The sequence below is a fragment of the Siphateles boraxobius genome, unplaced genomic scaffold (genome assembly GCF_051911475.1).
Source record: "Siphateles boraxobius isolate OS27281-9 unplaced genomic scaffold, OSU_SipBor_1 33, whole genome shotgun sequence".
Lineage (NCBI taxonomy): Eukaryota > Metazoa > Chordata > Actinopteri > Cypriniformes > Leuciscidae > Siphateles > Siphateles boraxobius.
In genome coordinates this window covers 3,972,633-4,085,694 of record NW_027508953.1, presented here as the reverse complement: position 1 = coordinate 4,085,694, position 113,062 = coordinate 3,972,633, and the positions used below count along the sequence as shown (strand labels likewise).

At 37.4% G+C, this 113,062-nt stretch overlaps 6 protein-coding genes across 10 annotated transcripts; 3 read left to right on the top strand and 3 right to left on the bottom strand.

Annotated features, from left to right (window-relative positions):
* Positions 1 to 3,955: 3,955 nt before the first annotated feature.
* Positions 3,956 to 6,930, top strand: krt1-19d (keratin, type 1, gene 19d). Its single transcript, XM_077195028.1, has 8 exons — positions 3,956 to 4,414; positions 4,489 to 4,571; positions 5,321 to 5,477; positions 5,706 to 5,867; positions 5,984 to 6,109; positions 6,208 to 6,282; positions 6,445 to 6,587; positions 6,745 to 6,930. The coding sequence occupies exons 1-8, from the start codon at positions 4,013 to 4,015 to the stop codon at positions 6,869 to 6,871; spliced, it is 1,275 nt and encodes a 424-aa protein (XP_077051143.1). The 5' UTR covers positions 3,956 to 4,012; the 3' UTR covers positions 6,872 to 6,930.
* A 4,264-nt stretch (positions 6,931 to 11,194) lies between these two features.
* LOC143701594 (uncharacterized) lies at positions 11,195 to 15,251 on the bottom strand. Its single transcript, XM_077195012.1, has 2 exons — positions 15,097 to 15,251; positions 11,195 to 12,961 (listed from the first exon to the last, which is right to left on the bottom strand). Exon 2 carries the CDS (start codon positions 12,802 to 12,804, stop codon positions 11,314 to 11,316), a length of 1,491 nt encoding a protein of 496 aa, XP_077051127.1. The 5' UTR covers positions 12,805 to 12,961; positions 15,097 to 15,251; the 3' UTR covers positions 11,195 to 11,313.
* A 1,331-nt stretch (positions 15,252 to 16,582) lies between these two features.
* LOC143701595 (uncharacterized) lies at positions 16,583 to 29,792 on the bottom strand. Its single transcript, XM_077195013.1, has 4 exons — positions 29,288 to 29,792; positions 25,363 to 25,674; positions 21,971 to 22,288; positions 16,583 to 21,892 (listed from the first exon to the last, which is right to left on the bottom strand). The coding sequence occupies exons 1-4, from the start codon at positions 29,619 to 29,621 to the stop codon at positions 21,453 to 21,455; spliced, it is 1,404 nt and encodes a 467-aa protein (XP_077051128.1). The 5' UTR covers positions 29,622 to 29,792; the 3' UTR covers positions 16,583 to 21,452.
* Positions 29,793 to 39,951: 10,159 nt separating this feature from the next.
* On the top strand, positions 39,952 to 43,626 carry prf1.3 (perforin 1.3). The gene is made up of 4 exons (XM_077195006.1): positions 39,952 to 40,012; positions 40,780 to 41,294; positions 41,939 to 42,808; positions 42,987 to 43,626. Exons 2-4 carry the CDS (start codon positions 40,792 to 40,794, stop codon positions 43,285 to 43,287), a joined length of 1,674 nt encoding a protein of 557 aa, XP_077051121.1. The 5' UTR covers positions 39,952 to 40,012; positions 40,780 to 40,791; the 3' UTR covers positions 43,288 to 43,626.
* A 2,978-nt stretch (positions 43,627 to 46,604) lies between these two features.
* On the top strand, positions 46,605 to 89,286 carry stx1b (syntaxin 1B). The gene is made up of 10 exons (XM_077195052.1): positions 46,605 to 46,913; positions 64,251 to 64,325; positions 67,843 to 67,942; positions 76,623 to 76,697; positions 78,537 to 78,610; positions 79,355 to 79,463; positions 79,731 to 79,804; positions 80,943 to 81,080; positions 82,093 to 82,203; positions 83,741 to 89,286. Exons 1-10 carry the CDS (start codon positions 46,884 to 46,886, stop codon positions 83,819 to 83,821), a joined length of 867 nt encoding a protein of 288 aa, XP_077051167.1. The 5' UTR covers positions 46,605 to 46,883; the 3' UTR covers positions 83,822 to 89,286.
* Positions 89,287 to 94,082: 4,796 nt separating this feature from the next.
* LOC143701580 (zinc finger protein 646) lies at positions 94,083 to 111,942 on the bottom strand. Of its 5 annotated transcripts, none has more exons than XM_077194974.1 (5): positions 111,709 to 111,942; positions 102,117 to 104,834; positions 100,587 to 101,738; positions 100,415 to 100,511; positions 94,083 to 96,453 (listed from the first exon to the last, which is right to left on the bottom strand). In XM_077194974.1, exons 2-4 carry the CDS (start codon positions 104,618 to 104,620, stop codon positions 100,433 to 100,435), a joined length of 3,735 nt encoding a protein of 1,244 aa, XP_077051089.1. In that variant the 5' UTR covers positions 104,621 to 104,834; positions 111,709 to 111,942; the 3' UTR covers positions 94,083 to 96,453; positions 100,415 to 100,432. The 5 variants fall into 5 exon arrangements, with proteins under 5 accessions (XP_077051089.1, XP_077051088.1, XP_077051090.1 ...); XM_077194973.1 differs by having other exon boundaries at positions 94,083 to 96,455; positions 100,419 to 100,511; positions 111,709 to 111,929; XM_077194975.1 differs by lacking the exon at positions 111,709 to 111,942 and adding an exon at positions 111,046 to 111,178.
* Positions 111,943 to 113,062: the final 1,120 nt, after the last annotated feature.

The following is a 113,062-nucleotide window of genomic DNA, read 5'->3' as shown; positions in this document are numbered from 1 at the left end:
CTGTCCTATTACGTGCAGAGGGAATTTGAAAGACAACCGTTTATCCCGCCCCTCGGATTGAGGTATGCCAATTTTGAGTTCCCAGACCTAACATCTTGATGTAGGTATCAGTTTTTGTCTTTAGCCCAGGCGAGACGCTTCTGACGCTGTGTCTTGTTCAAGAGTGGCTTGACACAAGGAATGCGACAGCTGAAACCCATGTCTTGCATGCATCTGTGCGTGGTGGTTCTTGAAGCACTGACTCCAGCTGCAGTCCACTCTTTGTGAATCTCCCCCACATTTTTGAATGGGTTTTGTTTCACAATCCTCTCCAGGGTGCGGTTATCCCTACTGCTTGTAGAGGTTGAACGACTTCAGATTTTTTTGAAGTCGACTGTTATGACATCAAAGTCGAGTCGACGTCGACTAGTCGATGACGTCATTCAAAAAAACACAAGAGATTTAACACAATTTGCAATTAATTAACAGAAAATTATACAGATGCAGATAAGCTCATAATGGGGCCATTTACACCTGGTCACTTCATGCGTTTTTACTTATCTGATTTATCAAAACGATTCCATTTACACCTGCTCACATAAAGATGTTTTCGCAAAACGGATATAAATCCGATCTTCAAACAACGCGCTATATGCAGATTTAACGGAGTTCACGTCACCGAAAGCAACAGTAATGAGCTGCATTTTATTGATTATCAGCTCATTTCAAAATCAAAGACCGCAATACGAGAGACAGCACTGGTAAGATCATTTTGTTTCTTTACTTTTAATGAAGATGATTGTGTGTTAAGCGTCTGCGACTTACTTTCACTTTGATTGCGATAGTTTGCACGTTGACGAATAGATGCTCGAGCTGCTCATCTCTGCGGTGATGCGTGTTGCCTAGCTTCGTCATATAATGAATATAACATGAAATATAGCCTAGGCTAAGACACTCGCACACGTTTATTTTTAGCATTGTTGGGAGAAGTCCAATTTACATATGTGGTTTCTTTCAACAACCAGATGCAGTTTCGTCTGTTAGGCGGCCCAGACCTCCTCCTGAAGTGGTTTGAGCGATCGTATTTAAATCCATCTCGAATGCGTTTCGGAGGGCATTTACACCTGGTCTTTTCACGACCGGACAACTATCAGATCAGAGAAACACATGAAGTGGCTAGGTGTAAATAGCCCGCTGTTTACATCATCATTCAGGATGAAAAGAAGAAAGTAAAGGAAAAAAAGCTATAAATTCACATCTGCGCGTTAGTGATGCCCAGATCCAAGTAGCCTAATACAAAATAATATTCCAATGAATTGCGGGTGAATTAGAGTTAGCCTACATCATTACTATGTTTAAATAAATATAAGAAAAAAATAATATTTTAATAAGGAGACTGAACTCTCATTTCCCGGTAAAACAATGAGCGTGCGTCATGCTTTTACTTTCGTTTTCAACAATATCTAGTGTTAGGTTAGTAAAGTATTTACACACACTTGATGTACCAATGCTGCTTTCTTGCTGCAATGACCCCCTGGGCTCTTCATCTGTTGTCGTCTGCAACATGTTAGTATCAAAATTAGCGCAATCATAGTGTCACATGATCAACGCGACTAGTCGACGTCAAGTTTAAAGCGTCACGGCATTGCATTAAGGTCGACTAGTCGACTAATCGACTAGTAGGTTCAATCCCTAATTGCTTGTACACTTTTTTCTACCACATCTTTTCCTTCCCTTCGCCTCTCTATCTATTCTAGCTCTGTGAACAGCCAGCCTCTTCAACAATGACCTTTTGTCAGTTTTGTCAGTGCCACAGACTGATCGATTCCATGCCACGCCGCATTGCTGAAGTAATTCAGGCAAAAGGAGCCCCAACTAAGTATTGAGTGCTGTACATGCTCATACTTTTCATGTTCATACTTTTCAGTTGGCCAACATTTATAAAAATCCTTTTTTTGTATTGGTCTTAAGTAATATTCTAATTTTCTGAGATACTGAATTTGGGATTTTCATAGTTGTCAGTTTTAATCATCACAATTAAATGAAATAAATATTTGAAATATATCAGTCTGTGTGTACTGAATGAATATAATATCCAAATTTCACTTTTTGAATGGAATTACTGAAATAAATCAAATTTGTTGATGATATTTTAATTCAGTGGTTCTCAACTCCAGTCCTCGGGACCCACTGCTCTGCATATAGTGTATGTCTCCCTTATTTAACACACCTGATTCAGATGATTCATAAGCTCGTTAGGATAGACTCCATGAACTGAACTGAGTCTGTCAGATAAGACAGACATACAAAATGTGCAGAGCAGTGGGTCCCGAGGACTGGAGTTGAGAACCACTGTTTTAATTATATGACCAGCACCTGTATATATATATATATATATATATATATATATATATATATATATATATATATATATATATATATATATATACATATACATAATACACAGTGCTGTCCAAAAGTCTTAGGCACATTATTATATTCACCCTACAAAAAAAAAAGTTTAAAGCCAATTATTTATATCTCTTGTTGTAGTGTGTCAGTAGAAAATATCAGTTTACATTTCCAAACATTCCTTTTAAATTAATTATTGTAATCCAGTGAGATTTTTGTATGTTCAACAGCTGGTGCTCCACACGTAGATCTGATCTCACCATCATTGAGTCTGTCTGTGATTACATCAAGTAACAGAAAAAAACGGAGACAAGAACTGCGACAACGAATCCAAGACACTTGAAGAAACCGACCTGCGAAATCTATACTGTGAAAAGTTTTAGGCACTTGTGTAAAAATGCTGTAAAGTGAGGATGCTTTCAAAAATAATGTCATAAATGATTTGATTTATCAATTAACTTCTATTAACTAAATCAAGTCAATATTTGGTGTGACCACCCTTTGCTTTTGTCAAGGTACACTAAACAAATTTGTAAAAAAAAGTTTGGTGTGAAAATACTAACGTGCCTAAGACTTTTGCACAGTAGTGTATATTACAGTGTTTTTGTATTGGTTCAAGTAAATATATCGGACACTTTACAACAAGGTTCATTAGTTAACATTAGTTAATGTATTAACTAACAAAAAATAACCATGAGTAATAATACATTGTAATACAGAGTAATAACTGTATTTATTAATCTTTGTTAACTTTAGTTAATAAAAATACAGCTGTTAATGGTTTGTTCGTGTTAATTCACAGTGCATAAACTAATGTTAACAACATTTTAATAAAGTATTAGTAAATGTTGAAATTAACATTAACAAAGATTAACAAATGCTGTACAGTGCAGTTCATTATTAGTTCATGCTAACTAATGTAGTTACGTAATGTTAACTAATGAACCTTATTGTAAAGTGTTACCAATAGCTGATACCAAAGCTGAATTTTCAGCATCATCACTCCAGTCTTCAGTGTCACATGATCCTTCAGAAATCATTCTAATATAATTATTTGCTGCTCAAGAAACATTTCTTATTATCATCAATGTTGAAAACAGTTGTGCTGCTTCTTCATATTTTTGTGCAAACCATGATAACTTTTTTCAGGAGTCTTTAATGAATAGAAAGTTCAAAAGAACAGCATTTCATTGAAATAGAAATCTTTTGTATCCTAATAAACGTCTTTACTCTCACTTTTGATCAACTGAATGGAACCTTGCTGAATAAAAAGGTTAACTTTTATTATTGATCTCAAGCTTTTTAAAGCATAAAACTCACCGAATTTTGAGAGGTTTTTATGCATGTTTACAGAAAGAAAACATAAAAAAAACATAAGAAATATAAACATATAAAGGATAAAGTCTAAAAATACATTTATCAATGTCATTAATCCTACAGTTCTCGTTTGGTGTGACCTTTAAAGTTGTTGGAACTGTTCCAGAAAATGTGCTGAGATGACATGCATGGAATTCCAGGTATTGTGTCTGGTATTCATAATCACTCTATAAAAGAAGCCGGAGTTCTCCTTCCTTCATCTACTGACCTGTCAGACAGACGCAGACAGAAGCTCTCAGTCAACATGGCCTCCACCTACTCTTCCCGCAGCAGCTACAGGTCCTCCAGTGGCTCATCCATGCGCGTATCCTCGTCGAGTGGAAGAAGCAGCCGGATGAGCACAGTGAGGTCTGGCAGCGTGTACGGTGGTGCAGGAGGATCAGGGGTCCGGATCTCCAAATCCTCTCTTTCTGTAGGAGGTTTCAGCGCGTCAGCATTTGCAGACAGCAGCTTCATTGGCAATGAGAAACACACCATGCAGAGCCTCAATGACCGTCTGGCCGCTTACCTAGTCAAGGTTCGCTCGCTGGAGAAGGCCAACGCTGACCTGGAGCTGAAGATCCGTCAGTTCCTTGATGGTAAAGCCTCTCCTATTGCTCGTGATTACACCGCCTACTTTGTCACCATAAAGGATCTTCAGACTAAGGTATGTTAGGGTTTTCAGGGTGACATGCTAAATATGGGGCAAAAAGTAAATCATGTATTAATTTATATGTCCAGATCATGGCAGCCATTCATTTGAAGGGTGGAGTCCATCTCAGCATTGACAACACCAGCCTGGCCATTAATGATTTCAGAATGAAGTGAGTCTTTTAAGCAGATTCAACTCAACTCATATCATAGCAGAAAATCTTATTATTTCTACCGATGGCAACATAATGCAGTATAGGAATGGAAATCTGGGATGTTATATCTCTCTATCTATCCGCCTAATCATTTGGCTTGAAATAAACGTAAAAGTTTGAATTAAAACAAAAATAAATATTTCATATTGTTCAAAAAATTCCTGATCATTAATGAAACAAGCAAATAATATAATTTGTAATAGAACAATGCAAAATAGCACAATTTTTACTTGTATTTCACTCATATTTTGGAACCCAAATGTTTTATATTATATTATGAAATTGTCACAAATAATGTCATCTCTGTGACCATATCAATTACAAAATATTGTTTAAATTGTTAAATGTTTTTTTCACAGAAATAATTTATAGTAATTAAAGGTTTTAAAACGGTAAAACAAATAATTATTGCAATAAATTTTTAAGTGCAATCAACTTCAATGTTTAAGTCATTTCAACTTAAATGACATTAAACTGACTTAAAAAAATGAGTTGAGATCTTGTGTAACTTGTAAAAAAAAGGTTTCATTATTTTCAAAATTATTTTTCATAACTTATTCATCATATATTTTTTTACAGTGAGAATGTATAAAATACATGAGTGTTGCATTAAATGAGTTTTACCTCAGTTTGGACGTGGACTTCTTGGAGTATATTGTCTAATGTCCAGTGTGAGTGTTTCTAAAGAAAATGTTGCTGCATGACAGATATGAAACGGAGCATGTGATTCGTCAGTCTGTGGAAGCAGACATTGCCGGCCTGAAGAGGGTGCTTGATGACTTCATCATCAGCAGAAAAGACCTCACCATGCAGATCGAAGCGCTGAAGGAGGAGCTGATCTATTTGAAGAAGAATCACCAGGAGGTATATAATGCTTCTGTGTGGTACTTTAGAGAAAGTAGTTTTAGAATAAGTTATACTAGCAAAAATAAAGTAATTTGTCAATTACAGTTCAACTCTGAATCTATATCCTAATGCTATATGCCAAGTATATGTGAGAACAGATTTTTGATAAATAAACTGTTAAATAAGTCAGTATTTATCAGTGAGGTTACTTGAACTGACATGAATATGGATTCTACATATTCTTAGGATCTCTTGGCCTCACGCACACAAATGAGCGGACAGGTTCACGTCGAGGTTGATGCGGCTCCACAGGAAGATCTCACCAAGATCCTGGCAGAAATCCGTGAGCACTACGAATCAGTCACAGAGAAGAACCGAAGAGATCTTGAGCACTGGTTCAAGACAAAGGTGAGATTTATCAAAACATACCGTGAGGGACACAGGTCTTTTAATGTGCTTTTCATGACAGAATGGTCATGACAGCTCAATTCAATACATATAACGTCCCTCTATTTTTATTTTAGACAGAAACTCTGAAACAAGAAGTTGTCACCAGCACCACAGACTTGAAAACAACTCGCTCTGAAATCAGTGAGGTCAAATCCAGAATGCAGTCATTGGAAATCGAACTCCAGTCCATATCAGCCATGGTTAGTGATATACAATTGGCAGTTTTTGTGGCACTGACTCTTTATATTAGTATTTTAGTTTTACTTTATTCTGAATGTGCATGTTATAATCATTTTAGAAAGCATCTCTGGAGGCCACATTGTCTGAAACAAAGAATCGCTATTCCATGAAGTTGTCAAGCTACCAATATCGGGTGAGTAGATTCACAATGAAAAGAGATAGTTCATACAAAAATCATTATTTACTCACCCTCATGTCACTGCAAACCTGACTTGCTGAACACTAAAAAACACATTATTCAGCACATATTAAGAATGTAAGATCTGAAAAGGAACAAAACCACATGTTGTTCTAGGTCACCAATCTGCAAGAGAATATCATGCAGCTTCATGCCGATCTGGAGCGCCAGCGTCAGGAGTATCAGACGCTTCTGGACATCAAGACCAGACTGGAGATGGAGATCGCAGAGTACAGGAGACTGCTGGACGGAGAAGCCTCGTGAGTTTATCTGTTGATTTCTTTCACATAATTCACTGTCGTTCAGCTCCAAAACATTAAAAATGAAGTATCTACAAAATTCCCAGGAACAGACTATTATTAATAGGCTATACTGAGTTTAAAATGAAGGTCCTGTAACAGTTGTTTTTTTCTACAGTGTCCAAACAAAATCCAGCTCCACTTCGAGGACTAAAGTCATCACAATTGTGGAAGAGGTTGTAGATGGAAAAGTGGTTTCCAGCTCCACGTCTTCAGCCATGTCTGACAGTCGCATAGTTTTGTAATGCACGTTTGTTTGCTGTATGCACAAAACTGGAAACCAAATAAAAAAGTGTTTTGGGCATTTTTGTGGTAATGATGCATGGTCAGCAGATCTACATAATCTTAAAAGTGGGATTATATTTTTTAATAATAATAATAAAATACAATATTTTCAAATAAAACTAAAAAAAAAAAATATTAAATACCTTTTTGAAATTGTATCCTGCTGGAAATTATTACGTTCAATTACTTTTTATTTAATTATGAAATTACATTTTTGCAGAAAATATGCATTCCTATCTATATCTATATCTAAAGATGTGTATTCCGCTGTAGAATACACCTCTTTAAAGTGGGATTACATTTATTTATGAATAATATTAGATGGGGGGGGGGGGGGTACAATAAATAAATAAATGCATTTAAATAAGCGCTCTTTTAAAAAATAAAGTTTTTTTAATGGCATAAATGGTTCTGTGAAGAACCTTTAACCTACAACTGTCCAGTGTTGTTTATAGTGGAAAAGAGTTCTTTAGATTATTAAAATGTTCTTCACTGTGTAAGCCAGTATTGAACCAATATGGTATATGAAAAATAAAACCTTCAGGAGCCCTTATCTTTAAGAAAGAAAGGTCTCATTAATTATAAAATATTTTTAGCATGTTATTGTAATCTATCTTCAAACAGCAACAGCATTTCCTAGTTCTACATCATTTTTGCACTTTGTCATACCTTCGTTTCATTTTGAGGGTTTTTCTGTGGCATCAGGCTTCTAACAATCCACTAGACTAGCTCATTTCCAGTTTAACTATTTTTTCATGCAAAAAAATAAAAAAATAAATAAAAGACCTACAGTGCACAAACAGCAGGTGGCGCTCCTGAATGTCCAATAAGATTGGGCTCTTTCAGTTTTCAAGCTACTCTTTTACTTGTTTTATCCTTGATCTTCACCAGCAAACCTGTCAAGGAAACATTAACAGTCATTAACATTTCTGCAGTCTCAAAGTGCAATGTGACTATAATCAATGTCCAGAGTTAAATCTGTAAAGCCAAAAAAGACCAGTAGTTCAACCAAGTAACAATTTTTTGTTTTAGGACCCACTTTTTACAGTTGACATCAAGTGGCACCCCAACACAGCAATAAAATTGTTTATAATTTAAAAAAATGAAGCAGACGCAGCAATCAAAACAGGCCTGTTTTTAGAGTCATAACTCCATGAGTGGAGAACCAAATTGAAATAAGTTAAATATACAGGTGTGTATTAAGAAAGTGTGGAAATGAGAACCATGTATAAAACCAAATAAAACCATGTAAGAGATCTTAAACAACTACAAAAATGCAGGTTTGGTTACAAGGCGGTTCGGAGCAGATGTGTTGACGCTGAGGTGACAGAGACCTCTGGTGGCTGACCTAAGAATCCTGGGTAGAAAAATGATGTCAAGATTTCGGTATACTACAAAAGAAATTTAGAAAAGAAAAATATTTTTACCTATTTTAGAAATCAAACATCATTTTAATTCTGTAATAAACATTGGATTAAAAACCTCACACTATGTAAGCCATCTTCAGTGCTGGGTGGTTTATTTACAAAGTCAGTCGGTTAGTAACGTAATCAGTTACATTACACATTTAAGGTAATATAATCTTTTAAAAAAGACTACGTTTTGATTTCTTTTGACCTAAATCGTTTATCACATTAATTTCAATTGGATAATCTTGTACCATAATAATATAAAAATACAAATAGAAAGAAAATATTTTCCATTCTTTATCAACAATATGAAGTGCATTAAATATTACATTGTCAGGGTTTTCGAGACTAGGGTTCGTGAAGGGACTGCAGGAGTTTAATGAAAAGCTATTAAGTAATTAAATCATAAATATGAAGAATACAAATAATTGTAAAATTAAAAAAAAAAATCTAAATAAAACACTTACTAAAAAAGATTTTATTTTTTTTTAAATTTGTTTACCTACATGTAAACATTACTGACATCAGAACACCGTGAACTAAATGTTATTATTATTATTAGTGACCTAATTTTATTATTGACCAGCTTATTAACTTAAAATCTCAGGTGGTGCTTAAAGTTAATATATTAGTTCAAAGAGGTTCAGGTGACAAAGAAAAAAAAAATTCTGGAATTACTGCATATGAAATTACATGAATTTGTACATTTTAATGTGTTTGCAAAACAAAAGCCTTCCAGAGACAGTAATATGTGGTTAAACGACTAACTGATTAGAAATGCAATGTTGAGAAAACACTTCTTAATAGTGAAATGATTCGTGTAAATCCAGTGATCAAATGCTGCGAGTCTCAGTTTTCAGTGATTTCAGGCTCATGACTAGAGTCCGGTCTTTGTGTGCAATTCCACAAACCTGGAAGACCTTCTGAACGTAACCAAGCAGTTTAACAAAGGAACATTTAAGAGTAGTAGTAGGGAGAATCAACAAATTATGAATAATAATTCATTGTGATAATAACATCAAGTAATCAATATAAAAGTTACTGTCTGATAAGAGTATTTTAAAACGTAATGTAATCTAATACTAGTACCTATTTTTTGGAATCTGATTACATAATATAGATTACATGTAATCAGTTAATACCCAGCACTTGCCATCTTTGTATCCTTTGTGGTATCCAATGTTGCAAAATATATCAATAGAAAAAATCAGCCAGCAGCAAGAATACAGATCTGACTCAGAAGACCATGCTAGGCAAAACACAGCTTCAAGTCATTGTGGTTAGTACAACAACTCCTTAAATATACATTTAGTTCACTAACTGAATGGATAATTGCCCAGGAACAGCAGGGAATTAAGCCTTTATGTTTTTGTGTGTTATCAGTCCACATCCTTAAAAATAAACCTACTGGCAACTACTTTTACTTTTAAATCATTTAACATTATAATGCAGCTCCAGCCATGCACAGACAATAAAACTGCCTGTAAAATAAAAAATAACCATATGTTGATTTTTATCCTTGTTGCCATAATGTGTCATTTTAACCCACACACAGCTGGAAGAAAAACATCCAAATCTTTTCAGTTCATGCTAAGTTTACTTTAGCCTACTTTAGACGGGCTCCCTTGTGAATGATGAGACTATTGGGACACCAATTAGGTGATAAACACCCATAACTATTTGGAGTCAAACAAACCAAGTTCAGTGATTCTCACAGGACTTGCGAATATCATTAGCGCTAGAGATGAAGCATGTGGAGAGAGAGAGAGAGAGAGAGAGAGAGAGAGAGAGAGAGAGAGAGAGAGAGAGAGAGAGAGAGAGAGAGATTACATTTTTTAACTTCCGGGATGAATGCTCAATTGCATAATGTCTGCTTTTATTTACCCCAAAATCCAGATCACCGATTTCTCGGTCTGAAATACATCTGATGTAAATAAGTCCACAGTTCAGAACTGGACTTTTTCAGGGCTAAACTTTACTTTGCTGATGAACTATTTTTAAAACCAAATTTGATTGAAAACATATGTGCACTCCCTGTTTCTCTCTAACAAACCCCTCTGTTTAAGAAATCCCAGAGTTTGAGCTCCGTCAACACTTTATGACTCATAAGAACGCCATGTAATTATAAAAATCACAAAATATTTAAACAGCAACTGGGCACTAATAAGAAACAAAAAATAAGAGTTTAAGAAAGTCTAGTTTCTAAGAATTTGTTCTTCAACCATTTACATTCATCTTTTACATTAAATCCAGCTTTTACTGGACTGGAAGTAGACCAAAACCTACAGGTGCAGAATTTGTTTGTCATGGTTTCATTGATGCAATTTTAACAGTTGGGTGCAAGAGTTACAGATGATATTTTCAATAAATCCCAAAATAGCCACACTCAAACAATCAAGTAGGCGAGCCTTAAATTTCCATCTTCCTTCTATTTTGTCATTAGATGCACAAGTACATAAAAATTGTACCAACCATTTTGCATTTGCATTTATCAACCATTGCTGTAAATAAAGGGAGGTGAGAAACCTATTCAAACTCAGTTTCAAAAATAACAGCAGATGTTTTCGTTTTTTTAACATTAGTTTCTTTAATAATTCATTCCAGTACATGGTTTAGGAATTACATATTATCAATTAAACGTGTACACGGAGTATTTTACTGGAGGAAAGGAACTAGAATGGCACTCACTACGACACAGATCAGACAAGATACAAAGACTCTCTGTAAGCTCACCGATCCCAAACATAGACACTTTCATAAGAGAAAATCAGTCACGACTGTAACCAAAAGAAGATATTAAGAAAAGAAGAGATGTAAGGTATGAAAACATAATGAAACATATATATTTTATAATATATTTATATATATTGTAGCTTTTATTTTTTTTAAAAAGAAACTAAAATAAGAAGTGAAAAGCAATAATAATAAAAAAAAGAAAAAAAAAGAAAAGAATAAAAAGAGTAATACTTTTTGAGATGTAATGAGGTTTTATTTCAGCTACTATCGTTACTGAGACTGCTGCCACTGCTAAGATCTGGCCGTTCTCTTTTGTGAATCTGCTCGTGTGCTTTGAGATGACCTGATTGGCTGAAATTCTTCCCGCAGTGTTGACAGGTGTACGGCCGTTCGCCCGAGTGAATTTGCTGGTGTGCTTTAAGATGTCCCAAGCGACCAAAACTTTTGCCGCACTGGGTGCAGCCGAACGGTTTTTCCCCGGAGTGAATCTTCTCGTGTGTTTTGAGGACCCCTGAATTGCTGAAAGATTTGCCACACTGGGCGCAACTGTACGGCTTCTGGCCCGTGTGGATTTGCTGGTGATTCCGGTAACTCGTCTCTTTAGTGAAGCTCTTGCCGCACAGCGAACAGCAGAAGGGCCGCTCTCCCGTGTGGCTCAACTGGTGGGCTTTGAGTTCCTTCGTTTGACTGAAGCACTTTCCGCACTCGGCGCAAGTGAACGGCTTCTCGCCCGTGTGCAGCCGCTGGTGCGAGCGGAGGTCGTCCGCTTTGGTGAAACCCTTCGGGCAGTGTGCGCAGGTGTAAGGTTTTTGCCCCGTGTGGATGAGCTGGTGCCTTTTCAAGTTACCGGCCTGCCCGAAGCTCTTCCCACATTGGGAGCAAGTGTAAGGCCTCTCGCCCGTGTGGATGCGTTGGTGAGTCTTCAGGTTACCCAGGGTGCTGAAGCTCTTCCCGCACTGAGTGCAAGAGAACGGCTTCTCACCAGTGAGGTTGCGAGGTTTGCGTGGCCCGTGGCCTTTTGTGCTGGTTTGGTTGTGCGCAGCAGGCGCTTTGTTGGCCTGGACGGACGTCAGTTCGTAAAGGTTTCCAGAGGGGAAATCAGAGTCCATTTTCCCCATGCCGTCGATGACGGTCTCGGGCCTGAGCTTGTTGAGCTCGGTGCGCAGCTCCGCCATGTGGATGGACTCCAGGCCGTTCATCTCGGTTTTGATGTGGCTGGACATGAGGTTGGGTTCGTACTCGGTCTTGATGGCACCGAGCTCGCTGGCGTAGTAGCTATGCAGGTCCGAATGCTGCTCCGACTTGATGTATTCCAGGCTGTCCGAGACGTGGGTGATGTAGTCGAACACCAGGCTGGGTTCATAGTGTGACTTGTAGGAGTCCAGCTCCGTGCTGTGGAAGGAATGGAGGTCGCTGTGGTGCTCCGATTTGATGTAGTCGAGGCCGCTGATCTCCATCTTGATCTGCTCTGAGCCCAGCTCTGCCGTGCACAGGGGCTGAATCACCGAGAGGTCCACCGTGCTGATGGGGTCGAGGTCGGGCTCGCTTTTGATGCACGGCAGCATAGCCATAGGCTCCACGATCTCGGACGCCAGCGAGCTGAGCGTAGGCGTGCTACATTCTGACGAGAGCATGGTTAAGGTCGGCGTGACGCACTCCGCTCGCAAAGAGTCAAGTGGCGGAGAGTCGCATTCCGACACCAAATTATTTAGTCTTAAACTGATGCATTCTGTCTCCAACTCAGCCATCCTGGTGGAAGCTAGTCCACCGTCTGATCGAAGCTTCCGTTATGAGTAATATACCTTACTTTCACAGAGATAAAAGCGGGATTCCTGAGCGGGGATTGTCACTGCTGCAAAGGCAACCTCTGAACTGGGTTAGGAACAACCGTGAGTCCCCTGGCTCCTGGATGGAGAGGAAACAAACAAAGAAAAACATTAAATGTACAGCATTTAAACCGCATTTGAATGTCCCTTTATTAGTATAAAAATCATAATAACTTCACAAAATATTTTGCACAATGGTACCAAAATTCCATATCCTGTTGTTAAAGTACTTTTGAGCCCATGTCAACATCAAATAATTTTTTGGTGGTGTGTTCCACAGGAAAATTATGTACCAGTGCAAAACGCATTACCAATGACGGAGGAGAACCAACACATGCCTAGCAACAGTTGGTGTTCTTTCTGTGGAATAGTTTTCCATTTAAGATTTAAATCAGACTTCGGACTTATTTGTCATTTTGGGCATTATGATTTAGAAAAGTTGTTTTAAGTATGGTCTTTCTATGAAATGTTTTATGTGTTTTTCTTTTCTTTTCTGTAAACCACTTTGGCCTACCTTGGTAGTTTTGAATATGCTTTATAAATAAAGATTGAGTTAAGTTGTGACTTGGTGGACAATTTCATATTGTGATCTTTTTTATTTCCCAACAAACATAAATGAAGCTTTTATAGCACTAATAAAAAATAATGAAGAGAAAATTATGCACATTAGGTGTGTACTTGATGCTTTATCTATCTACCTATCTATCTATTTATTTGCAATGGAGAATGATGGGAAATATAGTTTATTCACACAAGTTTCATCACAGACCTGGTAACTGACTAGCTTTATTGCAATTCATAAACAATGAAGAACATTTATAACTATATTGTACAAAGAACAATGTACAATTCACAATTACATCTTATGACTTCAAGCCATTTGCTTCTTCCATTATTGATTTGATTCAGTTATGATGTTCAGTTTTCCACTGGTAATTTCTATATGCTGGCATTTATTTGAACTGAACACACAAATGCAATTATTCTGACACGACTTGAAAGGACCATGTGCAAGACTTTGGCTGTCAAAATTGTATCTACACTAAGGTCAAAAGTTTAAAAAGTAATGCTAGATCAAACACCAATTCACTTGATTTGATATTATGTACATACTTCAAATGTCATTTCAAAATGGCTGTTTCTTGAATGCATGTGACAAACCTGCTTATGCGAAACTCAAAATTAGTTGACACCTTTGGTATATTTTGGTTCTGCAGTAGGCTACACTAATAAATGCTTATAGCATCAGCTATGAATGAAAACATGAACCTGTTAAATGACACATCACATCAAGATGTCAAAGTCAATCTGACACATTGGAGAATCATTACAACCAGATGTTTACATTAGAATTTTTTATGAAATAGTTACACAAAATATAAATACCAAGCAAATTTACGAGGGAACAAAACAAAAGAGGGAGACTCAAGCTTATAAGTGTATAATTACAACGTCGTCGCGTCATTTGTGTAATTGTGTGTGCCGATTGTCTAGGAGTACACGTTTTGGGCCGGCGAAAATAGGAAGACAGAAAAAAAAAAGATAAGAAAACTTTATGTCGATGTAGGCCTACTTTGTAAAAATGCGCAAAAAAGGCTCGTTGATTTTTACCGAGAATCACTGAGCAACTAGTCAAGGTAACATAGCTTCGCTAGTTCGCCACGCATCATGCACTTTTCTGCTGCCTTTCTTGAATCTGGCGGCGTTTTTGCACACAATAAATCTTGTGCAATTTTTTTTCAGCAAGAGAACAGTTTAATCCACGACGCCTGGTAACGGCGAACGTGTTATACAAGCACAGAACGGGTAGCAAATAGCGGGTATATCGGCATGCAGGGCGCGTTTCGGTGATTCCAGCGGTGGTGATGAAGAACGTACAAAGACAGGAGGGTGAAAATGCCACAGCTTCAGCATGCGCGAGCCAGTGGCCATCTTGTTTGTAGCTGAACGTCGCTGCATCAGCCAACTGAACGATCCGCTGAGGGAAAGTTGAGCCAGCTGCAACTTTCGAAAGCAAACGTCGATTCGTTCACCTTTGCATAACAATGCAAAACGCTCGCTGCGATAGAAGAGCGTATGTGGTGAGTTGCATGACTTGCGCGGTACATGCACACTCTCATCACTACCTATCAGGAGACAGGAGGAGGGAAAAAAAGATGAAGACAGGAGAACGCGAATAAAAACGCTCGTGAGGACGCCTCGGCGATGTTTTACCTGTTCATTGCTTTTTTTTCGGCCGTCAACGCGCCGAAGCGGAACCCACACCAAACCCCTGCCGGACCCGCCACGTCCACCTCGGCCCCAGCGTCCAGCAGCCTCCCTGTCGCACACACTCCTTCTTTCCCCCTCTCTCCTCCCTCTCATTGACTAATTCCGCTTCGTTTTCACTCTAGTTGTCGCTTTCCTCCGTTTCAGCCGTTGTACTTCCGTCGTAAAAATGTAAATGCGCGCGCAGCAGTACCGTTTTCTAAGCAGCTACTTTGTTTACTTCCGACAAATGCTCGTTTTCGTGCGTATTATCAAAGGACGCACGGTCGAGGGAATTAAATGAACATCTGCACGTACTAAGCAAATAGTGTTTTGTGCAACCAGATGTGGTTTTTCATACTCTTGCTCATTAAGTGCTATCATCATGCATCATCTGAAGGAACACACATCAGCAGTTACTCATGACAAAAGCTGAGTGCTAGAGAGGAGCATCACATGCCCTGACACTCCAGAGTTGTTATGAAGTGGATAGATATTGCATGGTTATTAATCAAGCAATGATGTGTAAATTGAGACCTGCATTACATTGCACATGACAAGTGGGCCATTAGTAATAAATAAAATATAATTTGATCCTATTATTTTTGTCTTTTATGCATAACATGCCTATAATATAAACGCTTTCATGCACAAAATACAAATTGCTGTATACAAAATATTAAAAGTAAATGGTAAAAATGCAGCAAATAAAATGTATGAGAGGTGTTGTGGATGTTTTACAAAGCCAAAACAAATGAAAAATGCAATAAATTAAATATTGCATTTGCCAAACAAGGTTCTTAACCTGCAAAATGGTGGGTAACAAATGGGAATATTCTCACATTTGTTACCCACCTTTTTTGCAGGTTAAGAACCTTGTTCAAATTTATGTAGGCTATAATATGATAATCAATGTCTCACTTTACCACTGAATGACTTCTGTACAAAGAAATTGTCAATCTCATTCAATTCAAGCGTTATCATTCACAAATGTGTGAAGAAAACTTTATATATTCATCCTGTAAGTTCTTTCTTGAAAAGAACAATTGGATATCTGTGTCACTTGCTCTAAGAAACAATGCTGTGAAGGTTTACTTTGCATTATGCAGCAATTTCCACAACTGATATGAATCAAATTGCAAGCATCACACATCTGTTACTACTTCGTACATCACAATAGCATCAAACAGGAAGGCTTTTTCAAATTGCATCTAGCTGGAGGACTTTAGAATTTATTATAAAGCTAAAAACACCCTTAGGGATATTTATTTGGTTGTCTTTTGCCCATCTGTGGATCCAGGCTTCGGAAAAACATTCATCTCTCATGATCTCAGCTGTAGTCCATAGAGTTTAGAAACTCACCCAACTCAAAAATGCACTGTATGAAGGAAGCAGATTTTATGGATGATACAAGATACAATTCAAGACTCAGAATGAAAAATGACAAAGGATGTAATGGATGCAATTTTCCACCTTTTAATGTATTGCCATAATTCAAATGTACAACTACTTCAAGTCACAGTAAAAGATATTTCAGTGATAGAAAAGAAATCTTCTTTTTTTTCTAGGTAAAATCTGGTTACAACAGGCATTCTTAAGATGTAAAACAAAATCATTCAACCAAAAACTAATATACCCAACTTCCATATTGTAACAATTTCTGATCATTGACCAAATTTTGTGCAACATTGAAAAGAATTAGATTTAGTATTGATTTTCTGTGTATGTGGTTCATAATTACCTGGATCATAACAATGATTTCCTGCAAATTACACTGTAAAGAAACTGTAATTGCGTTAAATTTTTAACGTACAATCAACTTGGATGTTTAAGTAATTTCAACTTAAATTACATTAAACTGACTTAAAAAATGAGTTGTCAAAAAACATACATTCTCATAACTTATTGATCATATTTTTTACAGTGTAACAAATATGAATTCAGTAGAGTTTTCATTAATCACCCTAACACTCCCCCCCCCCAATTTAGAGATGTTTATTTCAACAAAATTATTACTAATTGTAAACGCTAAGGCGTGAATTAAAATTTAACGGAGCACTAGTAATTGTCTATTTTCACCATGCAACTATATGAGCATTTAGAGAAAAGATCCTGAAGTAATGAACTGAGCAAACAAACAATCTGATTCCAATGAAAAAGCTTTCAGACTACCAACAAAACTGAGGTATGGATGTGTGGAATAACAGTGCAAAATATATACCGGAGTAAAAAAATTAAGGAAAAGTTAATGGTACAAACGTAATACTTGGCATTTATTGGTCAAATGCGGATCCTCTATAATCCATTCAGAGCTACTCTAACACAACAGAAAACTACTAAACATGATCCATGGAAAAGAGTTGATCCAATTGGTCTGAAGAAGAGTTCTTTTCAATACAATGCAATACAGGTTCTTAATAAAAACAGATAAAAGGAGTCATCATGCAAAACATAAAACAAAACATCAAAATGCTCAAGTAGTTTGTAAGAATAATGCAGTTCTCTGGGAGAATGAATGAATGCAAAGCTCTTAAAACTAATTTTTCTGACTGTTTGGCATTCGGTTACTGTTGATTTTGCTTCATAAAAAAGGGTACAAAAATGAACAGGTAAAAGCATTCTTACAGGATATCAATGCTGGTCAATCGAGTTATTATCATCATGATCAACTTCATGGAAAGTCAGTGACTGCAAACTGCATACACGCACACACAAACAATTTTAGGCACTACATACCACACAGTTGCAATGTCTTTTCTTTTCTTTTTTTTACATGAGACTGCATTACACATTCACCATTACTATCAGAATAAACAGCTGCACCCCAAAGAGATTTTACATGCGCAGTTTCTTTAATTCATGGTGATAAATAGATGGGCGTACATTGGGCCATTTCACTGCATTCAATTAAATGCAAAATTCTAGTCCTTCAATATTAATTTAAATGTTTGATTGTAACCCAGAACAAATGGAAATATAACAATATCACCAGACCCTGTTCAGTCATTTGGATCAATCAACTATAATTGACCCAAAAACGTAAAATCTGTAATAATTTACTCACCCTCATGTTGTTCCAACCCTGTATGACTTACTTTCTTGTGTGGAACATTAAAGAAGATATTTTGAGAAAGCTCAGAGTAATTTAATTTTTGGGTGAACTATCCCTTTCCAGTATTGTTCTCTGCATCGATGGAACAAACAGTTTTTTTTTTTTAACAATCTTAATTACACAGAAGTCAGATCTGACTAGCATTAACGTGGATAAAGAGAACTACTTCAATATCTATAGTTGACTGTTCAGATGAAAGCACTAAGCACGAGACAGGAGGAGTTCTGGTAAGTTCTTATCAAAGACATGGTGCTAAACAATGAATTAATCAGCTTATTGAACGGTTAAATCTAGGCACTAGCAACAGATGATGTACTTCATTATAGTCTACTAATGAAGTTAAGGGTGTGTTGACACTTGTAGCTTGGTTCGGACCAAAAAACACATTTACTCCTAGTCCACTAAGCGTTCCCCTGGTCTCTTTGGTCCATGTTGCGTTCATATTTCATTTGAACAGCACCAGAGTTCCTTTAGAAGTGGAGCGAGACCCATGTTTTCAGCGGTCTCGCTCCGCTTCGTTGAGGCACACCAGAGTTCAGATGGCAGCGTTCACACTTATTCAAATGAACCGCAGTAACAGAGCAATCGCACCAGGGTTCGTTTTTACCGAACCAAACATGCCAAGTGTAACACACCTTAAGATACTTTATAAACCTGAAAATAAGCTTAGACCCTGTCCCAAATGGAACCCTAAGCCCTTGCAATCTTCCTCCAAGTCCGCACTTTTGTGCCGTAATGTGGACTAAACTGACATGTGCATGCAGCAGCCATTGCAAGTTCACAAGGCTACAAGTGCACAATGCGCCATTTGGGACAGGGCCTTATAGGTTCATAATGGAAAAAAACAAAACACAAAAATTACAATCTTTTAAGAGCATGCATGTTCAAATAAGGTTCCCTTCATTGTAATCTTTGGGTGCAAGTTCTTGGTACCTTCCTACAGAGAGATATTAGGTAGCATTAAACAAAATAAGCCACATTTTTAAATCCACAATCAAATAATAAGTATGCCATCAGCAAGTCCCGTTCCATTTGTAAACGTTTCTTTTGAACAGGACCTTAACTCCTGATATTGCAGAAATCCCAAAGTATATGGTCCCATCGATGAGGTATTGATCCAAGAAGTAACAGTAACACCTTGTACTTTTTTTCCCATCATGCTTATTACCGACAAAGATGATATTGTAAATCTTCAGGGAATGTTCGTAACAAGTAGGACTTCGCTGTAAGCGTTCCCTTCGATTTAGGGCATAAATTGTAAGTGCAGGGTTCGTCTGCCTCTCTGAAAACTGTAGATAACAGCTTCTATAAGGAAGACTCCATATTTAGATATATGCCACCGATGCTGGGAAAACCAAATATCACAACCAGCAACTGAGCCTTTCTCAAAGATCAAGATGTAGAGCCATGCAAACACTACAGCACAATCAGAACAGGAAGACGCTACTCTAGTTGAGGATACTGGGAAAGTCAAATCCGCTTATAGTCACTGAAACAAGAATATGAAGGGCTAGGAACTTCTTTCCAATAACCATTTCAAAGTACTTTTCTTGTCCTAACACCAACTTCATCCTTAGACTCATTGCCTCTTGAAGACCGCTTCTTGGTTGTGTAAGTCATGCAATGATGACAATTGTGCAACTTCAAGTCGGAAATTGTAAGCTCTCCTCTATCCATGGTGAAAGGTTAAATAAAAAATTTAGAATCGGACATACAAGTCAAAACCTTAATTATATAAAAAATCCAGTATTACATCTGAACATAAGAGGTATTTCATGTTGAGTAATAAGTCAGTAAGGAAAAGATGGTCGATTTAATCGCAGGAGACGCATTACACTATCTCTTGTTCATTTTTACACATTTAAAAAGTTTGTTAAAAAAAAGACCATGCTGCAAGGTATCCATCAACTGCTCTCCTTTCCTTTTCCATGATAGTTTTATGTAACACATGAAATATTTACAAAGTTTTAAGATCTTTTGAGATCTATTATGACAAGATTACACCAAATGGAAAAAGGAAATTCTTCAATCCTTATGGTGATGTCAATATAGCCCTACTCTGATATTTACACCGTGTACACAGCTTGTTACTGGTATTTGTTCCTTACAATTTCCCCCCAAATTAGGGAACCAAAATGAAGGGGAAAAAAACATTTTAAATCATGTCAGATGACAAATCCTTTTATGTCCGAGTACCTTTCAACTAGCAAAAAAGTCTACGCGTTTTTTGTACTTCCTTCAGTTCTTGAAACTAGGGATGCTCCGATAGATCGGCCGCAGATCCGATCTCACAAACCGATCCCAATTTGATGACGTAAAGAACAAGATGACGTCAAACTTTAGAGCGCCAGTCACCTGCTGTCCTGTTCTAAAGAAATATCACGTGTAGGAACAGATGATGCTGCTGTGAATAAGGTCTATAACGAACCTGATTTCGCTGCCTCTGTCGTCTGCTCTCGGTGTCTGAGGCAGGGCTCAGGCAGCTCCTCCAAACACGTGTACACACACACACACACACTGAAGATTTGTCCTTCTTCAGGTCAAATCATATATTCGATTAAAGCGATATCTTTGTTCGTAGTATCCTTTCAACCTTTTAAAGGGATTTCCCATGACTGGCGTCAACTCTGTTCAATGCACTGAAGAGAAACATCAGCTTCAGAGTAACCCAGGTGACCTTTTGGTAATCGATTAAGCTTTGTAAAGTGGCGCTCAAAGTTAAAATAATTTCAACATCTTGTGAAGCAATAATGTAACTGCACTGACTGACAGCCTCCAATTATGTTCAGTTATAAAGTCTTGTAGGCTCTTTAATAAGCCAAAGTATCTTAATATGGATGGTGTTTTGAGTAAGCTGTTTCTAAAATGGCCTATCAAATTGTTCAAATCAATATTTGTTGTGCTTAATTGATTCTCAATTAAAACAAATACAAACTACTGTAAATAATATAACCAAGGCAACATCTGTGGTATTACTTTATCTGAAAAAAATGTTAACAATGACAGTCAACAGAGAGCGTACATATCACTTCTATAAAGCTTAAATGATAAGAAATCGGTAGTCGGTATCGGCTGCAAAAAAATCCTGATCGGAGCATCCCTACTTGACATGAATTTGAAAGTCTGACTCTTCTCTGAAAAGCAACAAACATTTGAAAACCTCCCTTTCCATTTGGTAAATTTCCCCTGAATTTGCTCCATCTACACGCTCTTATATTGCTTTGTCCGTGTGCGTCCGTAAGTGAGCCTGAAGCCTTGAATACTGGGAGAAACTCTTTCCACATTGTGGGCACTGGTTGAGCGTCTCCTCGTGCGTTTGCCGGTGAGCTCTGAGAAGATGCGGTCGGCTGAACTTTCTGCCGCACTCTTTGCAAGCATGGGATTTCCTCCTACCTTTGGGCTTCGAGGACTCACACCTGCCCATTGCCTCGTCGTCATTTTCGTTGTCCACCTCGTCTTCATCCTTCACTTCCTTTTTCTTATTCAGCAGGTTACTCTTTGAACCTTTGCCGACTTGCGAATCAGCTGGGTCCACGGACACTTCTTGACTGGGAACACCATCCATGGACTCGTCGTCATCCTCGAGCAGCTGGGATGGAAGCGTCAGGAGTCTTTGCAACATAGACGGGGATCTGATTTGAGAGTCGTCGCCTGTATATAAAAAGAGTGCGACTTGAAACATGCTTTTAAATTATAACTGCACGAGATCATCAGCACAGTGCCACCTACCTGTGGAGCTGACGACAGGAACGCCTTGTGTGTTTGAGGATAGAGAAACGACCTCCATATCATCTACCTGCAACCAGGGCGGCTGACCCACCTCAAGCTCCAGTTTCCTTTGAGTGGCCAAGCTAGACGGCATGAGCGTCTCTCTAATTAGGCTGTCCATGTTAGTTACCGAGCCCGAGCTCAGCTCGGTGCGCTCCTCCATACTGGTGGTGACCTCTTTGATTTGCCAGAAGTCACTGCACCACTTCTGCCCAAAGACTTTGTCCAGGATGGGCATCCAGTCTTGAGCCACTGTAATGACAGTCTGCTTGTCTGGTTCTGTTGACGGAAAAATTATAATTAAGGAGGAAATGAAGAACAATTACTTATTTTTAAGCTTAATTTACTAAAAACAAGCTCATTATTAGGGTTATACACTGGACTAAACTGGAAATCCAAATGAATTTTGCTTGCTGATTTAGCAATCAAGGATCTAGAGGAGTTCAGTTGTATTTCATTTGTAAATAATGTAGAAATCTCTTTTCAATCCATGGGACATTTCGCAAAGTGACTTTTCCTTTGAAAGCAACAACTTAGAATTACAAGTTAGAATTAAATTGTTAGAGTAACTGAAAAACAAAATCATGTTTCAGCACAAGCACTTAGGTCTGCGGCTGTTTACATCTGGCCACTTCATGCGTTTTCTGTGATCGGATAGCTATCCGATCATGAAAAGACCAGGGGCCTCATTTATAACCATTGCGTACGCAGAGGCCCTAAAAGAGGCGTACGCCACTTACGACGCACAAGTTGTGACTTATAAAAACAAACTTGACGGGAAAATTTGCGCACCTGCATGCAAACTCTGACCCATGCGTACGAACATTTTGGAGATGGAGCAGTTTGGCGACACCGATGGTGAGCTGGAGTTAAATGTTTTTTTGGTCACTTTTAGACAGAAAATCTAAAGAAAATTATACATATACAGAAAGATAATATAAATATAATTTCACAAACCAAGCCTATCACATGAAGCAAACGTCCATCCCTTCTTAAATGTCCACGCCAGCGAGCGCGTTTGGCTGTTTAGTGAAACTGACCGCACAGCATAACGCATCTGAAACCGTAAATCTTCATTATAAGTCCTAATCATAAATACAGTTCATGTTCACAATAACAGTTTAAATAAATAAAACAATGATTTAAACTTTGTTTTACTTATGTTGTAAAGATTTAGATTAAATATGCCATTCTGATTAATGTAGTTAAACGCTTAAATTACATAAAATCATTACTGAGAAGTTACAAAAAAAATTATATTCAATAAATAGAAATATTTGTTGTAGATGCAATGCTTTCAAACACTTTTCCTCTTGCATGCTGTGTTTTAATATTTTAACTAAAGAGATAATTGCTTATCATGATAATAACAAATTTTCTGAGAAAATGGTTTTGTGCAAATAATGCACAACAAGGTCTATCTGTTTCCATTAAAAACATAAATCAATTAAAAATACTCTTTGGCCAGTGGAAAAGATTAAGAAAAACTTTCTCCGAAATGTATTTTACACTATTTGATTTATTTATTCAAAAACAAGGCAAGGATAGGCTACTGGTTTTTATTAATGTAACTAATGTGACAGCACAGTCGCATTTCATATTTTCCTAATGTCTTGTACCGTTAAACATGTTATGACGTGGATGAATAATCATATGCAAATGATTTGCAGATGAGGATATGCATAGTAAAACTAGGCGTTGTAAGCTTCATATATGGTTGTTTCGGGGAGGAGACGCATGTGCGCACAATCCTCCGCTAACTTGGATTTATAAAGTGAATTCTGCGCAGGTTCTGGCATACGTACGGTTTTATAAGTCTGAATATTTTTTTGCGTACACCATTTTTAGCTTTCTGGCGCACGTACACTTTTAGTAAGGATCCTACGCACAGTTTTATAAATGAGGCCCCTGGTGTAAATGCCCTCCGAAACTCATTCGAGACAGATTTTTAATCCGATCGCTCAAACCACTTCAGGAGGTCTGGGCCGCATTCCATTCGAAACTGGACAAGTGTAAATGCATCTGTCTACCACATATGTATATTTTACTCCTCCCAACAATGCTTAAAAAATAAACGTGAGAACGTGTTATGGATTATATGACATGTCATAGCCAGACATGACAGCGCTAGATGATGATCACAGCAGATGAGCAGCTGAGCATCTATTCATCAAGCCAATGTGCAAACTATCGCAAATCAAAGTGAAAAAAGTCGCTTAACGCACAATCATCTTCATTCAAAGTAAAGAAACAAAATGATCTTACCAGTGCTGTTGCCACTCTCTCCTATTGCGGTCTTTGAATTTGAAATTAGCTGATGATCAATAAATAGCAGCTCGTATAAGTTGCTTTCGGTGACGTAAACTCCATTAAATCTGCATGTAGCGCGGGAATTGAAGATCTGATTTAGATCCGTTTTGCGAAAACACATTTGTACTGTGGTACTGTGTACTGTTACACCAGGTGTAAATGGAATCGTTTTGATAAACCAGTTAGCTATCTGATCAGTAAAAACACATGAAGTGACCAGGTGTAAACAGGCACTTATTCACTTACTAATTACCTGCAATACAGGCGATATCTGTCTGAAGATGTTTAAAGTAAGCAATCTCTGGAGACGAATTGTTGGCCAGGTCTGCTTTGTTTTTACATAAGAGCTTAAAAATAGAATTCTGAATGAAACTCAAAGAACAGATGGCAAAACAAAGTATTTTTGTTTCTGGTCTGTCCACTGTTGAACAATAAACTGAGGCATGCCAAAATAATGTGTTAATAACGGGAAATTCAGTTTTGGTGTGTTGCTGTTTTTGAACGATGGGCATATTTTACCTAAAAGATACGTGGATTTTTCTATTGATCGTGGGAGCTATTATTATTACTCAAATCACAAGAAAATTATGCCAAACAGCTGCATATCCAGCCTGATATCCAATCACAATGTAGGAACACTGTTACATTGACATTCAGTTACAGTAAAGTATTACTGTCAGGGTAGTCTGCTGAATCCTCCGCAACTTAGCTCTCAGAACTGATCTGAAAGACAGTTCAACTGGACCAAACAAATTGCATTTGTACAGTTATCTGGTTTTCATAATTCTTTTAGTGAACCGTGAGCTAAACAACTCAGACCTTGCATGCAAATAAACAATGTTATCAGCAGGCACAATTCATTTGGATTAAATTCTTCCCACATTGTTCCAAACAAAAATGAAGCAATTCTATCCAACTTTACACTTCTGTATGTTAAAAAAAACACTTTTAATTAGCAAGAATGCTTTAAATTGATTAAAAGGGACACTAAAGACATTTATAATATCTATTTCATATAAATTATGTATTTTTGAACTTTTTACCATTGGTGGGCTCAGTTTGATCCTTTCCCCGCCCTTTTTTGGGTGATTGGTCCTGCAGGCCTTTCGACTCTTGTTTTTCTACTTTGGAACTGCTTGGAGAGGCGGAGTAATTTTCAAAGTCTTCCGGTACCAAAGCAACCACGTCACTGGTTGCCACTATGTTCTTTTCCTGTAGCTGCTCTTTCAGTATGTGGTTTTCCCGCTCCTTATTGGTGAACTCCAAGAGCAGGTCATCAAAGCTGTCTTCCACAATTTTGGTCAGCTCACAAATGGCGAATTCCAGCACTCGTTCCATAACAGATTTTAACTGACCTTAAAAATGGAGACAAAATGGGGGACATCATGATATATTTACTTAGAAAAAATCTATACGGTGAGGTTCTTATGACACAATCAGTTAGTTACTGCAAATAAACCCTCCAATCTCTCTCTGCACCATCCACACACCGAAGAGAACTGCACCAAATAAGACCGCTGGCTGACATTTATGAGAATCACACCAATTTGCTTCCCTCCTTACTCTCAGCAAGCAAAAGTTCAGATTTAAAGCCTCAATTACACTGTCAAGATTTTAAAGTAATCTAAGAAGAATGTCACTACCAAAGGGTTTCTCTCAATGGAGATGGAGCAGGGATCTCTGTTATACTGTATAAGATTGAGTGGTATATAATAACATTTGGCATAACAACAGCAGTTTGGGGGCCTGCAAATGCACCTTTTAAAAAAAAAATACTGCACTAATGATGAAAATCTGCAACATTCTAGACAACATGAAATATCATTCACAAACCAGTTTACTTCTGTTATATGATGAATTGCAAAATGAAACCAGATATTCAAGAAAAAGAAATGTACTAGTACATGACTTGACTTGATCCTCTGGCAATTGGATGGATCATGCAAAGTGGTCTATAGGCCCTGTTTATATAGGCTACTTAATATTAAGATGCGTTTTGGTCAATCGGATCACAAGTAGACGGGGGATACACACACCCATTTACACTTGGTGTTTTAATCTGTCTCTTTTGTCTACTTTCAATCACTTTACATTTGGAAGTGGGCGAAAGTGGACAAGCTCAAAACGTTTTAGACCCCATTTACACCTGTATTTAGCGTTGTCCACTTGTGATTGGACTGACGAAAACGCATCGTAATACCAGTTGCAAACAGGGCTTGCAGTATCAGGAATGGTACATCGTGCTTGGTAAGCTATGCTTTTCATCTTCAAACCAAAATTAGGTCTTCAGCCGACAAAGTTTAAATCCCATCTAGCTAGCGCACTTCCGATACGGTTTACGCATCAGGTCAATAGGTGGAGAGAGTAGGTGCTCTTTTGTGGTTCGAACACATGTACACTACGAAACCAATCCGGTCAAATGCGTTTTTGACTACCTCTGGAAGTGGTCTAAAGTGGACAAGCTCAAACTGTTTTAGACCCCGTTTACACCTGTATTTATCATGGTCAACTTGTGATCAGAGTGACGAAAACGCTTCTTAATGCCAGGAATAAACAGGGCTTATATGACAGGAGAGAAACTGAGGGTGTGTTCACACTTGTAGTTCAATTCGCTTGGTTCGTTTGGTCCGGACCAAAAAAAAACATTTAGTCCTGGTCTTCACATTGGCATTTTAAGATAGAATCTAAAGATGCTGAAAATAAAGGCATAGGGATACGTTTACAACCTGATTGGTCTGCTTTTATTATGTAAATTTCACAACAGAACTTATCAAACATCCAAAACAATGCTGTGTTCTGGGCTAAGTGCACTTGTGTGTGCGTAGCCTACATATGATGGTATGTGGACCAGCTGAGAACTCGTGAAGAGCCTTTAAAATGTGTAAAGGAACAGTGGCAGGAATCCCTCCATTACACACACAAATGAAGATCTGCTGCAAGGAGACGCAGTTCTGATGCCTGTACCGAACAGTGATGGGCAACATTGTGACTATGACGAGAAAGAAAGGAATTATTGAGCATTCCTGCTTAGGGTTAGGGGTGAGTATTGTTTCTTGTCCTGTTTTTGGTTCGTTAACATGTCTTTGGTGCATGTTGCATTTATATTTCATTTGAACCAGACCAGAGTTCGTTTGGAAGTGTAGCGAGACCCATCTTTTCAGCGAGCTCAGTCTACTTGTTTGATGATGCGCACCAGAGTTCAGATGGCAGCGTTCACACTTATTCAAATGAACCGCACTAACAGAGCAATCGCACCAGGGTTCGAATCAAACATACCAAGAGTGAACACAGCCTGAAAAGAAAGAGCGCTCTGTGACATCAATAAAAAAAATTTAAAAAGTAGTTTCATAGGCTTTTATTTATTTGGAATAATGAGAACTAATGAATTATTCACAAGCATTAAAAAATGCATTAATATCAATTTCGATTTAATTTTCAGGGCTCAACAAATAAAGATTTTTTTCGGGCCCAACCATTAAATATGACCAAACAAAAAGGTATTAAAGGTATTATTTTAAAACACTCCTTTTCTGATGCTACCAAAACTGTCGCCAGTCATTCTTGCATTGTCTGCAGATTTTGAATTTTTACAAACAACACAAAATACATCAGATTATGTCTGCATAAAACGTTTCAACAAAGCAGTGGTTTCAAATGTCCTGGAACGATCTCACACTGACACCGGGTTAGTGGGTCATGCTTACTGTTGAGCCCTGATGTTGACTTTAAAAAAGCCACAATTGAAAATAAAGATTTACCTATTCAAATGCAATTTTGAACTGTATGCAAGGTAAATGGAAATATCTAATATTTGACTCTACTCTAGTGGTGTATCTATATCAAAGAAATTAAATGGGCACTGTTGAAAAAACGTATGCATTACCAAAGACTCTCATGATACACCACCCCAAACCCCAACCATGGATACCCTCCGCAGGGTCTGGAAGGTGTGGCTTCTTCTAACCACATCCATTGGCTAAAATGCAAGGTAAGGACACCCTCCCCATGGCTACCGTCACCGCAGTATGAAAAGCAGCGCTAACGAGCAGCTCAACGACAGAAGCGTCATCACCCAGACCAGCCATTGGCAGCAGTCATAAAAAGTCAGCCACACTCCAAACATCAAACTGTCTGTGTGTACATGCCCACACAGGCCTGAGGACTGCTAAGAAAGATTCATTTCAAAGACCAGACATCAAAAACTTCCTTAAATGATACGATTCCACTCAACAAAGACAAAACATTCTGTCTAAAACAATGGCTTGTTGTTCCCTACAGTCTACTAAGAACAATTCTGCAGACTTGGACACTTCCTTCCACAGAGGATTTGATTTTAAAAACAGCCCCTTAACTTAAACGGCTTCTATGGATGAGTTTATCTTAATGGCTATCTGAACTATAGCAAGAAAATAAATAAGTTAGACTTACAAATAAGACTGAAATCCAGCTTTTACTATTAGTGATGTTTTTAGATCAGGGTTGCTGGTTTATAGCTGGTCTAAGATGGTCATAATTTGGTGCAAGCTGCTAGACCATCTTGGACCAGCAAGAAAACGGTTTAAGCTGGTTTTTGAAACATGATGTCTGGTAAACCAGCTAACGACCCGCAAGAAACCAACTAACGTTACACAAAAGCTAAATCTAAAGCTGGATTTTCCATCAGGGCATGGTTTGGATTTAACAGCTGGGTTATTCGTGCCACGTTTCTGAAATGTACGGGCGTTTAACCACAATTAGGGAATTGAAATGCATGGGTGGAATAAAAGGGACCAAGTTTATTATGACTTCCTCCTTCCGTTCAAAATGGTGTTTACCCTTGTTTTATAAACCTCGTCACTGCGTACCAAGCCATCTAGTCAGATTTGCATTGTAGCTAAACATAAGCGCTTCAATAGCAAATTTTATTGTACAATATATAAAAGGCATTTAGTTATTTTCTACTCAATAAAAAGACAGTTTTAACCTTACCAACTGCTCGCCCTTTCTGTTCACGCCTGAGCGTTTCAGACTGATCGCCACATTCAGAGCTCTGACTGGGGGTGTGTTGCTTTGTTCCATCGTTCGAGTCTGTTTTTCTTTTAGACGCATTGTTTTTGCCGTTCCCTCCGTATTCTAGCTCCCGAGACTGGAGGGTTGCCCTTAAACGCTGATTTTCCTGCTCTTTGGTTGCTGTTTCCAATAGCATTGAATTCAAAGTGGCCCCAACAGTCTTGGTGATTTCCTGAACGGCGAGCTGCACAACCTGCTCCAGTGCGGACTCCAGCTGACCTTGGAAAAACGAAATGTAGAGGGACCCGTTCATGTTTACAACCGCTCCGTTGAAAGACCTCTGTCATTCTTCCTCTTCCCACCCCCCGAAATATACTTAAATATACAGCAGTCTCCCAGAACAACTGCCTAAAAAAACAACAGTTACCCCTTTCTCGAGAAACACATCGTGGACATGTATACACCCCTTAGTGGGCTGTACCGTAATCTACACCGTGAAGTCGCACAGGGAGTCAAAGTAGTCCAGAAGCCCATTAGAGGATCTTCCCTCAGACGACCACTTCGCCATTTTGCCCCACATTTGAAAACGTCCTGCGCACATAACCCAGAAACAAACCGTGGCAAAACACTGTTTCAACGTTCAATAAAAGTAGTTTGATAAAGCCGTTTAGTAGGTTTGTGCATCCGACGTTTTGTAGTTTTGGACTGAGGTCGAGGGGTGAGCATAAATGATCCGATCAATTTAAAAAATATTTAACGTTTAGTAGATTATAGCTACTCAGTTATTGCCAATTATATCCAGTTATGCACTACTTTTTTCGTGCATCATATTTCGATTTTCCAGCATACTTATTACAAAACGTTTTATGGTGCACTCCTCTACTTTGATTACGGTAAAACAGCCGCTGCATGATCTAAGAGGAAAGCTGGGCGAGTATCATGGTAGATTTCAGATTCAAACGCATGTTGTGGTGCATGGTGCGTTGAAATTGAGCTGCCTGCCAGCGTATACTTTTCCAAGATAATTATAGTGGGGTTTAAAAAAATATATATTATTGCATGAGAAACATGATTTTGAGAAAATAAATCCATGGATATTATTAATGATGTCATTATTTATTATATTGACCACGCCCACAAACATTTGAGATAATAGAAAAGTTCATGATGTCTTCTTTAAGGTACAATATGATGCTAGACTTACACTGGACAAAAGCATATGACTGAATCTGTTAAATTTTCAGTTAGGCTTACTGGAGCCATTGTAAAAGTCACTCATTCATTACTTCCACAAGCTAAATATTGTCTACCTTCTTGAGGCGACCCGCTTCATGTTAAACAAAAACAAACTAACGTTTATTAGGCTACTAATATGACTGCATCTCATCTCATGTAAATGTTCATCATTTTCAAGAAGTGTTGTTCGTTTCCTTTTGTGTAAAACCTTTTATATTAGTTTTTGAAGTTGTAAACGGCAGGAAAAGAGCTCCCTTGTCGCATATAAGATCTGTGGGCACAAATATACCACAGCCCCGGTTCCTGTTCCTACCAACTGCAGAGTGCAGAGGAAGAAGACAGGACTCACACCAACAGTGTTACCTAAACTGCTGGTCTTATAATGGGGCAAAGCGATAAAGCTAATTTGAGGTATTCTTTCTGTAGATATAATGTAGCCTACAGCTGTACACAGGATAATAGTTGATTGTTCAAGATCATAATCATTATTTAATTATTAATTAATTTTGTAACCTACATATTGTTAGGTTTTCCAGATGATTTCATCTAGAGTGAGCTTTTGAGAAAACTGATCCTACACGCAATTTTCTAAACTCACTGTTTAAATTTTAAACAGTTTGCTTTTTCCACTTCTCTCTTTTTTTTTTTTTTTGGTTAGCAGGTTAAGTGCATTCATGCAGTGTCCAGCCATTAAACTTTAATTTAAGGATTAAAGTCCGATGTTTATCACAACTGTACTGTTCTTGACAAGTCTTTAAAGTGACAGCACAAAACTAGTTATTTATGAGTACAAACATATTCATAGCCTATTTTAACACGACTTGGTAGCTGTAAGCTATTACATTAGAAAAATACCGTTTGAAAGCTACGACTACGTTTGAAAATACATTTCAACCAATATTTATTTGTCATTTTCTATTATGAAAGATTCTGTGTAATTTGAAGCATGAAAGCCTCAAAGGCATGAATGATTCAATCATAATAATAAATAGAATATTTATGTAAATCATTTAAAATTGACAAATGAAGGAAGGACCTATTTAGTAATTATGAAATAATATTATTGTTGTGCAAGTTTTGTGATGTCATTGCCTATAGTGCATGTAGCTCATGCAATACTGAAGATAAACCATGTAAAGGAACAGGGCTTGTTACTACTGATGTGAATAAGTAAATAAGCATGACAGATCAGCAGAAATGTAATCATACCATGTGGGGGCCACAATATATATATATATATATTATTTCACTCTATTTAAACAAAACTCTGTTTCAAAGTCTGCAGCATATGTTTCTTGCTCTAAAAAAATCTCAGTTTTCAAACAGCAGGGGGTGCAGTATGATAACTGTATCAAATAAAACACTGTTTTATAGCTTAAAATCATCCATTTTAGCATGCATGATGGCTAAAGTACCGGTAATTGCATTAAACCTTTTCAGTGGAGAACAACAGAACAAAACAATGCCTGGAGTAATTAAAAGTAATCTTGTTAGGGATTATATAAACAATTATGTTTACATTTAAGTAATTAAGATGTAAAAACAGCTGCTAGAGTTTAAGGTAAAGACCTCCATTAAGCACAAGGTGACAATCGCTATGTCATAGGTCCTCATGGTCTCATAGACCTTCAAATCGTTTAAAACAAATTAAAATCATTTATTTCATTATTACAGTGCAATGTGCAGTGGATGGTTTGGTCTGCTATTCTCCACACCAGCAGAGACCAGTTGGAGGATGAATCAAGTTGATCCATTTTACCTTGATGCTCCTAATAGGACACTATTCAGTTCTTACAGCCGTGCACTGAAATGACAAGGACATCCCAGAAAAACAAATTCAGAGCACTTCTCATGAATTAAACATGCAGAATGTCAAATCAGCTATTATAAGTAGAGCTGATACCTTGCTTTTTAAGTTTTAATCTAGCTATGTTACTTAATATGTAGATGTTTGCCTGAACAACCACTGGCTCTGCACCCCTATATCTAAACTCACTACATCAGACTTATGTGCCCTGGAGAAGCTTGTGTTCTGCAAGTGAACAGCACCTTGTGTGCCATCTAAAAGAGGCACACAATCACATTCACGGACCTTTACCTTGACTGTTCCATGCTGGTGGAACGACCTGTTTTACTGAACCCGAGCAGCCATTTTCAAGAAACGGCTGAAAATGCATCTTTTTCATCAACACTTGACCCATTAATATTAATATTATTGTATACCTATATATATATATATATATATATATATATATATATATATATAAACAATTGCTAGACTAACTGGGACTAGTCACATGCAGCACATTTTGTTGCCCTAAATGTTATGTAAATGATTTTGAAACCTCCCGCCAATATGAGCAGTGGAAAATTATAAGTGATCTAGGAGCTTTATACAGCTTTTTACTGAAGATGCCATTGAAAACACGGTAAGTCTATCCCTCACATGCAGTCTCACTTTTATACCTGACATGGCGGTGCTATGAATAAGGTTTATTGCAGTGGTGAATGAGGTGGAATAGCTGCAGGTATGACTTCAGAACACGGAAGTCTAATTTGCCGCTGGTTCCTTCGAGATTTTCCTGGTTTTATAAAGGTTTTTTTCAGATTATGAGTAAAATTAAACCTGTGGTAAACAACTTTTGTTCTACAATGTACACTGCACACACTCACACCCCAAGCTGTCTTATCTAGTTACTTATTAGAAACATGCATAGGCAAAAATGAACAGCTTCAAAATTATTATTTTCACTATGGGTGTGTGTAATTTACGTTGTAGAACAAAACAAAGTATGTTTACACAGGCTTTATTTTACACCTAAATCATGGAAAATCTAGAAGAAACCAGCTGAAAATGAGTCTTCTGAGTAGTAATTACTCCACAACCGCTAAAAACGTACATTCTATATAGTGTTAATCTGAATAATCTGGACGTAGGCCTGGTACATTCGCCATGTTGCCCTTATCACATGCCCTACAGTGTCACCACCATTCACAAATCCTCTTCCGTGGCCTCATGGGATAGTCAAGTGTTCATGCACACTTCAGAATCTCGCCAGAAGTAGTCTTTTTTGAGTAAGCCTACTGTGAATTCGGACATTTACCGTAATGACATACTAGGTAAGTATTTTCTACCAATGCTTTATCTAATTTATTTTATAAGTCTAAAAATATCCAGTAATTTAAAATAGAATTTCTATTGTTTCGTGTGAGGGCGAAACTTCTCCCATTGCATCCGCTTGTCGGAGAAAGTGTTATTGGCAGTACGAACTGACGACACTGAAAAAATGTTATGTTGACTTTACTTAATTTTATTATGTCAAGGGATAAAATTATCTCAATCCAGATATATGTTTTAAGTTGAGTGTACTTATATTTTATAAGTAATTTCAGATTAATTATATTCATAAGTTTAGCTAAATTACTATGAGTTGAATTTACTCAATTGTTTCACGAATCAGCCTGTGAATCTCATCAATGGTGACAATTATAAAATATGCTGCAGTTCAAATTAAATTCAGTGATTCAGGTCAAATGATTGTGAAATAATGATTGTTAAATAACAACCAACACCATCAAATCATTTTTTCAATTTGTCCAACTAGCTGTTATAACTCAGATATACCAGTCAAACAAAATCTAAAATAAATGAGTAAAGGGTCAAGACACCATCTAAAACAAACACTAATCTCCATAATGGCGACACAAAATTACGGTTTTCTCCTTCCGTGATTCAGCTTGTTAACATCAGGAATCTTCAATGTTGGCAATAAAAATAAAGACTTATTACTTCTTCTTTGACGTCTGTCTGTTATTTTTGTTTAAAATGCATAGGGATTTTGTATTGACCATAGCTCTGGATCACAGTGTCAAGGGGGCGGGCTCATTTTACTCAGACGACCAATCAGTCTCTCTCAGTTTACTCATTTGAAAATGGTTAACTTTTAATGAATTATTTTGATTAATTATTACTCAATTCTAATGTGTTACATTTAATTAATAATATTGCCTGTAATCTGTTGCCACAATTTTAAATTAAACATTTTTTCCCAATTTCTTTTAATTGAATACAATTAAATTGTTTTAAATAAGGGCAGTGAATTTGAAAATTAATAATAAAAAATAAGTAGGATTAAATAACACATTAAAATCAGTGAAATTAACCAGATAAAAACATATAACATTTACAAAAGGTCAGAATACATTTTTTTTCAGACTTTTAAGTTAAAGGCTAACCTAGCAAGATCTTTTTACTGTTGCTGTTTTATTCGATTTAAATATCTAAATGTTAGTTAGAAGAAGTAAAATAAAAAATAAAAACTTTTAGGCTATCAATCTATACGATGGACATCGGTTATGCTCATCTTTGCTCATTCATTTGAATCTATCTTGAGTAAAACGGCTCATAACAAAGCACATATAAATGACCCGAACCGGAAGTGATGCGACCTGTTACAGAATAAGGAAGTTTGTTGCGCATAACCCCAGTTTGGCGGGTTGGCCATCAGAAAGCTGCTTGGTTTAAAAGTGACTTGACTTCTGTGGCTGTGCAAACTATGCTTCAGGCATTGCAACACTACTGACAATGGACTTTTTCACCAAAATGTCGCTAATGTGACCACGCCTTTAACATTTTACTTTAGGGATTTGACATCTTAAGAACAAGAATAATGCATTGTAGACTATGTGTATACTATTATGGGATCCTTATTTAAAGCTTGAAAGCATCAGTCCACATTCATTGTAATTGCATGGTAAAGTAATCAGGACAATTCCTAAAAATAGCCTACTTATTTTGTGTTCCACAAAAAAGAAAGTAAGTCATGGGTTTGGTATGATTGGTATAAGGAGAGTAAATGATGACAGGTTTCATTTTGGGTGAACAACTCATTTATTTGAAATAATTTTTTTTTACAAACAATACAAATATAAAATTATAGAATTTTAATGGGAGAAAAAAAATCTTGAGTGTGTTCTTCGATTGTAAACCCCTGGGGTCACTTGCCAGCCACTTGCCGGAGTTGTGCCAAATCCCAGCCAGATTATTACCCCAGTATGGGTAGGTTTAGGATTAAGCGTAGGGGTGGGGTTAGGATTAGGCAACCAGGTAGCAGGGGGGTAATCATTTGGCAGGGAGTTCAAATTTGGCACAGGGACTGCTGTAGCATTGAGATGCAGCTTGGCAAGCATTTAAGATAGACTGCAAGTTTCTCCCTTCACTGCCGCTGCACTCAGTGACCTGTACGCGGGTCATAAATTGCAGTACAGAATGCAAAACATCAAGGCCTACTGCAGCAGTGCGCTCAGCACAGCCTAACAATCAATTCAATAGTGTGTTAAAGAAAAAGTTCAGCCAAAAATGAAACATCTGTCATCATTTAGGAATGCAAACCAACATACCAACGTTCCATTAGTCTATGTGACTTGGCATTTTCTTCTTTTGTGTGATGTGCACGTGATACAAGTTTGAAATGATAAAATTACAGACTTTTTATTTTTGTGTGCGCTATCACCACATCTTGCATTAATCGATCTTACTAGACTCAATGAGAAGGGATAGTTAGTCTGTCACGTGATCCACACAATGCAACACGTTAGAGTTTGTTTGTTTATACACATCAGGTAAGGAGCAGATGCCACCTCATGTATTTATGTTTGTTATTTAGTGTAGCTTAGATGGCGTTTCTTTGCCGGAGAATTGTTCATTTTCATGTATTATTTCTTTGTTAGTGTAGGAATATCAAAGGGGTTAAAGTTAGTGTGTTTTGTTATGTTTATTTCTTTGCTTTAGCACCGCTCATTGTCCCTTTCTCCTGTGCTCTGCGTTTTGTTTTATTACTTGTGTATATTCGGTAAATAATTATTTATTCACTTTGCCTCTGTAAAAAAAACATTGGGTGTATTATTATGGCCTACTAAAAATAATTCAACTATATCTGTCTCTGTCTTTTTCATCTCAAAACAAGTTATCAGTAACTGAACCTGTTTTCTTTTCTTTTTATTCATTTTTCTAAATTTAATAGATATGTTACTTTCCCTTTTAACTCTAGACCTATTTAAAGGGGGAGACGTAACACTCAGTAAAGCTTGTATTCAGATCACAGGCCTGTCACACTGAAGAACTCTACAACTGATGTAACATCTGGGTCGAACTCGGCTACGCTGCTGGTGTAAATGGGTTAACACACATTCCACAGCAAGCCTTCATGGCCTAGATCACAATCAGGACTAAAACCAAGATCTGATGCTGCGAGGCCCTGGTAACCGAGGTTATAAGTTATATATATTTTAAATGCACATTGGTCCCAAAACGCAAATTGCTATTTGTGCCTTTAACAAAGTTTGTTCATTATAAATTGGTCAAATATGACTGAGTACTAATTTAAAGTGGATTTCAGGTGTGCCAGAGGTACCGTGGCTGTTTTGATAGCTGCTTGAATGAGCAAAAAACAGAAAGCGAGCTTCAGAATGAATCTAATCACATAAAGAGTTTTCACTGATCAGTGGCAGAATGAAACCAGTAGCGAAACCTTATTGTTTTTGTGGATCGGATGAAAAAATATCTCGTCTCTAAAACAATTTTATTTTAAGATTGTCAGAGCTTACTTACTATTCAAATGAATTTGCATTTAACAACCTCATTGTTTTTTTATTTTTTTATTATTTAAAATCTTATTTAATCCTAATTACTTTCATTTTGAATAAATCAAGCTATTGTCTTCCTTAAAAAATATTGGACATAGTTAGCTTGCATGAAACTCTGTTGTGTAGGAGAAAAGGGCTGAATACATCAAAATGTCCTGATATCTAAAAGTATAAACATGAAACATGAAATTCCCCTCAGAGTGGTTTGGTCTCTTCTGACGTACATTGATCTTCAGGTAGATGTTCTGAAAGAATAAAGTAATAAGCCACCAGAGCAGAAAGATACGTCTCTCTGGAGGAGTCAGCATGTTCCTCATCTCACAAAAAATATCAGCTGCATAATCAATCTGCAAAGAGTCAAGGTATTATTTCTGTCACTTCAAGTGACCTTTTTAAATATACTGGGTGAAATATCTCTGTTATACTGGAATCGAACTCAAAGGTGGGTCATTTTGACTTTGGCAGGCGATGTCTTGAAATTTGTCTTGAATTGCACTTTGACATAAAAAGCGGTGCTGCATTAAGATACAAAATCTTCCAGGGAGTCAACAACAATTTCACTCATTAAAACATATATAATGCATAAAAACGTATGACCTGGTTGCGAGGTGGAGGCACCGTGGATCGAACTTGTTGGTCGAGCACATTCCACAGATGCTCAATTGGATTGAGATCTGGGAAATTTAGAGGCCAGGGCAACACCTTGTTCTTCATCATGTTCCTCAAACCATTCCTGAACAATGTGTGCAGTGTGGCAGAGTACATATCCCCCTGAAAGAGGCCACTTCCACCAGGGAACACCATTGTCATGAAGGGGTGTACCTGGTCTGCAATCATGTGGCTCGTGTCATATTGATGTCCGCAAAAATGGCCGGAGCCAGGGTTTCTTAGCAGAACACTGGCCAGAGCATCACACTCCCTCCACCGGCTTGTCTTCACCCCCCAGTGCATCCTGGTGCTATCACTTCCTGATGTAAACGATATACACGTAAATGTCGTTCACATAAATGGGACTCATCAAGCAACCTTCATCCACTGCTCAAAGGTCCAATTCCGATGCTCATCGTGCCGTTTTCGGCAGGGGACAGCATAGGCACTCCTCATGCGCAGCAGAGTGTGTTTGTGACACATTTCTCCCATAACCATCATTCAAATTTTGTGTGACTTGTGCCACAGTAGTTATGTTGGCTCAGAAAAGACATCTAATCTACCCAACATCTAATCTACCCAAACCTTAATATTTGGCCTTGTTATGAGATGGTCAATGATTCTCGCTTCACCTGTGACTGGTCATAATGTTTTGGCTCATCTGTGTATAGAATGAATAAAAACATAACAAAATTATGCAAATCGATGTAAAACAGCAACATGTTTTTGTAAAAGACCTTTAAAAGGTATTCATAGAGGTGAGTGTTTTTTTAATTTAATTTTATTAATGGTGTTTTGCAGCTCCTTCCATGCCCAAGAAGCATAAAAAGAGAAAGCAGTTTTACCAAACTCTGACTGCACCCTGGGGACTTAATAAATGTGTAGATTTAGAACTATAATGGCTGCTATAATATGATATACTGTATAAACAGTGTAATTGAATAAATGTCAAATGGTTGAAACTAAAAAGTCAAAGCCTAATGGTTTTTGAATGCGTTGATGTATTGTTACAGAGAAACAGTGGTTTACACCATTTCTGCAGACATTGCAGATGATAGGTGTGAAGAACTTCTGTTTCACTCTAAAAACGTTTAGTCAGATATTCACCCCACATTTATGAATGCTGATACATCGAATACTTGCACCAAATGAAGTTGGTCTAGAACACTCTAAGATCTTGATATGATAAAAGTCATTTCACGTGAGAATTAGCAAAGCCCAAGTGTCCACAAGAAATTTCGCATTGATCCTATTCACATAGATTGGATGTTGTATACTAGTAAACCTGCACAATTTACAGTGAGGTCCAAAAATGTGTGAAATCGTATACATGGTTGGGTCATTCCTCTAAAATCCCCGAGAGTACAGAGTACAGAGACTGACTCTTTCCAAATGTCTTCGTAGGAATTTTCATTCAAGTTAGATAACCAATCGAGCACAGATCCAGAGATGCCAATCGCAGCCAGTGCGAAGGTCAACGGTCTACAATTTAATGCATTAAAAGGAGCAGACAGAGGAGACTGAATCAAGACTGATATCAAATCTCGATTAGTATGACCCTGCAGTGTGAGCTTCACTAGTAGAAGAGTATATGTCATGATTCATTTGCAGTAAATGCACCTCACTGCCATAGAGAAATGCAGAATACAATACAAAACCTAGTTTTAAAAGTGTTCTCCTGCTTACCGTTACAGCTAGGATTCTGTTGTTTTATTGTTTCATATCTTTATCTCATATTGAAAAATCTTTAACAATCTTTTATTTTTTTTAGCATTCATGAAGAAAAAGCGCAATGAAATTTCTGAAATTAAGTTACAGAAGTGTTATTGATTTTATTGACTGCATAGTAATAGATGGCCTGAGAAGAGTGTAAATAAGTCTATTCCTCACAGGCTATGCTGCTTACAAAAAGAGTGTTACAATTTGTTCAGAATCAGATGTTTTCTGATTTCTTTTAAATGTAAGAGAGCGAAGATTTTTTTTTGATACCCATAAAGACCCATTTTGTATTTCTGTGTTGGTGTTGCTGAAAACAGTGTGAGGGTAACACATAACTGGTGTTTCTGAGTCTGCTCTTTTTGTTCCCCTCCCTCCCTCCCTTTTTTTCTAACATTAGGGTTATTTAACCTAATCTTCTGCCCTGCTCTACCAAAGCTGTTAAGAAAACATCTCAAGGTAAATGTCAATTGTTTGCTTGGTATTTTCGTATTTTGTAATTATAAATTGTAAACTATTCATCTTTCTGTAAATGCTTAAATGTATGTCTTTGGTACAATGTAGGATAAATAAGTGTTAAATTAGAAGAATTCTGATAAAGAAATTTTAATTTTCCAAAAGTAGTCTCACTTCAACATGGGAATGTGCGTTTTCTGCATGGGCAAATTAGTGGATTTATTTAGTATTTATTAAGGAGTTAAACAGGTCATGTTTTACTTGCATCAAAAGTTTGGACACTCTTTGAATGCTAAATGTTTCTTTTGGAATGTTCCTTGGAACCTTTTAATCTACAGCCTTCCACTTATAAGCTTGAAATATAATATTTACAGCCTGTATCCTTCTGGAGATGATTTCATATGATTTTACTCCTTCAAAAGTCATGTAAAAACAGATAACTTTAAAACTTAGTAACAGTCTATGTAAGCAGAACACCAGAATTAGTGTTTGACATATGTATTGTTTAATTAGCTGTTAACCCTCTGAACTGAACAGACAGTTCTTCAGCATTGGTTAGTGATGGAAACTGAAAGATGCATGAGTAATCACTCAAAATATTTATGCAATGATCGACCAACTGACAAATTAAAACATTAGCAGACTATGTATAATGTATTGATATTTTGTTATAAATGTAAAGACACAGACATTTTTACGTTAAGTGTCCAAATACTTCTTGATCTGTTTTTAAATTCGAATAATGTGAAAGAGTATCTCCTCTCTTTCAGCCTGCAGTACAAATGGCTCCTCTTCTGTTGCTCCTCTTTCTTCCTTTTGCCCTCTGTTGTGAAACGATCCCCAACGAAGATTGCAAGAAGCTTAATTTCGTGCCTGGGCATAATTTGGTGGGAGAAGGCTTTGACATTTTGCGGATGAAGACCACCGGAGCTTTTGTGGTGGATGTGCTTTCCTACATGAATGGAGGAGGGCCTGGAAACTGCACTGTGTGTGAGAACTCACTACTCAATGAGAAACAGAAGGTGCCAGCTTCTGTGACCGACTGGCGTGTCAAGGTGCAATGCCGTCAAACCCTCAGTAGGCAAGTGTATGAATCGGCCAGCTCAGTTCTTAAGGAAACCAGCAATTCCCTCACTGTCGGCTGGAGGATTGGGCTGAGTGTGCCGCGGGTGGCAAGTGTGGCTATCGCTGGCACTCATTCCAAGAAAACCAAGTTTGCAATGACCCATTCAGCTGAAGACAAGTACTCCTTCACAGGCCACACCTTCTCCTGTCGCTATTACTCGTAAGTGTGTGCACTCTCAAAAATATAGGATCTTTATTATCATCATAGTATTGGGAATAAAGTAGGGAGGAAAAAGCAATTATTATGAGTTTATGTAATGCCTGCATCTGCACTCGTCCAATCAATGTGAGTGACCTCATAAATATGCAAAACATGACATTAGCCTAGGGTTTATAAATGTACAGTGTGAAATTTCAAAACTTGACTACCCAGGATTAACTATAAAAGATCAGTTACAAACTCTGTGGAAATGTGCTTTTTTATTGCACTGGAAAAACATAAAAATGGTCATTGTGAGAAAGTTTCTAATGAGAAATAATCACACTGTGAGATAAAAAATGAAAACAAGGCAGTGACTGATAGAAATACAGCATGTTCAATGGATTGTACTTTTGGTTAACAACATGCCAATTGTTCAGCTGACGAAACCCTACAAAATTTCAGTAGATAAAATCAGTTTTTCATCCGCCTAAAATTCAACATGGCGTCTAACCTAAGGTCAATAAAGTCACAATTACCTTTTTAAATTTTTGTTTAACTCTATGGCAGAAACAGGCTTTCATATTGAACAGTGTTATACGTGATATGTTACATTAGATTACTAACATGAAGCATGAAAATCTTGTTTTCTTTCCTTTCATCAGATTTCGTCTTCAGGACAGTCCTCCAATGACCGAAGAATTTGCCGGTTCCCTCAGGTTACTTCCTGCCAAATATGACAGCAAGTCAGAAGATGCATACAACCATTTTATTTCTATCTATGGAACACACTTCTTGCGGAGAGTCGACCTGGGCGGCCACGTACAGTCAACCACTGCTTTGAAGACCTGCAAGGTTTCCATGTCAGGTCTGTCAGTACAAGAAGTGAGCTTCTGCTTATCGTTAGAAGCGTCAGCCATCATTAAGCCCGTGAATGTGAGCGCGAAAACACATTTCTGCAAAGAAAGGCAAAGTAAACTGGAGACTAAAAGCAGCTTCAGTGGCTCCTTTACCGACCGCGTCACTGATATATTGGGCGGCAACGGTGAGCAGCAAGACATCCTCTTCAATCCAAGTGCCAATAATGGTTATGACGTGTGGCTCAAGTCACTGAAGAAAATTCCTGGAGTGGTGTCCTACACCTTGAGCTCATTGCATATTCTTGTGAAAAATGACTCTGTTAGAAAAGCCAGTCTGCAAGCTGCCATCAGCAAATACATCACAAATAACGCAATATCAACCGCTTGCCCCTCCAAATGCAAAGTGGGCCAACGTGACAATAATTGCGCATGCAAATGCAGTGGTCACGAAAGAGTTAATAGCAACTGCTGTCCGAGTCAGTCAGGAGTGGCCACATTGAAAGTGACCGTGAATAGAGCTGAGGGATTATGGGGCGACATTGTCGGTAAAACAGATGGTTATGTTAAAGTTTTCTACGGAAGGGAAAAGTATACAACCCCTGTGATTTGGAACAACAACTTTCCTCAGTGGAACTACATGTTCAATGTTGGAACTGTGGATCTGAATACAAAAACGTGAGTAATTACTGTATATTCTCCGTTTTCAAAATCAAAGTTTCAGTTTCTGTCAGCAATACTGTAGATGAATTCAAAACGTGATAATGCTCTAAAAAATCTGTAAACTTTCATGTTGTAAAAATGTGAAACTTTAAAATATTGCACATCATGTCATGAACATCCTCTTTTCTTACAGGGAGTTGAAATTTGAGGTGTGGGACCGTGACAACCGGTTTAATGATGATCTTTTGGGAAGCCAATCTATTATCCCAGAGCAAGGCAACAATTTGCAGAAGACGTTTGGACTCAAGCACGGCACTCTTTTTATCAGCTACACTGCAAAGTGTGCGCCAAGTCTTACAGGGGTTTATTGTGATAAATACGCTCCTACGCCGGGTGGTGATGGTATTCTAAATCGTTACCAGCCATTTGGCAGAGAGCAGCCCACTGTGTTTAAAAAATCCAATGGCTTTACAAGAAATGTGTCTTTCCTGTAATACAACAACTGTAGAATGTAAGGATACTGTAAAATGTGAATGAAGGGCCTTCTGAGATACCGCATGTATAAAAATTGTCATAAGCTTTTTTAAATATTTGGCAGAGAAATACCATTGACTTGATTTGTACGCAAATTTGCAAAAGCTATTTTTTAATAGTCACTTTAAGAACTTGTATCTGAATTTTTTCTTCGATAAATTGATTTTATCTGATTCTTAAAAAAGATTCTCGATACATGATTTAATTTTATCATTTTATGTGAATCTTATACAACCCGCAGTATTAAATTAAAAACATTTTTCAGACTGATGCAATAAAAAAACTTTCTTGAAAAAAAAGTGTATTTTGTCTCTAGTTTTCACTTTAGGCTGCTTATTTCAATCATTATAGTGGGTGAAATGAGGTACTAGATTTGGGAACTATTATAACTATTAAATTTAATTACAGAAAATAAAAGATATAACAGAGAAAAGGTAAAACAATGGTTCTGATAAATAAAGTAAACATTTGTTGTAAATATTAAAAAACACATGATTAGATGAAGTACAATTATGCATTGATGGCTCTAATTAAAACGAGTCACATTCAACATGTCGGAAGATGATTATGGCCTGAAGAAAGTGTCACCTTTCTAAATAAGAAGATACAGATGGACCCTTTTTGCAGACTGTGATGACGCGTTTAAACAGTCATCAGCATCTTAAATCCAGCAAAGTTTTTCATATTTTCATTTTTTTAAAATTGATGACGGGCCGTTGAATTGTTAGAAAAATAATGCACACCGAGGTGGTAATGTTACTTTAATTTTGTGGCAAAAAAACATGGAAATAATTTGTTGTTTTTACTAAATTTTTTTGCTCGGCCGGTATCATTGTGGGTTTTAGTTCTGTGGTCTGTAAAGACCATTGAAATATCTGAAATCATTTGGCGAAGTGATATGGAACTGTAATCCGGTCAAGACCTGCCGGATCTTCTTTAGCCGTGTGTTTCCCTTAAAATAATTGCACAGGAACGTTGGTAAACCAATTAGATTCAAGCATTCAACACCCCTGTATAGTACATTTGTAACACTTTCTATTTTATTACCTTCGCATCAAATTACAAAAAAATTGATAAAAAATTTACGCTGGCTGCTGTGATCGTGATTCTAATACAACGACTGTGGGAGTGACGGTAAAATTGACGTCTTTCTCTCTTCTGACTGCCGTTATCATTATTTGTTCCTCTTTTTTAAAGTTATAAAAACACTATTGTGGAGTTTTTTCTTTTGCTATTTGAGCAAATAGGAACAAAATATATATGTAATATGTAATATATATAATGTAGTCTCTCATTCAAGTTTACCCAACTATGAGGACTTCCGCTTCTGAGAAACCCGGAAAGTGAAAGGGGTCAATTAAAAATGACAAATCTTTTTCCTGTGACTGCAGTCTTTCTGAACCAAACAATGACCCCTGTAAAAAAAGATCATGCTTTACACAAGAAGTATCTCCTAAAGGCCTTCTGCTGTGTTCAGTTCAATAATTCAGGCCCAAACCTCCCTAAAGCTGGTTCGTCAATCACTATTGTTAAAGGCCTTATAAACATTCATCTGAATTTAACAAACTTCACACACATGCATATTGGTGTTTGATGAGGTTTATACATTAAAAGCCTTGTGGTCAAATGCAAGTAATGTGCTATATGAACCACCAAATGAATTGCAAGCGCTGGTGGTGCAGAGATGACTCACGAACATCTTCAATGTCATTAAAACGGCAATGACATTAAAATAGTATTTTGTGTATAGCCTACTGCATACATTTCTTCTTACAGAAACATATGTGCAAGAAAATATGCAAAAAGTAATTTCATTTTACTTGGACAAAACTTATTTGTATATGACTTCCCCTTAGATGGGGATGTCTTTGTCTAATATGGAGCCACTTGACACTCTTATGGCACTGGGATTAGCAAAAAGGTGTTATATTCTTGGCCATATACTTTAAAAACCAGTTCACGTAGTTCACATATCTGAGTTCTGCCGGTCCAGGACAGTGAACTGGGGCACAAAGATGCACTGAAGATCCCTCCCGAACCTGATCATTTGTTCCAGAAGCTTCCCTTTGGCAGATGTTTCAAGCAATCCAAACCAAGACCAACAGACAACAGCAAGGCCAACGCTGTATCCCTTCTCAACTCAACAGTTTATGCAGGGTCTCTGTAAAATTTGAACATTCACATATAGGCCTACATATATTCAAAGGACTTTAAAGTCAGCATGAAATCCAAAATGAACGTACTTACTTTTATAATGCATGTTCCTTCCCCTGCTCTTATGGTCTTTGTAATCTTTCATCAAAATGTACTTTGTTCTTTCTATGAAACGACTTTCACAGATGCCATTATTGGGTAATGGTTACCAATAATGTCCATAAGTCTTAAAAAAATGTTTTAATTAAATATTATTTAAATTATAATAATAAATAATAATACATTTAAATATTATTTAAATCATGAATAATATACGGATGCTCTATTAAGAGAATTCATCCTCACATTAGAAACTTTCATAATAAATCCCAAGACATTTCTAAAAATATATATATTTTTAAGTTTATTTATTTTGCATGAAGATGCGCATATCACACTCTTCAAAGAAAACTAAAAAGTAACTTTGAACTTGAATTTGTTAAAGAAAAAAGGGTATTGCTCATCACTCATTTTTGATAGATAAAATTAAGTCTCATTTTACATTTTTTTTTACCCACTGAACATTGTAGTTCTTTTGAAAATATGTCATTTTTTTAAAACAGGCTGCAATTCAGGTTCACTTTAAAAAACACCTGGATCACTTTATCTGTCTTATTGCAGATTAATGTGTTGACTGTATTAGCATGTATGTCTCTGTACACATCATAACAGTGACATTTGAGATCTGAGGTAAATTGTTACCTCACACCTATAGCTAATGGGGAAATTGGGGAATAAAAGAAATTCAGATTTTAAAGGTTTAAAATGCATTGAGATGCATTTTAAGTATCTTGAAGTATCTTTTTCAATGCGTCCTACCCACTTTTCTCTCCATTAAAATAAAACAGAACCGTATCGATTATTTCGTCAAGCCAACAAGAGGTGTTGTATTCCGCCTAAAACAAACTACAGTTCCCTACTTATAATGGGGAACGTAGGTCAGTTACGCGCTGCGGAGACACGCAGTACAGCAAGCGAGCGGGATGGGGGAGGGGCAGGAGGTAAAGTGAGACGGCGGCGCATGCGCAGAAGCGCTCCAGCCCTCTGCATCGCTCCCCTCCCCCATCTCTCTTCTTTTTTTTTTGCAGCATCAGTACCGCGTTCGGAATTGCTTTCGTGTGCTGGAGTCAGAGCGCGCTGCGGGGCATCACTGCACCGCCACGGAGGACACACCATCACAGAACCGGGAAAAGGGAAAAGGGAAAAGGCGTGAAATAGTGCAGAGGGGAAGAACTGGGCTCTCTTTTTTTGAAATCACCTAAATCTGTGGGAAATTAAACAGGAGCGAGACATTTGCTAATAATAAATACACGAACGCAGCGGACATCTCAAGCGATATTTTTGGCCAGCACGGCGGGGAAAAATGAAGGATCGCACGCAGGAACTACGAAGTGTAAGTCTTTATTGCTGATGCTTTATCGTTCATCTCCTCCCATATTCGTCCGTCTCCTCACCGCAACCGGGCGTCAGCAGCTGACATCTCACTGCTGCTCGCTCACGGCTGAACATTTATGGGCATGGTACGGATTTCATACATTTCCGATATTTTTTCTCCCTTTTATCTTTTTTCTTTATGCAATTACAAATGTAGCCGTCTACCACATTACACATTATGCTTTTAACAGCGGCTCTCACGCGAGCACTAGCTGTTCCATGTGCGATGGATCGATTTATCGATTAAATCCGGTTATATGGCGTAATTCGCGAAATGAGCCCCCCACATTAGCATGCACACAGACTACCTTTGATACATGTCGCCCAGGAGTGTGAGTATAGACTGCTGCGGATAGTAAGGCAGTTTATCCTTCCACTGATACGCACCATCCCAATATCTAATTCTATGATCACCAGCATGATTAATTATTAATACCTATTTTTTTGTTAAACGAAAATGACATTCATCCGAGCAGGTTCCCCCTTGTTCCGTACCTTTGGATCATTGGATGAGATGTGCGATTATTACAGCGCACATTGTTCCGTTCTAAGCCCCTATATTAAATATAAAAGGGTGTAATATTGTTGCACGTATCGCCCAATTGAGCTAAAAGAATAGCCTACAACATGGCCGCCAAAGTATTTCTATTTGTAGTCGCGACGGTATAGCGACTTAATCATTTATTTATTTCATTTTTCAGTAATATCGAAGGTGGGCCTTGAAGCTTTAATGCGTCGCCCAACCTCCACGAATTGTCCGTCGCCAGAGATCAATGGAATATCGTAAAAGGAAACGCCTGAACCCAGTGCACTGCACTCATCAGTGTGTAGTGCGCTTTTGCAAGGAGCGAAAGGGGTGGGGGTGAAAGAGAGATATGTACATTAACATGTTAGTAAAACAAAACATATCGGCAACTTCACAACCAAGCCCAAAGACCTGCATCTTTCTCGGTGAGCCACTTGCTTCATCATAAAAAAGTCATTTGTACAAAACCGCGACCGGAGTCAGTCCAAGACTTATCTTATTCCCCTGGAGACCCGGAGCATCTGATATCAGCATTTGCTTATCAGACGAAACGTAGAAATGTAATCTACAGATAATTGGATTTACAGAATTCGCAATTATACGTGATGCGCGTGCAGACTCCCTAAAGCTGAGTGCTGTATGCTGGCGCTGCCACTGTGCTTTAAACATAGGCTATATATCATTAGTCTAGCTTCAAAAGATGCTAATAGTTCAGCGCGAATCTGATGCGACATGATTGGGCAATAATCGAATTTTATGTAATCGTCAACATCACTGTGACGTATTGGTCGCGCGGTGAGGGAAGTGTAGGCTATGGTTTACTTGGACTGTGGGCGTGCGCAGGGCGAGCGTGTCTATGCATAGTGGAGGCAAGCAAGGATAATCTGACAGAATTCATTGACCTTGCCCCTTTCAATATTAGGTTTCATTTGAATAGGGGAGAGATCTGACATTAAATGAATGAGTAAGATTGAATGGGGTAATTACACCCTGCAGTATTTTATAATGAAATTGGGCTTGGAAAGCATTATGCTCCACAGTGGCCAAAGCAAACCGTTGGCTCCAAAAAAAGCTAAATAAATAAATAAAAAGGTCAAATAAAATGACACATAAGGACTGTAGATTTATGACCTTTATAAGACGTCACCATAACAGCCTCGTTCGGATAATTAGCACACCTATTTTATTATGATTGCACTGACAACAGCCAGAAGGAATCTACAGAGAATTGAACAGAATATCAATGGCAGATCGTTTGATCCAGACAATAGACCTATGGATCTGCGGCTAGTTGTCGCACAGGAGAAGTTGTCACTCAGGCAATATCGCTGTAACTGTAAGGTTTTGAGTCAAAAGTTAAATTAGACAAATGTGTACATTGGTTTCAAACACCTAGTTCAAAAAAATGTTAAAACAATTTAAAAAATAAAATAAAAAGTAGACATCAAAACATCCAAAGTGAAAGGTTAATGTACACACACACACACACACACACACACACACACACACACACACACACACACACACACACACACACACACACACACACACACACTAACCTTTCACTTTTGATGTTTCATATTGTTTTGTTTTTCATAACTGTCTTACTGTTTAAATATAGCCACAAAAATGAATAGGCTGTTTACTGGCAGGTTCCACTGTGATAACTTAACATATAGTGTGACAGCATGTTATCACATATCACAAAAGGTCAATGTGTCTTGATTGAACCTTTTTCCTTGGCAGTGTAAATGTTCAAAAGCTTTTTTGGAACCAAGACTTTATAAGGCATCAGCCCGTGCTGAAACAGACTTTCAAAAATAAATCTAAGAAATATTCACCAGAGTAAAATGTGTGACTCTCCTAATATATAAGCATCTAAGCATCATGCACGGTCTCCACAGGGAATGACATGTGTTGGCTGTGTCTTTTGAAAAGCGGATAGAGTTTATGTCAGCATTGGAGCGTTAATGTGACAGAGCAAGCAGCCAATAAATATGATAAAAAAGCAGAACATTTGAAGAAAAATTGTTTCAAATCCTGATACTAAACATGCACAATGTATTGTTGTGCTTCACTGTGCCCTGTAATGTCCTTGAGAGAGGCAAGGTTGAATGTCTGTGTCTCTCAGCCTTTCTCTTTTTTTTTCAAGCTAACAGGCTTGAGTGGTAAAGTCATTTTTAAGACTCCTAATTTAAATTATATAGGCCCTGAATTATATGTGCATTATTGAATGCGAAACAAGTTTTTGTTGTGCCTTCAGAATATGGTATATTAAACGGATAGTTCAATCCCAAATTAAAATTGTATCTTTTGTCCGCTGAACACAACAGAAGATATTTTGAAGAATGTTGGTAACCAAATAGTTTTGGTGACCAATGGCTTTCATTGCGTGGACAAAATATTGAGACATTCCACAGAATAGCTTCTTTTATTTTCCACAGACAAAAAGTTACAAAGGTGAATAAATGATGGCAATTTTCATTTTTGAGTGAACTATTACTGTAAGAAGTCATGTAGACATGTTTTGCGGGACCCAAGCTAAAAGCCCAATAAGTTACAAGATATGTCTGGATGTTATAGCTTGTTAGTATAGGCTTAGTGTTTAAATATTGAAATGTTCTGAAAACACAGAATATCGGATTGAATATTAAAATTCATATTTAGTTATATGACTGTACTGAAGAGCTTTCTCAGATCAGTTTTAATGTAGGACATGGTTTCCCACTTGATATGTATATTTCAGGTAGTTGGCTAATGAATGGGTGAGAATATGCAAACTGTGGGGAAAATGTAGTTTATTGTGCATCAAAATAAACGAACAAGCAAGCAAAACAACATGAAAAATGTATGAAAATGAATGAGTACCAATAAATTAAGACCCCAATTAGTATTTGTGTTGGAAGCCACTGACTCTTGTTGAGTGATGAATACAGTATTTGTAGAGAGAATGGTATAAATCATTTCTTTATCGTAATGTGATATGTTTTGCAATGAACATGATATCCAGATTATTGTTCGGTGAAAAACCGCAGGTGTGGACTGACTGGAAAGTTGGCAACCTAATATTAATTTACTCAGAAGCGCCAGGAAGGCAAAGACTATGTGACATCACATACAGTATCTTGCCCAGTTTTGTCCAGAAAAGGAGAGGTGAGACACATTTTGCTAATTGATACTAAATGAGTGCTAATAGAACCCACAGATACAGGTTGTAAATTATAAACTCAATAACATATGTGTAACTTAATTTTACAATTCTGGGTGCTGATGTAATATAGGCCTAATTGCTCAAAAAAGGAATAAAATAAATGATCTAAAATGAACACACACCCAGATAACTGTACAAATATCACTTGTTTTTGATGTTAGAATTGTGTATGACCAAGAAAAAATTGCTTCTGCAAATCAGTAGGTTTAAATAAAAATGGGGCATAATTGGTTGCATTTCATTTAGAGATTTTCTTAGGACAAACACAGGTTTGAATATGGAAACATAATGCTTAATGTAATGAATTTAAAAAGGTTTTTTTGAGTGGGCACACTTGTTCGGACACAGAAACGGATTGGATTGCCAATCATTTTTTTTATTTCGGAATCAACAAAAATAATGTTCTGGATCACTGCTACCTTATTTAACCCCAAAACATGCGCTCATTTGTGACTTTGGTTGCTTAACTGTTAGATACTCAAAAAGGGTTTTTTTTTTTATTCGTTTTTTAAAGTATGTGGTATTAATTCTCTGGACAGATGGAACAGAAGCAGGGAACCCCGGTAGCCGACGCGACACACAGAGAAAGTATCAGAATGATAAGTAGCGAGCAGCGCTACAGCTGACGGCAGCAAGAGCTGAGCTCATGGGGAAACTGAACTCAGCATGTGTCTTGTCAGCCGACGGGGCCGGAACAGGTAGATAATAATTGGCAGAGAGAGGGAGACGGGAATATACGGCTACATATGTGAGGCTGGCCGCTGCCCAACAACAGATGCAACAGATAGGTCGAGATAGGTCACGGATGAGGCTGTGTGAGTGGGAAAAGGGAAGAATGAAGCACTGCAGATATCAAACTGCAGTAAGGTTAGAGAGGGAAGTGGAATTTCCACAAATCTCAGAAAAGGCGGAATGGGAAGAGGTAGAGAGTAGAGAAAAGAAAAAGGGATAAGCAGTGGAGGCCACAGGTACTGTAACAGATGGAGAATACATGAGATGCATCATAAAGACATGTGGTTAGGAGATAAATAAGGGTTTAATGATTCAGTTGTGGGGTTATTGCACTAACTGTGCACTGGGTAGATTTGCTGATGCGCAGGAATTGGGTAAAACTGCTTTGTAATATTGTAAAATGAGTTTTGAACCTAAACTGATTTGGTTTGCTCTTTTTGCATATAAAAAGCTCAGCGGTAGGTAGTGTAGTGAGGATGCTTTGAGATTAAACTGAAATGTTTCCACTTAAAATAGTACAGATCTGATTAAATTGTTAGTGATTTGTAACAGTGGAAACTGGGGCTGAATGATAAAGTTAAAATGGTTAAAATGGTTAAAAGTAGTTGAAGGACTGTCATGGGATTCTTTATAGTCTAAAACCAGATTTAGGCCCCATCCACACGACTACGTTTTAGTTTAGAAACCGGAGACCTTTTGCTACGTTTGCACCTCCCGCCCAGACTAAAACGGCAAAAACGAAGACCTAAAACGGAGAAGTTTAGAAACGCTGCCGACCCCGTTTTGCGTTTTGAATCTCCGCAGGGCGTTTTAGTGTAGACGGGTCAAACGGAGGACTTTAGAAACGATGACGCAGAGACTCACTCTCGACTCTCTGATTGGGTGTCATACAACGGAAGGAAACATACAACAACAGCCTGGACTGGCAGTTACGTTAGTGCAAGTAAATTCTGCATTTTACAATGCTATAACTGCCTACATGCGCCGGAGGCAAGTTATTATTCCAGCGATCTGTGACAGTTCCCGTGTGCAGCAGCGGAATTGACCGTACATGTAGCGTCGTATTGGGTTAAGCCGGGAAGAATCAGCGCATGGTGGGATAATTTTATTAATGAAGTTATGGTTTCTGAGGAATGGTGCGAAAACTTTCGAATGTCCAGTTCGGCACTTATCAACCTCTGCGAAATCTGAGGAATAGTCGATCTGTTTCCTGTTTACACCGGTACACGCATGCTCAGTGTAGGTGAATGGTCACGTGATCCGCATTTTCAGTCGTTTTAATGTGGACAGAGATCAATTCTAATACGCAGCTAAAACGCTGGTGTGGACGGAGATCGTATTCGTTTTAATTCTCCGTTTCTAAACTAAAAGGCAGTAGGGTGGATGGGGCCTTAGAAGAACTGTGGCAATGGATGCACCCTATACATGCTAATGACTTTGTCAAGAATCTATAGTGTAGGACTGTAAAACCTTTTTACATTGAAATAAATCAAAGTTTTTGATCTGCTATAAATACATTTTAGAAAAGTGCACTAGTATACACTTAAGTGTCACTTTAATCCTGAATGAAAGATCTGAAGATATGAAGATATCTGCTAGCATGTTAGCTTACAGTATCATAGAGTACTACGTATGGCTGATACCTCACAGTAACTTAAAAAAAAAAAAGATATATATATATATATATAATGGCATCAAGGCATATCCAACTTGGGTCTACACAGTTGATTTGATCTCTTGATTTCTGAAATATAGAGTTTTGGATACCACCATTACTAAGGCTACATAGTAAATTATTAACCAAACACCTAAATAATAATGCACCTGTCACAGTTGTGACATTTTAATGTTAAATGGTTGGTCTAAGCAGATTTAGATTTGTATGTCATGGACTATTGATTTTGTACATTATATTTTTATGTCCAATTGTTATGAAACATGCTTAGTGGATTTATGAGCTACACAGCGACCCCTGCAGGTCATCATATCCACTGACCACTGAAAATAGCTAGTAGGCTTGCTACTCTACTGGTTAGTTGGATGCTAGCTTTGTTGGGATGGGAATTGTAAGATCCATTCCGAATCGTATTTCTTATTGTGTTTCGTATTCGTTAATGAATTTATGAATAGTTTTATTAGTACTTGAATAGCAATTTTACCTATGAGCTTAAACATATTGAAAACAATAATATTTGAATATACTTTTCTTTTAATTTGAAGCAATCTCTTTTGGATGGGTATTTTTAACTACAAGTTTAATTCTTATGATTCAGTTTGTCATTCGGCTGATTCAGACTGAGAACACGTGAGTTTCAGATTTTTTATTTTTGTTGACCAATTCAGAACCAGCCTAATGACTCAAAAGATTCATTTCTTTGGAAATCAGGCAACACTGGTATGTTTGTGAGGACAACGCAATAGAAAGCTGGTTGTCTATCTTTGCATTCACATCTCTCTCTCTCCCTAATCACAATTGATTCAGACCGCAAACACACAATTCATTCTAAAACTTTATTTTTGCCGTGGTGCAGCGGATTCAGAATAGCAGCGCAGGAAACATAGTCATGGTACTTTAGTGCTAAAGTTTGATATGTATAGATGTATAGACTAGTTTCTCAAATTAAAATCTGGACAGTGGACACATAATAGCATCCAAGGAATAGTTTAATCTGTCATATACTCACCCTTATATCATTACAAACCAATATGACTTTGTTTTTGAATATATATATATTTGTGTCCTAATCACTCTGATTGCTGGGGTTTTATTGTACTGATGTGTTGGTTGCTCTTTTTCATGCTGTTACAATTAATGTGGACTGATGCTTTCAAACTTAAAAAAAGGACCATAAAGGTGTCATACCAGTCTTAAATTTCAGTCTGTTCCTCAAACAAAGTTACTGTATGGATTCAGAGAACAGCACATTCTTCAAAATGTCTTTTGTGTTCCACAGAAGAAAGTCAGTCATAGAGGTTTGAAACAACATAAGGGTGAGTAAATGATTTTGAATTTTAATTTCTGAATGGCCAGTTCCTTTAATCTGTCTAAACATATGGGTGGGCGCCCACTGAAGTAATTGGATTTTTTTTTTCCGTATGGTTGCACCACCATTAGCAGTCTTGGCAATTACTGAAGAATTTAAAGAGGGAGGTCCTGTCAACAACAGCATTAGTATTGATCCATTCTTTTATTGATCCATTTTCCTTCATTTTTTTTGGCTTTTGAAGTACTACAGACAAATGCGAAAAATGATTGAATTGCAATGCAATGTTTTGAAATATTGACTCCAATGTGATTAAGGTCAACAAAGACCTGACTATGGGAAAAGTGGATGATGAATATAAATTGAAGTTGCAGATGAACGAATGTTCATATGTGACCCTGGACAACAAAACAAGTCACGTGAACATTTTTTGAAATTGAGATTTATACATCGACTGAAAGCTGAGTTAATAAACCTTCGTTTGATGTATGGTTTGTTAGGATAGGACAATATTTGACTGAGATACAACTATTTGAAAATCTGGAATCTGAGGGTGCAAAAAAATCTAAACATTGAGAAAATCGCCTTTAAATTTGTCCATTTATGTTCTCGATTGTGCTGCATTCACTCACAAAAATAAATGTTTAATATATTTATGGTAGGTTAATTTACAAAACATCTTCATGGAACATGATCTTTACTTAATATCCTAATGATTTTGGGCATAAAAGAAAAATCGATAATTTTGACCCATACAATGTATTGTTGGCTACGGCCACAAATATACCCGTGCTACTTGTGACTGGTTTTGTGATCCAGGGTCACATATGACCTTCTACTAAACTATATTTCACTCACATTTTGCTTAGTCATGATCAAAGTAAAGCACTGACTGCCTCATAAAACAATGTGAATGAACATCTGTAGAGCATCATCCATGATATTGTGTCTGTGGCACATTTTTCACACCATGTAATGGAAAATTCATAATAGACCAGGATAATCTTTTGTATGCGACGTCAAGCATCAACATCAAGCAAGTTAGACTGAGGTCAGGCTGCATGGGCTTTCAATTTCATTAAGACTGAATCACAGTTTTCCCTTTCTGACCAGCTCTGATTTAATTCCTTCCACAAAATACCACCCTGATGGGTAATTTCAATAGATCGGCAAGATTTGCCATGATTTAAAAGTTACAGGATGGATTTATGTTTTAAATTGACTGCGGACAGAGAATGAGTCAGCAAGTTTCGTGTTCATTCTCCAGAGGCTTGCTGTCATTTGAACCAGATAGTTATTTTTCATACCCGAGTCATTATTGACTTAAGTGAAAAGGCAGTGGCTATTCCAATGGGAAACTGAAAACGTTTTTTATCAGTACTGGTATGTCCCAATCGCACCTTTTAGTTTTTCTAAGAAGCGTCTGTTTATTTGGAGCTGCTGCCACATATCATGATCTTATTAACATTTCTGATTTTACTGACATTATTGTAAATATCATCAAAATATTTTTTCATGATTTGTTTCCTTATTAAAACACTAAATGTTCAAGGACATGATTAATAGTTTACCCGAGCTGACATTTGTTATAGACTTTCCTGGACACAGCTTCTGTGACATGCAAGCTGTTGTTATTCATACATTTCATAACATTTGATAAAACTATTAATTTATTGTAATCAATCATAAAACAAGCCATGTTTTGCCATAACTATCATTTTTTTAAGAATAATATTGGTTGTGTGGCACATGCAATATGATTCAGTAGCAAGAATCATGCTAATCAAAACCTTATCTCTGTTTTTCTTTTGTAATTTCTACAGTTCTCTCCATGGATTTTTCTGAAAAGCATAGAGCAATGTTTCAGAAGCAGTGTTTAAAACACTAACAACCTGTTTTAACCAACACTGTAATAAGCAACGGGACATTTTGTTGATTGCTGGTTTCTATTTTTGCAGTTTTGTGCTGCACTAACCCCGCCCACTGTAAAATCTCATTGGTCCAAAATTACATTTCTTTTAGCTATACATTAAACATCTTCATAAATATCATACATCATTTTTACGGATATCAAATTCTGCTGCTGTAAAGTTTATTATATTATTCATTTTCTTCATTTTTAAACCGTAAAAAGATTTTTTACAGTTTTGGTCATTTGTCTTTTTTTAATGAAGAAGCTGTGCGTAGTTAAATAGCCGCTGATTCATTTTTGGATTGTGATTTATGTTTTTTTATTTAGGCTTGTTCACATCTGCCTCAATTGATTTCTAATGGCATGAGGTTACTCAAATGACCATATATAGCCTATGCTTTTAGTTCTTTGACAAATGACTCATCAACTGTCTATTTAGTTTCTTCTTGTTATTAGCCTCGGTTTATAGCACAATTGACCTGGGAATAACCCCGTCCCTTGGGTGGATAGAAGGACATCATGCAGCAGACAACACAAAATACACAATATAATGCCTCTTCCTCATCTTTTATACACAGTTATTGCCTGTTTTTACAGCCACAACTTTTCCCTTAAATGGAAGGTTCCCTTGAAGGAACTTGGACATTGCTAGACATGATGCAAAATTGTATGCGGTAATTATATATTGCATTGCCATAATTAAGCGTAGAATCTAATAAAAGTATCAATTTGATGTGATTGAGGATAAAGGAAACCATGTTTTGCAAGAACTATCACTTTTCTAGGAATAATATTGGTTGCATGGCACATGTGGTTCAATAACAACAATCATGCATCTTTCCATGCTTTTTTTCTGTGCTGTTGCTAGATGTGATGCACAATTTAATGCCATTCCTCAAATGTTTTCCCATAATGCACCATTATATCGAAATAAAATCCACAGGTTAGAGCAGGGATGTGATTTACTTCCACTTTGGAAATATAATCACATTTTCCACCACTTCTCGTGGTTCCTCATGTTTGTCAACAGAAACTAATGCAGTATTATGAGGCTAAAGGAGGTTACTGTCTAACGCTGTAAGGACTTCTGATGCCTGTGGCCAATGGCCATCCTCAGCGCAGATGGGCCAACGGCAGGGATGCAGGATTATGACACTTCTGCATTACCCCCACACCTGATTTTTCACTGCATTATTACGCGATAACCCGGCACAGAGTCAAGTGAAAATTTCCGAGAGCCTGCCGTATACTGCTAGCGAAGGTCCTCGTCACCTGCTCGGAACGGGATACTTTTTTTAAACGTCCTTTTCCGGTGACAACTTATTCCGCATCATTCTGCCCCCCGCCTCCCCCATCACTCTCTCTTTCCCTGTGGAGGTCTGTCTCTCTCCCCATCCCCCTCTCATTCCACTTTCCTAACCCTCCCCCTACAGCTGCACACTTATTCCTCTTGATTCTCCCTGCCACACACTCATACACTCTTGCTTTCGCATCCTAAGCATACTCACTATTGCTCGATTCCTGCCAAGGGCTTTTTTTTTAATCGCAATGTGGGTAAATAAATCAAAGTATGAAAAAGCTGAAAGTGACACACATTCATTCCGTGGAAAGCACCACTTCAGCAATTCAGCGTGTTCTGAAACTTATGAATGTGGGCAATTTATATGTCAGAATTATTTTCTTTTGTAAAATAAAGACTAAAATAAGTATTAAAAAAAACAATTACGTATTTCATAAGAGGCATATTTTATGCACATTTTTTATTAGTATTGTTAATATTTTCAAATTAACTAAAGCAGCATTTGATACCTCATATTTAAGCTTTCGGGAGTGTGAAACTTTTATATAATTACTGAAGCTTTTTATATTATTTTCATGCAGTATGTTGTCCACGTCAATTATTAAGAGCAAAAATAAGATAATTGGTGACATTAAAACAATGTACACATGTACCGATATGGAATAAATGCTCAAATCTTGTTTGTATGCGTGTTTGTATTCCAATCACTGCGTGGGTACGACTATGCCTGCAGTATATTGAGGACAGTTTTATTGCAGGGACAATGTCATGTCCTCTCTGCTGCACACCACCCACCAGTCTTTAACACCGCCAATAAAACAACTAAAACAAAATGGCTTCCTGTCTAGTTATGGTACAGCTACCATTAAAACCAGCAAGTCAGAAAATGTGAATATTTCACTATATTTGTTTCATTTTTGGTATTTGTACACTAGGTGGGATATAAATTCTGGCCCACTAAAGTAACATAATAGATGCAGTCTAGCAAAATCAGTTCAGTAAGATGGTAAATATTAGTGACAACAAAGTCAACAAATTTCATTTTATCTTGACAGCATGAAAGGGAGGCCCTGCATAATTTAAAGGTAAATATCAGGGTGATCTGGATTCATAAACTCGGGCTAAGTTCCTGTTGCTCCGGTTGTAGTGCATGACTCTGGCAATATCAAGATCATGGGCTCGATTCCCGAGGAAGGCATGAACCCTAAATGTAATGTAAGTCCCATTGGATAAAAGCATCTGCCAAATGCATAAATGTACGTTGTCAATCTCAGACTTTCTATGTGGGTGAGTCAATTACCTGAGCTAACTACCTCCTGAGGTTCATGGTGAAATAGGGCAACAGGGTGCTACTGGGATTTCTCACAATCTGATTCAGAATCATAATAGTATAAGCCCTACAAAATAAGTGAAAATGACAATTTTTACAAATGTTAAATGTATCTGGAACAAGCAGCCTATGTTGAGTTTTGAATGCTTGTTTACTTGTTGTGCAAATGCAAGCTTGTCTTGTTTGAAGCTGGTTGTCAATGGGACTCTTGATGGCTAAAATGAATAAGTATAATTATAGACCAGTATAATTAATTGAATAACAATTTCTGTTAACACTTTATTTCAGTGGTTCACTTTAGACATTCTACTAACTATAAGTAACTTTACAGCTACATGTCAACATACTCTTATTATTTAGTCTAAATTGGACCATCAAAATAAAGTATAACCGGTTACACTTTATTTTACAGTTTGTGTACTTATAGTGTTACCCAAGAAAGTACTGGTAATACTGTATATGGTAACTACATGGGTTAAGGTTAGGTAGGGATAGATTCAGGGTTACCTAGTTATAACCCAGTTATTTTGATTGCTATAATAAGTAAATAAATGCGGAATGTAAAATAAAGTGCCAAAGGTATACTTTATTTTCCATGTTCAACTCAGTTGAGCGCACAAGTCTTTCAAAGTATACTTCATTTGGCTGCGGAAAGATGCATTCGCGCGTGCGCACTAATGCACGCAAGTCACTTGCACATGCGCTGTTGTACGCACACTGTCCGCATGGACACAAAAATTGGGCTGCACGCAGACAGTGTTCGCGGACCTCCATGAACTCTCGTGATGACGAAAATTAAAATGACGTCACATGCACAGTGCTCAGACCATTATGGAATACGGAGGGCCGAAGTATTCTTTGGGCTTTAGAAATTGATATAGACATGATATTCAAAATGAGTCATGTACAGCAGTACGTCTGCATACTTTGTCTCCATGTGCTTATTAGCCACTTCTCTCCAATGATAACACAGATGATGCTGGATCATGCACATGCTCATCATGCAACATAATCTTCCTTACCTTTTATTCATTTTTCCTTCTTAAGCCATAGCAGGTACTTATGTTCGACATTTCCTAAGTATCTTTTGCCCTTATTTAGCTTGTACACTGTATTAAGGTGGTATTTAACTGGTGGGCTGCAGATCTGTTCTGATTGGTTTATAAAGAATAAACTTCAGGTTGGGCATAGTCTTAATTCATTGTGTGTTTGTTAAAGTCATGATGTGTTTCTTTGAAAATACCAAGATAATCCAAATAAAATGGTCATAAAATATACAGTTTCCCCTCACAGATGTGCTTAGGTTTTGTCTCCCTGTGGCCTGTACAAGTATAAGATTAAAATAATTGAATAATGTCCATGTATTTTATAAGTAGCCGTGTAACAAGCAGGGTAATGTACAGTCATGGACGGTCATTGGCAAAACAGACGCTCTCAGGTTGGTACAAGACCAGATCCTGAACACCCTGTCTGGGTTTATTTTGTGATAATGGCCCTCTCATTGTATAATATCCCTTGCTTAAAAGCAATCTCAGACATTTGCTGTGTACCCAAATAGACTATAATGACCTTGGGTTGCTTATGCTGTAGTTTTGCAGGGGATCTGTCATAAGGCTGGCAATGAGTAGATGTGACATATCCCCAAGCATACAGTGGTGCTCTTTTTAAAAAGAAAAGCCAATATACTATGTGAAAAAGAACACTATCGGGGTTCTTTATATATCTATATTTAATATATATTTGGATTGCAGAGAAGGAAATGGAAAATTTTCCTATACCTACATTGAACCATAAAGGATTTTTTATTATTTTTTTTGTAAGAACTGGTCAAATGAATACCCTGAATGCATTGCAAATCGCTTTGGATAAAATTCAGAAATGTACAAATAATCTGCCTTAAGGAAGGCAGGTTTTGTGTTCACATGACCCCGATATGACTCTCTTCCTTGTGTGCAAAAACAGCTAGACAACTAGCAGAATGTTTCATCTAAAGATGCGACTATTTTAAGTTGTGAAACGCCCCACAAATAGCGTGAGATGCAATAAAATGGCCAAATGCAACACCATGCTGTCAGCACACTAACTATATAGCTCATTGCTAAAAAAAATCAAAATATAAATTTACATTAATATATAAACACTGTTGTTCAAAAGGGTCAGTATGATTTTTTTTAAAGAATTCTGTACTTTTATTGAGCAAGGATGGATTAAATTTATCAAAAGTGTATCGAAAACATTAATAATGTTAAATTATTGTAAAAAAAAAAAAAGTCTTCCACAAAAATATTACCCAGCACAACTGTTTATTAACATTGACAATAATAAGAAATGTTTCTTGAGCAGCAAATCAGCATATTAGAATGATTTCTGTAGGATCATGTGACACTGAAGACTGGAGTAATGGCAGCTGATTCCGCTTTGCCATCCCAAGAATAAAATACATTTTAAATATATAGAAAAATATATATTTCTTATAAAATCTAGATAAACCTAAAAAAAAAATATTCTGTTGTTTGATGACTAATAATGACATTCCTAATGAATCTTGTGCTACTTAATTTCAAGCCAGTATAAATCTCCATTTCCAGGCTAATATTTTTAGTACCAAATATATCTCTAAAACAATTCTCTAAAATGTCTCCCCTTGTTTTAGCAGAGAATCCCTCCTTGTCACTCAACAACAAAAGGGATGAAAGCAGATATGAATTGTTTATTGCTGTCCCACTGTGACCCTTGTCTAACATCGTAAGAGATTTATTGTCTCCAAACTCTTCCCCCTGACCTTATCTGTGCTCTCCAGCTTTGTAGACACACAATGTGTCTACCCCCAAAAAAAGGCAACAACATGTGCGGAATCTTCCATCATCACCCACACACTGGTAGGAGGCTTCGGTGGCACAACTCAGCCCTTAAACTCAGAAATCCACCAGGCCTCTCCTCCTTCTCCTCCTGAAATCTGTTGCTATAGAATTTATTTGTGAAGGTCATTAGCGAGTGATATTGCGGTACCGTAGACATACAGCACAGGGGACCAGCGGAAAAGCCACTCCCCGTGAAAGCAGATGCTGAGGGGGCAGGGAGGGCAGGGCTCGGGAAGGGAGCGGCCAGATAAGGGGAGAAGCAGGCGAGTAAACATTAGCACGGCTGATGAGACAACACACTTTCTGTTACTATTTCATTGTGCTCTGACATGCAATCCTCGTCACAGGGAAATGCATAGAATCTGGTGGCTAAACCTGAAACGGCTGGCTAAAATGTTGACTATGCAATTGTCAGTAAGCTAAAAGCATCAGACATTTCACCTTTGCTCATGGGGGAAGGGACTTTATTGCCATTATCTGATGATGGGAGAGTGAAAATAGCCTCTGCATGAATTAAATGATGTGAGCTGGAGATAGACAGGCTGATGCATCAATCACCCGACAGGCAGACGGTTATGTCTAGCATAGCTCTATATACTGTGGAAACATCTAAGATTAAAAACATTCATCTCAAGAAATAGCCAGTTGCCAATCACCTAAATGTATTCCTGTGAATTTATGTCTACCAAATCAGCGGCAGAGTACGAATTGAACATTTTTGCCCAACAACTGCATTGGCTTTTTTAGCAGCTATTTTATTTTTTCTATTAAAATATAATATGTTGTACATTATTATATCGCGCCAGAGCACAAACATTCACCCTCCATTTTTTGCCCATAGTGTAATGGAGGAATAATGCCATGTATCCGTATACTACATATCTATTACTTTTAAAAGGAACACTTTATGGTCTGCCCAAGGCTACAGTGTTAAACAGAATAAACAATTATTTTTGACTACTTTAATTATAACTGTCCTTTTTATAGACATAATAGGTGCTTAAGATGACATTAGACAAATATCATTGTCGTTTTTTTTACTTCACGTTTATAGTTTTGATTGGAATGCGTCATATCAAGTTGGACTTTCGCGTAAAGTTTTAACCGCATAAGTTATATATAAGTTATAAGTAAAACAAATATGATCTGACAAATGTCACTTCGGCAGAGAGTCAGAACTCAATGCAGCCCTCATAAAACTCTCCAATGGAAATTAATAACCTCTTGTTGTAAGTATTTCTTCTAAGAATAGCAAGTTTTTGGGAAACCAGTTTTAATATGTTATTTTCAATAACTGCATTGCGTAATTATTCAGAATTAATTGAATTATTCAATTTAAATATAAACATGCCCTGTCTCTTTCATCTGCATGAATATAATATCTGCTCTCCGTTTAGTTTATTACAGTAAAAATATATTAAGAGCCTGTCTGTGGTGATGATAATTGCTCAAAATCCTCATAAAAGCTGTATTAGTTTCATTGGCAACAATGTCACATAATTGACCAAGAACTGCTTTGTAAATATTAATGATTAACCACTAAATATTAACGAGTGCCCATGAAATTCCAAATCGTGTTCCAGTAAACACGATTCCAGCTCACCCTCCTGACTGTCACTATAATCTATGTTTTCTCCTTGGACATAGCCGTTTCATCGGATGCGAAGCAGTGTGCTTGAAATGGAAAGCTATTAGTTCCCAGAAAAGGTGCAGAGGTTGGGACGGGGGATGGTCTTTATGGCTACACACACAGGAGAACATCCTATTACACTCAGTGTGGATTGGCCGTACAGCTAATTTGAGATCACCCGCCAGCTATCCCCAATTCTCATACCAATATGTGAACACAATCAAACAATCTTTTAAATGTGACACCGTGTGCTCATCTGGAAACATGTGATTTGCATTAGTTTATTAGGCTGCCCTACTTTATTATTCTATATGAGAAATGCAGAAGCCGCTGGATGTGTTGAGTACGGTTGCTCTTTTGAAAGCCAGTTACTGTGTGTTTGGGCCATTATCTCACTATCACTGAGTTCTTGGTTGAGAATGAGATATTGAGTGAAGCCACCAAAACACCAGCAAAGAATTATTCTGCACTGATGGAAGAAATGCTGATTAATACTGGTGATTGCTCTTTTTTGAGCAACTGTCTCTTTAAGATGAATCATTATTGTTGTATTCCTCCTTTGTAAGTCGCTTTGGGTAAAAGCATCAGCTAAACTAATCCAACTAAATGTTAATCATTTTATTGTAATACACCTTTCCTATTTACCTACCATTTACTGTAGAGGTATGTTGTCCAACATTTCATTTTATTTTCACTCTGTGCTTGTCCAAGTTATTGCCCAACATTATAAAAACTACTAAAGAAATTATTTTTCTTGGATTGAGATTATTAAAACATTCTAACTAAGTGATGTTTTTGTTTTCCTCACAGGCTAAGGACAGTGACGATGATGAGGAAGTCGTTCATGTCGACCGAGACCACTTTATGGATGAATTTTTTGAACAGGTAAACTTTATCTTAAGGCAAATATCATATCCAGTTATAATTTATGCAAATGTAGCTGATCTCATTTGATCATCAGGTTTTGTTCATATCAATCTGAGTGCTGCTGTCATTAATGCAAAAGAGAGACAAACCAATTACTAAAACATTCTGAGATTCATGTAAATATTCGATTTCAACTTAAAGCTGGAACACACTTAGGGCCGGATTTATTCATATAGGCATTCTTGCATGTCGGGGGGTGGGGGGAATTACAATGAGGAGAAATATGTATCTTTTTTAATTATTCTTATCATCATTTCACTCTAATGCTAAAATTCGGTAAGACAATTACTTCATAAATTAATAAAACTTACAAAATCTTCACTATTGGGCAGAAACCTCCTCGTATCTCCATATTTCGTCATTTTATTATTCTTTTTTACATAAAAGTATTACTATTGGTCACCCTTTACATCTGTCTGTGGGTTTTGCAAGTTTTTAACAGATGAAAAGGATTCAAAAAAGCTTGTGACTAAACCTCGTAACTTCATTGGCTCTTCAAACTGTTGGTAAAACCACATAACTACACCCCGGCAAATTAGCAAGAGAGCACAATTCCATAAAAGTGCCGATGGGTGAGGAAAGTTCTGCACGTGATCTACCGACGACGCGCAAATAAAATAATTGGGCGGTAAATAATGCCGCAAAAACTAGTAAATTTACCAGCGCAAACCATAGTAAATCACCTTGCGTGATTCATTTAAATACTCTCCCCCAATTCATTTTGCGTCTGAAAGGGAAACTCCTACAAATGTATGTGCAATAAGGTCAGCCGCAAGAACAACCAGTGCTAATTTTTCACTGTGAGTCTTCAGTGAATCCTGACAGTAGTTTTTTAACGCCAAAAGAGGATTTGTGCTGGCGCAAGCTGTTAGTAAATCTGGCCCTATATATAAAGACTAAAGTTTTATGTATTTGAGGAGCAGAGAAGAGTGTCTTTGGGTTTTTTATTTTATTTGTCAGAGTCATAGCCAATACTGCCTTAAATAGCCTGTACGTAGCACTTCATCTTTTATAACATGAGATTTTGGCCAAATAGAAAAAAAACTGAGCGCCCACATAGCTACAGTGAACTTTATAACCTATAAGTTTATGGAAACGTAATGCGATGACCTTACTGCCTCAGATGGACGTTCTAATAACGGACAAAAACACGACATTCACTAGTCAATTTTATTTGAGCTTGATTTTGGTATGCTAATATAATGGCACATGCAACTATATGATCATATAAAAATCCACAATATCAACTTCGACAAGGAGGGGGGAGGTGTATTTAGCCTCTGTCACAATATGAGGTAAATCCGGCCCAGAACTCACTATTTGATTTAAAAATTTGAACAGATTTTAAAAAAACTACGCATCATACACTTGCTGACTTTGTAAATGGTTACAGAGAAAAACTGGGCATCATTAAAGTAAATCCATATCAAATACTACCAGACTTTCACGTAATTCCAAACACAACAAACTCACGCATCTCATTGACAGAAGATACATGATGAAAAATGAAAACAATATGTGTTTTAAAATTGGCTCAAAATATTAAATGTTTGATATCCTCTGACTGGATGGAATCATAGTCTGAAGCTAAAAAAAAAAAAAGTTGTCTGTGCCCAACTGCCCATCCTAAACTTCGTGATTCGACTGCACAATGTCTGCAGATTTGCCCTGACTCGTCCACACTGTAAATCAGGGCAAAAAAAGTTGTGTAGAGTATTTCAGCCTTAACTACTTAAAGGTGCCCTAAAATGTGTTGAAATAATATTTTAATTTTGTCTCTGATTTCTACATAAGGGTATGTGGCTTATTTAAGGGCATTTAAAATATCCAGATATGGTTTTACAGGTCCATTTTCAACTCTAGAAATTGGCCCTAGAATGAAATGGTCTGGGTTTTTTTTTTTCTTCAAAAACGAGATTTAAATAAGTAGAAAACAATGGTGTTTGAGACTCACTGTATGTCATGTCCATGTACTGAACTCTTGTTATTTAACTATGCCAAGATAAATTTAATTTCAAATTCTAGGGCACCTTTAAACGGTAATTCTGATAATATCATTTGTAATGAAAACAATCTACAGTAGTGGCCAAAAGTGATGTCCGGAGGGGATATTTGTTTCTGACACTACAAGTTTGATTCAACTATTAACATATAAGGAAAATGTTTTTGTTTTTTTTATTATATTTTAAATATGCAGGAAAAACAAAACACTAAATTTGGTTAAGGCATTTATCTGACAAAATTATTTAAAATTATAACTTCAGCTACAGGTTTTATTTTACTATGCAAAAAAAAATGCATAGAAAAACAAAAAGCTCACAAGATAAACATACATTGACTACAACAGACTAATATTAAGTTGGTTCTCTCTTGTTTTTGCATGCGTTCATAATTTCTTCGTATGACAGCCAGGCCAAAAATTATGTCCGAACAATTTGGCTTATTTTATAGCGTTATCACAAATAAAAAATTACTAGTACAAGCACAACTATGCTTACAAAATCTTTTTTTAATTTAATAATCAAGTCAAGGCAAGTCTCTTTCATTTCTATACGATACAGATTGTTTTAAAGCAACTATACAGTGATAACAGGAAAATGATGCATTTCGGCTGTTGTTGAAGTCAGTTCAGTGTTGATTCAGTTCCGTTGTAAAGATCATCAATTATTAAATTAGTTCATGTTATCTATATTGTTGAATATTAAGTGTCCCCAACTAAGCAAGCCAGAGGCGACAGTGGCAAGGAACCCAAACTCCATCATGTGACAGAATGGAGAAAAAAACCTTGGGAGAAACCAGCCTCAGTCGAGGGGCAGTTCTCCTCTGGCCAGCGAACGAACACGGTGTGATTATGATTCAGGCAGAATCGGATTCATCACGCCAGTATGAATAATATTTGAAGAAAAAAAATAAAATAAAGGGTGAGGATGTCAATTTTCCTTGGCTGGACATCACTTTTGACCAATACTGCAGATTCAAAATGATTAAATATAATTAATAAAAAAATAAAAAAAAGTCTCTTGGCATTTGTTTCCCATACTGTTTTTTATTACTTATTTATTCATTTTTATGCAGTTCACACCTTAAAGCAGTTTAGTTCCTGCATGCTTTCTTCAAAATGATGAACATTGATCGCAAATAAATATTTATAGCTAAGCTAACATTTAATGTGACATGAAATAATATGGTATCTGTAATATGGGATATTTAAAAATGTGATGAAAATGTCAAAATATTTTATTTTTTATAAATATATAATTATATTATAAATATACATTATTATTTTTATTATTAATAAATACAAATATTAATTTGCTCCATGTTATTCAAGCTGATTAGCCAATTACTGTCTCTTTTTTTTTACACAGAGTTTCACAATATGCAAGTAGTCATTTAGATGTAGTCCTCTTTCATATAATTTGCAAATGTCACTATATGGATTATGAGCATTATTTAACACTTGTTCTCTTGACAGGTTGAGGAGATCCGTGGCTGTATTGAAAAGCTGTCAGAGGATGTAGAACAGGTCAAGAAGCAGCACAGTGCCATCCTAGCAGCACCCAACCCTGATGAAAGTGAGTTCCACCCATCAACACAGTTTTATCCAAACTACTGCCTCAGCGTTTACACAGTGTCAATGAAAAAGCATTCACATTCATTTCAATGTGGTTTAAAAATGAATATTCTGCCTCTAGAATATGGTTGTTTTTCAGATTACTAACATGAACATGTATATATATATATATATATATATATATATATATATATATATTTTTTTTATGTTTTACCTCCCCATATCTCCCTCTAGGATCTATCCATTAGCGTATACAAATATAAACCTAACACATGTTTGTAAATGCATATCTATATCTCAGGGAAACATGAAACATTTTTACATTAGCTTTTAACTCCACCCACGTTTTCAACATTAAGGTGAGACACGGCAGGCAAAAACATCGTTTTTTTTTTTCACTGGTCAATTTTGAGATTTTGGGCTATTTGTCTTTAATAACATGTCTTCTTTCAGACTTGTGCTGAAAAAAAATCCAAAATACACATTTATAAAATATACATTTTAGGTCTTTATTTTACTACACTTTGTCTGTTTGCGTGTGTAGATTTCGCATAAATTCAACAAAAGTTGGCGTTCTAAATCATCCAGCTGCTCCGCGATCGCTGTGTGCACCCTGTCATCACACACACCGTTAGAAAGCTCTCTCTCTCATTTGCAACGCTATCGGATCCAAATATGGTCATTTCCTGTTTATCAGCAAAAGGTAAAACGGGCGATTTAATTCGAAATGTGCAATCTCATCGGCTGATGCCAATTTCTGACAACGTGATTCGTTCAGAATCGTCACGTGACGCGCTCTGACATTATATACATGCATCACATATATTACTTTACACACTATTTATACAAAACAATTACATTACACAACACATTTCAGTTTTTGTATAATATAATTACTATATAACACTAAACAAATCTGTAATTGTGGGATCCTAAAGTTGTTGTGAGTCCCTCAGGCAGATCATATTCACCTGTGTGATGGACTGTTGATGTGTGGTCTTGATGAGTTGAAGTGTTGTTTTGGATGTTATGATCAGTGATGGATGAAGCGATGATGAGTTTTGAATGTTAAAGAGTGTGATACATTGATTTTACATGGACCTAAAGCATATTTTGTCTGTAATTTATGGCTTTCAATAGAAATTAGTGGAATTTTGCCATAAAAATCTTTAAAGGCCGTTTTCTCAAAATGAGTTTTTTCTCACACTCCTAGTGACGATTTTCCACTTCTGTAGCACCTACATACATCAAACTTTACAGTCCTATTCCTAACTATATTGTGAAGGTTTGTTCAGAGGGATTTGTTGATATATCATTCTTGGCCTGATTTATATGACATTTTATGCCTAAAATTAGGGCGGAAATCAAGTTAAGGCTATTGGCAGTATTTTCTGATTTACAGGTAACAAAAGGAGATATTCATAATCCCTTCTGTAAATGCCTTTGCATTGAATATATCAACAAAATGCAAAAATAATTTTGAACCTTGTTTTTTTCATCTTCAAAAAACGTCACTTTAAAATATATGCAAATTAGTGCATATTTAATTAGATATACCCTGATTAGCATATTTAAACATAAAATTACAGAAAACTTGCAATAAATTTTTTTCTCCTATTCATGTGAGTAATCAACTGGTAAAGTTTCATGGTGATATCTGTACGTTAAAATGTTTACCCTATTCACCTGTAGTGTCTCGCCTTAAAAGTGATGAACTATATATGCTCGCCCTTAAAAGGATCGTTTGCCCAAAAATGAATCATTTACTCATGTTCATTGCATAAAATATGACTTGTGTGTTATATTCAAAATCTTTGCATGGGAATTTAAAGTCAAATTTAAACTTTTATGTACAGAAGGTGAGTAAATGATGACAGAATTAAATTTTTGGGGGGAACAGCTCTTTAACATATGTGCAACCTCTAAAAAATTATCATACATGCATATTCGGTCACAATGCAGCAAGGTTTGAGGGGTGCAAATTCGATAAAGTATTTATCACTTTTTGGAAAGCACCAGCTCCATGACTTGACTGCAGTTGTGTGGTAAGATATATGAGCTCATTGGTGAGCCTATTCAAGCCTTTCTCCAATACCTTGCATTTGCGCCACCCACTCTACAAAAGAGTCGCTATCGCTCCAAGTGTTTGTTAGACCCAACCCACACACCTCAGAGTGCACCAGCCCACACGGCATCTATAGAGGCTGTTTCTTCATCTCTGAGTCCTCAAATTTTTCTAAAAAATCCTGCTCACCTCATCTTTCCCCAGCAACAATCTTTAATTACGGCAAATGTCTATGAGTGTTTGAGTGATTCCAGTATTGTCTGTGACTAATGTGTGAGGTCATTCTGACAGAACAGCTCTTTAGTAAATGTGCAGTAAGCCAACTGTTTCCAAATCAGTGCGATTACAACGTTATTTAATGAAGAAATGTTTTTGTGGAATCTGTTATTTTACAGGTACTCAAATATTTCTTCTAAATTATCATTAAATGGCAAATACACAGTTTTTAAAGGTGAATTATGTATTTGTGTGTGTACTTTTACCCCATTTAATAAGCAGAGACAACCATAAGTATGCATATTCATATGCAATTTTTTCCTGAAAAGCGAGTGAAAGTCATTATTTTTGCCATTCTTATTGGTGGCGCTAGTGCTGCTGAAAATACATACCTCACCTTAAAATAGTAATCAAACATCAGTTTCAGGGCAGGTTAAATTTATAAAAATAGATTTGGGTTTATTCGCTAACAAAAAAAAGGGCCATAGTCCTTCCATGTTTTGTTTTGTTTTTCTGGACATGTACCATTTAAAATGGAAGTAAATGGTGCTTTCCTTCCTGATAGTTTTTTAAACAAATCATTTGAGTAAATGATTTAATGAATCACCCACAAAGACAGTCACTTGCTTCATTTCTGATTGAATTAGTGTTTTTAAAGAAATCCTTTGAGTGAATAATTCAGTGACTACCCAAAAAGACAGTCACTTGTTTTGTTTCTGATTGAATTAGTGTTTTTAAACAAATCATTTTTGAGTGAATGATTCAGTGACTCTTGGAGCGCAGCTCAGCCAATCAAATTCGAGGACCAGAACTGTTTAATATTGTAAATAACCACACAAAACATGTTATTAAAGAATTCCATTATATTAGTCTCATGTTAACCTGTTTAATATGGAAGTATTGTGGCTATACTATGCTTATGACTATATTTTAGCATGCATTATCTGCCTCTGTTTACTTACATTGTTAGTGCTTTACTGTAACTACACATTTTTCTAAATTATTTTGTTGTATCTGACTTAATGCCACAAATGCCGTTGATAAATCTTATTGAACGCACTGAACCCAAAACCCAGGATGCCCTCTGAAGCTGCCTGGCTTAGATCCAACAAATCCACAGCCTGTGAATGACTCAGCTGCTATAGATGAATATTTAATAGATGACGTCTCACTGTGTCTGACAGTTTTGGTTCAGTTTCTTACATTTAACTGCATGTGATTGGCTTTGGTTTCAATGCATGGTTTCTTTGTTTCTGTTAAGTTGTTGCATGCATGTATAAGAACATTATTTTCTTTCTTTTTTCCCTGTTCTCTTTTCTTTTGCTTTCCCCCCTGTCTGTTTTCACCATGCTGCATGAAGGATGAAGAGAACCTGTGGAAGTTGAGTGTCTGTCTCGATATCTGTGTCAGTGTGAACCGGAAACCAGAGGAGAGGTGGAGAACATATTTAATAAACTAATTCTTAAAGGAATAGTGCACCCAAAATGAAAATGTTGTCATTATTTACTCAAGCTCACGTCGTTCCAAAATGTTAGGAAGACCTTTTCATACAAAAGTAGATTATACTGTTTTTTTTTCCTTTTTGGTTGTGTAAATCACCATCTCCTGTTATTTGTGGAAAAGGATGTTCAGACATTCTGCTTAAGAACGACTTTTGAGTTTTGCTAAATTATAAAGGGAAAATGACTTGAGAATGAGTATATAACATGATAAAATTGCCATTTATGGATTTAAATGTCCAACTTAATTTGTTTTCCTTGCATTATTCTCCTTCAGTTTAAGTAGTGTTGTGTGTGTTTTTGTATTATTGAGCTTGTAATGTTATACATACTGCATAACATGTGCAGTATAGAAGAATTCAAGGCCCAATGCCCATTTCTCTTTCTTACAGCAGAAGCCTTTGAATTCAGTCACAGGAGGACATACAAAAATGGAAAGACAGACACTGTTATTTTTCATTTAACAGATACCTTTTATCCAAAATATCCTACTCAGAATATAATGACAGGAATATGATCTAAGTCACTCGCAAGTTTGTGGGTCACGTCTACTTGGGATCAAGCTAACGTTTGTGTGCTTAGATCTTTAACCAAGACTGTAATACCATCCCCCTCCTCACCCTCAGTAACACAGGGTTATTGTGATCTCAAAAACATTTTTGGGTCAGTGCTCCCAGAAGCTAATCCACAACTTGTATGTTAGCAGCCCAAGTTCTCCATTAATACACCCCCATCACAAAACCAAAGCATTTCATGGATTTTTTATAATCCTTTTACTGAGGTCACCCTACTTTAACATTACATTTTTGTGTATGTGCTACTGTACAAAGCTAAATATGCAACGTTTGTGAAAAAGCCAGCTTGCTAAAAGATGAGCGAATCCCTCTCTTTTAAATTCAGCAATTGTGACCTTGAGCAAAAATGTTAACCTCGGTTGGCTCTACGGGTGACTAATGGTTACTTCTTTGCCCTAGTTCATTAATTCACCCAATCAGCTTAAATGACTAAATTAGCCATCAGAATAATAGCGCATAATGAACTCCTGCCCCTAAAAGTTCTCCATGTTGCCCTGCAGGTGAGTGACTTTAGCAAGTAAAAATGAGCTGTGCGTAGTTTACTTAGCTGAGGGGTGATGATAAAATGGACGGTTAGCTTTTCTATACTGCCAATCCTTAGGGGTTGAGAACTTTTTGTGGTCTGGATGGATTTTGTTGGATGTTTAGTATTCGGAAACAAACATAAAAGCATTGCTATAAGTGCTCACTTGTTTGTTGGAATGTTTTGCTAAATGCATTTTGCAGTAGGCAGTAATATGTGGCTAAAAATAATAATAAAAAAAAAACCTGCTGAAATTACATAATCTTTTTTTCTTTAAAGTAGACATCAACAAACACCATATGCTACAAAGAATTCAGGTTCATGTAGTTTATCTATCTATCTATCTATCTATCTATCTATCTATCTATCTATCTATCTATCTATCTATCTATCTATCTATCATAAATGACTAGTAAATTCATATTAGATAAACATTAGCTGATAAAAGATCTTTAAAGTCAGTCATTAATAGACCGAGCCAGACCTGTAGAGCCTTTTTACCTCAAAAATCTGCAGAATTCTGAGAATTTGTGAAAAATATTTGATAAACAAACATGCAGAGGTAGATTTTGTAGAACTGCATGAGTGAAAATTTAGCAGAAATCCTAAATCTCATGTTTCTGCAACAGGTCTACTTCAGCAAATTTGTGGCAACTGCTAACCGATATAAATAAAATCACATTCAAGATCTATTAAAGTGCTGGTTAGATGTCATGTTAAACAGTGGGTGTGACAAGAAAACATTCTCGTTGGTCAAATCGATCTTTCGACCACATGAGAAAAAAAAAAAAAGCTGACATGAGACAATGGCTTGTTTAGAACAGGAAAGAGCAGGACTGCATTTAGCGGTCTGTAAGGACAACAATGATGTAGCGGTGTGCAAATATTGTGATGCGAACTCAGTGACAGGAGATACATTACACTTTTGTTAAATCGATGAACGGGGGAACTGGCCACACCCTGACTACAGCACTTTAACGGACACGAGTGACTAAACAGATCATTTGTTTTACAGGACAGCATTACTTTTTAAGCGCTTTTGTACAGTTTTGTTTGTTATGTACTTTTTTTTTCTTAAAGCTGCACTATGTAACTTTTTTGTGTTCAAAATGTACAAAATGTATATAATGAGCGAGTACATTGTGAATTCATTTTCCAAACCGTGTTTTTGTCTTATCCTGAATCACTACGGTACACCTATTATAAGTGTTTATATTCTGACTATTTTAGACCGGTCAGGTCACCACCGCTGCGGAGTAGCCCAGTACCTGTGTGACTCGTGACATAAACAGAGAGAAGTAACTCCGACTACAATGTTCTACCGCAAGAAGAATGCAGTTTTGTTTATTAACTGCTAGAGTGCCCAAAAGTTACATAGTGCAAGCTTTAAATTAAAGTGACTTTAAATATTTTTTTAATGGTACATTTACCAACATTTATGAATCACTTTTAAATTATTTTAATTTATTTTTAATTAATTTAATTAATTTCGATTCTTTGAATGTTTGTAATTCTCTGAAAAAGGGAATAAGGTTTCAATGCAGATGTTCAGATTTTTCTAAATGCTTGAAAAGTGTTTTTCATATTTAAATATAATATGGATATTACAAAAATATGTTCCGGCATACTGAATTTTGTCAATCCAACATGCCAATCAAAATAATTTCCAATTGCCGAAAGCTAACCATCAATTAACTTAACTAAAGAGATAATAAATTGAGTCAAATAGATCAGTTCTGGCAAATTTAACCTTTCAACACTCCTAAAAAGGAGGGAAAAGTAATTAAGGACACACAATTAAAGTGTTTAAAGACATTATGATATCTCGTTTAAAAGCTAAAAAAGCAATCATCCTTGGGAACAGAAAAGTTCCCCTAATTGAAGAATCACCCGTATTTACTATGAAACGCCAATCAAAGTGATAAATTACTGCTCACGATGTATAGACATATAATTTATCACCCTTCTTCCACCCGCCGCCCACCGTCCATCCCCTGAAAGTGATCAGCAGGAGCCACAATATTGATGGCCAGGAGGAGACGATGAGTGATTTGAAGTGTGAGGCTTCTATAAATTCTCGAACCAGCTCATTAAAACCCTATTTAGTAATAAGTTGTGTATATGTATTTCAATCTTGACAACACATGGAGTGAATTATTTAACCAGCATTTATTGGCATGGGGCATGGAGTGTACATATTCTTAATTTTAGCAGACGAAATCTGCTACGCTGCTGCTAAGAAAATACAAACATTTGTTCAGCTTAGTTAAAATAACATGCTGTACGTAAGGACATGCTGCTGCAAGAATACATTAAAACCCCAATAGCAGATTTCTACAGGTGGCACTTAGGAGGAGGAGGGGTAAACAGAAGTTTTGATAAATCGCACAGCATCATGTGGATTAGGAAGTACGTCTGGTTGGCTAATGCCACAGTGTTAGAGGAACCAATCAACGCTCGGTTAAAGTTACGGCTGAACTATGTATATATGTTTTGCAAAACGCAGAAGTACATATTTTAATAAAAAAAATTGAGACTTGCACTTACAGTACTTAACAAATTTATTAGACCACCTCCCAATGTAAGGTTTGTGCCACAGCCGCTCTAAAGTAACAGTATTGGTGATTACCAAAATAATTTTTTATGTTTCTGTAATGGTTAATCCACCATTATATTTTGTCTCTTTACCCGGACTTGAGTCCTATTGAACAAATTTGGGATTTTGTGGATTCAAAGATAGATTGCACAAAAGTTTCTTCAAAAGCAAGCATTTGGGAACAACAAGAAACTATTTGGAAGTTAATAACAAACGAGACTGTGGAAAAGTACTGTACATAAAAACAATGCCAGCAAGAATGCAAGCTGTTACCAAGGCCAAAGGACATCATACAAAACATTACGTTTTTTTGGTTATTATGTGTAAATAAAGGCTATTTAGTTGTTTCAGTTTCTTATTTGCATAATAAATGACAATACAATGTTTAGCTTTTGAACAGGTTTTTGACAGATTCCTAAAATAGTTGTGTTTTCTCTTTATTATGACATGTGGTCTAATAAATGTGTTAAGCACTGTATATTAGGATAAATATTTCAGTATGAATTTGCAAATGCTTTATTTCTCTTAATAAATGCACAAATAATCCCTGATGATAAATTGATATTGGCATTAATACTCGTAGAGAAAGAAATGTCATGGTCATCAAACTCATGGCTGGAGAAAAGAGAGAAAGCAGCGAGGGATTGGATTAGTCAGAGGAAAGGAGTGTGTAGGTGGGAGTTGAAAAGGCTGAGGTGGTGTCCAGGGACTGAATGGCACTGCAGTAACTATCAATCAACATATGACTGCAGCCTGCAGTCTGTACACATCCACCATTTAACAAGAGAGCACTCATTTTTCTCTTTAAAGAACAAGAACTTTATATGGCCGGAGATATTTTCAAAGGTTAAAGTCATAAAAACTAAAATACATTGCACTACAAAAATCAGGATTGTTAATCTGTATTTCTCCAGTAAAACAATGGATAAATTATGAAAGATAAGAAAACTTTTCATAGAATACATTTTGAATTTAAATTTATTTTTGCATTTATTAAGCATAAACCTTTTTTGTTAAAATATATTCTATAACAAGTCTATACATCTATCTATCTGTCTGTCTATCTATCTATCTAAATGCAGTATGTTTGTCACATGACTTTACACCCTATATATCATGCAACCAGTACTCATTAACTTTGAAAACTCAACATTATATGCATTTAAACAACTTCTCTTTTGTATTTCCTTGTGTTTTTATTCTGTAGAGACCAAGCAGGAGTTGGAGGACCTCACAGCTGACATTAAGAAGACAGCCAATAAAGTGCGCTCTAAATTAAAAGGTATAAAAAATAGAATTTTTTACTTTAATTAGCACTTTTATATTTTAGTATGATTGTTTTAGAAAAAAAACACACAATTATGTAAAATATAAAAAAGTTACAGCCAGCTCTAGTAAGTCAGCAACAGTCTGCAACTTACAGCTCTATATAAACAATGAAACAGATCTGAGATCAGTTTGAACGTTCTTGCACTGTTCTTGAACTCTTTGAATTTAGCGTGAGAAAATTAGAAAAGTTCAGGTCTATTTCAAAGTATACATGAAGTTTAGTCCTCTAAAAGCTCCTAAAATCTTCACGGTCACATAGGCAAATCTAATTTGGAGTCAAACTTTGATTCAAAAGTCGCCACCTGAGGGAAAGAGAGCTAAGCAATAGAAAATTCTGAAGTAGGAGTTTGGACTAATCTCTTTTGAAGTGTTCTCCTACTGAAGTCGTGCAGGACAAAACACAAAGTTACACTCCACCCCAAGAACAAGATAATATTTTTCAGCAACTAATTCAATGACAATATGAGTGTGTAATTAAAAATTGATTTTATTACACCAATACCTAATACTTGGAGAAAGGTATCAGTTAGCATTCTCATTCTTCTCAATGGCAGTTGATCGACCAGAGGTACGTGGCCTGCATCCTGCCAGCTTTGTTGACGTGCACTATTATATCTGTGAAAACTTTAGTTCCCTGGCTACCGTGTCAGAAGATTCAATTCAAAAGAAATTTCTCCTGCCACGACAGCAAAGTCAGCAGCTTTTAGATCTTGTTGGTCCGATTTTGTCGACACAAACTCAACGGAGCTCTCAGCCCCGAAATTCAGCTGCTGGAGGTTTTCCTCCAATATATTATGATAATATAAATGATCCCTTCAAAGGCGAGTGAAAGAATACTGCCAGTTAGTGTAGCGGGTTGAGGCATGATACGTTTGGGCATGAGGTTGAAGGTTTCGCCCATTCGTTTCGAAATTATATGAAATATCCAGGGTTGGATTTAGTTTCCAATTTGGATTATTTATTTTCATTGATTAGATCCCATGAGTACTGATAAATGCAATTTCAACTATTTCTGCAGTGCTTCTTTTTTAAAGAACAACGCTTTCTCACATAACGCAGTGAAGCAGCCCCTGCATGAGTGAATAATTGATTCTCGAGCCATCGATATTAACCAATTTAGCTCCACCGCCGCGGACAGCACCTGGTAACGTTGCACGTAAGAAGGAATATTTTAAGAAACCCCCAAAGGCATAGTTTGGGGAACACGCCTAGAAATGAAGTAAGTTAAGTTATACCTTTAGAGTCTTCCTAGCGCGCTATGAGACAACGTTATCTGGAAATCCAGTCCTGAGCCGTAAATGCCATGTGAGTAATCACTCTGGAAACATTTAAATCTTCTTCAGGCAAGTATAGCCCAGAGTGACGGTCATTCTGATAGCAACTTCATCTACACTTTCATTGATATAGCCAGTGACACATGGTGCACCCGCACCATTAGAACTGAATGGAGTGTGAATCCCATTGTCTCCTGAAGTGGACAGTGAGATCTATTGTTCTTCCGAGATTAAGGGACTTGTTATTACTCTGGGACCACTCTGTCTGACAGCTAGTATGTATGCACTTTCATTGAAACAGTTCAGTCCGCCAATTACTTTTTCGTGTTGTAGTTGCTGTGCCACCTCAGTAACTGTTGTAACCAGGTAACCAGTGTGAGACAGCTGCTATATGAAATGTCAATTATTTTAATATGTTGAAGAGGTGATATTTATCATGATCACTGCATGTGCACTTGGGTTTACCACAGGCTGTTATATTCAATGTATTATATTTAGTTTATTTCTCTATTCCACAGCAATCGAACAAAGTATCGAGCAAGAGGAGGGGTTGAACAGATCATCCGCAGATTTGCGGATCCGCAAGACACAGGTATTTAAATAATGACAAACAACATTGTAATATTCTACATGCTTGTCAAAACATGATTTACAATCTTTATTCTCCTAACGATAATCATTGTCAATCTATTCAGTTAAATCAATGTAATGTGTAAAATAATTGACAGGGAAGAACTTGAGAATTTATTATTGTTAGTTTAGTTGTCTATTGTCAAGCAACGTCACAATTTATTCTTATATTCAAAATTCAATTAATAAATAATCTTATAATATTACTTTTACGGATTAACATTTTTAAATGTTAAATGCACTGATATCACACTTATCATTCGTTATGAATAATGTCCATCAAGTTCCACATATGCATGTATATAAAAATACATGCATTGTGTCTTTCACTAGGGAATAATGTCATAGGAAGTGTTCGGGGATATTCAAAACTTTCAAAGCTTTTTTGTTATGTAAAATAGTTTTTCTAAAAGGGAAGCAATATTCAGCAAAATAGTAACAAATCTGACCTTCAGGGTGTCCAGTGAGCTCAGAGACTGACATACTTCCTGTGAACTCTGCCCTCCCTCTGAGCAGCTCTGTCAAACACCCTCCGTGGCACCATCTGCTGTTCAGAAACAGAATGTGTGCAGTAATCTCTCAAACTGCAGCAAAAGCAGGGGCTGATTTCACAATGATCACACTTGGCCCTCAATATTACTATCCCGAGCCGCTTACTGTCAGCGAGCGCATTCACATCCTCAACATCTCTACCTTTATCCCACAGCATTCCACGCTGTCACGCAAGTTTGTGGAGGTGATGACGGAGTACAACACCACGCAGTCCAAATACAGGGACCGCTGCAAGGACCGCATTCAGAGACAACTGGAAATTAGTGAGTTCTGCTAGCATGCACAAAGACACACATATACCCCCATGCAAAAGTTAAGAAACATCCTCCACATTACTGGAACGTAGTTACATTTTCACTACAAATCTTACTAACTTAAGCAACAAAAAAAGCTATACAGCATGTTACTGGATCAAAAGCATGACCTGTGCGCCATATTCTACCCGTTGATCTAATACAGGAACACAAATCTGATCAAAATACCCAGTATGCACCATAATGATACCATGTACTTCTAATATTTTTAATTAGCTGGCAGAACAACTACCAATGAGGAGCTGGAAGACATGTTGGAGAGCGGGAAACTTGCTATCTTCACTGATGATGTAAGTTTAATAGTCGGAAATCAATGGCAAACTAATTTTCCTCTGAATTTCGATTCCATGAAAGTCATAATTTCAGGTCAAATTTAAACACTTGCGCTTTAAAATGTAATTTTACTAAGGTCCAGTCACAAATAGCAGCCTGAGCCCTTACGATACTACTCTGAATGTACACTTTTGCCATATTATCTGTTGGGTAATAGTCCACTATAAACCGGGCTTCGCAAAGTGAAAACTAACTTCTAAAAATTTAAACGGTAAATGAGACACCCAGCAGTGGCGAGGCTATATAAGGGCCAGGGTGCACTGACACACTCAGATTGATGTTTGGTCCACCCGATCAAATGAGAAACACACAACAACAAAAAAATTTGTGGGAAAATAGAAAAAAATTAATGCATACATGACAATAATAATCACTCAAATACATGCATTTAGTGGATGTCACTCCCGAAAGTTTCTTAGTTAACCGAAAGTTAACTCTTAGTTCATTGCAAAGATGCAATCTCACAAAGTTGCATTATAATCAATGAAACAATCTATTCTATACTTCACAATAATTCATTTCTTATATACATAATGTCTACCACACTTTGTTTTTTATAATGACGGATTTGCAAACGTGCAGAATTCAGCACTGGACGAAAACTCTGGCTTTGAGCAGTGAGTGGATTCTGACTTAAACACCTCTGATTGGCCGTTGCATTCAAGAAATCAACAGATATGTCTACGATTGGCTGGCATTGACATTGCTTAACGCTGCACAAACACGTTGTAAATAGAAACCTTTGACACTCTCCAAAGTGCAAACACAGATATGCACTGAATCGTTTGCCAATACGCCAATATCCTATTACATAGAAAACTGATCCTAGTCCAACAGTTATGGGCAGCAAATTTCTGGCCTCGCCACTGCCCTACTCATACACTTCCCAGACGTCCAAAGGAGTCAACATCAAGTGTGCTATTTGAGACAGAAACTATGAATTTGGTTTCCATGAAAGCATATTCACATATTTCATATTTTGTTGACTGTTTCACCCAATCTGTATGTGCGAAAAAAGCTATGTGCAAATGTATGTTGAATAATAGTAACTTAACCGGCTGCCATGAACTTTTTTTAATATTCTCTGTTTAACAGATCAAAATGGACTCCCAGATGACCAAGCAGGCACTAAATGAGATTGAGACCCGACACACTGAGATCATTAAGCTGGAGAACAGCATCCGTGAGCTGCACGACATGTTTGTGGACATGGCCATGCTGGTGGAGAGTCAGGTACAACCAAGAGTCCAGCATTTCATCGGAGCAAAAATGCTCCAAATACTATTTGATCAAATTCTACCAATGTAATCGTGACACAAAAGTCCCTTCCACAAGGTTGTTAGTGAAGTACTGTATATAAAGCAGTGTTATTCAAATGGCGGACTGCGGTTTGGTTCCATCCAGAACGCAGGACATAATTACGGCATTTTACCGTTTCTACAGATTAAAGTGAAAAGCGGGGTTCACAACACAAGCACTCAGGGTTGTTTATGGTAATGATCTTTCAGAGCTATATCTGTAATATTTTTATCTAGAGCCAAAAGTGTTTCATTCAAGCCCTTTACGCTCCGTGCGTGTTGCTTCTCTCTCTCCCTCGCTAAAAACGTAAACCGCCACATTAAGAGCTGCAGATGACAAGGTTATTTTACCAACAGTAGCAGAAACACGGTGAGCAGCAAAATAGATACTTTCGCTAAAACACTGCAGAAAACAAGAATGCAGCTAATACAATTATTGTTATCTGTCATAAAGATGACTCTGACCGTTTAACTAAACCAGGTTTGAGACATGTTAACGTGTGGCATCTTTAGAAGTTTTTTTCCATGCATTTAGCATTATAAATAAGCATTTCATAATAAACACTGTTAGAATTTGGAAAATTATTTAGAGATGGCTGACAAAAAAACTTTTAAATTACTAGTTCACTTTGTTTTGTCCTCATGATTAGAGTTTTGATTATCTTATTATGTACATTGTTTATGCAACATTATCCTTGTACTTTAACATGATGGCATTCTATAGCAGTCCCCATGGATCAACCTGGGGTTAAGGGCCTTTACTCAAGGCCAAAGAGGTGCACTCAGTCATCACCGCTTGCGGGGTTCGAAATCAGGCTGCATAAAGCGTTTACGCGAATCCTAACTTTCAAGTTTTCTGATTTTTGCATTGGATACAGTGATTGTCGTGTGTGTATGTGGATATTGTGAAGATGTTTTTTTGAAGTCCCTATTTTTGTCATTCACAGGGAGAGATGATTGACAGAATTGAGTATAACGTGGAACACTCAGTGGACTATGTAGAGAGAGCAGTTTCTGACACCAAGAAGGCTGTCAAATACCAGAGTCAGGCACGCAAGGTAAAACACTACCAGCAGTTACACCTGACGTCACTCAATATTATGCCCTTTGTGTACAATTTTAAATGCTTTCTAGAGAACATAGGCTCAGTCCTAAGCTGTCATGTACAAAAATTTGTAATAGGAGAGCATTTTGAAATGATTCCTAAACCACTTAAACCATCCAAAGAAAAACTATTATGCTCATTTGGCACTCATTGGTTCTTCAGCAGATACTGTCTTCTCCCAGCTTTTTTGCTGCAGTTTTGCTGGCTAGCGTCCATTGCAGTGGTCTAAAGACCGCAGACTCTTGGTGGTTTGCCAACTACTTCTATGCTTTCTGTTAAGTCAAATTGCAGATCTGGTGAAACATAATCTTTACATTTATTCACTTACCAGAGCTTCAGGAATGCCTGGATTAGAATTGTCAATGATTGATTGATCTACAGTTATTTGCAGTTAATAATCAAATCAATTAAGGATACTAATTAAATAAAAAAATGATAAAATAATTCAGATTAAACCATGCACATTGCAGCTTTAAATGATAACATAGGTGCAACTTCTAAGACAAGGGGACGCAAATCCCCAGCCAGCTATTGCAGGTCAAATTTGATTGGCAATAAAAGCCAGTAATTATTGAAAATAAATATTTTTGGTTTTTGAAAGCCAACGAATCTCAAACCAGGGTAGCACACCTCAACCAGAAATCCTGTTTTGAGTGATTACAGTAACACTAAAAGCATGTTAAGAGTGGGTCAAATTGTCTGTATGTACCGTAAAGTCCAGGTTCTAAGCTTTAAAAATGGACACTTGTTTTGTGTTTGTCAAGCGAGTAGTTACTTAAATATTTGGAAAATGATTTTTTTCACGTCATATATTTTGAGGGAACTTTTGTGTCTTGGAATCGCTTATTTTAGATGTATACACCCCAAATTGGTCTACAAAATAAACAAAAAAGAAAACCATTGATTGGTCCCTTTACATGTTAGTCAGTTGATCACCAGAAAAAGCTGCAGAGTAAATGTTTATTTGCTTTAAACTTTCATGTGGTTTTCATGTCTAACCAAGCAACAGCATTTCCATTTAGTTAACTCTGTTTGGCATTAGTCCCTTGGCCCAGTATATTTACAGCTTCCCTTCATGGCATCATCACATTCACTACATGTTTCCTTTGGAGATTCCAAAGTTTAGAATGATGTTAAGACTGTATTTAGCCATTACAGTTACGCGATATCTAATCACCACCTTCTCAAATGCAGTCGATGTTTAATACATTCAGTATTCAAAGGGTCAATGTCCCAGAGTGGGTCCTTTCATCAATAATTGAATTAACTTTTAATTAATTTAATGATTTACTTTGGTAATGGTTTAATTGTTCATGGTTTCATTTAATGATTTAAACTGTGGTTAAGATGAGGTGATGTTACTTAGATTAGCTGACTGTGTATTACTGCACAATCGAGTAATAGAGTAGTTAGATGAACAAACCAAATGATTGTTGATCTGTTGGCTGTTTAATTACACATCTTTCTTTCTTCTTTTTCGCCCTCTGCAGAAGAAGATCATGATCATCATCTGCTGTGTAATTTTGGGAGTGGTTTTAGCGTCCACTATCGGAGGAACCCTGGGCTTCTAAACGACATGAAGAAAGACAAACACTTGGAAAGCTGAGTGTTTTATCCACTTAAACACGAGATAAGGAAACTGTTATAAAACGGGGGTTGGGTAGGGTTAAAAATCGAATATTCAAAAATCAAACAATCAAAAAATAAATAAATAAAAGGAGATGTTACGTACTAGCTGATTTAAAATATATAAAAGTGGGTTCAAATACACATAATATTTACAAACTGTACATGTAAATGTTTTGAACATAAAAGCAGCACATGGGTTACTACCTGTAAAGGAATAAAACTCAACTTTTTTTTTTTTTTTTACTTTTTTTTTAGTGTTGCTTTCATTTTTGGGGGGGCCTCCAGGACAGTGCCACTGCTAAATTGTTTTACGTTTCGGCAGAACACGGTGTTTGGTAAACCATACTAGCATTACGAATACTAACCAACTGACTGCATAGATGTTATAGACAGTAGTACTAGTCCGATTTCAATGGCCTGATGTTCCAAGTGCTTGCTTGCATTCAGATGAAAACTCATTTTTTACTATATTAGCTCATTACTGATGAAGTGCTATAGATTAAAAGCACCGTCAACCACATAGCTGCATTTCAGTCTTAATAGTTTTACTGTGGGCAACTGTAAACAAACTAAGAAAAAAATAACTAAGAAGCACACATCATTGTGAATTGTGAGAGGAAGTGATATCGGCAAGTTTGTACATAAAGATTATTTTCTTTTGACTTCATTTGCTGTACTGTAGATGGTAGGCAGTGAAGTAGCAGACATTTCATTTTAACATATAGAAAGCTGGGATTGATAGGGTGGCAAACTGTTGAACTATGCAGTTTTGATAGTAATTTCCCCCCACTTTTTGAATTAATTCATGGCAACCTTTGGAATGATTCTGAAAGATTTCTTAAAGGGAACATTTTGAGAAAAGAAAATGTCAATACTTGAAACAACACCTAACCTAAATATTATTATCTTTTGGAGGGTGGTTAGGTCTGCTGAAATTAATATTCCTTATTTTTTGGTTAACCGTTAGTTTTGTAGTTTTTATTTGCCTTGTTTAATGAATTGCATATTTTTGTATATTTTATTTTATGTTATGATATAAAGGATAGGCTTGAAGGATCGATTTGGGAGTTTGACGTTTTTCACCTTGGTGCTAGTTAATGAAGAGTGACTAATAAAATTAACCACTATGACATGATAGTTGGAACTTATATAATTCTACATATCTGAAACAATGAGACGAGCTCTTGATGAGCTATCTGACTAAATATTTACAAGTAGACGCATTCTTCAGTTCGGTTGAAGAAACTTGTAGGACACTTATTATGCAGCGACTAATTTTCACAAACTTTATATGAAACAACTCAAATCCAGCTCTGAACGCCAGAGAGACAGCATCTGGTCAAGATAATGCTAGCTTAGACTAAGACTCTTTGATTTTGTCCAAAGATTTATTTTTAATTTTTTTTTTTATCAAACAGCTGTATCATTCATTCTTTGCATCCTTTTCTTTGCGGACAGAAAGTGCCAGCTGGGTTAATTATGTACTGCTCGTTTTAAATTCAAGGGCTAAAATTTAAAACCAAACTTTAGCTCTGTTTTTTGCTTTTGTTGATACAGAATCCCTCTTGGCTTGATTCAGATTCGTCGCACTCTTAGAACGCCCTCACCCTCATGTTAATGACGTTACAGAACATGCATCAACTCTCAAAGTGCACTCCTTTACTCAATACGGACTTTATTTTCCATGTACTGCTTATCATAGAATATATAACAGGAGCCCCCCAACCCTCCCCGCCCCTTCCCGCCACCCCTTTACCTACCCAATGCGAAGTAGTAGGGAACAGGAACGATTTTGGGGATATACACTGTACACCTTTTAGAAAGCCTGAGGCAGAGGGTCGGGACTATTTTGCTTTAATCATTCCAGTAACGTCCAGCATGTTTTCTTTCAAACTTCTGTGTATTTAGTGTCAAATCACTTACATGTATGGTAAAATGAGGTAAATATGTATGTCGGTGTTGTTTTTTAGTAGACGATATAGCTGGAAGGCCCTTATTTGTTAACGCATGCAACTTTCGCTTTGTTAGTTTGCATGGCTCTCGATCATGTGTGCACTTTACAATCAAAGAAAACTGTCTTATGCCGCCACATTTTTGGGTTGTACCGTTTTCCGTTTTGTTAATGTTTATTTGTTTTTTTAATTTATGATTATTTATTATGAATCTCTTAGGGTTGGATGGGGGGGGGGGGGGGGGATTGACTTCATTTAATATTTCTCCTGCCTATTTTATCATGACCCTGACAATGCTGGAGTTTTACTGTGGTCCCCATGAATGTGTTCCCTGTGGATGTGAACATGAGTACAAAATCTGTTTGTTGTCAGGTATTATGTTCTTAAACCACGTCCATAGTGTAAAACGACATATTGCCCCCCCCCCCTCCTCGCCCTCTGGAAACACTCTGGGTACGAATCATTTTTGCGCATCTTGTTCATTTCCCCTTCCCCTGATGTGTTCCCAAACTTGATTGTTGTGCTTAACTGGTGATGATATGTGAATTATTTCGTAAGACTATTCTTTATTGTGAGTCGTGTGCTGCGGTGTCGAATTGTGCAACTCAAATGGCCATGTATGCGTGCCCTGTCCCTTCGGCATTTTTCCTTTTTTACGTACACGTTGCTGTATAAGTGAGCATGAGCATTTGTGTGTGTGGATGTGTGTGTGCTCGTTTGCTGTTGGAGCCCTCGGTCGCACCGCAACGTTAACTGGCGTCGGGTGCAAGGGTCTTTCTCTGGTCTGCCGGTCTATGGTATGCAGCTCTAGCGCTCCAGTTTTGTGCCGACTTCATTCAAATGTTAAGAAAAGTAATAAGACTAAAAAGCCAAAGCGTTATGCTGATACAGAGCACAATGTTACAGTCAACTGTATTGTGTAGTCCTCCCCACCCCTAAATCTTGTGAACTATTTTGCGTATACATTTACTACGTTTTCAATTCCACTTCTTTCAGCGACAATGTTCTCAATATAAAGGTTTATTGATTTATTTATTTATATTCATTCTGAAAAATATGTATAATATATACCACACACGCTTGTTCCTTTTAAAGCACTTTCTCCAAAAACAGCTACGTACAAAACAAATATGTTGTGTGTACTGTATGTAGTTTTTTATTTCTCCCCTCAATGATGCTGTTTATGTTGCCATTTGCCCCTTGTTCAGCTCACTTGCATTGCTTCCTCTGTGCTGGCAATACATTAGACGTAGACATTAGATCAGCTCTGGTTAAAAGAAAATGAAATAAAAAAAAACTGTATTCTAACATGGGCACAGATCTGGATGAAAGTTCTCTCAGTTGTCTTATTTTCATTTTTCAACACTGTTTTAGGATGTTCGTCACACAGACACTGATATGACCAGACAGCACTGGCATAACACAGCACATTGAGAAGGCATTTTGTAAATGGGTGAAAAATACAAACTACTTATATATTAAAAAAATCATGTACCTTTAGAGTTTAACGGCATATAGTCTTTTTTGGTTGGGGTTGTTGAGTGCCTCATCATCACTGCAGGGGAAGAAAAAAGCCGTACGCCCAATCTGCACGGCGAGCGAGCGGTGATGCAACAAAGCTAGAACGCTCCCGCCATGATCAACGAAGCCGTCTCAGCTACGTAGACTGCTTTGTGTATTGTAACGCTCGCTGCTTAGTTTCCACATGTGCTTTAGCTGTCTATGAGATGCAAAGCACCTGACTGACAGCTCTCAAAGTCTTTGAATATAACAGATATGACTTCTCGGTCCATGGCTATTGAGTACCCAAGACCTGCGATAGTGATTTTTCTCAACAGCCCCAGCCATGATCCTCTTTAATTTCATCCTCTTTTGTGTCATTCCTTTGATGTATATTCCCATTAAAGTTTATACCAGTATTCTTGTTTCAGTGTTAGATTTAGAACGAGGAAACAGTTTGTGGAGATGGTGCTCAAACTGTGATTTCAGCAAAATGATCATCAATTACAGAGGATGGCCTGTAATGATGTGATGAAAACACTATTCTAATTAGAACGGGAAGATGACTGGATAAGGATGACATAATTGAATTATACCATTATCAAATGTGATGAATTATATAACTACGATGATTTAAAAATCCCGAGAAGTTGTGTTATATTAGTAGTAATATTGAATGCTCGCGATTTTGTCAATCTGAACTGAATCTTTGTCTTGTAATTATTGTAAATATTTCAAAGAGAGAAAAAATGATTTGCATGTCCATGTATAAAACTACTAAAATAGTTCCTGTCAAAGTTGTGAGGTTGATTGATTTTCTTGTTCTTTGCCCTGGCCGGAGTGCTTTGCTACTGACTGCTCGCTTGTCTTAAAGCAGTGATGTCAAGGGTGCTCTATAACGAAGAAAAGTTGAGCAACGCTTTAACATCAGAATCAATAAAATATGTTGTTGTGTTACCTCAGAGAGCCGTTGGCGGTTCAACTCTGGGGAAAAAAAGTGCTTCCCTCCATGTACACAGGTCAAATGCACACCATCTGTAGCTTCCATGCAACTTGACTGCTTTTCTTGCAGAGGTCCACCATATTGGCAATGTCAAATTTTTAACAAATAGTGGCATTTTCATGGTATATGTTTGGACGCTTTCACAATAAGTGTCGGTTAGAAAACCTTGCTTGCATAAACTGTAGCACGGCTGAAGTTCAAAAGCTAAACGTAACACGGGATAGGCTCTGGTCTTATACAAAGGAAGTAAAAGTAAATGGATGTTTAAAAGTACAGTAAGAAACAATAATGCTCGAAGCAAACAGAAAAACACTCATCTGTGCAATACAAAGAAAAGGGCTTTCTCACGCACACATTTGAAAGCACTCTGACTTCAATACTATTATGGGAGTTGAGGGAAACAACAGCCACTAATCGTGGTTCCAGCCGTCGTTTTATGTGTCGCCAACTGTCTTCTCACCCCACTAGGATCTTAGTTGAACGTGAATTCAGGGCAGAAACCACAATGAGATGGGCACCAAGGATGGGAAGGAAGAAATTAAATCGATTTCTGCAACTTTGACTGGAATTGCAACTTCTGTCTTTTATTTTCTGTGTGTATGTGTGTACTGTATTGTAAAAAAAGGAAAAAGATACAAACAAACAACCTAACTGTCCCTCTCTCCCCCTTTCTCTTGTAATACTGTTTGCTGTTCTGTTTGGTTAGTGTGGCGTACCAGTATCCCTCTCCTCCCCTAAACCCTTTGCTATCTTCCTCCCTTCTCTCACAATCTCTCTCTCTCTCTCTCCCTCTTTTCTCCATGGATCTTTAAGATGAGAACTCTATGCAGATGCTGTCTTTTATAAGTGTGTCAAAATTTTAAGTTGAAATGAAAAATGAAAAAAGAAAAACCCCAACAAACAGATATTATGAACTGAAACAAAAAATAAAGAAAAACGATTGTCCAGTGTACAACTGCTGTATTTGTGTTCCGTATTTGTACTCCTTTCTCAAATCATGGGCTGGTGGGGTGGGGGAATTCAATAACATAACAAAAGAAGCTTGTATAGCCTAAGCATTAAACATGTATATTGACTTTTGTTTTACAGTGTTTTTGAAGTTAACTTTCACGCTGCACTGCCTGGTGCACCATCTTTGTGGATTTAGATTTTTTTCACATCTTTCTGTGTAAAACTTCCTGTAAAAAGTTTGGCCTGCACTGAAAAAAATTGGTATAGAAATAATTTTTCACTCAAAAATTCCTAACAAAGAAACAGCATGTAACATTGAATTAAACGTGAAATTCTGAAGACTAAAATAGGATTTTCTTGTAAAACGTACTCCAACAATCTTTGATTCATTTTCAACTTCGAAAAATCACTTTTTTACCGTATGCTGAAATAAAAACTAAAATCAATAAAGAGATTTTGATCAGAACGGCCACTGCGGAAGCAGCATCAGGTTTGATCCTCACCTATTATTCCCTTAATAACACATAAAATGTTGTCATTTGTGCAAATGTAAATTTATAACAATAGACACCTTAGTAAAAATGACAGAAGTCACATCTAAATCAGTTGATGAAATAAGATGCCCTCCTAGTAATTGTAACTCAAATGTCATTTAGCTAACTAATTCTATCTGAATGGTGCTAAAGATGTTTCATCCACTGTAAAGCGTTGGACACACTTTCAATTAACTATTAAGCCAGCCACATTCACCCCAGACCCCTGTGTGCAAAGTAGATAAAGTTATTTAGAAAGATAATGGGGTTTTGCTCAATTACATTGTTATTGATTGCACCAGAAAATGCCCTGGGAGCTCTGCAAGACCAACAAGTGCTTATCATTACTCTAAATTAATTAATTTAGTTCTTTCAGTGGAAACTTGCCAAACTTGGCAGGTATGAAGGGCTGGTTTTCCAGTTGCTAAGCAACAGGCAGTACATTTTCGTTTAAAAATAATTTAGTCACTGTGTACTGTTTGAGCTACAAGCTTTGTATGTTAAAAATTGTTAAAATGCTGAGCATGTTTTATGCTGAGTTTTAGATATGTTACTCTCAATTCAGACAAAACATGAATTATGCATGTAGTTTCTATAGGTGTAACGTTTAACATGCAATTTTCACTCCACATCCTCAGAAGCACACTTTTTAAGCAGGACCCGAAACATGGACTTCACAGCCTCAAAACAGGTATAAGTTGTCAAAAAAAAATTGTATGCGGAGGACCTGTATGGACTCTCACATGTAAATGCCTCAGCTAAATCTGAATTGAGAAGTTGCAAATATTGCATTCTCTTGCTCTCAAGTGCAGTGTTGCTTTGAAATAAAATGAAAGAAACATGTCTAGGCTACTAAATAGCTTAGCTATAATTGCTATAGCTATAACTGGCCAAAAAGATAAGTCTGTGAAGGTGAAAACTTACCTAAAGGATCTTTCACCATCTAGTGGACAGTCTTAAGACCTCAGTCAACCAGTTCACTCATTCAGACTATTCTGCACCCAGCACCTGTGAATCAGATGAATTTACATCCACACATAACATACTCAGTATCCCAAAAGCAATATGCAGTTATAGAAGTTGTAATCTTTTGTGAATAAGATGGATACCTGCTTAAAAATGTTCTGATTATTAGGCTCTCTCAAAGTCAGTATGGCTCGCGTGTGATATTTCAAGTCTTCTGAAGCCATTTGATGGATTCATGTGGGTAAAAAGACCAAGTTATGGACCTTATTCACAGCAGTGCCATCTTTGATTTTAGAGGGAATGAAACTGAGGCTGTAAGGGATAGATTAGAGTCTCTTCAGTGGGTTGTACTGTCATTTAATGCGTTTTGGATTGTTGTGCTGACAAAACACAGCAAAAAATATATATATAAATACGTTTCAAGAGAGCTGTGAAAAATTGCAAGTGATCTAATAGCTTTATACAGCTTTTTAAAGTGGATGCCATTGGAAACACGGTAAGTCCCTCACAGCCTCGCTTTCACACCTATGAAGGTGCTGCTCTAAATAAGGTCTAATATTCAGAGATAATTTTCACCTCAGGCGAGGCATGTTGTTATGGCGTCAGTGTAGCCTAAGTTACGTCAACGCGCCATTTCTGGACCCAAACTTGATGCCAGCTTCGGTTTGTGGGAAAAATCATCAGTGAAAATTAGCTTCATTTTTGTCTGTTCCTCACTCAAAAGTACACTTGAAATACAACGCTTACGTCATATTGACTACTTAAAAAAAAAAAGTATGGTGCTAAAATTTTGGTGTCATTGACGGACGATGTCACTATGAGGAAGGGTTAGCTGCTAACAGGTTTGAAACTAAATGACGGTGAGTATATATATATATATATATATATATATATATATATATATATATATATATATATATATATATATATATTGTGGACTATCTGGATAGGCTAAATGTTCTGATTAAATTTTAAATGAAATATTGTCTAATATGACCAAATGCAGTGCTGTATAAACTTAAATTTCTATAATCGTTAAGGTGATGATACACAGGGCAACTTTTTGAGCAATGTTGCTGTTAAGGGGCAACCAGATGTGAGAAAGCGTCCACGACCGATATAAATTATCCAGATAGAACTGTATTGGCCATTTTAAATGGGAAAGTGCCCAAGCAACAATAGCTTGGTGAGACTGCCCAGCAACGTTGCTCAAAAAGTTGCCCTGTGTATCATCATCGCCTTTAGGTTAGTTACCTTTGGGATATATGGGATATGTCTGGTGCTCGGTAGTCTCGCGTAGCCATACCTTCAGACCATGTTTCAGACTTGACTCTCAGCCAACGGTCCGTGGGCGTGACGAGGCTGATGAGACTGGAGAAATGGCGCGCTTTTCTTGTAGCTGATGCTATTTTTTACAGTCTATGAGCTGATGTCACGCGCGGTTATTTCGTATGGCACCTGTAGTGGTCGCTTTCGATACAATATTTATCATGAATGCCCATATATAGACACATCTGCAGATTATTGCATTTAATTGGCCTGTGATACGTTTAACCGCCCTATTTTTTGTTGATTTCATCTGGTTCTGATTTGGGCTGATTTATAGATACTTAAAGGGAGAGTTCACCAAAAAAGTGAAAATTCTGTCATAATTTATTCACTCTTATATTGTTCCAAACCTGTATGAGTTTCTTTCTTCTGTTGAACACAAAAGAAGATGTTTTGAAGAATGTTGGTAATTTTTTTTCCCATACTATGGAAGTCAATGGCTACCGTCAACTGTCTGGTAACCAACATTCTTCAAAATATCTTCTTTTGAAGAAACTCATACAGGTTTGGAACAACATAACGGTGAGTAAATGATGACAGAATTTTCATTTTTGGGTGAACTGACCCTAATAGTGGCATACACTTTTGCACTTTCGATAAAACTGCTGTGCACAACACGTCACACGGCTCAAGGACATATAAAAGCTGTTCGCTCACAAGGACGCAAGTTCTAGTCCGACTAGGACATGTCCCAATTGCTCACCCCCTTTCCTGTCTAAAATCCACTATCCTAAAAATAAAGAAAAAGGGCTCAATAAAAAAAAAAAGCTAAATGTAGTGGGAAACCACTGACACAACCCCATTTGTGACATTATTCTGAATTCATTGTATCAGTAAAATAAGTATAGAATAGAGAAATAATATATAATTGTGTATTTACCAAAAGTGGGGAATTTTCAAGGAGGTTATCTAGATTTAGCAACTAGAGATCATCTAATTTAGCGATGAGTCTGAACAGGAAGCAGGGTATTATTTTTATGTGAGAAAATAAAGCATCAAGAGCAAAATCCTATGTGGTTTATTAATAAGTAACAGGAATATGTTGTGTTCTCATCTAAAATCTTACTGACCACAGTAAACAGACTGCTTACCCCAGCTGTCAGGTGCATTACACATCCTAAAGTTCATACTTCACTCATAATAAACAGATTTTAACAAAGACACCATGACATGGAAACCAAATGATGGTGACTCTTTTAGAACAACAACCATGAGTGACAAACTTTAAAATCACACATACATTTGAAGTGAATGTTACATTAATTTTTCAGCTATTTATTTTTATTATTTGAGGGCATCGGGGTTATAATTCCAACATGTTCTGTTAGGAAATGAATTATTAAAATGTAGTCTAAAAAAGTATACAGTCACATATATATATACATATGTGTGCGAGTGCATAAAAGTATAGTTATGTATATATATATATATATATATATATATATATATATATATATATATGACAAAAACCAGGGGAATTTTTTTTTACTTTTATAATTTATATTTGGAATCAAAGTAGTAACTGTGCACCTGGGAAGAATTTCCTTCTATCAAATTGTGTAAAATTTGCAAGGTCATAAGTATGGAAATATATAATGGTCCCATGCTCTGATCATAGCGCATACAACTTCATTTTCACTCAAAATACAATCGACTTAGCACTAGTGCTCCCAGGTAATATAGGCTGAAAACAAGCTCAAAATAGTCAAATGCAATTAAATTAAAAAAAGCCCAAAACAAATAAATACATGGGTTAATATAAAGGTGTAACTGAGGAGTTAAAATAAGATTGCCTTGCTGATTGTAATGACAACTAAATCATTCCTTAACGTGCGCGCTCAAAGAGTGAAACCGGCACATCCAATCTTGACATGAGCGTGGGGGGGACAGTCACGACATCACATGAGAAAGGCAGTAATGATACAGTGATATGTTTACACTCATTGTACTGCAAACAAAACACACATTATTACAGTTCCCTGTTTATTGCACAAGGGACAGAAATGTTCGTTTAAAAGCATAACAAATAATGGCAACAAAATAGAAGATTACAGTCACTATAACAAGTGTTCATTAGGAGTCCTGCCATTCCTGACTCCATGTCCAATAGCCTCTGGGGAATAGAGGGGTTGAAACAAGAAATCCTAAAACTGGGAGTTCTAAAACTAATGTTTTCAGTTACAAGTGTTAATATAAATAAAATGCATACTACAGTGATCTTTTATAAAAGTTTTCCTGTAAATAATACAGTCAGAGGTACAATACAATACAAGGTAAAACCAAATGCCATTACAAGCCTATCAATATACATTTTTCCCCCTTTCGCACTTCTCTTTTTTTTTCTTAGCACAACCTATCGCTTCTATACACTAGCAAGTTAGTTGCAGTTTTAAAATATGGGTTCTGAGTAACATCATAAAATTAAAGGGAGAACGAACGAATGATGCCACTAAGAAATGAACCCAATAAGCGCAATGCTGTCATCAGCTGAATAATAATGTTTGAAGCTCATCTTCGTGCTGCAAGGAACACGCAAGTTAAAAAGTTAAAGCATCAACAGAAAGGGGGAGGAATACAAAAAAAACGTTGACAGTCCTATACAACACAGAAATGTGTTGCCTAAATTAACTGAAGACGTTTCAATTACGCTCTATACACTGTTAAACATAGTTACTTCTACTTGTTAAACATACAAGTTGCTCGACATGTCTCAGAATTCATCAGACAGTCAACATGTTTTCTTTGTATTGTCTAGGATTGTTTATCGTGAATGCTTTGAAGGCGGTCATCAAAGCGGTAACTGGGCATGGGATGAAATGTATGTTTTTCATATGCTCGTTTCTTGTGACATTACCTGGACCGTGGGGATGCGCATCCATTTTTAACCTAATGTGGCTACAGTTTAACCTTCCCATTGTGACATCACACAAACAATACTGACGTAACAGTACCATGGTGGGAAATGTGCTGTTTTATACACAACATGTATGGAAATTTCTCATCCGAAAGCAATTCGTTTTCAAGAATCAAAACAAGACGCCAGCTAGTTCTTCAAAAGGCTGGTATCAGAAATGAAGCCAGTGGCCCTCAATGTCCCCCACCCCAAAAGGGAACTATGAAAATGCAAATAAGGTCACCTGTGGTGTTTAGGGTGAGGGTAAGGGTGGGGAAAATGTCACTATGACCTAAAACTAACAGTCAATGTTTAATCCACTGTTTCGGGGTACATGCAGGGACAGTTCGGTTAACCTAAACAACAACCTGTTCAACAAAAGCCTCACAGCCACACCTCAAGCACTAGAGATGAAGATGGGTGAGTGAGAAGGGGGGTTTTGGCACCTCCAAAAGCCTTGGCATGGATATCCATAACAAACTGCAAGTTCTGCTTCCCAAATAGAACCCACTATAAAAAGGGCCCAGAGGGCATACCTAAAAAGCTGCTGGTACCCATGTTCAGACCAGTAGGAGGAGCCGAATTGTTCCAGTGGACCTTTTGATGGTGCCTTAAGTTGGATTTGCTTGAGAAGCGCTTATCACACTGTTGACATGAGAAAGGCTTCTCCTTGGTGTGGATGCGGCGGTGACAGATGAGCTGGGTGGAGACACGGAAGGCCTTGCCGCAATCCGGGCACTGGTAACGCTTGGGTTCTGTGTGGATGCGTCTGTGGTTTTTGAGTGCCATCAGGTTGGAGAATTCCTTCTGACAGGAGTTGCAGAAATAGGTGCCCATCTTGTGGCTGTTCTTGTGATTCAGAAGTGAGCTGGCGTGCCGATAACCACGGCCGCACTGATCACAGACATGCGACTTACACCCCGCCTCATTACGACTCTGCTGTAACTGCTTTTGTTGTTGCCCAGATGAGCTGCTGCTACTGGGGCCATGGTGGGAAGGGTTAAGCTTTGGGAGCCCATTAGGATCCAATCGCTGGGCCTGCATCAGTGTAAGGTCAAGTCCAGAGCCCCAACCCAAATTAGAGCCACTGGACGAAACCCCTGGCTGTTGCGATGTTTTTGGGGGACGGCCATGTTGCATTTCCAAGTGGAGCCGGAAGCTAGCCTGGGTAGGGAAGCTCCGCTGGCACAGAGTGCAGGCAAACTCCCGCTCCTTTTGGTGCACACGGCGGTGATTTTGTAACTGGGAAGAGACGCGGAAAGCCTTTCCACATTCTGGACAGCGGTGCCGTCGAGTTTCAGAATGAATGCGACGGTGATTCTTGAGTGCGAGCAGGTTAGAGTAGGTCTTGAGGCACACAGCGCAGTGGTAGATGCCGACGGTGTGGGTGTTTTTGTGATTAAGGAGTGAGCTGGCATGCCGGTAAGAACGGCCACACTGGTCACAACTGTGAAGACAGAGACAGAGGAGAGAAAAAATAAATCTCAACTGCTCACTGTTCTTTTAATCCCTCTATAGTTAGTAACCTAGATTAGTCTGAAAGTAACCTGACGGTATGTTGTTGACTTTTATGATAACAGCATTGATGGATAGACAAGTACAGGTATATGATCTTGAATCCAGCTGCCAAAACTCAAAAAACTGTCTCAGCTTGCACAGGGTGACTTGAATAGCATTGCCTATTAAAGAAGTTAATAAATTGAATATGAATGATAAAAGTATCAACCACTTGTGTTTAGTGTTAATATGAAGTCAGTAGTATAATAATATATATATATATATATATATATATATATATATATATATATATATATATATATATATATATATAATTTATGGTGGTAATATACAAATTGTAGTTGAGCCTATAGGGCAAACCTAGTCCTCACAAATACATTATAAAAATGTACTGCAAGCCACTGTTTGTTTTCAAACTCAAAGTATTTACTCATATTTTGGTAAATATGTTACCAAGTATAGAATGAGTACACACAGAAAGTCTTTCTAATGCTTTCAAAACTGTACAGCAAATAAGGTTTTGGGATTTGGACCTGAATTCTGGTTGGATTCTAGCATAACAAAAGTGTGGTGAACTTGTTTCCCAAGCACATGTGGTAAGAGAGCATGGTATCTTTTTTTTGTGACTTCTCTATAAATTTTTGTTCTGATCATTTATGTCATTTGTTAGTATGGAAGTTCTGTGTTAGTATGTTGACACATTTTTTTAAAAAGTTTCTTCCTTTTTTCCTTTTATTGTCTCTACAGCAAATGAAACCAATTTTTATGTTTCACCACAATAGCAAACAAAGCTATATTTATAGTACTTAAGAAACGTTTAATAAATGGACGGTTTGCTGAGTGCTGTTGGACCTAGATCAGTATTTATTCCTGGAAGCACTACAACTAACATAAGATGGTCAGTATGAATTATTATGGCAACTGAATGCTCAAATGGTAACAACAGTAAACTATACCATACATTCTAGAACAGTGGTTCTCAAAGTGAGGTACGGCTCCCTCTAGTGGAATGCAGAGTAATCACTGAATTGCGCACGTATGATCAAACCGGTGTGATCAGTCTTGGCTGGTCCCTGGTGAGTACGATTACACTGGTTTTACATTTACATTTATTCATTTAGCTGACGCTTTTATCCAAAGCGACTTACAATTGCTATATTTCAGAGGTCGCACGCCTCTGGAGCAACTAGGGGTTAAGTGTCTTGCTCAGGGACACATTGGTGTCTCACAGTGGATTCGAACCCGGGTCTCTCACACCATAGGCATGTGTCTTATCCACTGCGCCATCACCACGTGTCTTATCCACTGCGCCATCACCAGACCACCCACTGGTGTGAGTAGATTGGTCAGTGCATCACGTGATCAACTGCTAAATTCAAATGTGTTTTTGCAGTTGACTGGGAATGAGCCAGAGACGGACGCGCTCAGCGCTAGGGCTGCACGATATTGGTAAAAAATGACATTGCGATATTTTATTTTTCTGCGATATATATTGCGATTTAAAAACTATTTCACCAGATGACTTGAATAGCTCTATTTGGAAAGAATGAATCATTCTAGAATGACTAGGGTGGTTTTGTCATGGAGTAAATCTAAATGTAAAGTGTTTCCGATTTGTTATGTCTCTTGAGTTCAGTGTAGGACATATCGGTTGTTTTAACTATTCATTAAAGTGAATCGGTTAAAAGTAGTCATTAGTTTGCGAATCGGACGTGTCATTAACGGACCACGGCACATGTTGTGTGATCCCAATTCACAACCAGCGGTAGTTAAGAAAAAAAAACTTTGGTCTTCCGACCTTTTACCATCGTGTGTCCTCAAAGATAATCAGTCAACTCAATTCATTAATATGCGCGAGGGAGGGAGAGAGAGCAAGACAGTTTGAAGACGGTGAGAGTGCGCGCGCGCGACCGGGGCTTTTCACCCTCTCTGCTCGTTCGTTTTCTGTTAAACAAGCGCTGCAGTCAGTCATCTACATCACTCATCTAAATCACTCACCGGTCAAATAAGGCTTTGGCGGGACAAAAATACGCTTTAGTAAGAGTGACAAAACAGCACGCAAGTTCCAGTCTTCTTGCGCTTGATGTTTAAACTGACAGGACTTGCAAATTGATAAATTCTCACTCTATGATGATGTCACAAGGATTATGGGTCATCGAGCTGCTGGCCCGTAGCCTACTGATCATGAATCACGGATCAACTACGATCCCTATACTTGACATCGCACATCCTGCGATGTGACTATCGTAGATGCGCACATCGCGATATCGATGCTAAAACGATACATCGTGCAGCCCTACTCAGCGCTGTCATGCATCACAACTATTCAGTGTTTTCAACCACATGTTTATTTTAGGTTTCAGACATTTAAATTCACATTACAATACATTTAGAATTTGTAAAATACACACCGATGTCTATGGAAGCGGCAATAATAATAATTTCCATTATAATTAGACGACAAGTTTTATTCATATCACATAGGCCTACACATTGTGTAAGTAACTTTAAAGTTAACTCTATTCTTCTCCCAGTTCACCGGCCACTTACTTTCCTGTATTTCGGGAGAAGTGGATGAATTCACGTGTTGTAAATCCAACAGATCCGATTCTCTGAACAGTGGCACAAACTAACATGGCGGCACATATAGCTCAACTAACGCGATCGTTATAAAGGTGTTTAAACAAAACACTTCCACTTGCACATATTTGACAATCGGAAAATCAGATTCCATATTTCGGAAATTCATGCCATAGCTAACAAATTTGTGAATATTTTGACAAAAAAAGGAAATAAAAGGAGATCAGTCATTCAGCGGTATTGTGGCTGTGGTGTCAATTGACAAGCAATGACGCGTCACCATGGAAACAATAAAGTGATAAGTTCTAAATAATGGTCGCCTTGAAAAACTCACGGGGGTCAGTCAGAATATTTTAAATGTACATGTAAAAAGGTTAAATATGAATACACAGCCTGTGTTAATTTTTTTTATTAAAGGGTAACTAAACCCCTGGTCAGAGCCTGACTCCACCCACTGGCAATATTTGAAAAATGCTGGAAAAGTGGGCAGAGCCCAGCGGAGGGGGCCGTGCACCTGAGACGCATCTCTTTGTACGGAACCTGCCTACATCACCTGCAACCGCTACGTCACGAACCACCGCAAACACCAATAGGAAAATTCAACTGCAGTAGCCACCGTTCAACCTGAAGAGGGCAGCACTCAAGACGTTTTTACACCATATATTGTAGAATTAAAACACTTTATACACAAATGTCAAAAAAGTTACTCGAATCAATGAACAGCACTAATAAAGCCTCATTCTTACAGATCATTAACTAAAAAAAGTTGGTTTAGGGTTTAGTTACACTTTAAGTACAGTACTTTTTTTTACTTAATATTTTAAGTACAGTGGCGTTTTTATTTCACTTTTATGTGCAATACATTTTAATTTAATAATTTTTTTATTTTATTTACCTGTATGTAAGCTGTACAGTGCAGTGTTAATATTCAAACTATGTTTTTAAAAATTTTAGGTGGCTGACAATAATAAATATTCTTATTAGAAATAAAACTGCCTCATTTTTGAGCTGTGCATAACTGTAGCTGAATAGTTAGGCCTACTACGCTACTGTATTTTCATATTGGTCATTATGGTGGTACTTGTAGATCCAAATATTTTCTGAGGTGGTACTTGGTGTAAAAAGTTTGAGAACCACTGTTCTAGAATATTATCAATAAGATCAACTAGGAAGGAGGGAATAAATGATTTGGGTATATTTAGTACAATACACAAACATCTACCTAGTAAGTACATCAAAATGTACCTATTATATCAAGACATCCTAACAATCTAGTACATATTGCTAACTGAAAGCAAAGGGGGGGTAACTTATCTGGTCTCCACTAATCATACTGTCCAAACTTCAGAAAAATCCGAATTCCGGCACGCGTATGGTCCCGAGGAAGCCGGATTGGAGATCATATACCTGTAATAGACATGTAGAAACCTGTGATCTTTACTAGTTCACTTCAAAAAACACGAACAACAGACGTAAACTCACGTGAACCGGTATTCCTCTCCCTCTCTTGTGCTTGAAGTGTCCTTCCTCACGCCCTCCTTGCCTACCTGGTTGTCCCCGCAGCGGTGTCTGGCCAGCCCAGAACGACCCTGGAAGCTCTTCCCGCAGGTGGGGCAGCCAAAACGGGTGTGGCCTTCCTCGTGGACTCTCTGGTGGTTCCGAAGAAAGCGGGCCAGCCTGAAAGCCTTGCCACAGGTTGTGCAGATATGCCTCTTCTTCTGTGTGTGGATACGCATGTGGTTGCGCAGGGCCATATAGTTGGAGTACGGCTTGTCACAATATGAGCAGCTGAAGTTGCCAATTTTGTGTGTGTTTTTGTGGTTGAGCAGACTGCTAGCATGCTTGTAAGAGCAGCCACAAAGGTCACAGCTAAAAGGGCGTTCTTCACGCTCTGGAGATCCCAGATCACTCGTCTCCATGCTCATATTAGAGCTGTTGAGGGAGGCAGAGGAAGAAGGAAGCTGGGAACTGCAGTTATGCGAGGCCAGATCTGTGGTTGTAGTAAAGACTTGAGAGCACCCATCGCATTCATATTCGGTTGGAGGAGCAGCAGTTTGCACGCTGGGACCAGGAATGGGAACAGGAAGATCTTTGCAGAGCTGGTTGCCGGTGTGCGTTTCAAGCTGCCTCTGGTTCCTGAAACCCCTACCACAGTCAGAGCAGGTATATTTTTTCAGAGCGAAATGCATTCGGAGGTGGTTCTTCATTGCCAGTCGATTTGGATAAGTGGAGTTGCACACGTTGCAGTGGTATTCACCAATCTTATGTAGGTTCTTATGATTGGCCAGACTGCCAGCATGACGGTAAGTACGTCCGCACTGATCGCAAGCAAAGGGGCGGCGGCCGCTTCCATCATCCACTTGCTGGGCCCTAGCCCCCGCATACGGTTTCTTGAAATCTTGAGGTTGTCCATAATTGGTGTTCACAGGAGGATTCTGAATTTTGGGATCTCCCATCCTCATAGCTTGATGCTGCGATGGGCCTCCCTCATAGCGGACACCATTTGGGTGAGACATGCTTTGAACACGTTGGTCTCGATCTCCAGTCTTCGCTCTGTGCTCTTCGTGCAGCCGTAAATGATTTATCAACTGCTTTTGAATCTTGAAGGCTTTCCCACACTCCTCACACTTGTGCCTGTGAACAGACAAAACAAACAAAAACAAAAGATAAGAAAGCAGTGTTAAAATGCATTTTTTTTTAAAGAAACAGAAAGAGGGAAGATCCCCTTACAAATACAAAGATGACTACACAATGCTCAAATGGGGTACAGACATTATGAAATTCAGACTGAACTGCGTGTATGTGTGTACATCAGTATGAGTTATGTTTGTTGCCCTGGGAAAATCACCAAAGCACACTGCCTTGACACAAAATTTCATTAAAATCTATTCATTCAGTGATGACCTGGGTAATCACATGAGTGGGGAACTCATGATAATACATAAGTATTCAAAGTATGCAAAGAGAACTAAACAGTTAGAGTATAATAGGGCACATGCAATGCTGGCTAACCTCTTTAAGTCAAAATGAGTCCTCTGGTGGTTCTTGAGAGCCAGTAGGTTGTAGTAGCGTTTTTGGCAGACAAGGCAGCGGAAGACCCCAGTCTTGTGAGATTTCTTATGGTTGAGCAGGGAGCAGGGGTGTCTGTAACCCCTTCCACACTGGTCGCACCTGTGGGGCCGATCATCAGAGCCTGGCATCTGCTGAGGGTTTGCAGGGCCTCCGCTGCCACTGGTACCAGCACCACCCGTCATCCCTTTAGCTCCATTCATACCCTTGTTCAATGCCCCCACTCTCGCCTTGCCTGGACACAGGTGAGTGATCAGCTGATGACGATCTGCAAAGAACATGCCACAGTCAACGCAAATGTGGTTCCTTCCATCCATTTTGCCATTAGAATTAGAGCTAGTTCCTCCCAAGCCCTGGGTAGATCCATCTGCCCGGGGAGGTCCATGGACTAGCTGATGGTTAATTAAGTCCTGCTTTCTGCTGAAGCTCTGTCCACATGTGCTACAGATCAAAAGACTGGTTGTATTACCCTCTTGTCGCCTCCTCCACTCCTGCTCACCAATTGGAGAGAGGGCAGAGGAGGGTCCTGCCCCTTGGTTAACCCCATGGCTTCGTAAGTGGCTACGAAGTGCCCTTAGGCTGGCATAATGGTTTCCACAGACTGTGCACTGATAAACCTCTCCATCATCATCTTTGTTATCCATTCTCTTACTGTTGCCCTGGGAGTTGTCTTGAGGACCTCCAAACGGCACCTGGTTGTGACCACGTCTCTGACGAGTACTTTCTTTGAGGTTGCCACTGCCTGGCAGGGAGGCACCACCAGCACTATGAAAGCTTATGTTACTCAAGTAACCATTGGTCATACCGCTTTGGTTGACTCTATCTGGTTGACGGTGGTTTTGTGGAAGAGGTGAGTGACCAGAACTGCTTTGAGCGAGAGAGCCATCAAATCGGTCATGGAATTCCAGTGAATCCAGGCCACTGTTATGGGAACCATCTGGGACAAAGTGTGCTGCATCACCAAGATTACCAGGCAGTGAAATTGGGGTTGCTGCACCACTCTCCTGATCCTGAGAATGTACAAAGCCTTGTTGAGAATCTAGCCCTGTGAGTGGCTCAGAGGAAAGCCAATCTCCCTCTGTACCCATCGATTGTGAATTTGGCCGGGTTTTGTGACTACGGAGGTGACTTTGAAGGGCTGCTAAGTGTGGATACTGCTTACAGCAAACAGTGCACTGATATTGACCAGTTTGATGAGAGCGTTTATGATTAACTAGACTCCCAGCATGTCGATAGCTTTTCCCGCACTCTTGGCACTTAAATTTGCGTTCAGCATCATCAATTGTAGACTGTGCCTGAGACCTTGTCCCACCATTGGATGATGATATTGATGGTTGAGAGTTTGAAGCCAGTCCATTAGAATTTAACATAGCAGGACCATCTTGAGCATGGCTTGTGGTATGAGGGTCGTGGGTAAGATAGTGAATTTTGAGACTCTCTAAGTCAGGATGTCCCGCTCCACAATATGCACAGGTATATATGGGATTATTAACAGGAGGGCCTAGCATTGGGTCATAACGCTTGTCGGGCAATGGAGGCAGTGGAAGAGGGTCACCTAGAGCAGGTGTGTAAGGATTTACAGCTGGGGACCGAACAGAACTAAGATTATGAGGCACTATCCCAGGGAAACTACGTGTTAGCCCCAACGAAGATGATGCAGCATTATGTAACATAAGGTGCTCTTGAAAGTCATTCTTATTAGGCAAAACCACTTGACAAAGATGGCAAAAGCTGGGTACCATGTCATCATTCTGGGTTCCAAGGGGACGAGGTTCAGATTGTGCTTCAGGCACAAGAGTCCCCATGGACATTCCAAGGGGCTTAAATTTTGAATGAGTGCGTTCGTGAGCATTGAGGGCTGCAAGATTATTGAACTGTTTGTAACAGACATTGCACTTATACATGCCCTCTTGATGAGACTTCTTATGGTTAACCAAGCTGCCATGATGACGATATGTCCTTTCACATTGGTCACATTTAAATGGTCTGTCCCAGGCATCGTCAGATCCTGGAGATTTCAGTTTGTCATGGTCATGGCCAGGCATTATTCCACTGTTGTTTATGTGACTCCTGAAAGCTGCTTCAGACAGATCTTGTGCTAGATTATAGTCCCTCTCTTCATCAACATTGTCATCATTCTCCTCTTCTGCTTGGGCACTTGGAGACAGGGTGTGGATGCGGAGGTGGTTTTTTAAAGCCACTGCATTGGGCAACGTTCTGGTGCAGACCGGGCACTGGAAGGAGCCCATCTCATGAGTTTTTTTGTGAGAAGCCAAGCTACTGGCATGCTTAAAAATGCGTCCACACTGCTCGCATTCAAATCTGCCATTCTCTTCTTGATGGTAGTGTGCTTTCATGTGCTCCAGTAGGCTAGGTGTACTTGGGCAAATGATGTCGCATTCTTTGCAAGGGAAACCCTTGGCACGATTCATATCATGCATAGCCATGATGAGAAAATTGAAATGGAAGGGGGAAATGTCCACATAAAATGATCCTCGAACAAAGAAGAAAAGGGGGCAATGTGTGATGTTCAGCTCTCTGCTTCTGTAGTATCAGCCATTTTACCTGGGTGACAGATATTCTCTCCAATCAGCCTTTCAATTCCACTCGATCACAGCAGTTCAGAGAGGGTCTGGACAGTTGTGGGGCATCAGAGGAAAGCTGAGAAGATACAAAAAGAAACATTATTTTAATTTAACACTGTAATTACATTCACTATTTTAATATATGTAGTGTTCAAAAATACACTTAAATGACAGAATTATTTTATAAATTTAAATGCTAGTTTAAAACATCTTAAAATCAAATGCTTAGCAACCAAAACAGGTTATAAAAGCTGTTCATTAAGGGTAACCAAGAGCCTTTGACAAAGACATTCACTGTGATAGGCATGTGGCCACATTACGTGATATTAGCATTGACACATTTGATCTCATATTTCGGTCATATATGACAGAAACACAGGTTCAAAATAGCTGAAATAAGCCAGCTTTGTGTACGAGCACATCACTCCTTTGATGTCAACAGTACTGATAAATCACAGCTACAGAAACCATTATAAGCAAAACTTTGTCAACAGTAAGCAAATTACCAGTACATTTAATAAATATAAACTGAATTCAAAATAGGTTGTCAGTAGTATATAGTGTAGGTAGGCTAAAGTTCAGTCTAATTGTCAGGCTAATCCATAATTTTACCAAAACCAGGTTTAACTTATTTTACTCAAGAATGAAGACATTATGGGCCAGATTTACTATAAGTCAGTCGGTCTGTCCCATGTACCACATTCATGTTCAGATTCATAACTATAGACAATATACTCTTGACTAATTTTATGGCATAACGGTTGGTTTATGAGGAAATCTTTTTAATTTAAAGCCACATATGTGATGGTATTGGCAGCACATCAGTTCCAAGATTAAGACTGACCAAGAATTTTTAAGATTCTTGACCAAGGCTCACCACTGCTTTAAGATTTTCATCACTAAAGCAAGTGAAATTTGGTTACTTGTGCTCCCACCTAAATACAAAACCAGTTTAAAACAAATATAACTTTGGTAGCTGGGAGTTCAATAAAAGGGTTCAGTGTGTTCGGTGTCAGTACAGCATTAGGTCACTTTTGTATTCATGATAAAACTTAAATCTCACAGTATTTATTATTCAAATGGAATTTGCTCCAAGAGAACTAAATAAAATGCATGACCACAAATTCACTTCAATTAGACCCCACAGGGGAACAATTCATCTTACCACACAACTGGAATGAAAGAAACAGTGTTCCTTTACCCCACACAATGGCCATTAAAAAAAATGGAACACTAGAAATTTCAACTGGATTATTTTCCTGCCTCTCTCAAACCTACTGTACGGCATTATTTCGCTATCAATACAATAACTTCAATAGAGTCACCTCAACAATAACCCCATGTTCAGACAATGTGTGACTGATATCAAAACCTTTCAATGTGAAGTGATTTGGCAAAAATATAGGGCCCAGTAAGACAAAAACAGTCTTTTTTTTACACTGCAACTAGGTTTGAAGAATAATTTGAAATAGTAGTATAGTTCAATAATTAAATCTGCGAATGGGTCAGTTTCAGTGCAGCTCTAAATGAGCCAATATTTTAAGTCACCAAGTTTGTTGGAAAAATGTGACATATTATATATGCATCCTTGGCTGCAGCTATCGATTCTTTTTGTAATCGATTAATCTAGCACTTAATCGATCGATTAATCGAGTAATCGGATATTTTTTTTGTGTGTGTTTTATTAACAGAATAGTTATATTAAACTTGTGTCTATTGCAGTTAAAGCTGTTATAAGTTACTATAAGTTATATAATATGCAAGTTATAAAGCTATCTCATATGTGAATTTTTCTTTAAAATGTTATAATATAACCACTCTAAGCATATTTGTGTAATCTGGTAGTTTAACGCTGAAGAAGAGCTGTAACGTGACTTGTTGTTGAACACGCAGTAAAAGCTGACGCATTTTTTGTTCCGTGCGTTTTAATTGAAAAATGAGTACTCCGAATCTTTATTAAAAACCAACAGGCTGGGGACTTAAATTTTTTGTTGTTGTCTGTATTTGGCAGACGTGAAATACAAACAAGGTCTCGCAAAGACTGCAATACAATATTTGTTCCTCCATCACGTCCCGGTGTGTGCAGTACATGGTGAAATTATTGTTGCGCGTGGCTACATAAAAGTTTAAGCATATTTGATGCATTGCTGCAATTGGTCTGACTGGCGTGTGTGTGTGTGTGTGTGTGTGTGTGTGTGTGTGTGTGTGTGTGTGTGTGTGTGTGTGTGTGTGTGTGTGTGTGTGTGTGTGTGTGTGTGTGTGTGTGTGTGTGTGTGTGTGTGTGTGTGTGTGAAGGGGTTCTTTTTTTAGGCTATACTCTTGCAATTGAACGTGATAGTTACGTTTACTACTTAAACATGTCATCAAAGCTAAAAATCATATCTAGTCAAACCGCATCACGACATCGCTACAAATACAGTATGGGATTAAAATCAGCGAACATCAATAGGCTTAGACTACGTTACCTTGTTTCAGCGAGTTAAGTGTATTAAGTGTGTAATGACCCCACACTTTAGACAATTTCTGCCGATTATTTACATATTTATTCTCCGCCATCGCGCCAACTATTTCTTCTTGAACAGGTCCGTGTGAATAAACGGTCCGTGTGAAACAATCGAATCGAGTTTTTGCCTCGAGGAATTTTTGTAATCGAGTAACTCGAGGAATCGTTTCAGCCCTAAATGCATCTTACATAGTTATCTGTCATTTCAAATTAATAGCTCATAAATCCCATTTAAGATACTAACTATAACTATAATCAAAACTATTCATTCATCAGGTAAGTCCAGTATCAAAAAATGTATTACTTTAATATATTGTGGGAAAAATAATGAAATATACTGAAGAAACAATGTTTCTTAAAGGCTTATCTAAATAGCTGAGGTGAGAATAACATGCATATTTTTACATTTAACAAAAAGTTTTTTATAATCTCAAATGTTAATGCAGTTTACAGAAACAACACAAAGCATTTTTATTGATTGATATTTTGAATAACAGAAATTACAGCAATGTACCACATCCAAAGGTCTTTACTAGAAATATCTAACTATATAAACTGTTGTGACCAAATTAACAGATACTGTAGTTTCAACTGTTTCTTATATTTTGTGCTACAAGTTGCAATACAGATTCTATGAAGTGTTTATTATGTGATCATCACTCATGCATAGCACAGTCTGCTGTATGTGGAATGAGTCTAGAGTCATCTCACAGCATCTGTGATCTCAGTTAGGATGGCACACCCTTAGGGTATATAACCTGACCAGTGGTCTCTGATTCAAGACCATCTGGATGCTTAAGCGCCATCAACGCTGTCAAAATCCATACTGCAAAATGCCATATGGGTCCAGCTTTGCAGAATAAAATGAATATAATACTATACAAATACACATTTGTAGGTCAATCAGTGCATAAGTGTTTCTTGAACCTATTGGTAATATCATGGTACATATATGTGGTACTGAATGTTTCACAATATGATATTTAACTGGAACTTTAAAAGGCTTGGTAATCGAAATTCCAATTCTGGAACAAGATAGGCTACTTGTAATAAAATTTAAGTTCTGCTTATCGATTCCTGTGTGCTCATTTTTATTTATTTATAATACATTTTTCAAGCACAAGACAACGTGAAAGAGAGCCTAATTCGGCACTTGTGCGGTTTTCTTTTATTTAGTGCTGAATTGAGTTCTTGTACACGTTTTCTTGTGCTCGAACGCAAAAATACAAAACATTATGTCAAAATATCTTCATTAACACAGTCAGTTTTGTCTTAAAGGGACATTGTGTAGGAATTTCTCCCATCTAGCGGTGAAATTGTATTTTGCATTCAAACGAAATAAAGCCTCGCTTATTCAAATGCGTTTTGCATCTACGGTAGCTGTTATGTACCAAAAAGCTATGACAGGATGTATTCTAATAGCACTTCGTTGAGTTTTCCTTCGGGTGAACAGGTTTGTTATTTCAAACAAACTGCAACTTGACACAACGAACAAACGAATGTTACAGTATGAATAATAACAGTGCAATGCAGCCTTTTAAACTTGCCGGGGCAGTGAAGCGCCTCTCACTGCTCTGCTCCTCCGGTTCTGCTGCTTTCAGTCACGTGACGCTGGCTCTGAACGAAAACGCGCTGTGGAAATGCGTTGGCCTAGTACTTTTTGACCCTCTCTGCTATTATAGTATTTCAAGATGACGGAACGATATGGAAGCTTCCATGGACCTACCCGTCACATGTATATAAATATAATAAATTCTACGTTTACGAGGATAAGTCAGATAATTGGCAGAGGTATTTGTACACAATTGAGGACATATTTATGAATAAAAATATTGATTTTAGATAATAAAATACCTAAAAAACTACACATTGTCACTTTAAGCGAACGTAAACAGTTGAGTAAGAAAAAGCTTGTCTAACAGTATATTGGATCCTGAATGAGGTCTTAAAGTGAAAGAAAGAAAGAAAATCACTCACTGATCTTGACTGAATAACTTTTGAAACTTGAATAAGGATCCACTAAGGGACACTTAATATTCAACAATATTATTGATTTGACTGCATTGACAACATTGTATGAGAACTGAACTGTTTTCTTCAGAAAGAGCTGTTCACTGCTTTCTACACAGCTGCTGTAGATAAATGAACTAAATAATTAAATATTTTTTTTACAACGGAAATTAATTAACACTGAACTTACTTGACAATGACTATTTTCTTCTAAAGCTGCTGTACAGCTAAAACAACCTTTGTTGCATTATTTTCCAGTTATCACTGTAAAGCTGCTTTGAAACAATCTGTATTGTAAAAAGCGCTATATAAATAAAGGTGACTTGACTTGTATTTCTTTGTGCTATTGCTAACTAGTTTTTTCTTTATTACTGTTTACTTGTCTTTAATAATGTTTGAAATATATATTAATTTGTTGTTTTTGCTGTAGTATTTTTGTTAAAACCATAGGAAAATGTTGTGTTTTTTTTTTTTTTTCAACAAAGCTGTAACAAAATGTTTTGCCAAAAGACACAGAATAAATGTGTTTGATAAATGTTTGACAATGTTTTTACCTTACTGGAATCAAAACTGGGAGTCAATAAGAATCGGAACCAATGGACAGTATCGGAACTGCAAAAATTCAAACGACTTTCAACCCTAAATTTTAACTACATAATTATCATTGTACATACCCAAAAAACATGGCATTATTATGGTAACATGTCCAAAGAAACATGGAAATATATATATATATTAGTGAAATAACCATCTAAATCAATAACTCGCATGTATACACAATGATAAAGAGTTTTAAATGAATAATGAATCATTCAGACCATTTTGTGGTTTGCCAAAAAGAAAGAAATTGCCTCACAAATCAAATATCACAGTGGCTTCCCAGAAAGTTGGAATGTGCACCCATATATATTAGATGTGCAGAACAAAACTCTAAAAATGAGTTTAAAAAAATTCACAGGCCTGGAAAATACTATTGGCTGATAGCCATGGGAATTCTGTGGACATTCCCATTGTTTCACTTTTTTATGAAAACTAAAGACTATATAGAGGCTTTGTGAGGAGTAAAACTGGGTGCATAAAAACACTAATGTTCATTCATAACAATTTGGCTATTATTTCTCCTCTAATCTAATTATGAAATGTTATATGAGCACCCAAAATATTAGAGCAGCATATAGCCTAATATTGTTGACATTTTTTATACATTGTATTTAGTCATTACCTAACTAGAATATTCACTAATATAACATTTCCATGATATTTAAGATTTAATAATTTCCATTACTTTTCCAGCCGTGGAAAACGAGTACTCTTGTGAAAATGAAAGATAAAAATAGAATAGAATACAGTGGCAAAACGCATGGGTACATACCGCGTACATAAAAACACACAATCATTTGTAGCAACTTATCCATTATTTTTCCCTTAATCTAATATCAACTGAGCCCCCAAAACCTTGTTCCAGATGAAAAATGTTATTCATTATAATTTTTATTTCCAAATGGCGCAGCTCACAAAGAAACAAACGGGATGGGCCTAACACGTATGTGGATCCCCCCAATAAAAACTGAATAAAAATATTTTTCGTTAACAAGAACAAAGCCTGGTTTTTATATAAAATGGTAGCGGTTAACGCTTCGCTATGACCTTGGCCTGACGCTCCCACACCCGCTTTTTATCCGGACAAAAGCAGATACCCGACATTCCTTGTCACTTTCCCTCCCCAGACTCACCACATTAGACGTCAAAAGCCCCGAATTAAGACAGAAATTACCGTATATCCATTTAGGCTCAATACACGTGCATTTCTGTAGACAAATACTTGTGTGTATCGTTGTGAGGGAGACCAAAATTTACATCCCGACCCGTATGTTTTTCACAAGATGCGCGTCGCCGTGTGCAAATATTAGCTGGTGGGCTATAGCAGCTAGATCGACAGTGAGGGGAGGGGAAAAACGATGATTATCGAAGCGTCAAACGCTTTGGACCAAATATTCGTGCATATATTTAGTCTATATAGTGTGTGGATTCGAATGCGCGAAAAAACATCCAGCGCTCTTACGCGATCGCATCGATTATTTTAATGTGTCTTTCTGTCTGACATCGACAACCCCCCCCCGCAGCTAACGCGCTAGCCTCCCCTCATGATACGAGAGCGAAAGAAGAGCGGTGCAGTGCAGTCTCGTAAAAAATAGCCGTATTGATTTCGTAAATTTAAAGTATTAGTCGTGTAGATAAAATCATACTCGTATGGATTTGACTGAATCGATACACGCCAGACATATACTGTGAAATGGTTTCTGATTTTAGCAGTAAGGTCAGTGCTAATCGGCTAACAGCCTAGCGACACAAAGATCCGGAGGCTCGCGAGCTCTGATTCAATGAATGTGGCCATTGTGTGCAATTAAACAAACACCTTCAAGCTGCAACTACTTACCCGACTTACAGACGTGCCCAATGATCAGGGATGGGTTTTTTTGCTCTTTTTGATTGCGCAGAGGATAAATGGCATGTTCAGTCGATCGCCATTATTATTTTAACTCTTTTTTTTCTTCAGCGGGCGGCTCCACCGTGTTTTTCTCGGTGTATTTCAGCACTTCCTGCTGCGGGTTGAATGGAGATGGCGAGCTGCGGACGTGCTCCACAGCGTCACTCTGCGCTCATTCTTCGTGTGTTTGCGTTGGAAGTAAACATTTTCCAATGTACCGTGGACCAAAATTTTTGACTAAAATCACCCAGCAGATGTTTTCGTAAAGCTATTTAGGTAGCTCACACACAGTGTCCTGCAACTATTTTGTGAAATACCACGAAACAAAAAGTACTACCATGTTTTATCACATAGCTACAGAATGACAGGTCCATGGTATTTTTTTAATAACCATGGTATAGTAGACTGGGACTAGTTGTCACCATAGACATCATCTATGGTTGTCACAAGGAATGTATTTCATTTGGCTAAGTTTTCGGTCAAAAATCAAGTAGGCCTACACAAATACTTGTTTCCTTTGGAATAGTTTGTATGTTTTAAACACCAAATGAAACCTTAAAATAAAGTATTTTTTGTAAATTCTCTAGGGGGTTTCAGGGACTGACGGTCTAAACTGTAAAAAAAAAAGATTAAAATAAATAAGTAAATAAATTAGATTAAAATAAATTAATTAATTAAAATATGATTACAAATATTAGCTTTTACCATAATCTATTAAATAGACTAAATAAATTAATAAAATGTATTATTAATAGCCTATATATTTTTAAAAAGATAAAAATAAATAAAACATTTAATAGTAGCCTTCATTACTATAGTGAACAGAAGAATATAATGTGTGTGTGTGTGTGTGTGTGTGTGTGTGTGTGTGTGTGTGTGTGTGTGTGTGTGTGTGTGTGTGTGTGTGTGTGTGTGTGTGTGTGTGTGTGTTTATAAAAGATAGATGCCTTTTAAATTTTAGGATGGGGTCCCTCACATGAGGATGATCATAATTTGGGTTTCTTTGGCATCTAAAATATTCCAAACCCCTGCTGCTCTGAACAATATTTTTTCTATAGCTGCTGTGTACACAATTGAAACCACACTGACCAATTTAGTTTCAACTGCCACGTTTTAAAGTCCCCATTAAATCATGATTTTGATGACATCACTCTGCACTTCAGTGTCTCATCAGATTTTCTGTCCAATCAAAGGCTCTCTAGAATCTGAAGTGTCCCACCCCATATTATAAATAGACACTGAAGCTGCGGCAAAAATCTGTCTCTTGTTCACACATTTACTATGTTCTATATGTTATGTCTAT

Coding starts and splice junctions, on each gene's coding strand:
- krt1-19d (XM_077195028.1), top strand. CDS start 4,013: ATGGCCTCCACCTACTCTTCCCGCAGCAGCTACAGGTCCTCCAGTGGC. Junction 4,572..5,320: donor ATTAATGATTTCAGAATGAA/GTGAGTCTTTTA, acceptor GCTGCATGACAG/ATATGAAACGGAGCATGTGA. Junction 6,588..6,744: donor CTGCTGGACGGAGAAGCCTC/GTGAGTTTATCT, acceptor TTTTTTCTACAG/TGTCCAAACAAAATCCAGCT.
- LOC143701594 (XM_077195012.1), bottom strand. CDS start 12,804: ATGGCTGAGTTGGAGACAGAATGCATCAGTTTAAGACTAAATAATTTG.
- LOC143701595 (XM_077195013.1), bottom strand. CDS start 29,621: ATGAACGGGTCCCTCTACATTTCGTTTTTCCAAGGTCAGCTGGAGTCC. Junction 22,289..25,362: donor TCAAACTGAGCCCACCAATG/GTAAAAAGTTCA, acceptor TTCCGTCAACAG/AACCAGACAAGCAGACTGTC. Junction 21,893..21,970: donor TCCTGTCGTCAGCTCCACAG/GTAGGTGGCACT, acceptor TTTTATATACAG/GCGACGACTCTCAAATCAGA.
- prf1.3 (XM_077195006.1), top strand. CDS start 40,792: ATGGCTCCTCTTCTGTTGCTCCTCTTTCTTCCTTTTGCCCTCTGTTGT. Junction 41,295..41,938: donor TTCTCCTGTCGCTATTACTC/GTAAGTGTGTGC, acceptor TCCTTTCATCAG/ATTTCGTCTTCAGGACAGTC. Junction 42,809..42,986: donor GTGGATCTGAATACAAAAAC/GTGAGTAATTAC, acceptor CTTTTCTTACAG/GGAGTTGAAATTTGAGGTGT.
- stx1b (XM_077195052.1), top strand. CDS start 46,884: ATGAAGGATCGCACGCAGGAACTACGAAGT. Junction 76,698..78,536: donor AGTGCGCTCTAAATTAAAAG/GTATAAAAAATA, acceptor TCTATTCCACAG/CAATCGAACAAAGTATCGAG. Junction 78,611..79,354: donor TGCGGATCCGCAAGACACAG/GTATTTAAATAA, acceptor TTTATCCCACAG/CATTCCACGCTGTCACGCAA.
- LOC143701580 (XM_077194971.1), bottom strand. CDS start 104,620: ATGGCTATGCATGATATGAATCGTGCCAAGGGTTTCCCTTGCAAAGAA. Junction 101,739..102,116: donor ACTCATTTTGACTTAAAGAG/GTTAGCCAGCAT, acceptor GTCTGTTCACAG/GCACAAGTGTGAGGAGTGTG. Junction 96,454..100,586: donor GGAGAGGAATACCGGTTCAC/GTGAGTTTACGT, acceptor CTGTCTTCACAG/TTGTGACCAGTGTGGCCGTT.